This window comes from Rhamphochromis sp. 'chilingali' (assembly GCF_963969265.1).
Source record: "Rhamphochromis sp. 'chilingali' genome assembly, chromosome: 2".
Taxonomy (NCBI): domain Eukaryota; kingdom Metazoa; phylum Chordata; class Actinopteri; order Cichliformes; family Cichlidae; genus Rhamphochromis; species Rhamphochromis sp. 'chilingali'.
In genome coordinates, this window is record NC_137930.1 from 54,067,274 (window position 1) to 54,211,452 (window position 144,179).

Genomic DNA, 144,179 nt, shown 5'->3' on the forward strand with positions numbered 1-144,179 from the left:
GCAATCATTCCTTCATTTTCCAGGAGCACAGAGTGGCAGAAAGAATTGCTGTTTGAAGGATTGGGACTTACAAGGAACTAATATCGAACCAGTGTCATAGTTTTAAGGGACTGCATTTTTCAATAGGGTTCTCTTTCATAATTATAATTTTTCTTTTGAAAAGAAACAGAATTACATCAGTGATATGGTCACATCTGCAAGTGCACGGGGTACACTTGGGTCAGGTCTTGTTTCTGGAAATTTTCTTTGCGACAGCTACACTCTAAAAAAAACTAAATGCAAATAGAAGTTAAGGAGCCAGTACACTGAACTCTTTATCACTGAATGAGATAAAGCTGCTACTACAAAATAAAAGCTTTGAAAGAACAAATTTAGATTTAAAAGAAGGAAAATTATAGAGTGTTTAGCGGTTGCATTAGTATTTGAAAATAAATGTATGTATGTATTTCTTTATTTATATTTATGTTTATTTATTTATTTATAAATGTAAAAGGGTAATAGTTTTTTCCTAAATACTTTCCTTAATAATTCAGCTGCCATAAAAGGCCACGTCTCACTTCATGTTGTAGGCAACCCAAATGAAAAATGCAGTTATGTTTGAGAGCTACAACCACTATGAGATTATGAAAGATTAACCTCTCACTCACAATAGTCCGTTTTTATCCGTCTCACATGTTTTGAGCGCAAAAGCAAAAGAAATTCCACGCAGAAAGAAAGAAAGAAGAGAATTATTGTTCCCATCTAGTGTTTTAAGGAGTAACACCAACAACCCCCTTATGGCAGCTCAGACTTCAAGCACTCAGTACTGCCAGATTTTCAACTCAGGAGTTGTGCTGTGTATGGCTTATGTGCCTTATGGGAATCTGTGGGGTATACGGGGGTGAGATGAAGAATAGCTTCATTTAGATTTAATTATATTCCAGTGCAGCTCAGTGTGTGAGGGCATAAAATCACTGCAGTAATTCTTATTTTAACTGAATGATCAAGTGTTATGTTGAGCTTTTCTGTCACTGTACATTTCTTTTCTTTTCTTTTTCTTTTTAAACACAGATCATTTAATGTAAAATATAGTTTCTGTCAAACTCGCTGCAACAGGATGAGTCATGAAGGAAACGAAGAGAAAAACTGGAAGGAAGTTGCACAGGAACTAGGGCGGCAATTTCCCAACAAACTAAAAGTAGGGCAAGCGTGTGTTTGTGTGGGACAATGTGGGATACATCAGAAAAATAAACACACAACAAAGTATGTGTGTACAGCTTTTGCATTAGTATGCCAAAGACATGTATAGGTCATTTAAATTCAACTTTTCCAACACCCTTGCTAAGTAAATAAGGATAACAGGAGCTCTTCATATAGTCTTATTTTTCTTATGCTCTTACTGTTTTGAATTCTGGTAACTTATTTCCAGTGGCTGTTCTGTCTGATAATCAACTTTTTTTTCTGCATCTCTTTTCAACACATTTGTCAGTTCTAACAATTTAGAGCATATTATGAAACTCACACATAGTGTGTTTCTTTTCGACATACCTACCCTTGTGCGAAATCAAAAAAAATAACTAGCAAAAAACCCCAAATACTCTGAGAATTTCTTTCCACTAACTTAAGTCAGTTAAAACCAGTACCTGGGTATCTGTTGTCACCTCAGTGGTTTTTCTTTGGGGTAGTTTTCATCATATTTGCTCAAGTACAGCTTATGACCTTGTGGTGACTTGCAAGTTCACTCACTGGACAGAGAATTGGACTCATGGACTTAAACCATGATAAAGGTCTTAAATTGTGGAACAGGGAGATGAGGGACAAAACTCCAATACAGTCCTATACCTCGGCATCCTATCTGAGATATTCTAGACAAAGATAAAAAGTGCTGCTTACTTCATTTTAGTTTTTTAAAATATCGCACAACATAAAAGACCCAGTTGCCTTAAAGCGCTTTATGTTGCAAGGTAAAGACTCTACAACAATAATGAAAAAACACCAAAATTCAGATAAACCCTTAAGAGTGAGCACTTGGCAGCAGTGGGAATTAAAAAAAACTCCCTTTTACCAGGAAGAAACCTCTGGTGGAACCAGGCTCTGGAAGGTGTAGCCGTCTGTTTTTGGGGGGAAGGTTGGGGCTGAGAGGAGAGATGCGGGACAGAGAGCACACTGTGGAAAAGATATCCCACAGAATGAGCTTGGCATAAAAAGGCTGTATTCATATTCATCTTCTGAGATATTAAATTGGGTGGTGTAGCACCGGATGGAGAGCAGGCCATCTAAGAAGGTTGATGACTTGGTGAATGAGGCATGTTGTATTAAGCGCTTCAGTGTTTAAGTAGAGTAAAAAAGTGCTAATTAAATTAAGATCAAACTTCAGAGCAGATATCACATCTGCATGCATCTGCATTCGACAGACTGTACCTTTAACTCCCTGCCAAAGGGGGAAAGCGAGATTCAAATATCTGGCTCCGCCTCTGCTGCATGTCGTCGCGGAAATAGAAAGTAAACAGGGCAAAACAAAATGGGAGCATCGTTGGATACTCCAGCGAGGTGCCCTCTCTGCAACGAGCTGACCCGGGACCCGGTTACTCTGATGTGTAACCACAGTTTCTGCCAGCGATGCATTGGAGACTTGTGGAGCATTTACCCGAACGGGCCGTACCATTGTCCGGAGTGGAGGTGTAAAACCGAGTACCAGACTTTGCCGTTTCATAGCAGTTTGATACGGTCACCAACTCCCCGAGGACAAGCACAGCCTCGCAGCACTGCAGGTACTGTTAAGGTGATTAGGTTAACATTTAAATTGTAACCGGACGAGTGAAATAACGGCCCTTAAAACTACAAACGTGAAAGCGGGATTATAAACTAATGCTAGCTAGCTGCTAACGTCAGAGGTCTCCCGCTCACAAGCAAAATGGGCGTTACGCATATGTTCAGTACTGTAAACTAGACAACTAGACAGACTACTGCATACTTATAATCGCATTCTAGCTGTAGCTAGTAAATGTTCACTAGTTTACTTCTAATCCAAAGACCTTAATAAATAGCAAATAGGTTGCGCTTTCTAAATGGAAGATACCATTTGATCAACCTTAGGGGACGTAAAAGTACTATAAAACTAGTAGCACATGATGGTCTAATCTTTAATTTGCGGGAAAAAAGGTTTTAGCAAACCAGAACTTTGTTATGTGCATGTATGACCAGTGACAGATAAAGTAACATATTTTTCGATTGTATTCATTTATTGATGGATTATGTGAAATGAAGAACTCACAGTTTAGGTTAAAAGACTATATTTTTGGTGTCTTTTTTTTTTAGAGCCCAATTGTACCAGTGGCAGCTTCAGGTGAACGCACCACTTGTCTGTTGGTCATGTAGTCGAGTAGGCATGCACATCCCTACTGCAAACAGTGCTAAGTTGTTGCGTTTTGTGTCATGTTGTTTGGCCAGGTCTCATCTGTAAAACAAATCTGATCTCAATGGGATGTGCTGGTAAATAAAGGTAAACAAATACATGTGCTTAACAGTGGATGGAGCCTGCAGGAAAGAAAATCAATAATACTATTTCTAGCATTTCTTTGGTGTTATATTATGTTGTTAAAAAGGACAACAGACAGAGGACTACCACTCTATCTATGATACATTATACATCATTGCCAACTGCTATACCATTTGGGCTCTAATCTTCTAATCTGTCGTAGTTAGAAATATTCATATTTAACTGTTTTTGTGAGACTGTTAGATTTAGATTTGAGTACTAAGCAACAATTTTCAGCATTTCAATGTCCATCCATTTTCTTAACTACTTATCCGACATAGGCCTACGGGAGTGTTAGAGCTTATCCTTAACCCTTCTGACAACGAGTGAAAGACGAGGTACATCCTGGTTGCCAGGACTAACACAGAGCGAGAAAGCTGTAAATAGTTAAATAACTTATTCACCTAGTAATCACCAGTAAAATGCCTTTCATATAAAAGTTGGGGGAGTAAAAACCCATAATGCATTCTTAAATAAAGTCTAATTGAAGTAGTATAACATTTAACACTCAAGTGAAATACAGGTACCTCAGAATTTGATTGTATTACAGTTCTTGAGCAAATTTCCTTTGTTTCTTGCTGTCACAAGGTTTAAAACAGAATATTTTAAACAAAGCATTAGCTCTTGTGTAATTTAATGGGAGCAGTGTTCGGCATTTGTTTACAGTGTCACAGATGAAAGTCCAATTAAAACTCTGAGATCAAAGTTTGAACTCTTTTAAAGCAAATAGACAGCAGGGTTAAAAGTCTGTTTCTGACGTGTGATCATGAGTGTAAGCAGCACCTTTAAACCTTTAATGCACTGAACAGTTACATCTGTGTTGCTTACCTTCCTTCCTTACAAGGCAACATCATCACAGAACTCCTAAGTAGTTAGTACAAACTCAGCCTTCTTTAAAAACAGTTTTACTTATATTTTATTTATTTTTTAAGGTTCATCCACCAGTAACAATGAAGAAAGTACATCTGACTCGAGTTTAAGGAGGCCATCGCTCACCAGCCGACTCCTCGGAAAGAGGAAGGCCAGCGCACCTGTACCTGAACAGCCTGAAGCAAAGAGAACAACTGTCGAGAGCCCCCGTGCATGGCCCAGTGACACAGAGATTCCCACCACTTCCTTGTCAAATAACACTGGGAAGTCAACTGCCGTGGAAACATCTAAGAAAGTAGTAGAACCAGAATCTTCCCAATCTAAAGAGGGTGATGGCTCAACTTCCGAGGAGAACTCTGACAGCAATGGAGCATCTGCAAGCGGTGGGCCACAAGCCATCTCAGTCCAGCATAAATCAGAAAAGGCCATCATACTGGATGACTCTGACAATGAAGTCGACATATGTGATGCACCTCCTCCTGCAACCCCCAAGAAAGACCCGCAAGTAACTGGGGTATGTGTGACACCAAAGAAGCCTTTGTCAACTCCCACCTTTCCTGCAACCTCAACTCCAGGAAAAGATAAGCCTCCTGTGCACCATGCTGGCAAGTCATCTCCGATTCCAAGCAAAATTAATTTACCTGCTTCAGGATCCTCAAGTCATGTTGGCATCTTCTCCAGGGCAGAAAACAAAAGCGCCAGCCCTGTGCCCTGTCATTATTGTCCTAAAACTCGGTGTCAGTCTGCAGTGAAGACTTGTCTGGTGTGCGGGGCCTCCATGTGTTCAGAGCACCTGCGGCCCCACCTGGACACCCCAGTTTTCCAAAATCACACCCTGGTTTCTCCAGTGGAAGACATTTCCCTCTGGAGGTGTCAGGATCACCACGAGATAAACCGTATCTACTGTCGGCAGTGTGCAGTGTGTGTGTGCACTGTGTGTACCGTCATAGGTTCCCATCGTGACCACGAATGCATCAGCATCAGGGAGGCAGAGAGAGAGCTCAGGGTGAGTGCTGCTGACTTAATGCACGTGAGATCTGATTTCAATGCATAGTACCTGAAGATAATCGGATGAGGAATACTTACACAGATACACATGGGGTAAAAACAAAAATATAGTGTTTTGTGGGAAATCCCTTGCAGTGACCGAGCATCTGAAATATTTGATCTGATAGATATCAGAAGATGAGGTGCTGAGCTGGGTTAACTTTGGACTGGTTGCGTTAATGCGCCCCTGGAGTATAAAAGAAGCACACATCCAAAAATATTTCAACTCATCTGCTTGTTCCGACAAGCATAACGTTAAAACAAACACTGCAAGAATAACGCAGTCTAACACACAAACACAAGGCAGATAGGCAACAAACAAAATCATTACCACTGTAATCACTTTTTGTGCCCATAATGATCTGTAAGCAGGGTTATATTTGGCAATGGTGAGCCGGTCTCTAAAGTAATCTTTGCTTCTGTTTCCTGATATTTGGTTTCTTAATTTTATTCAAAATTATCTAGTTGTCTCTCGTCTTTCTGTGTGGTCATGTATCTTCAGTCTTTTGTTTGACCATTTATGATAGCGGATTATTTGAATATAGAATGACCGTTCCTATGAGTTTACTTGCTATTTTGACAGCCATTTTTAACTAATCATTCGTCATGTAACTTCTAGATGTATTGTAGGAAGTCTGTTATCTTCCAATTTACACTGTTGCCCCTAGCAGATAAAACACAGGTCTGTTTATTCACATGGAAAATGTATATGGTTCACAAAGTTGAGAACATGACAATCAGAGATTTAGAGGGATACCTTAATGGTTTTACAAGCAACAGCCATTTGTATCTAATTTAGTACAAAATAATGTTTTTCAGTTGATCTAAGCTACCAGCTTATTAAAAATAACCCTCATCATTTTAGGCTTTTCTCAAAATACGTCTTGGGACTTTATATTTTGGAGAATCTGCTCAAACTACTTTGCTTCAAATTCAAAGTGGCGAAGAACATAGCCTGAAGAACAAAAAACATGTAACTGTCCAGCTGTGAGCATACAGCACTTGTGGCTAAATATAGATATAATCAAAGCCATAGACTCGTGACTTGTTTTTAAATCTTTGTGGACATTTTTCCTCAGGGAAACCTGAAAGAAGAGATCAAACAACTGCAAGAGGCTGAGCAGCAAGTGAAGGACCGAGTGACTGAGCTCGCTCAGAAGAAAGAGACTTTCAAAGTGAGTTGGCTAAGTATGTTGTTAAATATACATATGTTCGTTCTGCTTAGCCGCTAAGAATTACAAGAGATTTTCTTTCACACCCATTGCATTGAAATTTAAGGGGTTTTTATAGAAGTGCATATAATTGGCTAAAATTAGTTAATAAACTTCTCCAGTTCTTTGTTTCATGTCAGAATAGGAAGACTTTATACAAGTAATACAAATATTAGGCGGCTTTGTTTGAGAATGTAAAGAAATTAAGCTTAAGGTTTTTAGGTTAGGGTTACATGGTTGATTGCTGCCCCCAACTAAATACTTCTCCTTGAGTAATAGTCATTCATTCATTCAAGTGATTAATTGACGAGCTGTTTTTTTTTTTTTGTATTTTTAGGGCATTAGTCCCAGGGTGCTACATTGCAGCACAAAGCTTTATTAAGTTGCAGCAACTCTTAAATAGAATCTAACACTGAAGTGAGTGGCCGTACTAAAGTAATTCTTTTTCCCATCTGCAAGTATGCTAAAGTCCAAGTGGGATAAATGTTACCATGACTGTGAGGGTCCATGCAGATGTCCGTCTCCCTGCCTGTTATTTTGACCGTGCAAACTCTTCTGCAGAGACCATTCTGTTTACGACTTACCGAGTGTTGCCACTTCCTTCCGACTCTTAGGAGGCAGCCTTGAGTCATTTCTGTTGCTCAATCTGGATTTTATTTTGAGCTGAGGAAACCAGTTAATACAAAAAAGGAAAACATAAAAATGCCATGTTTGAAATTTAAATAGACTGGAAAAGCATCTTACGTTGAAATCTTTGCATTTCTGAAGTGTTGTACGGTGTACTAGTAATCGGAAATGAGTAATAACTAACAGCAAAGAAATGCAATACTACCGCAATACTACTACATATATTTATACTGTGTCTGTCTAGGAGGTTTTGCGTGAAGCACAAGCAGGAGTGAAGCAGCAGTACAGTACCATCAAAGAGGCCTTGGAGCAGGAGGAGCAACTGGCTCTTCAGTGTGTGAAGAAGGAAGAGAACCGAGTTTTGGGGGGACTAGAGGAGAAACTCTGCCACCTCCATAGCTCCCTTCAATCCATCCAACAAGGCCTTCACACGCTGGAGAATCTGGCTGACACCAGAGGCGACAACTCTTTTAAGGACCAGGCCTTCATCATGGTCAGATCATTTTTGTTGGCTTAAAAAATATATGCATATATTTACTGCTGAATTATTAATGTTTGCATAGTAAAATGCCTTTTCTTTTTTCTGACATTGCAGGAATACAGCAAGATTGCCCAGCTGTAAGTAATATGCTTTTAACTTCTGCTTTGCAGCAGTAAAATTGTCCGCTTGTTGAACATTTCACTAGCTGAATGTGCTCCCAGAAAATCAGTTTTGTAAACATGCTGCATAGTCGTTTATTTTATTTTAATGAAAGTACTAGTTAGCTCACCCTAGTTGGTAAAAGCTGACTTTAAAAGTTCTTTTGCAATGCAATCAGCAGGGATGGTGATTTGGAAAGCGATGTGACACTTTTGTGCTGTGGGTACAAATCCCACACACTAAGTACACACATCTAAGAAATGGAGATTGGATTTATATGTGCAATTTGCTGCACGATAGTCTTAGGGCTCATTACTGACTCAGTTCTCCTTCATCAGGAGTGGTGAGATGGGGAGCTATGTGGAGCAGTTTGAGGCCACGGAGGAAGTGAATCGTCCCCGGCTGAGGTGTCTGCAGCAGTGGACAGAGAAGCGACTGGACACAGTTGTCATCAATACACAAAGCAAAGATAGAGATCTTAACAGGCTCCTCTGTAAGTCATGTCTTGTTTATACTACTGTTTATACAGCTCACACAGCTAATTACGCCACAGCACTAAATACATGTGTTAGGATATTCAGTTAGTCTTAATTTTCTCATCTAAATTCTTCCTCTTTAATCGTGTACACAGATGGCACCATACCCCTCTTGGATTCAGATACGGCCCATCCTAAGCTGCAGCTGTCTGATAACAGCAGAACGGTGACCTACAGCGATGCTCAGCAGGCTTACATGGAGCACGAGGCTCGCTTCAGTTCCTTCCCACAGGTCCTTTCCTCATTAGCACTGGAGGGGGGGCGTTGGTACTGGGAGGTGAGCGTGTCCGTGGATGATGGTCGATGGAAGGTGGGGCTGTGTGAGGCTCAGATGGAGAGGAAAGGCCAAAAAGACAACTCTCGTCTGGGGTTCAACAGTTACTCCTGGTGCCTGGCCTGTGACAAAAGGAAGGTAGAGGCCCTCCATAATAAAGTATCAGTTCCTGTGGATTCAGATGGACTGCAAAGGGTAGGAGTGTTCCTTGACTTTGAAGATGGTATTTTATCATTCTTTAATGTGACACCAGGGGGCAGTCTAGCTTTAATGCATTCCTACAAGCAGAGGTTTACTAATCCTCTTTACCCAGCCTTTTCTGTGTCTAAAACACACTTGTCTATCTGTGATTTGTTCGAGTCTTAAACTGCACAGAAGCACCATATCAGTTCTGCTGATTGATTTACAAACTTCATCAATCTGTGGTGCCTTTTTTAAGTGTTAATCTATTTTAGTAAAATGTGCTGTTGTGTAACTTTCTCATGGATGATAGATCTGTCCTACACTGCATACAATCCCTGACTTCTGCAAAGATCTGTAAATGTGATTTTTACATCATTTGAAAGAACTGGAATAAATAGAAATCCTATTCAATATACCTTACATGTAACAGCCAATCACTGGTAGTATTTATTTATTTTTAATAGAAAGACCACACTTTTTTAATCTTTTTTTTTTTTTTTTTTTTTTTTTTTTTTTTTGAGATGATGTATCAACAAATGAGAACGTTTTTAAGTGGTAGGCAAGTTATCAATGATGATCAATACACAAATATTTTGGATAGTGTTTCTATTTTGAATATTTGTTTTTTTTTAAAATCTTCAGATTGTACTTTACATATCTCGTCTTTGTCATCCTTATTGCTCCTGTTGTGACTCATTTGTCTTTCTACTGGAATAAACTGTCAGAGTTTCCAAAGCTGCGTTACTGCGTGCCATGATTCTTCCCATGGGCCTTTAAATAGAAACACAGGTGTGCGAGTGGGTGATGTGTTTCCCCACAACAGGTGACAGTTGGCGTGTTAACTTTTAAATTTCACTGCTCCCACAGCATGGGAGCTTTACTGACAACAAACACTGCCTTTGACACAAACCCCTGATAGGATGGCAGACCGAAGCAGATGCTAAATTGTCCTTTTCTTTGCAAAGTCTGTGGCTCATTTATTCTGACTAGGGGTCTGCGCAGTTGACGTCATTGAGTGGGATCAAAGTGGTATTTACATAAACTCCTTCTGGATGATTGGTCGAGCGACTGAATGCCAGTGGTTCAGGGACAGCTGTCTGTGGATCACAGTGGATACAAACTTATTAAAGTAGTAAATGTAATATAACTGAAAACGAATCAAAGTCTAAATGGGGCCTGGGGAAAACTGCTACAGTTCTTTTTACATAGTTGAACAAAAACATTTCCCCACAATGTCAACAGCTTCTTCTGACTTTTATTGATGTAATTTCAAACATTTAAGAAACCTGAATCTGAGCAGGTGCTCCAGCCAAGCATGACAGCAATTTCACACTTGCAGACACACGATCCAAAGGTAATCACAAACCCTACGTGGGTTTTGCTTTATTTCTCGTCGTTTCTAGCCTGCACACGGAGGCAGGATGCGAGACATTTCTGTGAGAGATCAAGAGGAGGAGGAGGCTTAAACAGTCGGGATAATTAAATTCTCCTCTCCCTGTCCATCTAGTGGTCTGTCAGCCACGCTCAGCAAGCTTTTCTGGAATTGTTATCCCTCAATAAGATAAGCTGAGAGCACATAGTGTGTTGGTGTAGAACAACGTGGCACATCTTCTTTAAGAAATAAAATGAATGTGATGTGAAGCCCTAAAAATCTCTGTGTGGCTAAATAAAGGGACGGGGTCTTCATTAATGATCCCCATTGTTTCCCACATCTAAAACATAACAGCCAAAGTGTCTACTTGTCAAAATGTCTTCATATTAAGATCCCCTCTTCTATATCTGGCTGCTGTATCTATGGGAATAGAATCAAATCCCTTAATTACCATGTCAGTGGCATGTCAGTGCACGGTAATTACTTAATTCCGTCGATATGACTGAAAAGGCACAGAAATGACTATAAGCACTTGGAAAGTAATGAGCTTACTTTGGGAAATGCATTGTTTGTATCCAATAGTTTTTTGACTTAAACAGATTACCTACAAAGTAAAGAAAGCCATTCGCATGGCTATTTACATTCAATTTCAAATCAGCTTTTAAAATCAATACTTAATTCGAAGAGCTCTAGACCTGGGGAAGTATTAAGAAAAGTCTTTTGCAATAATCTCCTGTGCAAATGTAGGAACATGCTTCTTCTGTTCTGCTCGTTCATAGTAAAGTAGCACCATAAGTGGGTCAAAACAGGTCTTATTTGCAAGACCTCCGACTTCTGACTCGGCACTCTCCCTTTTTATGGCAAGCTTTTATCTATCATCATTATCAGGGAAGAAAGTGGAATGGCATGAAATTATTGAGGGTCAGAGATGGTCAAACAGATGGAAGGCAGCAAGACTTCCACTTAAACTGTCTTCTTAATGCCACAGAATGTCACTCCTCCTCCGCTGTGTCTCTCGCTCCTTTTTTGTTTTCTATTTGCTGGTGACCTTGTGCTAGCCCCCTTAAAAGTTAAACAAGCTCGCTTTCAAAGTTTGATATTTGGTAACATTTAAATTTGTTCTAGGTCACATCAAAGGTTGTTCTTTGTGGAACTGGAAATAATAGGACCGTGCAGCACAAATTGCCTCATTTACTGAGCTAGGACCAGTAACCACTTCAATTTGCATTTTTCATGGGGCAATGTGCCTGAGTCGACCTTTACCTCTTGGCTCAAGATAAGTCAAACACTCTCATTATACTGATGGGGATACTGTAGCTCCCTGGAGCATATGAAAATCTACATCTATGGTACAGTAACATGGCATAATTAGGTGTCTCTATGGTTTTTCTTTACACTTCCTATGTATAACCTTTCAGTATGAATCACAGAGAAACAGCACTCACTGTTGTCCTCAAGGTTTTTCCTCAATTATCAAACACTTTTCTAACAATCTGGATGCAAAAAGTATTCTCTGCAACAGAAACGTTCTCATGGTGCAGCTGTGCTTTCTAATCCATCTATCAAATACTCTGATTATTTTATATTTAAGAAAACTTAGCTACTGTAGCCAAAGATACTAAATTTCAGTTTTGGTGTAAAGAAGACACGTGTGTCATGGGGTGCTCGTTAAAAAAAGTCTTTGATCTGATGTTTTCCTTCAAACAGGCTGAATAAACGTCTTTTTAATTGAATGCATTACTGGCTACTGTAGTGCCTGCCAGTGATGTGAAAAGACTAGAGCATAACTACAAAAAATAGTCTTATCCTAAGAATCAAGCTAACCTTAAAGAACTCATTCTTGTGTTTAAAATTGTATTTAATTCTGCTCTGCTACTGTTTTTGTTCTGTTACAATGAAAACTTCATATTATGTGACCAAATTTTCAGACAGGAGGTAGTTATTGTGACCCCTCTAAAGGTTTTGATCTGTCCATCATGCAAAGCTACTCTAAATAAATATCACGATGTAAATGACTATAATAAGTCACCTTTAAATCATTTTTATTTTAACAAAATGGTCCAACTACTTTGAACTAGATGTGCAGTCATAATACAAGTGCACCCCACAATTCAGTAACTTGTGTAACCACCTTTAGCAGCAATAACTTGAAGTAATTATATTCTGAGTCTCCCTTTACTGGACCATTGCAAGACCTTGATTATTTTCTTTTCCGCCAATCTGTTGTATATTTGCTGCTTCATTTCTGTCCTTTCTTCTGTTCCTTGACCTACTTTAGGCAAAGCTTTAACTGTCAGTCAGATGACCTCACATTGACTCTAGAGTACTAAACACAGGAGTTAATGGTCAACTCAGTGATCTCAAGGTGGCCAGACCCTGTTGCCGCAAAACATCACCCGTTCACCACCGTGCTTTACAGTTGGTATGAGATGTAGATGAGATGTCCAAAAGACATTCTTCCAGAAGTGCTTTGTTCAGATGCAGCTTCTTTTTTGAGAGGCAAGTCTTTCTCTAGTACAATTAGAAAAAGACTGCTTGTTCAATCTTTTACTGCCATGAACCTCAACATTCAGCAAGGTAAATTGAGCCCATAGAGTCTGAGATGTAGCTGCTGGGTTTTTTGAAGGATTGTACAGTCTGACCTTGGGGTGATTTTGCTGGGAAGTCTGAAACTCTTACAAAGATTGGCAGTTGTCTTGAATGTCCCCCACTTGTGGATTCCCAAATTGGTGGGCAGCAACAATTGTTTCTCAGATTATTGCTGATGTCTTTCCTGCTAATGATCAGTTAATGAATGAATGCACTTACCTTTTTAATTCCCATGAAAAAAGTCAGGGTGTGACTATCAAATAAATCATGGTTTGATATGTTATGAGCTCTTTATCTCAGGATATAAATTTAGTACCTGCTAAGGAAATATCATAGGCAGAATACTGGTCACATAACTCTTTAATGTTAGAGTTACACACATTCCCCAAAAACATTTTTTCTGTGTTGTGTTTTTCTGTGTGAATTTTAACCATAGAATTTTTGGAACTATAAAAACTTAATGTGAAGTATGACCAGTGGTTGGTGCAGTCTGTACATTACCCATGTGGCCATGTCTTCTGTTGGCATGGCAACACTTGGTGAGCTCAGGTGAGCTGGGAGACTCACGTGTCTGACTTGGTCATCTGCCAGGCTTGGAACAGTTCATGGAAATCTGAGACACAAGAAATGCTGAGCCTATTGTTGAGTGGCGTGCCTATTTTCTTCCTTCACCTTTCCCCAGGCAAATCAATTTACTTTCTACAGAATGAACGCCTTACGACTTTCATGAGAAAGTCTATCGCTGCATCTGTCCGACAGGCAGGGCTGGGCGAGTGATAAAAATCCAAATCTCACATCTGTTTGCATGGCTGGTCGCTATGATGGAAATGTACAAAGAACGTTTTTATTCTGTATTCTGTGGAGAATTAAGAATCACGCACAGTGCAGACACTCGAATGGCAAACAATAAGATTCTTTATAATGTAAATTTATTTCTGTCTTCAACGATTGACATGGTAGCAGATTACAAAGAAACAGCAGCACCATTAGTTACCCTCTTTTTGTTGTCAGCTGCGGTGCCAGTTTGTCTCCTCATCCGACCTACCGTCCCACTCTCCCAGTCTATGATCACTCAGAATATCAGCAGTATCTTTCACATAGTTTATTTATATATGTGTCCTGCTGCTCTTTCACTTTGCCCCTCAGCAGGAAGGTCAGAATACAGGTCAGAGGCTCAGACTGAGCCTCAGGAAGTGACTGGGATTCAGTGTCTCGTTCAAGGACGTGTTAGTAGAAGGGATTCAGGCTGTCTCGAGAGGTTGACGTTCAGTATGCTTGATGTTTTATTTAGTTACATGTTGCTGCCTGTTATAGTTTCTAACTCTGAGATTAAAAATTCTTAGTTTTTGGTTGTTTTGTCACATTTGCAAGTCACACAATTGCTCTCATACCCTTCAGCTGTTAATTGGAAACGATTGGGAATTAGCTTCCACTTTGTTTATTAGCTCAAGAACAGTGCGTAGAGAGCTTCGTGGACTGGGTTTCCATGGCCAAGCAGCTCCATCGCAGCCTCATATCACCAAGCAGAATGTCAAGAGTCAACGCAGTGCTGTAACGTACGCTAACACTGGACTGTAGAGCAGTCGAGACGTGTTCTCTGGAGTGACCAATCATGCTTCTCTACTCCTGCAATCTAACAGATGAGTCTGGGTTTGGCGGTTTCCTTGTCTGACTGCATTAAATATAAGTATAAATCTGGTGGAGGGTGGATTAAGATGTGGGTTTGTTTTTCCGGCTTGACCCCTTAGTTCAAGTGAGAGGAACTCCTAATCCTTCAACATACCAAGACATTTTGGATAATTTCACGCTCCCAACTTTGTGGGAACAGTTTGGGGACGGCCCTTTCCTGTTCCAATATAACATGATCTAACCAGTGGATGAAGCAAGGTCCATAAAGATATAGATGAGTGAGTTTGGTGTGGAAGAACTTGACTGGCCTGACCTCAACCTGTATTTCTGCCTTCTCCACTTTTCATGTCCAACTGTCCTGGAGCAAAACAAAACAAATCCCAAAGTGCATGTATGAAAACTCTCCCCAAAACTGTGTATACATGCTGTCCCTTATACATATTTATTTATTATTGCTTTCTGTTGTGATACAGCATTGTGTCTCATGTTACATTTTACTCCCGTTCATCGTTGGCTTTATTGAAAGATAATCCCTATATTATGCTAAGAAGAAGAATATTGTCTTCATATGGCGTGCCAAATGTGCTGGGTTTAATCCATGATGATAATTACACTTCATTGAACTGTCAGTCAGCGAAGAGTTGGACAGATTTTCTTTCCAACCATCTGTGCTCCTTTATAAACTTTTTGGCTCTTTTTGTCCATCTGTTGTCCTTTGGCACACTGCACTGACCTTATTAGCATTTAATTAAACAGTATTTGCAGAGATGAGGCTGTTCTTGGCACTTAATCTTAATCAACTTCATTTCCAGCAGCAGAAACAGGAGTGGCTCTTGATGTCTCTGCTTTAACCTCTAGAAGTGTGTCTTGTTCTGACCAAAGCTGGCTGTTCCATACTCAGATACAGAGAAACAGACCTTCTGTGTCTTTCTACTGTTTTATGTTTCCTGTATTGGGTTAATTGTTGACTGTCTACGACTACATTCACAAATAAAAATGTCTCCACTACTGTTAATTCATTAATATGACAGTCAAAGACAGAGTGTCTTAGATGAGTGACCTTTTATAATTTGCTATTTCAATCACAGACATGGACTCCTATGACCTGCATCATGAAGTCATGTGAAAAGTAAGATCATCCATGGAAATTGGAAGCAGGTTTATACCTTTTATCCTTACTTCTTGTACTTCTTGCCTTTTTAATGGCTCTGTGACATCAGTTAACTGGACATTTTGACCAATCCTGCTTTAAAGATCCCCTCACCTGCAAGTTTGATGTTTTAAGGGTGTTGTATTCTTGCATTTTAATTCCCAACAAAACATTTCAACACAATTTCATGACCCTCCATTTATTCTTTTTGATGCTTTTCTTGGTGGATTTTCTAGTGTGCTTATAATCCTGTTGAAAGCTCCACTTCTGCTTCAGCTTCATCTTTCAGACAGACAGCCTCGTTATTTTTAAGCACGACTTGATATGACAAAATTCACAGATGAATAAATGACTGCAGGCTGTCCAGTCCCTGAGGCAAAGAAGCAGCACCAAACTGGCCTCAAATTATATTAGTTTATTTCCTGTCACTGTGCCTAAACACTTTTAAAATTTGTCTGTCCAAAGAAGTTTTCTAAAACGTTGGGTTTTTAACATATTTTTCTTCTTTTTCTTCTAATCTTCATGTTTTGACAGCAGTTATTTTTTGCCCTGGCGCACCTCCCAAACAGTTTAGACTCATCCAGTTTCTTTCTTGTTAAACAAAAATGTACTTTGACACCAAACATTGTAAGAGTTACCTCTAGTCTTGTGAAATTTTGAGGTTCCTGGAAACTTCTTTTTCCATCAGTCTGGTCTTGGGCTAATTTTGCATGATGACTGAAATCCATATTGATTTATTTGAAATAATTTGGCGATCTTTTAAAAGTCTTTGCCAGACTCAAGTATCCTTGGAGAGCTCTTTAGATCTTGGCGTGATGGCACCACATACTTCAGAGCAAACAGAAAACCAGACCCTGGATATAAGAGAGTTTAAAAGGCAGATTTCACTTCATGAGTCTAACCTTTGGCACCTAATCTTATTCTAACTTTATGGATATTTCCATGTGATTGATTTTTAACATTTAAAATCTGGCAATGATGTGTTTGAGTATATAACTTTAGAAGGAAGAGGGCCTGGAAGGTATTGGCATTGACTGCTTTCAACTTTAAAAAGAACTTTATAACAAATTTATAAAATTCATACTTCAGAGATTGTATACATTTGTGTATTTTGCTATTTTGTGGAAGAGGCAAGCTGCAGCCCACTACTTCCAGTTTATTTGCTTTGCTAAGCAGTCTGGTCACTGGCTGTAGTGAACAAATGAGACTGCATTGATTTGCAGACTGACTCAAGCCCTGCATAAAAATGCATTTATTCATTAGAATAGGACCCAGTCTGTTGACACAGCAGTGTACGAAAGCCTTTGATGAAATAATGCAGCGTCATCAGGCAACAAGTGTAACTTTGCTAACTTTTGCTGCAGCTAATTGCAATGTGGGCTGTGCAGCAATGTGCTTCCAGGTGCTTGGATTATACCTGTGCCCATTCATACCTCCTGGAATGTCGTGTTTCTATTCTTTATGTGACAACTTTTGTGATGAACAATACAACAGGAGTCACTTTCCAGAGCTGCAAAAACCTACTGGACTGATTACGCCTTTGTATTGTACAGCTATGTAGTGGTACATGCTGATATTAGACATAGGCCAGACTTTCAGATCATTTCAGAAAGTTTTCACAGGACTTAAAACTGGAAAATGTTATCAGTATCTTACATGTGGAGGTATTTTTTGATGATTATGTTTCGTGAGATTTGCAGGCATTCCTTTATGCACAGCTCAGGTTGATGTTTGGATTTTGTGCCATTGTAACAGTTTGATTCTTTTCTCTTTTTTTAGTCATTCTGCTGCCGTCCTCAGGATCATTGTCTTGTTGCAGGATCCAAATTCTACCAAGCTTTAGCTGCCGGGCAGGTGGCCTCACATTGGCTCTAGGATACTTTGGCATACAAAGGAGTTCATGGTCAGCTCAAAGACTGCATGGTACCCAAGTCCAGTCACTGCAAAACAAGCCCAAATCATCACCCCTCTACCACAGTGTTCAACAGATGGTATGAAATCTTTGTGCTATGCTTGGTTTTTGCCAAACATGGTGCTGTGCATTATATCCAAACATCTCCACTCTGTCTCGTCTGTCCAAAGGACATTGTGTCAGAGGTCTAGTGGTTTGTTTAGACGCAGCTTTGCAAACCTAAGTCATGCTGCCATCTTTTTTTTTTTTGTTATAGAGAGAAGAGGCTTTTTCCTGGTAGCCATTCAAAACAAACTATACTTATTCAATATTTTTCTAAAGAAAAAGATATTGTACGGTTCTGAACTTTAACATTTAATATGCCAACAGAGGCGTTTAGAGTTTGAGATGTAGCTCTCGGTTCTTTTTGATGTCAAACAGAGCAGAAAAAGTAATCTCTGTCACACAGCTAAGCTCCACCCACCCTCTGTACAAACCTCCTATTTCCCAGAGGCAACCAATTAGGGGAAAATTGACTTAAAGGGAGAAGAATAAAACAAACAAACAGAAAAATCCTGCGTGTTTCTGAGAGTGATTAAACTGTGCGCTTTCACCAAGATCCAGTGAAACATGGTACAGATGATGTTGAACTGCGACACAAGAAAAGTTACAGCTGTAGAGTTCAAGAATTAAAATGTGAAGGCTGAACTGAGCATAATAGATCCCTTATTATGCTCATTTCAAGCTATTAAGCACATTACTTTGACTCTACTACCACACAAATCATCTTTAAGCAACAAACCATCCTTGCAGGGCTATTTCAGTCTGAATCCCCTCTAACTCCTGGCGAGGAATTCAGCATATTCCAAACATGTTACAGCTGGACAAAAGCATGTTATTAAAAGGCAGACAGGCCAGTGTGTCTGTAGACATTTTAGGTACTGGTTTCTGCAGTCTGGCGCTCACCCGCTGGATGCTTTGCATTTGGTCTAATAATGTTTTAAAGTACTTTGGGGAACAACATGCAGGGTTATATCAGCTATGATAAATCAATTACAGTAAACGAAACAATCAATACACGCAAACGCTCGTTGATTACACGAACATAACTCTTAATGGGAAATCTGGGAGAAGTATTATCACATTTATCTCACACCTACACCATCAAAATGTCAGTGATGAGACCTCTTCACTCGAAGCAGATTGACAAGCGGTAAGAGATGCTGTGGATGAAAAAATGTTTGACATTTCTACACACAGCAGCATTGTGACCGGGAGATGAAGCCATCAGCTCTGCCCATTGCAATCAGGCCTCTTTTTTTTGGGAGGTGTAAAAGCAATACATCCTCAATCACCATTTTTATTTCCTCCTGCCTGCCTCCGGAGCCTTCTTTCAACTAGCCGGGATGTTTTTCTATTGCTGATGGAGGCGAACAGCTTCCAGTTTTCTAGGTAATTGGCATGTTGCTTAGTGAGCCTGCAGACGGAAATATTCGATATGAATCATGACATTATGGCTGTCTATATGAAAAGCAATAATTCACATATTGCAAACAGATCACGTTAAGTCCGGCCTTTCAACAGCTACCATTCAGTGGACTGTGGAGTATTTGTCTTTGTAATACGCAGATGTATAATCAATTCTTAAAATGAAGCAAGCTCATTAGAATGAAATCTTCACCTCTCCTGCTATTTCTCCCCCTTCAAATATCTTTTGGCCCATTATGAATTCTCACAGTTCGCTCGCTCTTGCTTCCTCTTCACACTCTCATTTATCTCCTCCGAGCTTTTGCTGACTTGAGTGATTTATTCACATCTCAAATTTAGCCTCTTGGTGAAATGTGAATAATGTCTGTGTCCCCGAGGGCAGCTGGCTGGTCACAGCTGAATACATTCTTAGCCCACGTTCTTCCATCCCTGCCTGTCATTTATATACCTGAGAATGAATAAAAATCACCTCTACAAAGGAGAACGAGCTGGCCAGGACCAGCGTGGCAGCATCAAACTGCATGGGTAGATTTTATTGCACTTCAGCAGCTGCACAAAATATCTTTTTATTTCAACTGACTTTATCACAAATGTGTAGGTGGTGTTTGCCACACAGTATGGCACATTGGAGTGCCCTGAGTGCCTTACCAATGCATTAGGCGACAGATTTTATGTAAAAGTAATATACTTAACAAAGCACTCAAACAGCACTCATCTTAACAACCTAAATCACAAAGTAGGGCAGTGAAAGAGGCAAGTGTTGGAGCATCGGGTTGCAGACGTAGATATGGATGCTGTCAGAAAGGTAGAGCAGTGAAGTATTTTGTTGATTTGACTCAGTATTTTCACATTTAATGTTTCTGCATATAAGAAAGTCTCAATAGCTGCTCCTGGAGGATAAGATTCTAAGCTTAAAAAGCTCACGGTCATAATCTGAACGTGTTGATGTTCTGCAGCTAGTCCTTTTTTTGTTCCAAGCACCATCTAAGTTTAGCACGTTAGCATGAAGACATTGGACGGTTGTAGTAAAACATAAAGTGCTCAGGCTGATCACAGTGGGATGTTTTTTATGTGTGGATCTAAACCTAGAGAGGGAGACACCACAAATGTCTGTGCAATATTTGCTGAGATATTTCACTCTGAAGGACAAAGCACATATTTACACTACAACCCACAGAACCAAGCCACGAGTAAACATTCATGTTTTTGTGTATTTTTCTATTATTCATGCAGCATTGTTTCTTGATATCAAGACAGTTATTGTTTCCCTGCCAGCTTCTGTAGTTTTAAAGCGCTCGAAATTTGATTTGACATGCTTTTACTGGGGAAAAAAATGAAAAATATTCCATTCTGTTGAGGTTTATACAGACTCAGAACTATTTCCAAATATGGTTCGACCCAGCAGCAGCAGCCTGCATGGACTTTGCCTTTAGTTTTTACTCTGCTCCAAAGGAGCATCTTGACCTGCGCATAAAGAACTGCAGGGAGCGAACTGAAGTATATGATAAGACTCCTGTCCCTCTTTATCCTTGTAGAGCTGTCATATATTCCACCAGGAAGCAAAGGGACCTGCAGAGTGTCAGCCTGGATCTTATTTCACCTCCTGTTGGAGAGGAAAGAAAGATACAGTTCCCCGAGTCTTCGTATCCTCATCAATAAAACGCCCGCCCCGTCAGCAGGGTACAGAACAAATCAATGTGTGCCTTTACATGAGAACATCTTTGATGAGTAGAGGTTGTCTGAACCCTGCTCAGCTGTATTTCAAGGCCCAATTTGGGCCTGGTGGAGACTTAAAGGTTCTACTGACTATTGTGTTCCTGAAATGCAGATTTTTTTGAAAGCGTTTACTTTCTGAGCTTAAGTAAGATGAAATGCAACTTTACACGTTTGTTTGTGGACCGAGGCAAAATGCCACTTTCCTACTGATGCAAACAGGACTGAACTGAACTGTGAAGTGTTTGCTGAGGTGTGAACTCTGACAAAGAAAACCTTGTTCAGACACTCACGGCACCAGATCGAAGCTTGCAGGTCTGTTCCTATTCATCCCCCCAACTTTAAAAGTTCATCGTGGGCGCCAGGCTGGACTTTTTAAAAAAAAAAAGTTTTAAATCTGCTATATTCTGCTGCTCGCTCTTATCTTCTTGCCTCACTGGTGTCTCACTGACACATATTTTATACCTTTATTTGGTCTTAATCAAATGCTCACTGATTGCTGATGGAGGGCTACATTATTTCCTTCTTTCCTGCATACATTTATCATCCAAGCACTTTCACTTGTTGACAATTCAACCTATTAGCTGCTAACAGCTGTTTGATATTGAAATGACACATTAATGTTGTGTGTGCTCATGCAGGCGAGTTACTCTATGGCTACATTAGTGGCTCCGCGGTGCTTTGAACTAAATAATAACATGAACCATTAACCATCTCCCAGTGATATTGGTGAAATAATACATGGATTATGCGGTGACCATGCACCAATCGGCGATAACATTAAAACCATTCATTTTGTCATATTACCCAAGTAGCTCACATGTCCTCAAAGCACTTATAACCCCTGTTGGAATAGCCTGACATTGGTAGCTGATCCTCTGAGCTGGATGTGACCTCTGTAGACAGGTCAGGTAGTTCTGAGGCAAAGTCAACAACTTGATCCCCTTCTCTTATTTTGGCTGATTTCTTTAGGGGGGTCATCAGGCAGATCCTCTGCCTTCATCTCACCTGATCCGTAGCATCTTCCTTCACTACATCCATGAACCACTGAAGTTTTCAAACTGTTTTTGTGTAGTTTTCCCTTCCATGGGTGGTCACATCCATATGAGTGCCAGGATCCAAGGTTTCCCAACAGAACATTGCACTGAGAGGAGATAACCCAGGTTATCGAATGACCTGTCAGTTTTAATGTTTTGCTGAAAGATGCACATTTTCAACAGGTATATTTAAATACCTGATCTTACTTGACACTAAACATTGTTAGTTTTTGTTATGCTTTTTTAGAAAAAATTAAATATTCCTAAAATATGTTGCTCAACTTTGGCTATGTGTAAACTTTAGGACAAGCACGTAGGTGGCTAAGAGCTGTGGAGACATTTTTCTAAACAGCGGAGTTATCGTGGTGGGCTGACATGAAACGTGAAGCAGTCATCAAAGTGAGCAGGAAGGGGGTGGCTTGCCTGTCTATCCGTGCAGTATTTTCCAAAGTATTTTGGTCTAGTCTCAACAAAGTGGTATCTCGTTAAACACTGTGTTGTAGCCTACCAGCAAAACAAAAGTGGCCTAATAAAATATTTAAACGGCTCTCCGTTTCCGTGCATGCTGCATTGGTGTTCATTTATCCTCTGTGCTTTTGGAAGGAGTGGAGAAATTTACCGACATTGCCTGTGAAATGATCCACCAAGCAGTTTTCTACCTTAATGATGAAATATTAAGTAAACAACGCATGTAGCTGTGTGCAGGAAGTCATATACTCATCCTAGAAGGCGATGAGCGTGTTGATCCATTAGAAAACACTGCACAGCCCTGGCTTTATTCCCCCTAAACTGAACAAATATTGGTATTTTAAGACTTAAAAATATCTTTTATACCTGCATTCATTGCTTTAAAAAGGTTCGAACACTGTTGGTTTTTGTAAGCTTTGAGTCCAGCCATTCAGCTGGCACAGTCTTTTCATTTCAAACTGGAATTAATTAGAATTAATCTGTTTTTAATTAAGTTGTTAGCATTTCTTACCGGTGAGATGTGTAGGCACCTAAAATGAAAGAACCCATTTTTCTTGTTTGTTTGTTATTTTCAATTTTTTTCCTAACGCTCTTGGGAAATTGCTCAGCTCGTTTCATACATCATATAAAATGTGATTCATCATCACATTAAATCTAAAGTAGACCTATGTTTTTGCTAATATTTTATCCTTCTTGGAACAAATAGGCACACGAGTCTCAAAATAGCTCTTGGCTGGAGTAAAGAGGAAATTTAATTACACTTGAAAGAGGGAACCCTATTGTTTCCATAAGAAGTGAAGCTTAAATATTTAGTTGGATTCCCCCCCAGCAGCAGCACAATACGGCACACCGAGCGTTCATTTTTGTATCGAAACATTATTTCCATGTGCTTGAAGTCTTTTTAAATGAACTCTGTTGTGTAATCTCATTGGCTGCAGATCTCTGGCTTTTTGGAATACCTCATCTGTGTACTCCAATGATAACTGCTCCAGCATTTCTCTTTTTCTTCTCTGTCACCTTTTGTGTGGACACTATTCAGTGGAGCAGTAATTCAGCTTATGACCTGATTATTATTGAATTTATAGGTTCTTCCAATTCACGCCAGGATCAGATAGAGAAAATAATGATTAATCTGAAAGCAAAGAATGAGCCAAGGAAATGATTAACTCGCTGTGCGCTGGTCCAACCTGGTGGGAGAGGGGTCAACAAGCTTGTAAGCAGAGAGAATGGGTGGGGAAGAGGCACTGTAGCTCAAAACTGCATTTAACTAATACTTGACCTTTGCCTCTTTTCACTTTTGAGCAGCTATTGGACCGAAGTCGAGCCTCGTGAGCGAGTCTCTCTGATAAACATCCAAACCAGCAGAAACCTCTCCAACCCTCTTATTTGTTATACAAGAAAGAGGAGACCGGGACAGTTGTATTAATAATTAGAAATATCGGGTATTGCTTCTAAAAACAAGGAGGTTTATCCACCAGAATCAATAACTTCCAGTACATTTGCTCAAAAAGTTCACATATCAAATCACCTCTTCCTTTTTTCATTGTCTTCTTCATCATATCTTTCAGCTTTCATTATTGGCTGTGGACAGTATTGGCTCCTTTTCAGGAAGTGACTGTTCTCATCGATTTTGCACAGTTTTCCTGTTGCGATGCTTGCCTCAAAATAAAGCAAATAGCCCATCACAGCATTGCTCCTTAACAGCATATCCTGCTCGCTATAGAAAAAGGGAAGGATTAAGGGGAAAGGAAGATTTTTTTTATTTTTTTGGAATCTCTTCATACATTTTTAAGGGAACAGGATTACCATATGCGAGGAGTCATCGTGCTTTTTAAAACACCCTGGAATCGTAGGACATGAAGTGAGATGAAGCACAGCAGGAGAATTTAGGACTAATGCCTGAGAGGCTGTCAGACTTGATTAGATGAGGACGTAGGGTGCCTGGAAGAGAGCTGATAACAAGACCCCAATGTTACCTGGGGCTGTTGAGGTGTTTAGTATATGATGCTTATGGCCTAAGTCTAGTCTTTAAGGATTTGTTATCTGGACCATGTGTGCCCCATCATTGTTAATGAATCTTGTTAGCCTTGTATCCTCTTGTTTAGTAAAGAAATCGAGCTGTCTTGGCTACAAACCCTGATTTTCCAGGATTACATGATATATGTTTTATTTTAATCTTTTTATCTTCAGTGAAAACAGAAAACTGTTTCTCTTCCCGTTGCCATCCCAATTGCTTTGTTGACCCTACCTTTTAAAATCAGTGAGAGAAAACAAGATAGGTTTTAAAGCCCCGTGCCTTTATCCACATTCATCAAACACCTTGTTCCAGTCAATCCCATATGGAAAAGAGTTGGCAGGAGGCAGAAACATTGAGTTTTGTGATACTGGAACCTGATTGGTTCGCTACACATTGGGGGTGTAAGAAGAGTGTTGTTTGTTTGACAGGTTTGAGTGTGGGTGAAGACAAAGCACACATGCCTCCCCCATACCAGCCCCTTTTCTTAGAGCCCATATTCTCTTGTTCATTGCTCAAATTGCACACAGAACATGCTTGCATTCCTGTGTCTGCAGTCTAAAAAAGGCACGCACTGAAAAATGGACAGGATAAAAGAGAAAAATCTCTATTTCAATCCATTGTGGCTTTCCATCAGTGTCTTCTCCCTCATTATGTGCCCATATCTTCAGTCCTCTCACACCAATCTGCTCACTCCAACACCTACCATCTTCTTCCATTTACCTGTAACAACCAGTCCTGTCACTGCTCAGTGTCAAATGTGACTGTTTCCCTTGAGTAACCAATATCCGGCTGAACCGTGGAACTGCATGTGTGTGTGTGTGTGCAATAATCAGGCGAGCAAAAATGCCACAGAAATAAATCTGATCTGCAGAGATGTTTTCCATGACTGCGATTACTAGTTAACGTAAACACCCTGCTGTGTTTAAGCGAACATTTTTTGCTATTAATGGAAGACGATATCTGTCTCACGTCGGCTTCGAGTCTGTTTTCAGTGTTTAACTGGAGTTTACGCGAGCAGTCACAAATCAGAAATGTGATGCTTGGCATTTTTCATGGAAACATGAAGGGGGGGGGGGGGGAATATGCACCAAAAGTGACACATCCAGTTAATTTCGTCTTTCTGTGGTGTTGCAATAAAATGTACAGAAACCTGTGTTTCCTGTGCTGTATGTGAGAGAAATCTGTGTGGGCTACGTTGCAACGTGAAGCCGCTCTGATTAATGTGTGCTACTTCACTTCTGGCAGCTACATCAGGCAAATCCTCAGAGATACTTCCTCCAACACTAATTCAGCACCTCAAAGCTCGCAGCGTGTTTTATTAGCACCTGGATGAGTATTGTTGAAGCTGTTACAAAGGCAGAAGATAAAAACAAATAAACCTGCCCTTTTCCTTGTAAGCTGTGAAAATAGTATGAGGAAATAGGAGGTTGCAAAATTGTACATATTGTAACGATGGTTAAGTGTTATTGCACATGTTGGTTATCTTTGCACACTGTTGTTGTTCTTTTAAGATTCATGTTTGGTTGTGCTGCAGGAAGTAGGGAGGGTGGTGTGGAGGAAGGGGAGGGGGGACCTGGGTTCTGTGTTGTGTGGGTGCCAGGCTGAAGAGAGGTGTAGCACGAGGGCGCTCTCCCCTGAGTTAGCAACCCGCTTGCTTATGTGCCGAATAAACGGACGAACTGAGACCCAACCGTCTGGTTCTTGTGAACGTTACATTGGTGTCAGAAGTGAAGAAAGAAAAAAGAACCCCAGAACGCCCGACACCCTGTTGCTGGCGACGCTTGCCGTTACGAGACGAGGATGTTGCCGGGCAGGATTAAGAAGGAGACGGAGGAGAGGGAGGTTCGTCCGCGCTCGCCCGCCCATGGAGTGAGGGAAACGGCGCTGCGGCTGTCTGCCGAGGCTGGATTTTCTCCAGGTTTGACTAGGCTCGGGAACTGTTCGCACAGCGGCCGCGATTCCGGCGGGAAGGAGTCGACCTCGCTTGGCGCGCCGTCACGTGATGTAAACAAACATGGCGGCGCCCAGCAAGCTGCAGCGCATATAAAAACGCCTAAGTTCAGCGGCAAGACGCCATGGGAAGTGTTTATCGCACAGTTCGAGCTGTTAGCTGTTGCAGCTGGCTGGTCTGAGGAACATAAAGCTCTCCAGTTGGCTTTGTGCCTGTGTGAGGATGCAGCTGCATGCCTGCTGCTGCTAACCGAGGAGCAGAGGGGAGATTATAATGCTCTGGTCGGAGCACTTCAGAGGCGCTTCGGGCAGTATAACCAACCAGTGCTGCTGAGGTCGGAGTTCCACAACAGACGCAGATTGCCAGGTGAGCCCCTCCGCATTTTGGCCCATGAAGTCGAGTGCCTTTGCCGGAGGGCGTATGACAGCATGCCACCATCAGTGCAGGCGGAGTTAGCTCGGGACCAGTTCCTGCAGGCCCTGAGCCCTAAAGAGCTCCGTATGCAAACTCAGCTTGCTCGGCCGGCCACACTCAGTGCAGCCCTGGAGCTAGCGTTGGAGAGGGAGATTCTTGCGGGATCCTCTGGGGGCGCTGATGACGCACACGTGGTGAGGGCTGTGTCAGCACCTGTGGAACAGACGGAGACGCCAGCGGGCCTGTGCAGTTTGGTGCAGGCGGCTTCGCTGCAGTCGCCTTCCCCTCGGGCTGGCCCACACCGCCGACCGCAGAGCTGCTGGGGATGTGGACAAGTCGGACACCTCATCAGGCAGTGCCCCAAGCTTGCAGCGGTTCAGGGAAACGCCCATGGGCCCGTGTAGGCGGGAGTACACGGGCCTGGGAGAATGACATCCCCACTCCACCGCCACCCCCACCTGGTGCGGCCATCGCTGTGGGCTGGACCCAGGTTGGCGGCTTTTGCCATGTTCCAGTGACGATTGCGGGGGTGTCCTGTACGGCCCTGCTGGACACGGGGTCCAATGCAACGCTGGTCCGACCCGATGTTGTCCCACCCGGAGCTGCTGTGCAACCGACTAATGTGCAACTTAAGACTGTGACCGGTGATCTGGCCCCAATGAGAGGGAGGGGAGTGTTCCAGTTCAAGGTGGGGGACCTCGGTGTGTCTTATGCTGCCTGGGTGGCTGACGTGCAGGACGCCTGCATCCTTGGGCTGGATTTTTTACGAGCCATTGGTGGTGTACTGGACTTAGGCAAAGGCTTCCTCGCACTCCCTGATGGGAAGAAGGTGCCGCTTATTCCCCCCCCGGTCTGCACAGCATCTGCCGCGGCGTCCACCTCCACCGCAGAGACCCCTGCAGACCCGCCAGCAGAACAGCGAGCGGAGGAGGAGGAGAGGCTCTCAGCAGTGAGGAGTATCTGGTCAAAGAACTGTGAGGGGCTGACTCCACAGCAGCAAGAGAGTCTATGGCAGGTACTAAAAGAGTTTAGTGACATTTTTGCCCTGAAAGAAAGTGATGTTGGCTTGACACACTTGGTAGAGCACGTCATTGAGACCGGGGATGCCCAGCCTATTAAAGTGCGCCCCCGCCGCCTGCCCCTGGCTCATCAGGAGGCTGCAGACAGAGAGTTGTGTGAAATGATGAAGGCGGGCATCATAGAGCCATCTGATAGCCCGTGGGCCTCCGCGGTGGTGATGGTGCCTAAGAAAAAAAGTCCTAGGATGCGTTTCTGTGTGGACTACAGACCACTCAACAAAGTGACGAAGAAGGACTCTTACCCCCTTCCCAGGATTGATGAGTCTCTCGACTTAGTAGCCGGGTCCTCCTGGTTCTCCACCCTGGACCTGCGGAGTGGCTACTGGCAGGTGCCACTGTCCCCGGAATCCAGACCGAAGACAGCCTTCTGCACTAACAGGGGACTATGGCAGTTCAAAGTCCTGAGCTTTGGTCTTTGCAACGCTCCTGCGACCTTCGAGAGGCTTATGGACAGTGTGCTGGCTGGCGTCCCACGGCAACGGTGTCTGGTTTACCTGGATGATCTTCTAGTGCACGGGAGCTCCTTTGATGCTGCCCTGGATGCCCTGAGACAAGTGTTGGAGAGGGTGGCGGCTGCAGGCCTGAAGCTGCATCCCGACAAGTGCCACTTCATGAGGAGGGAGGTGGAGTTTCTGGGCCACAAGCTGGGTCGTGAGGGCATCAGCACTTTGGAGGAAAAAATTCACACCATTACCGAGTGGCCCACACCAGCAGACCAGAAACAGCTCAAAAGCTTCCTAGGACTGGCGTCTTATTACAGGAGGTTTGTGAAGGGCTTTTCCTCCATAGCCGCACCACTCTTCCACCTGCTGCAGAAGGACCGTGACTTCATCTGGACCCAGGACTGTCAGCAGGCGTTCAACACCCTCCGCAAATCGCTGACAGAGTCCCCAGTCCTCGCCCCCCCTGACCCCACCCTGCCTTTTGTCCTGGACACTGACGCAAGTAATGTGGGGCTGGGAGCTGTGTTGTCGCAGGTTGGGCCGGAAGGTGAGAAGGTGGTGGCGTACTTCAGTCGGGTCCTGAACAGGAGTGAGCGGCGCTACTGTGTCACACGACGAGAGCTGCTGGCTGTGGTGGCAGGGGTGAGACACTTTAAGTACTACCTGTGCGGCACAGCATTTGTTATCAGAACTGATCATGCTGCCCTTCAGTGGCTGATGTCTTTCAGGGAGCCAGAGGGGCAGGTGGCTCGCTGGCTGGAGGAGCTCCAAGCCTTCAATTTCACTGTGGAGCACAGAGCAGGGACGCACCATTCTAACGCAGACGCCCTCTCTCGCCGCCCATGTGCTGCAGCTGGCTGCCGTTACTGTGAGAAGCGAGAGGAAATAGAGCGGGAACTCACGACAATAGACGGAGCAGCACAGCTCGCCTGCAGGGCTCTTCTGGTGGTGGATGCAGCGGAGTGGAGGGCACGGCAGGAACAAGACACAGACCTGCTGCCGGTCCTGCAGTGGCTGGAGAAGGGGGAGCAACCCCTTTGGGATGAGGTCACTGGGTTTTCCATCTGTACCAGGGGGCTATGGGCCAAGTTTGCAGCTCTCAGGCTGAAGGAGGGGGTGTTGGAGCGTGCCTGGAAGGATCCTGCCACGGGGGAGGAGAGGTGGCAGGTTGTGGTGCCAAGGTCGCTGAGGTCAGCGGTGCTGGAAGCCTGCCATGGGAGCACTGGCTCCGGCCACTTTGGGGTCTCTAAGACTCTCCGCCGCCTCCGCCAGGGCTATTACTGGGGTCAACAGCGGAGGGATGTGGAGGACTTTTGCCGCAGCTGTGATGCATGTTCCTCACACAAAGGGCCACAGGACCAGTCCCGGGCTCAGCTTCAGCAGCAACCAGCAGGGGCTCCAATGGAGCGAGTAGCTGTGGACGTCATGGGCCCATTTCCTCGCACAGACAGAGGAAACCGCTATGTTCTTGTGGCCATGGACTATTTTACCAAGTGGCCGGAAGCATACGCCATCCCAGATCAGGAGGCTGAGACTGTCGCTGATGTATTAGTGGAGGGGATGTTCAGCCGCTTTGGAACAGCAGAGACCCTCCACAGTGACCAGGGGCGTAACTTTGAGTCCAAGGTATTTGCTGCCATGTGTGACCGCCTTGGGATTAAGAAGACCCGCACCACCCCACTTCACCCCCAAAGCGATGGACTGGTGGAAAGGTTTAACAGGACGCTGGCCCAGCAGCTAGCCATCCTTACCTCAGAACACCAACGGGACTGGGACTACCATCTTCCCCTTATCCTCATGGCCTACAGGTCGGCAGTGCAAGACTCCACCCAATGTACGCCTGCCCTGCTCATGTTAGGGAGAGAGCTGAGAACTCCTGCAGAGTTGGCTTTTGGGAAGCCCCCGGACGCGCCAGAAGCACCACCAGGCCGGGACTACGCAAGGAAGCTGCAGGACCGGCTGGATTCTGCACATTCCTACGCCCGGGAGCAGCTGGCGAAGGCAGGCCTGCGCCAAAAGAGGAATTATGACATCACCACTAAGGGGAGGCACTTCCGTGCTGGGGAGCTGGTGTGGGTCTACAGCCCAAAGAGAAAGAAGGGACGGTGTCCTAAACTGGATAGCAGCTGGGTGGGGCCTTGCAGCGTCCTAGAGCGAGTGGGGGAGGTTGTTTACAGGGTGCAGTTGCCTCCTAGGGGGAGGATAGTAGCGCTGCACAGAGACCGGATGGCCCCCTACAGAGGGCAGTCCCTCCCCTCCTTTCCAGAGGGACGTGTACAGAGCGTCCGTGACCCTGCTCAGAGGGGCCCCCGACCGGGGCTGCGTTCCCCTCCCTCGGACTCTTCACCCCAAAGCCCCGACGCTCCGCGCCCACCTCAGGGGCTCAGGAGGTCAAGGAGGGAACGTAGGCTACCACCCCGCCTCAGAGACTGTGTCGTTCCCTCGGGGACGAGGAACTTATTGCTGGGGGGGCAGTGTAACGATGGTTAAGTGTTATTGCACGTGTTGGTTATCTTTGCACACTGTTGTTGTTCTTTTAAGATTCATGTTTGGTTGTGCTGCAGGAAGTAGGGAGGGTGGTGTGGAGGAAGGGGAGGGGGGACCTGGGTTCTGTGTTGTGTGGGTGCCAGGCTGAAGAGAGGTGTAGCACGAGGGCGCTCTCCCCTGAGTTAGCAACCCGCTTGCTTATGTGCCGAATAAACGGACGAACTGAGACCCAACCGTCTGGTTCTTGTGAACGTTACAATATGTGTACACATATAGCTTGTAAAGTATGAGTAAAGTACGAGCAGAGAAATGTTATTACCAAAATGAAAGTGTTCATAGTTCTGCAGAAGCATGCCATCAGTGAGTGCGCAGGGTGTTTTTTGGGATTGGGGTGTTTACTTTATTTCCCAACCTAGGGGAAAAGCTTTGAATCACAACATAAATATGGGGGAAAACTTTGAGGCAAAGGAAGCAACTCGCTTTCTCTCTGATTTCTTTCGTATCATAGGCTCTATACAGTATAGCCTATTTATGTTTCTTAGTGTTGATTTTTTTTTCACTTAAATAACATTCGGAGTTTACACAAAGTCTTCAGCAACTGGAAAAAATCCATTTATCTAGCATATTCTTTGGGCAGGCTAATCAATGTGAGCCTTTCTTTGAGAGGAAGGTTCTCTGATCAAATAGTTGTGCAAACTGTTTATTCAGACGAGCTAATAATAATAATAGTTTATCTCCATATATGCTTTCTCTCTATGTGCCTAGTTTTTGTGCGTAATTTATTCTGGAGCATGCATTCATTTTTACTCTATTTTCTCTACTTGGGTATCTATTTTGGCGATGAGGCAGTTTAGCTTAATTCCAGTAAACAGCATGAAAGTGAAGGGCTGCATAGTTAGTTTATAGCATTTGCTATTGCTCTGTGATTCTGAAAAACAGTAATATTAAAATGGCAACAGCTCTGATGTGCGTTTACCTGACACTTTACCTCTTACTGTGAAAGATTTAAGGCCTGTAATGACTTTAATTTTATTTTTTATTTCTATACATAATAGGCCTTTTGGGAGATTTTCCTCCATCCCCAAGATTTTTATGGAGCTTCAAAATATATGAGCCTTATAATGAAGTTGAAGCAGTCTATTAAGCATGTGTTTGTGTACTCGCCATGGTAGTTCAATGACCTTGAACTTGAGAAGTTTCTTTGATGGGAGGTGGAAATGTCTTCAAAAAACTGAAGTCCAGCAGCTTTCTTTTCAAGCTGCTTAGCCTTACAGAATTAAGGCTGCTAAATGTCTTATAAGCACATTTAGCCTTACAGAATTACTTGTAGGTGGCACTTATAATCTTTAATCGCATATGACTACCCTGCAGTGGGTTTTATGTGATTTTTTTGTACTTTAACTACGTTAATGCCACATTTCTCTTTTTTCCCCAAAGTCACAGGGAGCCACTGGTCATCTACTAGACTTAACTTTTCTAAGTTAAAGACTAACTTAGGAAAGAAACACAAACAAATGAAGTAAAAATACTTTCAAGGTTTTTTATGTTTTTACTTACCGCGAATAACAGATCAGCACACTCATTAAACCATTCTTTATTTTGCTTTTAAAATTTTTGGCCTGTGGATCACTCTGGCGGGCTTTTGCTACTCTGTGTATTACGGTAGAAGAATGTGCGTGTGCGCCCTGGTGTGAGCGCCGGTTATTACGGTAGCGCGGTTGACGATTGTTTGCTGCTCCGGGGTCTGTGAAAGCGCCGAGCGCTGCGATGAACCTCCACAAAGCCCGCTCTGCTCTCCCGCTGTAACCGCAGCTTACGTCTCCCTCTGAGGCAAACTTTGGATACCGCTCCGCTTCCAGCTGTAAGTTACACACACGTCCTCGTGTTTTGGGCACATTTCCCGTCTTTCCTCTTCCTTTTTAACGAACTACAGTTTTACTTTAAGATGCTTCACGCTTTGTTTTCGTCTCGGAGAGTTAATTGTTAACTGTCAGATAAAATAGAAGTCATTACGCGCTGCATGACTCGGAAAGCTTTTTTTTCCTTCCTGAAAGAGGTTTATTTTTTTATTTTTTTTTAAATTTTGTTCGCACCCGTTAGTTTTTTTCCCCCTGTTGTATGAGTCGTTTATTTCAACTTTCTTAAAAGCTTTAATAGTATGCTACCACAGCCGGGGGACAATGAAGTGGTGAACAGTTCTGTCAAACCCCACCTCATTAAGTTTAACGCTATTCCTAGCGTAGCGTTGAAGCTATAAGGATAAAAGGCTGTGTTAGTATTTAATTTTTAGCTATACATTAGCTTCCTAACTATCTGTGGCAACGTCTGAGCTGCTGCACCCCACCCAGTACATGTTTGGGAGCAGCTAATAATTGTTTGGTTATCCGGCTTAAAAGCATTTTACTGTCGTTATTCAACACGACACAGTCTATACTGTATTTCTTTTGGCTTGGTTTTAAATAGCAGTCTTCCAAGTTTATGGATTTCGTTATACATTTATTATTATTTTTAAACAAGTTAAGGCATTGGCTTAATGACAGAGGTGGAAACTCATTTTAACTAGAGTGGTTGGGCATTGAAAGCCACAACAAACTAATATCTTCCTATACTGGCAGATTAGAATGACATCTAAATGTGTTTTCTTGAGAAATGCCTCAGAAGCAGCTGTGTTTATTATAAAGAGAAGAGAGGACACATGCATGCATGCCTCAGTGTGCTGCAGTGTTTGTAATATAAAAATGAAAGGAATTTCTGCAAGTGTACACTGTCCACATTTATGCTTTCTTTTGAAATTGTAATTAAGATGAATTAAGATGAAGCATGGCTACTGATTTGACGTGTGTTTAAAGAGCTTCCCCTCATTGTAGGAAATTAAAAATCCCTCAGTGTGTGGGAGCCTGCTTAACGCCTGCGGGTCACATTAGTAATTGGTGTGTCAAGACTTGTCCCAAGCAGAGTTCAGCAATCCCTCAGTAGATGCTGAATAAACAGTCATGCTGTGAGTGTTTAGTTGTCTGAGGGGAAAGTCTCGCTTCTTTTTCTCCTGAGAGTTGCTGATTGAAATCTAAACTAAAAGTGCGTTTTCCACTTTCTGCCTGCTGAATTTGCTGAACATGTTGAGCTGGAAGGGTAGATGGTGAAGAGTTGTGTGTGTGTGTGTGTGTGTGTGGGGTTTCTTTTGTTTGTTTGGTTTTTTTTTTTCCCCCCTTCCCCTCCCTCAGTGATACCGCTACTCGGTTCATGCGTGCTTATTGACACGCCCTTGTTTGCAAGGCAACAAGCGATTGAACACCTAACTCATGATGCTGGTATGAGTCAGACAAAAAGCAGCATGATGAAAGCGCCTCAGAAGCTTTTGCAAAAAATCTAATATTTCAAAATGTCACACGAGGAGACAAATGAGGGCTTTTCCTCTCAGCTTGAAGCCTTTAAAATTGCATCACTGGATTGCTGTTCTCATGAATGGAGCTCCCCCCCCCCATCCCTTTTTGCATGCATTTGAGTCGCACTGTTTTCCCCCTAATCATCTTGCACTTGGACATCTCATCCAGGCTCTCTGTGTGGGCAGTGGTTTCTTATTGGTCAAGGAAATGGGAAATGGTAAACTGCGCTTCGATCTTTATTCTTAGTGGTCATGGCGACAAAGTTCCCACCTTTGTGAAATTTAAAAAAACAAACAAAAAAACCCGCAACAAAAACCTGATGTTGAGTGGGCAGCACTGGATGCCTTTTTGTGATACTGTGGCTGTATTGATGTAAACATGTTTTCCAGCTGAGGTACTTGCTCAGAATTAGCCAATCTTTTAAGCTAAGTGAGGATAATCTAACCATCAGGTATTTTTATTGTTAACATAGTAGCACTCTGAATGAAGTAGTGGCTCTAGTAAAGAGGTCAGATGTGGCTCGATGTTGACCTTTTGGGCAATTTGCCTTTCCTGTGAACGCTTCTGCCTGCAGGATACTGTCACCTTAGCTAACCCTCAAAGACTGTTTTGGCTTTTGTTGCAAGCCCTTCTCACTAATGGCTCTCATGCAGAACAATATCACGGTTCACTGTGTCACACAGAAGTAGCACACACTGTCATGCAACTGTGTTTATTATCTGTCTGACCAATGAAATCCTGAGAGGGGTGCCTGCAGTGCAGAACTGCAGGTTTTGATTGTGTCCCTGTGCACTCCACCAGGCTGGATAGGGAGTTGGGCTGGTCTCAGTGGAGTTGGGCTGCGAGGCCAACATCATCCTGTGAGAGTTAAGCAGAAGCATATGTAGATGTGTTTATGTGTCTGTGTAGTCTTATATCAGAGCGCACTGAGACAAGCAGCAGCACAGAGTACAGCTCTGGGCAGTCCCACAGGCACATAAACATTCTTGTTTTACTGTCTGATGGGTAAGAAAAGCACATGGTAACATTTTTTTGTATTAACCTCTCAGTGATTTTAAAAATATTTCAGTTCACAACACTGTGCACCAGCATGGACCCAAACTAGCTATTCCATTTTTAACACAGAGAACATTTGTTTCTATTGCATTATCCTTTAAAAATGAAAATGTAGCACACGTTGTTGCTGTAGGGGAAAAATCAGAGTTTTGCCTTAAGCCTTGTTTTTAAGTGTTATGTAAATGGTTAGAGTAAGAATTTTGTTCAAACCACATCCCTGAATAAAGGCATCTTCTACTGTGCTCCTTTCATAATCGTCTCTTTAGATGTAGGCTATCCTCAAAATAGCAACAAATATGATTTACTTGAGCGAAACTGTGGTAAGCTATATTTAGTTTAATCTTTTTCTACTGACTTCTGGTCTGTCTCCAGGGCTTACTGTGCACCAGCAATATTGTCATGCCAGTGAAGATGGCTTTCTTCCTGGTGTCTTTGCTTTTAATTTCCTTCTGTCTGCTGTGACTCTAGGTTAGCAGACTCAGCAGATGAGTCCCTGTTTATTCCTAGTGGACAAGATTAGAGAAGCTAAGACTCCATGTTGCTTTTTAGATTTTGTCGTTTTATGGAGGTTGTAGACTTATTGATCTAGGAAATGCAGAAAAGTGGTTCTGTGGTTGAATGTTGGCAAAAGACTGGACAATTTTAGTGAATATTTGGCAAGGCCTTTCATTTTGAGAATTCCACACAGACTCTACAAAATCTCATCCTGGGTCCATTTCCTTGATGAGCACTGTAATTCCTTCTGCAATATTACTGTAATCTTTTGTCAGACTCACTTGCATCCTTATGCTCAAGGTGTGACCACAGCTAATAGTATTTATAATCAGGAAGTAGAGTAAAGCCTCTTACACACAGGCTACGTTTTTTTTTTTTCTTTTTTGGTTTGTTTGTTTGTTTGTTTGTTTTTGTTTTTTCTGAAACAGCGATGCCATTCATAATCAGTTTAATTGTCCACAACTCCTGTCTCATTTTTGCTGCTAACCTGCTCTCCTCTGCCCTTTGTTATGCCTACGGAGTGGCTTACTGGACAGTTTGATTCAAACACCTCCAGTTATCCTTTAGGCGTTTTAAGAGAGGATCTCATCTATCTATTATCTTGGACTGCAGCTGGTGGTGGTAGTCCTTGTTCTGCTCGGAGCTCCACAGGGAGCTAGGAGGCCACTCTAATCAGAACTGGCAGCAGGTGGAGAGCTGGTTCGTGTGCTGCTATGCCAAGCTTAGCAAGACTGCTGAGCAGAACAAAGACTGCCATCGGCAACTGCAGTCAGAGACGGTGAAGATTGAATTCATCAGCAAGATTAGAGGCTTACAGAAGAGACCCTTGATTATATTGCTCTGTTTTTGTTTTTTTGTTTTTTTAAAAGCTTTAAGCCTGTTTGATTACAGCAAAAATCATAATCACAACTATTTTGGTCAGTCATCTTGATTATTCATAAACTTAAAAGTTTTGCACTATATATGGGTAGGGATGGGTATCGTTTAGGTTTTATCCGATACCGGTACTTTTGAAACGGTGCCGGTGCTCAAACGGTGCTCAAACCGGTGCTTAAAGAATGGAGAACACAAAATTGGTCCAAAAACCTCTCATGTTCAGCTGTTTATTTTTTTGTAAAAAGATAACAATGTTAGCCTTTTCTGCAGCTATAGGGCATATATGGTATCACTCTTGGCTGGAAGCACTGCTTAAACAATGGAAAAAACACAAACTTTGTCCAAAAACCTCTCATGTTTAACTGTTTTCCACTCTTTCTTTGGTCATTTTAGCCTTTTTGTTTTGGCCAGGGTGAAGGGAGTATCTGCCATCAAACAAGAAGACAGCCACATGTAACTATGATGACGTTTGCTAGTTCACCTTACATGCATTAATTTATTAACGTGGTTAGCCTACTCAACGTAAATTACACACGAACAACATTAAGCTACTCATGCAGAGAAGAACGGCTGCTGCTGCCATCATCATCCGTCATCATTTCTGCTACACTGGCAGGGCTAGGGGCCAGGACTCTCCTTTTCGGGTTTTTGGGGATGTTGCAAACTCCGGGTCTGATAACAGGCACCACATCCGCAGTAGATGTGCTCGGTGTGAGGTCTCGCAGCAAGCTATCAAATACGGCACATTTCTCGGCTTTTAAAAAAAAAAAACGCTATGCGTCGCCAGGTGTTTCATCAGATTTGAGGTGTTACCTCCTTTGACAGTATCACAGTATCAGCTTAAAGCACTTGTTGCAGGCTGCTGAGTTTGCATCTTTTGCTGTGAAGTACAGCCAGACTTTTGACCACTTTGCCCTGGGCGTTTTTAATCTGTAGCTCTGCTCTAAAAGAATGTACGTACCTGGACCCGCCTACTATCCTTGGAAATGTAAAATGATTGGCTAGAATCTAAAGTGTATCACAGCTCAGGAAAAAAAAGCACCGAAAAAAAGCACCGAAATGTGCGCTGCTTTTCGGTCTGGTTACTACCGTTTATGTCAGAACCAGTGCCATGATGGCACCGGATACCGGTACCCATCCCTATATATGGGGGATTTCCTTATACTTTAAATATAATTCGTATGTGAAAAACCCCCCAGAAAAAACAAAACACATGTGGGCTCCAGGGGACACAGGGTTATCTGACTGGGACTTCTGACTCTAAAGCCCCTTCACCCCAACCAGTGGTGCCTGTCGGTCCACAGCCTCCACTGTGGGAATCCCTAGGGTACAAATGTGGTTATAAAGGGCCCCCTGCAGCAGCAGACTGGCTTGCATAGCAGCGCAGGGGTGAGCGACAGAGTACAGAAAGCAGACCATGTGAGAGACCCTGAGCGATCTGGGGACAACAAGTTAATAATGGAAACCTTGTGAGTTTTACTTCCTTTAGAAATAGCTTGTTGACTGAGATTTCTCTTTTAGTCATCTTGGTTGAATCTGTGATAAACAGTGAGCAAGTGTACACGTGCAAGCATGCACAGCTGTAACAGAACAGTATGCACCCATGGGTGTGCATATGCTCATAGAATAAATAACCAATAGAATCTAAATCTGTGTTAAGCACTACAGCTGGTTTGTTTCACTCCTGTACAATAGCACAGGAGTGAAAGAAGTCAGCAGTGAAATGAAACAGAAATGAGTATGTCTGGTAAAAGACCTGCTGCCTTTCACAATAAGAAATAATTCATGCTGTGCTGGTTAGCTGCTCACAGAGCTATGCTGTGGAGTTGGGTTAATTGAGTCTGTGCGTATTCGTGCTCACAGTGGAACATTGTGATTGTTTTGGCTGCTCGTATGCGCTCCTGCATTGAGACATTCCCCCCCATGGTTTCACCTTTGCCATTTAAACAAAGTCTCCATTCATTTATCCTCAGGAGCACACAGACATTACGTCTGACGTTTTCAACACCCTCGTACAGTGGGGCAAAAAAGTATTTAGTCAGCCACCGATTGTGCAAGTTCCCCCACCTAAAATGATGACAGAGGTCAGTAATTTGCACCAGAGGTACACTTCAACTGTGAGAGACAGAATGTGAAAAAAAAATCCATGAATCCACATGGTAGGATTTGTAAAGAATTTATTCGTAAATCAGGGTGGAAAATAAGTATTTGGCCAATAACAAAAATACAACTCAATACTTTGTAACATAACCTTTGTTGGCAATAACAGAGGTCAAACGTTTACTATAGGTCTTTACCAGGTTTGCACACACAGTAGCTGGTATTTTGGCCCATTCCTCCATGCAGATCTTCTCGAGAGCAGTGATGTTTTGGGGCTGTCGCCGAGCAACACGGACTTTCAACTCCCGCCACAGATTTTCTATGGGGTTGAGGTCTGGAGACTGGCTAGGCCACTCCAGGACTTTCAAATGCTTCTTACGGAGCCACTCCTTTGTTGCCCGGGCGGTGTGTTTTGGATCATTGTCATGTTGGAAGACCCAGCCTCGTTTCATCTTCAAAGTTCTCACTGATGGAAGGAGGTTTTGGCTCAAAATCTCACGATACATGGCCCCATTCATTCTGTCCTTAACACGGATCAGTCGTCCTGACCCCTTGGCAGAAAAACAGCCCCATAGCATGATGTTTCCACCCCCATGCTTCACAGTAGGTATGGTGTTCTTGGGATGCAACTCAGTATTCTTCTTCCTCCAAACACGACGAGTTGAGTTTATACCAAAAAGTTCTACTAGAGCTGGGCGATATGAGATTTTTTCATATCACGATATGTTTTTTTCATTTCAGGCGATAACGATATCTATCACGATATAAGCCAAATAACTATATTTGTAAGATTTAAATGTGCCGTTGCTCACAAGTAAAATGTGAAATAATCAGCAGCTTGTTTTTATTTAAATATTTATTTCCCATAATAAGTTCAACAGGGTAGATGTACTTAAGGAACATGAGACTTTTTCAGATAAATAAAGGCAAATATTGCAAACTACACAAAAGGCAGCCGCTAAAGCGTTTAAGTTTCAAAATAGAACAAACAAAACAGACTAAATTGTCAATTCCACTTAGAAACAAAATATTAATTCTAAAAATAAATCTTAGTTTGTTTTACAGAAGAACAGACAAAACTGACTAACTTTTGTCAATATCAAATAAACTGAGAACTAAAAGGAAATTCTCAATCTCTCCTTGTTGTATAGCTGAGCTTTTCAAACAGTTTTAACAGTTACTTTAGTCTGACAAAAGCCGAATGACGAATTAGCGCTTCCAGTCAGAGACACGTACACGGGTATTTTTGAAAACGGAGATTTTCCGTTTTCGTTTTAAAAAATAATCCCGTCCACACGTAAAGGCAGAAATGAAGGAAAACGCTGCTATGAACATGCCAAAGCAGCAGGTGGCGCTAGATTCCTAACCGTGCAGAAATGTTGGCCAATCAGAAGTCTAGAAGCCTCGGTGGGAAAAAGTAAACAAAGCTGGGGCATAGAAGCAGAACCGAGTCGTATGTGTGGACGGACAGTAACTGTGTGTATATGTAAGCATTTAAACACTGCAGAGAGTACAATTAACAGTAACAGTATTGTAGAAATTCATTTCACCGAAACAATAACGTGGCGCAGTGTGACGCATGCACCAGTTCATTGTATTTCCAGACTTGCTTTCGGCACAATTTACAGTGCACGCTACTCTGTTTTTTGTCAGACTTGAAATAGCCGAAATACCTTCACACTACGGAACTTCTATGGCTCTTCCGTTTGACAATCTCTCCGGCGTTGGAACCATCATCTGTTTTCTCTTCGGTCACGCTCGGTTGATTTTTCTAGTCGGCACACTCATTTCCTCCATTACCCGCTGGCTGCTTCCCAAACAAACACACGTGCGGCTTGGCACTTGTGCTGTACGTAACAAGTCACGCGACGTGACGCTGCGGCTGTGATTGGTTCGGCTCTGCGCTACTTAGTTTGGATTGGCTGACCTTTTTTTTTTTTTTTTTTTTTTTTTTTTTGAGGACAAGAGCGGCGAGGTCTATCGCGATAGCTTAATTTCTCTATCGAGTAAAAGTTATATCGCGATACGTATCGTTATCGTTCTATCGCCCAGCTCTAAGTTCTACTTTGGTTTCATCTGACCACATGACATTCTCCCAATCCTCTGCTGTATCATCCATGTGCTCTCTGGCAAACTTCAGACGGGCCTGGACATGCACTGGCTTCAGCAGCGGAACACGTCTGGCACTGCGGGATTTGATTCCCTGCCGTTGTAGTGTGTTACTGATGGTGACCTTTGTTACTTTGGTCCCAGCTCTCTGCAGGTCATTCACCAGGTCCCCCCGTGTGGTTCTGGGATCTTTGCTCACCGTTCTCATGATCATTTTGACCCCACGGGATGAGATCTTGCGTGGAGCCCCAGATCGTGGGAGATTATCAGTGGTCTTGTATGTCTTCCATTTTCTGATGATTGCTCCCACAGTTGATTTTTTTCACACCAAGCTGCTTGCCTATTGTAGATTCACTCTTCCCAGTCTGGTGCAGGTCTACAATACTTTTCCTGGTGTCCTTCGAAAGCTCTTTGGTCTTGGCCATGGCGGAGTTTGGAATCTGACTGTTTGAGGCTGTGGACAGGTGTCTTTTATACAGATGATGAGTTCAAACAGGTGCCATTCATACAGGTAACGAGTGGGGGACAGAAAAGCTTCTTACAGAAGACGTTACAGGTCTGTGAGAGCCAGAGATTTTCCTTGTTTGAGGTGACCAAATACTTATTTTCCACCCTAATTTACGAATAAATTCTTTACAAATCCTACCATGTGAATTCATGGTTTTTTCTTTTTTCACATTCTGTCTCTCACAGTTGAAGTGTACCTCTGGTGCAAATTACTGACCTCTGTCATCATTTTAGGTGGGGGAACTTGCACAATCGGTGGCTGACTAAATACTTTTTTGCCCCACTGTATGGCTGGTTAGCTGACTTCCTGGCACCCTTTTACTGCTAGGATTCAAACCTACAGTGTGATGAAAGAAAAGAAAGGATCTCCTCTGCTAAATGTTGAGAATTAAGGCAGCAGCTTCATCTCCCTGTAGGATCAGTGTCACATCCATGCCACCCCTGTGGAGGTTCAGTAATCCCTATGGTATGGTTTGGTTTCTTTATTCACTCACAGATTCCTCATCATAAGTTCACCACTGAACATTTGGATTCTGCTAAACTCACAACTGTTACTCTTTTACTTCATTATGCATTACTTTCACGTTCCAGGTTCATCTAAAGGTCTTTTCACTGAAACAGGTCTTCTACCAAAGTCACTAGATTTCTATTCCAATAGCAAACTTGGATGATTAATTTAAGTATTGTTGAGCAACATTTAAGATAAAGTTTTCATTAATCAATTGCTTCTTTTCTTGTTTACTTGATTTTTCTGGACAGTAGCCAAAGAGTAAAACATGTCTTTATACCTTTTTTCAAAGTTGTTATGTTTATATTGTTTCAAATAATTGTTACAAATAATTAAGCAGTTGTTAATTAAAAGGGACAAAGTAAGCCTAAAAGGCTGGAATTATTGCTTATAAAAATGTTTATCATCCAGTTTTCCTAAGCTGCCTATTACTTTTAGGCAAACACATCTGGTAGCGACTGTGTTTGTCAGCAGAAAAGATGTCCCTGGTCCAAGTTGGCCAACCTTTGTTCAGCAGTGAGTGACTTTTCCTGCTGTGATGGTTTAGATAAGGATGGGAGTCTCATTTCCTATGACGCGATTCACAAACTTTGAGTTTGCAAGTTGGTGTAATCACACAGACTCTTTCAAACGCAAATTGTGTGTTTATATAACTGTCCAGGCTACAGCCAGTGCTCTCTTGACCAGTCTAAATACATTTATTAGTTACTTGATTATTAATTCTGCCTTAAACTTTAAATGTGTAATGAGCTAGCATATCATATTTAGATTATTGTTATTTTTATTAATTAGATCAGAGCACAAGCATAAAGACAAGTATCAAGTGAGCATTGACCACTTTGTTTTTCGACTGCATAATGCACATGCAGCTCATATCACAGTGGTCACAGCAGGTCACTATTTAAATTGGTTAAAGACGAAGGCTCATTTTCTTCTTCTTTAGCCATTTGTGCCTGTGGAAGTAGGCGCCATCAGCAAGAGGCCTTTGTGCCTTTGCCTCTAGCTGGCTCCAAGGAAGATCTATTTTCTTGGTGTCTGCTAAATAATAATAATAATAATAATAAGAATAATGTAAATGTGTTAGTCCCTGTAGTGGACTAACATACCCCATGTGCTACTCTGCATTTAACCTATTCGCCCAGTGACGCAGTGGGCAGCCACCAATGCAGCACCCGGGGAGCAGTGTGTAGGGTCGGTACCTTGCTCAGGGGTACTGCAGGGTAGCCGTACAGTGGAGTCAAATCCCCGACCTTCCGATCATGGGGCAACCACTCTACCTACTGAGCTATCCCTGCCAAAGGTGTCTTTACCACGTGCTTCTTGGATGGCTGGCCCTGCTCATGGCTTGGGGGTGTTCTATGTCAGGGCATGCATGGCTAGTTTTAGTACCATGTTCCCAATTCATCCTTACCACCTTGTTCCAGTTTCTTTTTCTACTGACACTTGTTGTGTCTCGCTCCTCAGATCGACATTGCTCATTTGGTCTGGCTAGTGGCTCTATTAAGAATTCTTCTCAGATGACTGCTGATAAAATGTCAAGCTGAGGGTAGTCTTTGTCATCCTGCATATTAAAGCTCAGGCTTGTCACCCTGCTTATTGATGTCATTCCCCTATTTTGTCTAAAATAGGCAAATAACTCCATTCTGTTAGGGTCTGAGTGTGACAGTTCAGACAATGACTGTGCTGTGATTTTGGCTGTATTTACTTGTAAATTGCTTGTGATTGCTCAGAGAGAAAGTTAGACCTCTCATTTCTTTTCCCTCTGAATCCTCACCCAAGAAGCACAGTAGAGAAAGAAGGAGAGCAAGGCACCGTTGCAAAGCAGTAGGACAACCACAGTTTTTGGGTTTTTTTTCACTTGTTCTCAGATATTTTTGAGTTCATGTTGATTTCGTTTAAATATCATCGATTGTTTTGATAGCAGCCATTAAAACCCTGATGTGTGCACGAAGTTGCATAAAATCACCCAATTTAAAGTGCTTACTTTGAATAGCACTTCATAAGTTTGTTTAGAGATGAAATCACCAGGAATAATTCTTCTGTATGTTAAAGTAAAAAGTAGAAACACAGTTGAAAATGAGAATCCAAATTGAGTGAGATATGTCTCCAATTTGTGTGATTAAGCTCTACAGGATGGTTATTGGTTGATTACATTACAAATTATGCAATCAGTGCAGCGTGACATGATGTGACGGGGAAGAGTTGGTTTTTTTTTTTTTTGTTTTTTTTTGGTGATTGTATGGGCCATCAGATATTATTTTTGTATTACCAAAATGTACATTCATCATTTTGAATTTCTTTCACTATTTGACCTGCTGTGATTAAATCTAAAGGGTATCATAAACATTTCTTAATCATGTTGTCCAGCTATAATGGTGTTATACTTCTGTCTGCACTATACCTGATGTGGTTTGCTGACATTGGTGAGGCAAAATGACAAGACTCTTCTTTCTATTGAAAGGTTTAATTTTCTTCTAAATGGTTTAAGGCAGTGCAATCACAACTAGACTTTTGCCAGGGGAATAATTGAAGTAAGGACTAGGAGATAAATGCAACCTTCTTCATGATTAGATGTCTACCTCATTGTGCTTGGACATCAACCATCTTATGCAAGCATTGATTTGCCACTGGCTAAGGTTGATTCCCTCATTTGTTTCTGCGTAAACTCAGCTGAGCCCACATGGTCTTTGTGGTGTTCAGTAAAAACCTGATTAGCGAGTTGCTCAGATGTGCTTACATTTATTAGGAAGTGGTTTTGGTGTATACAAAGATTGCAATGTAGAGATAGGAATGGGGACAAAAAAACTCTGGAAAAACTGTATAAATGGCTTACTATACAGAAATTGGATCAGAAGTTTTATGTGTAGGAATTTACTGACAGAGAAAAAAGTTAAAATGTAATGTTTTAGGCCTAATGGAATAAAGACTGAAATATTAGGATTGTTGCTAGGTAGCCTACTAATGTTACTACGAGTTACAACGTTGCATTACATTAGCTTAAGCATTTATAATACATTAGCATTATATAAATTCTTATGGAGCGTAATTGATATTACACTGACAAGTAAGGAATAATAACAGAAAGTACTTTTATGTTCTACTTACTGCCTTCTTTATCAGTGAGTCAGGGTGGCAGTTGCACTACTTGCTATCTCTGTGTGTAGTATTTCCTCTTGTTGTGGTTGTCCATCTTCAGCATGTAAAGAAACAAAAGTCATAGGCTTACAGTGCCCCTCTCAGTTCTGGAAGAAGGAAAAAAACAAGTACAGTCACTTTTTTCTTTAATATAATTTTTGTATAGAAAAGTATCGTAAGCATCTCTTCTAGTGACATACCTACTCTGCAGTGAAATGTTCATCTTGGACTTGGAGCTTATAAATGTTAAACAACAGTTGCTTTTACTGAAATCCCTTTTGATTTGTATTGCTTGCTAGTCACTATACATTGTTTACTTCTCTGGGAAAGTGTACCTTAAGCTACAGTGTAGGCTATGGCAAAGGGTATAGAGCCACTTGTTGCTTCCACATGTGCTAAACATTTGGCTGCATGGTCTTGCCATTAAGTGCCAACATCATATACCTGAGCATAGACAGTGACAGCATTGTTCATTGCCCATTGGTTTTACTGTTTATATTCCCCCCAACCTGAAAGTAAAAATCAATTTAATTAGCTGTTGGTCTACACAGATTTCTGCTACTGGTGAAGTTTATTGAACACGATTTAAGTAAGTGGCTTTGATTTTTCTGGCACTTTAATAAAGCTTAAAAGCATCTGGGATAAAAGGGTGATATCCACACATCAAAGGCCTCACACACACGGAGTTTGGGGACATTCTGACGACTTAGAGCAAAGCTTCAGTCAGATGAAACCAGTAGCCTTTGAGAAAAAAGTTAATTCCTGTTAGTGCCATTTGTTAAATTGGCAGCATATAGTCATTTTGACTGTAGGCTGCTTTAGATTTCTCAAAATTATAATCTCTGATCTGTCATCTCATAATTATGGCGATCGTGGCTCAAGAGTTGGGAGTTCGCCTTGTAATCGGAAGGTTGCCGGTTCGAGCCCCGGCTTGGACAGTCTCGGTCGTTGTGTCCTTGGGCAAGACACTTCACCTGTTGCCTACTGGTGGTGGTCAGAGGGCCCGGTGGCGCCAGTGTCCGGCAGCCTCGCCTCTGTCAGTGCGCCCCAGGGTGGCTGTGGCTACAATGTAGCTGCCATCACCAGTGTGTGAATGGGTGGATGACTGGATATGTAAAGCGCTTTGGGGTCCTTAGTGACTAGTAAAGCGCTATATAAATACAGGCCATTTACCATTTATGTCCAATTTATTGCTGTCTGCTAACAAAGTTTATTTATATAGTTGTCTGTGTAATTAAGAAGTTAGAGTAATGTTCGCCTTATCACTGCATTTGTAAAGACTGATTTGTACTTTCTGCATAGAATTGAGAGGAAAGTTGAAGGCTATTTGTAAAATGCATTGTTCGAAGTATTGATTTTCTGCCACAGAGAACCTTTATCATTTGCACTGAGTCTGCTGTGTGGGAGCAAGATCGACAAACCAGTCGCAGAGTCTGAATATTAACAAGAATGGTGTGTGAGTCTGTTGGCATGGACCGCTAATGTGTATTGCTCTATCATTGGAAGATGGCTTTCTTACTGACAGGGGAAATTGATTCAAGTATTTCTGACAATGAGTCAGAGCTTGGTTATGTAGAACCATTCATAATTTGATGAAATGTTTAAGTTATTATTATTGTTGTTGTTATTAATGCGGTGAGGTGTGGTTGGTGGCTCAGCTGCAAGGGAGGGGAAGAGCAGCAGTCGAGGGAGGCTGGTCATCACAGCTGGAAAGCCTTACTAATTGTGCCTTCCCTGTTTTAGTAGCCGCCAGGGCTGAAGAGGAGCTGTGGGCAGGAACAGTAAGACAAAAGTAGCTGAAAACCTGCTTGTGAAAGCACAAGAGTACTGAAAAGCACACTGTAAGTAAAGAAACATCCATGTAATAGTGAAATTTGGGTTCGGAAAAATTTTCATTATCAGCGTAAAAACAGACATTTCACAAGTATTATTTCTGTCAGATTTATCAAGCAGGTTTAGTAAAAAGTAATTTATTCATATAGCCCATACAAAAAGAACAGTAGTATACATTAGCCATGCTTGTGGGACAAGCAGTTTTCAGCAGTGCAGAATTTAGGCAAACATATACAAAATTATCACATAATGAATGGAATTTAGTCTATTTACTTCATCCAAATTGTGCTCAGGGTCATGTGTTGCTTCATGGGCACTTTTCTCCCCGTTTTCAGAAGAATCACTCCTCGTCTTAGAATAATGGTCAGATTTGAGTGAAAGTTGGACACAGTGATTACCTCAGGGGATTCATCCAAATTGTGTTAATCCAAGGTCGTGTTTGTTAATTAATGGGAAGTAACTTGTGACATGTGATGGATCTTTAGGTGGATGAACCACTGCATCAATGACATTCTGGTTGTTTATGTCGGTGTATTTTAATAATCAGGGTGTAGGCCTCTTTCTGTGCTCATTAAACCCTGTTTTAATGAGCATCGTTACGGTCACTGGCCCTACTGTAGATTAAACAGCAGTGTATTTAAAATTAACCTTTAAGATTTTTATCAGCAACATTAATCTTTATGAAACTGCCATGGATCACTTCTCTGCAGGACGTACTTTACTTTCGACATTTTAGGTTTGCTAATAATACACAGTGGTTTATAGTGTTTATAGTGTGAAACGGTTAATTTTGATGATCACTGTAGAAGCAATAATCATAGCAGTTCTTCAGACTAAAGAAAGCTGCAGAAGATTGTCAGCATACATAAAAGAATAAGACAAGCAGCTCAAAATAATGAAATGGTTTGTTACAGCCGTGACCATTGTTGTCCACATGCGCTTAACTTGATTTAGTTAAGCACATGTGGGCATGCTGTACAGTCCCTCATCTGTGACAATAGTGCCAGTCACTCTGCTTTCTGGTTGCACTCGCTGAGATTGGCAAGGATCCCAGTCCATTCCATCAATTAGTGGACCTACCTGGTTGATGTGCCCTTTAAGCCCAGTATATGACGTTAGAACCAGGATTAACAAAAGATGTGAACGTGAGAAAGGTAGCAGTGTGTGACGCTGCTCTCCCATATGGAACAAAATGGTAGTCAGCTTTTCAGTTTCAGGGTTGTTTCTCTGTGTTCTGAACTCTTATGTCTCTAAAGACATTTTTAAATACTGTGTGATTTTATTTATGTATTTGTATTTTTTTATTTTTTTTTTGTGAGCCAGCCAAAGTAATGCTTTCTTGCTTGAATAGTTTGGATAACACCTAAGATGTGCACTGAGTCTGCTAAGATTTAAATGTGCTGTATAACTGCAGACCATTTCACTTGTTTTGTTTGACATTTTCTTCATTGCTTGTTTAGTGTGAGCCCCAGAACATGGTGATTGTCATGCTGCCAGGTAATAATGGTAACGTCAACATCATCTTGTGCTTCAAAAGACTGCTTCCCAGTTTATGGCACAACAAGGAAGTTGTGCTTGGTTTCACTCACCTATACATACTCGAATGTGTTGCAGGGTAGTACTTAGAGATGGAACAAAATATTGATATGGCAATACATTCTGACTTCCTCTTTCAGTATGGCTGTACACTGAATAGATATTTTGCAGCCACTTGTCTTAGAGCTGCTGCTTTATGGCGCCCTGCATCACTCATGCATGTCAGTTAAGTGAAGCTAAACTAAATGAAAGGTATCCACCTTGTTGTTGTGAAGAGGAAACTCTTATCAAACTATTATCAAAATGGAATAATAATGATGCACGAATGTAATGCATATAAAATGCAGTGCTTGTTGGCTTTTCTAGGCCTATTTTTCCTTAGTCACTTTACAGATATCGTGAGGTATCACTGATAATTGCCTTGCAGTGTATTAAGTGTGATAGAATCACTATCATCATAACAAAATTATCATGGGAACCTTAATAGCTTGGTAAATCCTGATTTACCTTTATAGCCGATAAAAGTGGACACATTTCTGTGGAAACCAGCTTATGTGTGTTTACAGTCATTACTAGAACTACTGCTTTCGCTCAGGATGCTAAATGAGACCACAGAGAACATAAATGCACACCTTTGATGTACTAAAATACATATTAATAGATGTTGAAATAACACCAACGTGTTGGGTACTTAAAGAATTTCTATTTTTATCTTTATTGAGCCATTAATTCCACGTGGACATGGTTTTAGTGACGCAAGTTGAAACCTCAAATGAGTACACTTCGTCATCCAGCAGTGCTGCTTAGCAACCAGGTAACGCTTCAGAAAGCAAGACGTGCTGAGAAAGCAAGGATCAAGTCGAAGTCTTGAAATACTGTGCCAGCTGAGGGATCTGTCCTCAGAACAATTGATTAACTGAAATACTTTAAAACTAAAACTTTGACATACCGTTTATTTATCAGTGGTCAGTACAAAAGGGAATAGTAAGGTTTTAAATTTTTTGATGTTTTAATCGGCTTAAACTCTTCGTCTATAGAAATCAACCTCTTAGTTTACTCCGCGTCTGATTGGTGAGTATTTGCTCGTTGTTTGTTGAACTTGAGGATGACTGAGAAAAGGAGAATGCCAAAATGTGATAGAGATTTTTGTACGTTGTGCTTTAAACCTTGAATATTAATTTTGTTAATATTTAATAGCCAGTGTAGCACATTTACATACCAAATGAAAATTCTACCCACATTTGGCATTTACCAGGTGTTGATTTTGGACCTTGTTCTCATCTGGACAAAGTAAATGTTCTCAACCCTGTGTTTTTCCTGTGAGGGCGGTAACATCTGCTTCACTTCTAGAAACTGCAGATTATCATACTCCATTTTTAGCTTCTCTGCACAAAAGCAAGATCAAAGAAACACAGAAAATGTCAACAGGAAAGTTGGACTAGCAGGACTTTATTTAAGATTAAATTGTTAGACAGCCTGTGTGGGTCTTCCTTAGGTTTCCTAAATATGCTGTGCAAGTATAATATTGGAGTATCAATGTAGATCATACATTGTTCCACATCAAACTACTAAAATAGCTGCTGTGTCCCCTGGACCTGTGTGGTTTGTTTTCTTTAGTTTGTTTCTCTCAGTGGTGGAGAATAAAATGAAAGAACTTCCAGTTTACTTACTGCTTATGTTTCACTGGTAACACAAAGTTTTAATAAAGGAGTTCAATAAAGTATCCCAGGATCTTTTTCTCAAGTGATGGAGATGGAGCTAGAGATTGGCCATCTGATTGGTGCTTCCTTTAACTCTGTGGAGACGAGAGAACGGAGCTAGAAGGCGATGTTTCTGCTTAACCAGCCAACCTACTCTCCACCACTTACCACTCGGAGGTCATGAACTCTGAGTAGTGGCTAAAAGAAGGGGCTGCAATATTCAGTTGTGCCATAGGGACACCAATGTAGGACACGGCATTGAAAGCAGCCAGCTGAGCTGGTTCAGGTATTTGACCCTTTGGCAGTTTCCTGCCACACCCAGCTCACAGGAGACCCAGTGGATGACCCAGAACTCACTGTAGAGATTAGATATCTTGTCTGGCCTGGGAGTGTTTTAAAATCCTCCAGGAGGAACTATAACGTGTTGTTTGGGGGGGGGGAGAGAGTCTTTAATACCCTATTTAGCCTGCTCCCTCCCCAAGCTGAATGACTTCCGACCGGTGGCACTGACGTCACATCTTATGAAGACTCTAGAGCGGCTCTTCCTCAACCTCCTCCGACCACAGGTACAACATGCCCAGGACCCACTACAGTTTGCATACAAGGCGGGTGTCGGAGTGGAGGATGCCATCCTGTACCTCCTACACAGAGCCCACTCACACCTGGATGGGGGAAAAGGCACGGTCAGGATCCTGTTTCTTGACTTTTCCAGTGCCTTTAATACCATCCGGCCCTGTATGCTTCAGGAAAAACTGAACAGGATGGAGGTGGACCCCTGCCTGGTGGCTTGGATCTCCGACTACCTCACCGACAGACCACAGTACGTCAGGCTGAAGGACATCACGTCTGACACTGTGGTCAGCAGCACAGGAGCACCACAGGGAACTGTGCTGTCCCCTCTTCTCTTCACCCTGTACACCTCTGACTTCTGCTACAACTCTGAATTATGCCATATTCAGAAGTTTGCAGATGACACGACCATCATGGGGTGTATCTGGGATGATCAGGAAGAGGAGTACAGAAGTCTGGTGAGGAACTTTGTTGCATGGAGTCACACAAACCACCTGCAACTCAACACCTCAAAGACTAAGGAACTGGTTGTGGACTTCGGGAGGTCCAGAGAAGGTCCACTGCCGGTTCAGATAGAGGGGGAGGAGGTGGTCAACAAGTACAAGTACCTCGGGCTGTGGGTGGACAATAAACTGGACTGGTCATGCAACACAGAGCACCTGTATAAAAAAGCCCAAAGCCGACTGTACTTCCTCAGGAGGCTGAGGTCTTTTAACATCTGCAGGAAGCTCCTGAGGATGTTTTACCAGTCGGTGGTTGCTGGAGTACTTTTCTATGCTGTGGTGTGCTGGGGGAGCAGCACAGCAAAGGAGGACTCATCCAGGCTGGAGAAACTGATCAGGAAGGCTAGCTCTGTGGTCGGCATGAAGCTGGACACTCTGGTGACAGTGGCAGAGAAAAGGACACTAAAAAAACTGCTGGACATTATGAACAATGCTGGGCATCCTCTGCACACGGCCATAAACAACCAGAAGAGTCTGTTCAGTGACAGGTTGCTTCTCCCCAAGACAAGAACTAACAGACTTAAAAACTCCTTTGTCCCACACGCCATCAGACTGTTTAACTCCTCTCTGGAGGGGAGAGGGAGGGGAAACAGGAGGACAAAGGAGGGGGGAACAACTAAGCTGTAGTGCCTCTTCACCTCACTGTACAATACCTTGTGCAATACTTTTTGTAAATAGTCAACAGTGCAATAGACTCAATACTTGAAATGTGCAATTCACTTGTATTTTTATTTTTTATTCCTATTTATTCTATTTATCCCCTTTGTATATTTTATTTTATATTTGTTTATATTATGTGTATGTGTGAGTGTGTGTGTGTGTGTGTGTGTGTGTGTGTGTGTATATATATATATATGTGTGTGTATATATATATATATATATGTATGTATGTATGTATGTGTGTATATATATATATATATATATATATATATATATATATATATATATATATATATATATATATATATATATATATATATATATATATATATATATATATATATATATATATATATATATATATATATATATATATATATATATGTGTATGTGTGTGTATGTATATATATACACACACACACACACACACACATACATACACACACACACACATATATATATGTGTATATATATGTATGTGTGTGTGTGTGTGTGTATGTATGTATATATGTATGTATATGTATATATATTTATTAGGGGTGCAACGATATTCGTATCGATATTGAACCGTTCGATACAGTGCTTTCGGTTCGGTACGCATATGTATCGAACAATACAACATTTGTAATTTATTTTATCAACTTTCCTTCTGACGATGCTGTCTGTGTTGAGCGCTCAGTGAATCTGCGTTCGACTACTCCGCCTAGGCTGCACTGTCGAGCGCAGATCCACTGAGCACTCAACACAGACAGCATAGTCAGGAGGAAGAGCGCAGGGCAAGCTAGCGAGACAGAAGTTAAGCTCTACTTGCAACAGGCAAATTGAACCTCATTCAGATCTGGCGTTTGGAATTATTTTGGTTTTCATGTGACGTATGACCCTGAAGGTAAGCGAGTCATGGACTAAAGTAAAACAGTATGTTGGATGTGCGGTGCAATGCTCAATTACATGGGTGGGAACTAGTGTGTTAGCGCAGTTAGCTCATTAACGTGTTGGCCGTCTAGCCCCATGCACGGGCGATCGGCGGTAGCTCGTTAACGGAGATTTGCCGTGTTGTGGCGTTAAGGTCATTTCAACGAGATTAACCTGAAATCACTAGTGGGAACACAACGAATATGACTGCACATTTACGCCGACATCATCCTAGTGCAAAGACAAAAACAACAAGCATGCTACTAACTTTAGCCGAGTCATTTAGACAGCTGTTAGCACATGATTCTCCTTATGCTGCTGAGAATATAGCCCAGAAGAAGCGGATAGTATAGCTTTTATTTTGGAAAGAGACATTTCTCTGTAATAAACTCTCTTTTCCAAAGATGAGTGATTCCTCAATCAGATACAGGGCTTGCAATATCGCTAGCCCGACGTCCCGGAGCTAGCGATTTTTTTCAGTCGGGCTACCAAAATCTATCTCTTCCCTGCCCGTCGGGCTATTGTAGGAAGAAAAATATATGTCAATGCTTTTGCATTCTTTCAGAAATGTAGCTGGGTAATTATGTCATTGGCATCGGTGAGCCACTGTCAATATGTGACATATTGAAATCGCGTTTGAATTTGCGCTTGTTTTTTTGCTTTCACTTTGCAATGACAGCACTGATCTGTGAGTGATGATAATTTGTGCACCAATTCCTCTGACATCGTCTTATTAATCGTTAGCTTACTATGCAAACATGACAAGTGAAATCTCCCGCAGCAAGCTTAAACATGTGAGAGGTTGATCGCGCAGAGAATCGCTGAGCTTATGTGAGTGCGTGTGTAAAAGCAGGAGGATATATATTTCATTTCTTCTGAGCCAAATAAGACAGGTCAGGGTGAAGAAGTGACAGCCAAAGAAAAGCTTACCACAAAACGGAGAAGTTATGACAAATCAGACTATAAGGCAAAAAGAAAGTGCAGCTTCATGGTTTCATGGACAAAATAATTTCTGTGGCTGCGATATGACGAGCTAAATAACCAGGGCTGCACATAAGTGGTCCGCAGGTGCGCATTCGCTGTCAAAATAAAAAACGCGCACAAGGGTTAGGGTTAAATTTAAAAACTGTACTTTTGAGTTAAAATATATATTTATAATTTTAATAAATGACAAATTAAAAAGGCATGAACATTTTTTTTGTATCGAAAAAATATCGAACCGAACCGTGAATTTTGTGTATCGTTGCACCCCTAATATATATATATATATATATATATATATATATATATATATATATATATAAATATAAATAAATAAAATAACATTCTGTAACTGTAACTTCTGTCGGTGCTGTGCTTTTTTGGAAATCGAATTTCCCAGAGGAACCCACCCGAGGGATTAATAAAGTTCTATCTTATCTTATCTTAAGCTGTCTTCAAACAAGCGAAAGAAAAAAAGTAAAGCGTACAGGATTGTAGTTAGTAAACTGTTATCATTATGGATGAAGTGATTTAACTCAACCCTTTTTTTACTTTAGTGCTTTAATGCTGAATCATTTGGAGTTTCCCATGAAATACTCAAAATTCTCCTGTAATGTGGCAGTAGTCTCTTGGGGAAAATTGGGCATGCAGAGTTTTAGCCACTAATAACCATTTGTAGTGCGTCATTAAAGCTTGCCTCATTAGCTCGTTTAATTATGGTTGGCTAACAGTTACTCTGGACAACAAGCATTTGACATCTGGTATTTCAAGCTACCTGTGGTTGTGCTACACCACCAGGGCCTTCAGTTCTCCTGAGTAAACTCTCCAGATTTCAGAGTTGCCTGTTTATTTGGTACGCCTGTTTAAAACTAATGTAGTACAGTCCAAAAATCATAGTGTCAGTGTAATAATATGCTGCTGCTGCACAGATGAGCAAATTAAACAGCAAAAATAATAATTATGTGTAAGTAGTAATAATTACTGGTTGGTGTCTTACAGCAGAGACGGCGTCATAGAGCATTGTGTTATTTTTGTCGTGTGTACATTTAAAGGCGGGAGCTCGTTCATTTCATCCTTTTTCCGTGTGTGCTGACCCCCCCCCCCCTCTCCCAGGTGTGCGTGTACGCCAAGTGTCGGCACTCTATTCTGCAGCTTCTGCGATAGCTTCACAGTTAGCCTGCTGTGTAAAGAGTGATTCCAGAGATAGAAACCCCAACAATGCCTGGCAGCCCTCTGTGGCTTCATATTAGAAGAGTCTCTCCCTCTCAATTTCATCCCCCACATTGCCCCAGTGTAACAGATGGTAAACATAAGCCACCTACCTTACTTGCACACCGCTGTGTTGCACATTATTTGATAAATAACAAAGCTTTTTCACTTGTACTGCTGTCCCTCACTGTTCTTTTTTTTGCGGCATGCAACTAGTAAATTGGGCTGATTAGATGAAAATATCTGGCAGAAATTATTTTTGAAAAAAGAGCGGGTGTGTAATATTCAACTGTGATACATTCATATATTATACATCTATCTATTTATGCATATGGATGTTGCAAAAGCAAACTACAGCAACTCTGTGCGTGAATGTAAACACAGATTCATGTGCGTCATAAGTAGGGCTGCCACGTCGACTAGTCACGATTACGTCGACTATTAAAATCTTTGACGACTAATTTAATAGTCGAAGCGTCGTTTGAAGCTTTGTAAGATCCCAAAAGACGCAGGAATAAGTAGTAGGATTTAAGAGTGTAATAACGGACTGAAACAGAAGATGGCAGCACTGCATGTACGAGGATGCAAGCGGCCGTTAAACCTCGAAGAAGAAGAAGCTGTGTCCGGTATCGTAGCTGTGTCCAAATTCAGGAACCGCAAACTCGTGTGCCCGCAGGCAGATTACTTTACAGCGACACGACAAATTCGAAGACTCCGACAAATGCGGCCGACAAACGCGCCCTTCATTTCCTCAGATTTGAAGGATGGGTCGCTTCGTGGCCCAACCTATCCCAGAATTCATAGCGTGGCCCTGCTCAGTTTCCAACAACGGTGGCAACTAGTTAGGTTTAATATTACTCTTATTATTCTTTCTGGGTCACAAAATAAACGTTTAATATATTTTCAGGCAAGAATGTAGCTGTGTAAACCTCAGATATCTGCTCAGTTTATCAAGACACCACATATTTTGAAAAGCGCTCCAACGCTTTCTGAGACGTCTGTTACCCACCAGCTCGATAGTGAGCCGGGGTTCAAGGCTCACTAGAGCCGGCGAGAACACCGGACTCCCGGCAAATCATTTTCAAACCCACCGCCATCTTTCGCTACTCAGGTTAAACGTGATGTATAAGTCACTTAGATAACTTAAAACTGTTATTGTTTGGCTTTTTTCAGTATTTTATTTGTTCCTGAGTAAATCGGTTTGGCTGAGATTAAAGTTATAGTTTTTACACAGCTGAATAAACGTCAAGCAAACAACTGATTATCAGAAGTGTGAGATGCTCGGGTGGTGGTGCAATAAGCTGTACGTTTTACGTCCAATGGACGCATGATCTGATTAGTCGAATATTCGCAAAAATAATCGGTGACTAGTCGACTATCAAAATAATCGTTTGTGGCAGCCCTAGTCATAAGACAGAGAGAAAAGGAAGAATAGCTTCATGGCTAGGGATGGGTATTGATAAGATTTTCACGATTCCGATTCCATTTTTGATTCTGTTTAACGATTCGATTCTTTATCAATTCTTTTTAAAAAAGAGAACACTAAGGTCGATTAGCTTAGAACTTTGTTTTATATCTTCTCTTTGAACAAGATAGAAATTTCGGAGTAACATGGCCTTACAAACCCAGCAGTGAGATCTTAAGAGATCCACAGCCTATGGCTCTTCAATGGGGTGTCACAGGGTCCCCGGGCAAAGAAATTGTAAATGTAAAATAATAAAATAAATATTCTTCTGTAGCAATAACAAAGTATAACATAAATTATTCTGTAGCAATTACACAAGAATATTCAGTAATGTCCCTGCCTACAATTAAACACATTCACTTACCGATAGAGCTGGGCGATAGAACGATAACGATATGTATCGCGATATAACTTTTACTCGATAGAGAAATTAAGCTATCGCGATAGACCTCGCCGCTCTTGTCCTCCTTAAAAAAAAAAAAAAAAAAAGGTCAGCCGATCCAAATTCAGTAGCGCAGAGCTGAACCAATCACAGCCGCAGCGTCACGTCGCGTGACTTGCTACGCACAGCACAAGTGCCAAGCCGCACGTGTGTTTGTTTGGGAAGCAGCCAGCGGGTAATGGAGCCAGCGCATAATGGAGGAAATGAGTGTGCCGACTAGAAAAATCAACCGAGCGTGACCGAAGAGAAAACAGATGATGGTTCCAATGCCGGAGAGATTGTCGAACGGAAGAGCCAAAGAAGTTCCGTAGTGTGAAGGTATTTCGGCTATTTCAAGTCTGACAAAAAACAGAGTAGCGTGCACTGTAAATTGTGCCAAAAGCAAGTCTGGAAATACAATGAACTGGTGCATGCGTCACACTGTGCGCCGCGTTATTGTTTCGGTGAAATTAATTTCTACAATACTGTTACTGTTAATTCTACTCTCTGCAGTGTTTAAATGCTTACATATACACACAGTTACTGTCCCTCCACACATACGACTCGGTTCTGCTTCTATGCCGCAGCTTTGTTTACTTTTTCCCTCCGAGGCTTCTAGACTTCTGATTGGCCAACATTTCTGCACGGTTAGGAATCTAGCGCCACCTGCTGCTTTGGCATGTTCATAGCAGCGTTTTCCTTCATTTCTGCCTTTATGTGTGGACGGGATTATTTTTTAAAACGAAAACAGAAAATCTCAGTTTTCAAAAATACCCGTGTACGTGTGGACGTAGCCTCAGTCTCTGACTGGAAGCGCTAATTCGTCATTCGGCTTTTGTCAGACTAAAGTAACTGTTAAAACTGTTTGAAAAGCTCAGCTATACAACAAGGAGAGATTGAGAATTTCCTTTTAGTTCTCAGTTTATTTGATATTGACAAAAGTTAGTCAGTTTTGTCTGTTCTTCTGTAAAACAAACTAAGATTTATTTTTAGAATTAATATTTTGTTTCTAAGTGGAATTGACAATTTAGTCTGTTTCATTTGTTCTATTTTGAAACTTAAACGCTTTAGCGGCTGCCTTTTGTGTAGTTTGCAATATTTGCCTTTATTTATCTGAAAAAGTCTCATGTTCCTTAAGTACATCTACCCTGTTGAACTTATTATGGGAAATAAATATTTAAAAACAAGCTGCTGATTATTTCACATTTTACTTGTGAGCAACGGCACATTTAAATCTTACAAATATAGTTATTTGGCTTATATCGTGATAGATATCGTTATCGCCTGAAATGAAAAAAACATATCGTGATATGAAAAAATCTCATATCGCCCAGCTCTACTTACCGAAAATCGGGGCATCTGCTGTGGCAAACAGGTGCAAGCCTTTTACCACAAACTTAGTCACTGCTCGGTGACATTCGTCTATCCTGGCCTGAAAGGAGACGCTACCGGTAGACTGCAGCGAGAACTGCCAGCATCAGAGCCAGCCAGACTCTGTCTCTCTCATCATGGTCACCTAAATGCACAGCAATGGCAGGTTTTGTAATAAGGCAGATCGCGCTAACATAATATGCACTGTTAGTTGATTAGTTACCTGCTGCATTAACGGGAGAGGACGTGCAAACGTTACCGCTGCTGCTGGGTTGAGATTCACGAGTCCGGAGCGGAATTAAAAACACGACATTCATTTAAGGTTATCACGTGTTTTGTGAGCAAATGCTTTTGCATATTCGTAGTGTTTCCTCCCTTAAATGAAATATCTACTTTGCAAGTATTGCAAGTTGACGCTCCGCAACGTGGTGACGTCATTCGGGGTGACTGGAATCGATAAGGGAATTGTTTGCAAAAATGGCAAACAATTCCAAGGAATTGAAACAGTGGGAACCGGTTCTCAACAAGAACCGGTTTTCGATACCCATCCCTGTTCACGGCATTTTTCATGGTAGTGTAACTTTGGTTAACTGTGTTTACCTGTGTCCCTGTCTAAGGGGGGGGGGGGCTAAATAGAATACATAATATGATAAATATATCTATTTTACTCATAATGCAAATGCATATGTTACAGATTGATGAGTCTGCTTGGCTCTGAGTGATGTGAATCCTCACTTTTGTGATGTCTGCATTTATTTGTCATACATGGAGAGAAAACATTATAGTACACAAGCTATGCATGAACCCTTTAGTTGGACTTCAATCAAACTTCAAAGAAGCATGGACTGATGGTGTCTCTAAGTATAAGCTCCACTTCATGCTAGGGCTGTAGGTGCTGAGCTGCTTCACAAACCTTAAGTGTAAAATAGTGCATTCTCAGTTGGATTTTATTTGTTAAAAAAGTGTTTAACTATATAACATTGCAACTTGTTTGAGTAAAAGAGGTAGAGGTTACTCTAAGTCACTGTACAGAAAATATTAACTGAGCAATGTGTTATTCTAATTAGAGAATCAAATTAGAGAAGAAGTTTAAAAAATTTTGAGTGCACGCTGACAGTAATGGTTCTTAGAAAATCATGGTGAAAGTTGCAGGTTAGCCTTTATTAAAAAACAAAACACAAATTGTAGTCGGTGCATCTCCTATCATTTGAGAGCAGGCATTAATTTGGTACTGGTTCCAGACTGTTCAGTACTGGAGTATAAATAAGGGCCTTGACAAACTGTGCCGCAATTAGAATTAATGCAAAGTAAATTTATTCTAACATAGCTGATGTTCTTCTCCCAGTAATGAAGCTGCTGGTGTTGAGAGATCACATTTGATATTGCTTTGTGTTTACAGCCTGTGCTCTCAAGTCCAGGGCTGATGAGGCAGAATGTTCAAAATTGATTGCCACATTTATTAAATAATATGCATGCATTATCTGCCGTATACATGGGCATGAGCCAGTGGTGAGGAGAGTAACAGCAAGACCAATTGAATCAAACAGCAAATGTAGCAACAGATGTTATTGGTTTAAATCAGGTATTCATTAACGTATTAACATATTTTTATAGGGGATTTTCTTTAACTTTAGAGATCATGTGAATGACATGCAAATACATACATTTGGGGGTTTAAAAAAAAAATTAGGCTTTGGCTAAGGGGTGTTTCTTAAAATATAACCAACCTATCAAGGCCAAGTTCAGTCCCTGCCTTCACTGCGGGATATCCATGGATGCAGATGGGAGCGAAGAGAGCCTCAGGCACCATCAGACCTGTTTACTTCAGGAGACCTGCACAGTAGCCACATAAGAGACAAAGATCACAACAGACTGTTTCGTGCCACCAAAAATGGACTGAGAGATTGAATGCTCCAGAGACAAAGGCAGCTACAGGGAACTCTTAATGAACTTTCTAATGGTTCATTGTTACAATCTTTAGTTTTATTTCCTTTAGATGGATCTTCTTGATCAAAGACTTTTACTTTTTTTTTATGACCAGGGGGGTCATATTAGCTCAAACTGAAAACAGAGAGAGAGTTTGAACAATAATTATTTTTGTCCCAAATATTTTGGTTTCATAACCACTGGAAGCCAAAATTTATTGATGCACTCTTTGATATATCACAATATGTGAGACCAGGTTTTACAACAGATTTATACTGTTTAAAAAAAGATTTTGTGGTAACATCTTACAATAACAATGATGACTGGGACAATAAGCTTCCCTTACGTAATTGGGATGGAGTAGGTCATCCTATAAAAGAATATACTCCCCCCTCCGCTAGGTTATGTAATAACTGAATATTGGACAGGGAAACTCCAAATCCCAGAAATCATTAGGGCAAGTTCATTCCATGGTAACTGTCCTCAGATGATCTGACAGTAATCATCTGTTTGAGTCAGCACAATAATCCATTGATAGTAACCGAGGAGCTTTTCTGTTCTCAGACCAACTGTGTACAGATCTTGCCTGTGCTATAAAGAGTAAAGTATCCAGGGCCTGTGTTGGTGGTCTGTTTTGACTCAAGACAGGAATTTTTGGCCTTCTCGATTGTCCTTTGTGTATCACCAGCTATCAGTTTTGTTGCTTCCTTGCCCATCTTCTTTTCTCTGCCCTTTTGCCACACAACTGAATCTCATTTGCAATTTCATCTACATCAGAGCCAGCATTGGTCAAGAAAGGGAATAATTACTTTGAAGAAGTCTGAGTTTTAATGTACTTGGATGTTGAAGCTTTTCTTCATACCTTTGTCATTATAGATTATAGATTCTGGTTACCGGTTTGTGTTTGGTGGATATTGGGGAGTAGTCCCTCAAAGATTTCTGGTTTAACTCAACTGTGCGAACATGTTGTAGGAAAAAGAGCAGACAGGCGTGTGTGTGTGTGTGTGTGTGTGTGTGTGTGTGTGTGTGTGTGTGTGTGTGTGTGTGTGAGAGAGAGAGAGAGTCAGGTGTGCAGTGGCTCCACTCACATGAGTTTGACGTCATTGTTTAGCAGTGCTTAACTTTCAGGAAAACATGTCAGCACGGATTCAAGGAATTGGGCAATTTGGTGGCGGCTCTTAACTGGAACTGGTCCTTATTTTCCAACCCTTACCGCTGGATATTATAGACATATAGTTGGGATCCATGTCCCTCCACTTATCAACCTAAGAGTTTATCTGGTAGTGTCATCAGTGATGATAGCTCATTGGATGGGGAGGTGATAGAAAATTCCCTTATTTTCTTTGAACTTATAAATGCTGTTGGCTGCACGCGTCAATGAAACGGTGAGTCTGTAATTTTTTCCTCAATATCAACAGAAATATTGTAATCGCAAATTTTTTTGAAATCACTTAGCTCTACCACTGATGATGGAATCATTAGTGTGCTGTAATTAATTGTAGTCAGGTATAGTTTTATTGAGCAGTTAAAAATGCTAAAGGAGCTAGCTATAAAACTGAGTGACTGCTAACAGGAAGCTACCATCCTAAGAAAATGGTTACAGGTAAGAGTACTGATAATGTGTAAATAGTATTAGTAAATCCAACTAGATCCATTTTAGTTCTGAATGTGTCAGGATTGTGTTGATTTATCAACAAAATTAAATGGAGCGTTTTTAAAGCAGTTAAAACTCAGAATTACTGAGTTTTTCGCCACTTTTTTTTTGTTTTATATCACAGAAAGCCAGTACTTAAAAGTAAGTGTATTATATTCCTTAGTTATTTTTTCCCCAAAAATAAATCTTTACAAGGGAGAAATTGACTAAATAGCTTCTCTGATAGAGATCAGCTAAAAAGGGAGCAGATCAGAAAACAGTAAGGCTTTTATCTGCTTTGTATGAATAGTTGGAACCAAACTGCAGGCGTTTACTGAACCCTGGATTAATGTACTCTGAAGGCAGTTTGCAGTTCAGCTATGGGTTATGTCAAAACACAAAAGCCAGTAGAGCTAGTCTCCCTGGAATAAACCTTGAATATCCAACTCGTAGTCAAACCATAAGTAGATCTGTCCACAGATCTTGTGAATGTTTCTGGGAGTTTGCTGGAGTGAATTATCTCATTACCATTAAGTAACTATCTTAGAGTGTTTGGGAAATACTGAACACTTAAAGACGAGAGACTGGAGCACTAGTCTGCATGAAGGAAAACCTTTTTGCCCTTTGTCTTCCCCAGAAATTGGATGTGGTCACACATAATCAGAGATACCATGATGCGGTAATGCAGTTACAAATTGTTGTCAGAATAATTTTCCACTTACTTTGTCCTTCAACAAGCAAATCAGCACATTTTTAATTTGTCTTTTTAGTCACTAAGAGGTGATAATGCATGTTAATAGTAAGACATGAAAGCGCCAGATGTCATTTTGATGTAAACTATTTCATCAATGAGTGGGCAAGATGAAGAGTGAGGCTCTGTGAGGTTATAATGCTCACTGTAAAATATAAAAAAAAATGTAATAAGAAAGGAGCCACTATACTCTGACAGAAATGAGGGTCAGATAGTGGAATAGCTTTGAATCCCTCAGGGCCATCTGTGTGATGTACACAAGTGAGGAGAGAGAGGCTTTCTTTGATTCCTGACACAGTCTATCTCTTCTTATGTAAGTAATATAAATGGATTCTGAATCTGTCTCAAAATATGAGTTATTCCCATATTCAAGCATATTGTGTGTTGCCTGTGGCTTTTAAGTTGGCCTTTTGAGTCTTTTTTGCAAGGAAGTAGAATAAATAAAACTAGGACTGTGGATCAGGCTCTAAAGTTCAAAAACATTAACGTCTGCACAAATGTCAGTGAATGACAAGTCACTAGGGGATACCTGATACCTGAATTTGTATAAAGTTTTGTAATGGTGTAATGGTGCCGATTACATGACAACTTTGACCTGCCGATGCTACCAGAGAAAGTCGGTGCCGTTATTTTCAGTGTCGGCTCTTTCTTGACAGAGCTGTATGTGAGAACCAATTGATAAAATAGTCAGTGCTATAGTAAAAGGTCTAGTGAGTGAGCGGGAGTTATGTCTTCTGCTTCCTAATGTCACTCCTATAGCCTAAACCAGAGGATTTCCACCTGTTACTAAGTATGTAAAATGAACTAGGGCTGTGCGATATGACCAAAATCTCATATCCCGATATAAGACTTCTATCGTCCCGATAATGATATAAATCACCAAAATTTTACATTTTCTGTAAATTCTGTGAATCTCGGGCAGCTCGACTTGCGTGAAATGTTTCCAGCTGGGCGTCGTGTACCTGGAGTCAAGTGTTTTAACCGATGCATGAAACGAAACATTTTTAGACACACGTTGTAAAGGCCGCCGTTTCTTTGTATTTATTACACAGGGTGCTGCGGGGAAAAGCCTGTTCTAACCTTTGAGTCTAAGGTTTATTTTTTAGCACCTGACGGCTCTTTTTTGCTATTCATCGGTAAATATTCTGCATAATCTTTCACGTGATTCATTTTATTTTGAAAAGTCTCAACAGGATCTTGAGCTTTATTGTGAAAGGTTTATGTGGAACATAAACAAGCGGACACGCGGTGGTTTTACCGTCTTTGTTGCTAACACAACGCATAAAAACAGGCGCTTGTCCGTTGGTAGTGTGGTTATATTAAATATAAGAGAAAGAGAGAACTTTAAGAAATTAATGTAACCACTACAGTGACCATCAAAATGATGAAAAAATATTGCTGTAAACAGTTTATTTTGCGACACCACGAAACAAACGTTAGCAGAAAATGAAACGATAGATGTTTTTATATTGTCATCCGATATCGAACAGCGCTAAAATGAACTATGCTTTGTTCTGGATCTAATTCTCCATAAATGGTCTGGAGTTCATTTGCAAAAATGTCTCAGAATTAACACGTTCCAGGTTTGAATATCTCTGACAAATTATCTGCCAGTTCATTCAGGAGTCATCGTGATATTTCACTAACAAAAGAAAAATAGCACAATAAAGTTGTGACTGTGACATTCTTAGTCTGGAAAAAATTTCTGAATATCTGTTGTTCATCTTCTGGTAACTAATAGCAGTCGTCCTAAAGTGTGAACCATGCGACTGACATACACCGATTAGGGCTGAAGCAGTATCCTACTTTCAAATCTTTGCGTTCCACTGTTACAACCCCCGCTTCTGATTTTAGTCACCACTTTGCGGCTCCAAATTCAAAAAAAGACATGTAACTCTAGGCTTAGAAGATTTGAAGTCCAATAAGAGTCTAGGAAGCTTTATCTTAGTTGGCGAGAAAAAGACTGTCCTTACCTTTGTGGAAGCAGCAGTTTTCATCAGAGCAATGAGAAATCAATGCAGTAATATGTTTATGAAGATCTGTAAATGATTATTGGTGGTTATAAGAGATGGACATTTCATTGAGGGGAAAAACTACTCACTCTTGTTTCTAGAGTCTGTTTAGTGGAGGCTTTAATTTGTGTGCTGTCTGCTGTTGGCACTATATGGTGCTGTCGATATTCAAAATGTGGTGGTGAGGGGATTTGGAGGCTACTGAGCAACTGTATCTTCTGTTATTTGTGGAAAAAGAGAAGAAGAGCAGGCTGTAAGATCTGCTTTCTTATTTTGAGTAGCACATTTGTTCACAGTTGCTCCTTCACACCCACACATTGCTTTGTTCCTATGATACAATTATATTTTACAGAGCATCTTTTTAGTTGCTAACCAGAGATTTGTCCGGAGTTCACACCTTTTCCACAATATCTTCCTCCGTGTGTTTAGCAGCTTTTCGTTTCTACGGCACATGTTCTGTCACAAAGCCTGCAAATGAGAGGGTTTTGTTTGTTTCTAATATTGCTAGTCCCAGACTATGGGAGATTTGGTTCATTCTTGACTTCTGGTAGACTAATCTGGTCTTTCTCCTGACACACACCTGTTGTGTATTAAATTCACATGCCTATAAGTATTGTAAAAATATAATATCACAGTTTCATGAGCTCTTCTTGTGTTTGGGTCCATTGTTTCACTGTTAGGTGCCAAAATAATAAACTTGTATCTGTTTTCTTTATTTGTGCTTCCCAGCTTGCTTAATAATTGATTATTTTTACATGACCCTTCCTTCGTCTTTACTTTTCATACTTCTCTTATCTTGGTGTCCTGCTGAGTAACTGAGATTACATGTGAACTGTTAAATATTATATTTAATTTTAGCTGTTACAAAGTACCTAATTTATTCAGTCTTGTTTCAACTTTTGAGATTTAAAGAGCAAGTATTTCCACTTTAAGGTTTTTGGTTGTCACAAGAAGCCACTCATCAGGACATCATGCCTCCAATGCAGTTAATGGGATTCGGATCAAAGTCTCTTTAAAAATTCCTAAAATGTCACTTCCTACATCAAGGAGAATGACGGCAGAGACGTTGTCATCAAAGGTGTCTTCAGTCATGAAAGGTGCTTTCAATAATGAAGAAGCAATTGGTCCATTGGCAGTTGCTAAGCAACTGCATTGGCATTACACTTGTAAGTCAAGGAGCGCCTGTAGGGAGATCCAAAGGGAGAGACATGCAGGGACATTATTGCATGTGGGAGAAATGTGGGATTTACTAATGTATGCAGTGAAATGCGCTTCATTTACTGCTTTATTACAGATATTGATAGGGTCACGATAGTGGAGCAAATCAACAGTCGAGGGGCTTTAGAGCCATTGCTTAGGTTTTCCATCATTTACAGGGACATGATGCAAGGTCTGCTTTCTCTTTGTGGCTCAGTCGAGTCCACATGAAAGTTGAGCAAATGATTTGCCCGGTTACTTTTTCTGTGAGTGAGAAGTACACAACAGAAGTGGTCGTATTTCTGTACTGAATGAGAATAGGGCATAAGGGTAGAATAGCCTGAACAATATATTAACTAAACTATAATTTAACAACTTGTGGCTGTGCAGTAATCTAGTAATCATGTTACAGTAGCTGCACTGTAATTTGGCACACTGGGACCATCATCATACACCAACAGTTTAACTTTGCTACTTGGAAAGTAGAAAAGTTGTTTTGTTTTTTTCAGGGGGGGTGTAAGTAATCTAATTGTGTATTTCCCCAGAAAATATAATTAAGCCTGAGGCAAATGTCTCACTGCAATTATTCTGAGTGGGCACCAGTTCCTTTAAGCATAAAAAGCAAATGTGTGAAAGCACTAATGGATTTTTGCATCAGACTTTACAACTGGCAAAAAGGAAAGATTTGAAAGAGAACTGAGGAAAAAATATTCCTCTGTTCTCGTGAAGTGTTGTGATTATCGGTGTGTGGAACGGCTGGAATTAAAGCCTGCATACTTCTTTTGCTTCAAGTTCCAGCCATTGTATACAGGGTTTGGGGAGGCCCTTTTATCAGAAAGATTACCCCTCTCCATTGTGAAAATAGATTTACCTGCACTGATTACTTTCCATTCCCCGTTCTTTCTTTCTTGCGCCTCCTCCTGTTGATTGTTACAGAAAAAGGGGAAAGTCTTGTACTTCGCTCACTGTGTGGGGGACAAAATGGACAACAGAAGCCTGTAAACATGCTGTGTAACCTTTACTGACCTTTGCAATCCTATTCTGTGTGTGCATACCAATACAAGGGATTGCTGCCATGCCCTACTACACATATCTGACACAGGAATGCACTTAGACCAACACCTTAGCATATAACTGTTCTGGGTATGCCACACAAAACTAAATATCAGAATTATATGAATTGACAAAATACAAAGGAATACGAATTGCATGTAATGAATCAAGACAAGTTAAAGTGATTACATGTGTGATTTGCCGTGTTGCTTTTTTTATTTTATTTCATTTTTGAGATGATGGAAAGGAAAGTAAAACTGAATAAAAAGTATTATTTTTAAGATGACAATTTGGGAAGCGGAACAAAAATTTCTCATGGTAGAAATGTGGAAAAACTGATTCTTTAGTCACACACTGCAGCTACTGGTAAATTAAAGTTTTCTCCTTTGCCTAAAATATATATTAGATACATTTATTGCTATTATGTGTCTGTCTAAGACACAAGTTTTTTACAAAACTACAAAGCTTCATAAATTAAAAGGTTGGTATGCTTCCTGATTTGTGTCATACAGTTGTTCTATATTTTATTGCTGAGGTGTGTTGAAGTGCTTTGGCATGTGTGAGTGTTAACAATGTGTTTGTACGTTGTAAGTGGTTCTGTGCAGCTTAGCTTGCCAGTGTGACCTTGAAAAAACCAACTGTAGTAGTTTTATAACTCAGATTCTGCCTTGTCAGCTTAACTGTGATGATATACTTCCCAGTGGGTGGAAAGCTGAATACTTTGAGCTGTCTCCTGTTGGTACAAATTGTTTTCCTTTCCTGTGGACAAGGCTCTCTGTTAAAGATTCTGTCTTTGTAATTGCTCTCATCGGACTTCTCCAGAGAGCTGCCCTGTAGAGAAGCCATCAATTTTCGGACGGGCCGTTCCATCGTGTACATGTGTGCATATCTCTTTGCTTCCAGTTTAATCACTGTGGAGGTTACGTTATTGAGTCCGTGATGATGACTTTTGATTTGCCTACTGGTTGCCCATTGAGTCTGCAGCCACTTCTCATTAATGCTGATCAGTAGGACTGCTGCAGTGTAACCTCCTGTCACAGTCCATAGCCAGCAAGGGCAAGAAATGAATTACATGTTTGTTTGTTTTTTGCCACTGGCATTTACATCCACTCTTGTGGACAGTAAGTGACGTCTGCAAGATAATTAACACATGTATGTGTGCAGGGGCGTCGTGGGGGAAGTGGTGACTTTAACTACCAAGGGTTAATTTCAGCTGAAGTGGAGTTGCAATGAAGAGTTTGATTGTGTTTGATTTTTTTGTTTTGTTATTTCTACACAATTAGCAATAACTAAACTGCCTGAATAAATTGAGACAAAAAAAAAGCTTTCATTCCACTTTCACCTGTTACAAATTACAGATTGACCCCCACTTGACTCTCCTTTACACCATAGCTAATTTATTCTATCTAGGTGACTGCTAATGCGCACCGTGTCCAAAAAGAAACTAAAGAGAGGAGACTGTTAACATTTAAAAAAAAAAAAAAAAAAAAAAAAAGCACGCGTTAAACATTGAGCCACTGCCAGATGTAACAATATAGTTCTCAAAATGGACCAGCACAACTTAATACCATAATTTTATGTAATACTTAATCATCTAGTATCTGCAAGAATATCAGACCGACATATATGACATCTTTTGTGTTTTATGAGCTCAAAGGAACACTAACACGAAATCTCCATTTTATGTCCTATTTATAAAACTAATTCAATCCAGTGCTTTTTAAAATACTGTTATTCTGCCTACTCCCACCAAGAGCTGTAATTTTACTGTTATAGCTTCATAAACATATATTTTTGGAGATTTAATTGAACTTTCACATTTATTAATTATAGGTCGATTGCCTTGACCTGTGGCCTGTGACTTGCTTTAGTGCCAAAAACATTGAAAACTGTATTGGGCTATAAAGCAGGTTAATATATTAACCTGTATCAATCCTGTATGCTTTACTCTGTGATGAAGCATACATGCAGTGACGATGTGATAAAGACTACAGTATATCCAGATATTAAGGTTGAATTCTAAGGACGCATCATAGGTTGTTCATATACCGTATATGAACAGTTCATTGGGGGCTACCCTAATGAACCCTACAGATTACTGCATACAGTGGTTGGCTTAATTAATTAAAATGTAAAAAAAATAAAAATAAAACAAGGAGAAAGAAAGGGGGTTCACATAGACTGCTTATGTGCAGGGCCCAGAGTTCTGTGCTACGCCCCTGTGTGCGCGCGTGTGAGTCTATATGTGTGTCACTATTAGATGCTGTGATTCTCTAAGCAGCCACCTGCGTCTGTTGGGCTCTCAGCAGATACAGGGGGCAGCTGGCTCCTGCTTCCAGTCTGACTTAAGAGGAAGGTTTTATGGCTTGCCTGTATTTGTTACACCCGGATTACGTAATTGTGTTGCATAAGTCACATCCTCAAGGGAATTATTTGTAGATTGGTTGATGCCTATTCCTGCCCCATGTGATAGCGATGTCGTCTTCAGACAGAGGCGTAAAATGATGACGGGAGAACTCCACTGATGTTTATTATATAAATGGTCTAGGGAAAAACAAAATTAAATCCATCCTCTTTCATTCCTCTTTCAGTCCTACTTATTAAGTAGTAATTCATATTATTTTATCTCCTCTAACGACACCATCCATGTGTCTCCTTTTTTATTTTCGTGTCAGGTGTGCACCATGGCATCTAAACCTCCTGCTCCTCTAATGAAGAAGCACAGTCAGACGGACTTGATAAGCCGTCTGAAGAGCCGGAAGATCCTTGGAGTCGGTGGCGAGGACGACGATGGCGAAGTGCACCGCTCAAAGGTCAGATTACATCATATAAACATATTCCAGCGAGTTTGACTCAATCTAAGCGCTAATGTACAGTCAAATGGCTTGTGCATTAGTGCAACAAGCAGCTTGGTTAGAAATGAGTGCATTTGTTAACTATCACCAGTTAAACTACTGGAAAAGCAAAATGACTTTCCACCACAAATGTGTTTACTAGCCCTGAGAAGAGCTATGGATTCTTTTTAAAAGCCACAGTGGGCTGCTAATTGGCTCATCACTCTCTTCGTGTCCCATTGTCTGCATTTGCTCTTTATGGATCAGTAAATCTAGATCACGTAATCCAACAAGCTCTGGCAGCTCCACTGAGATGTGGCTTGGTCCCTTGAGAGACTTCCTGCCTCTTGCATCTCATATGTATTCTCTTTCTGCCTCCCATGCATTAGCACATCAGTATAGACGGTGCATACCAAAACACAACAGCACACAATCAGATATATGTTAGGAGACAGAGTATCATATTTGAATATCAAGTTCCACAGTTGCACACTGACAATAATTTATTCCATTTCACTGAGCTCAGATTTCAAGATTTCAGATTATTATTATACATTTTTGTCATTATCAGACCTCATTACAGTGAGCATAGGCATAGCAGATTGTTCCTCACTGAAATATTCATTAACATGCAAGTGTGAAAAAGGGACAGAACAGAAGGGAGCAGGCATACGGTGGTGGCTGATAGTTCGTGATGTGATGTCAGCCCCCTTTTTCTCAGCTCTCCTGAGTGTTTGTTTTCTCTCTCAATGTTTTAGCACGGAGCCTAACCCTGACATCTGCCACTCAGAAACCTTTCCAGGACGGTATGATAAAGACAGAAACGAATGTGGCAGTTGCTCCTCTCTCTTGAGTCTTGGGGTTGCATATTCACTGTAATGGCTGAACCAACAACAGGGTATACAAACCACAGTAAAACAACAGTTTGGTTAATGGAATCTACTGTACGTGCTGTTTTGAAAAAATGTGTTTCCCTGTTTAACTTCGACATTGAACTAAATTAGAATTTAATTGTTACTGTGACAGTATAATTGTTCACTTATTCTACTCCATTGTGCTTACTCTTGTTGTTCCATTTATCCTTGCCATACATAGTTTTTTTTTTTTTTTTTATATATAGAGGAAACAGTTGACTCCATCCCGGTGGTTTAAGTAAACAATGGAAGGAAGTGCTCCTGCACTCTGTTCACTGTGCCTTCCTGCTTCTTCTACTACTTAGAGATAAGAATACTCTTCCTCTTTAAGGGACAGAAAGACAGTAGTGCATTACTGCAATGCTTTATCTAGGTGCTACTGTGCAAAAAGATAATGCCTCACCTGGCTGCACCATTACTGACAGCTTGTTTAATTCAGTGATCCTGTATTTAAGTGGTAATGGGATGTTGCAACTGACAGATACTGATATTTCAGAGCACTGCTACTCTAGTTGGTATTAGCTGAATATTTTTCATCCTCTATGGCTGAAAAGCTGCTCATTGTTTACTAAATAGCTGAAGGAGTGATTGATGACAACTCAAGGCCACAACAGCTGCACTATAGCTTCTCTCTGCACAAACAACATTGTGTATTTCTTTTCCTGTTTCTCCCTCTTTCCACTCAACTGCCTTCTGCAATATTCTGCCCTAAGCCACCATGGTACCATCAATTGATGCTCAGTTTTCAGAGTATGAATATTTCTCATGCCAGTCATGAATATTTATGTGTTCTTGTCAAAAACGGCCCCTAAAACCAAAGGCACAGGAAGGGTGATTCACCTGGTTATGTGACCACAGCTGGCACAGATGGATTCGTGTACAGGTGCTTCAGTTGCACTGCAATGAGGGATGTACATGTCTACCCCTAAATTAAAGACTGCAGCAGACATTGGGAATTTAAGAATCTTAAAAAGAAAAATCCCCTTCCCCCATCTTACTTCAAGCACATGAAGTCTTTGTTTTCCTTTCTGCTGCTTTTGAACACGGGTTCTCTAAAGATACTTAACAAGTTCAGGGCCATCAGTCCTTCTGTTTGTGTATACATCAAAGATTGATGCAAATGCACACACATGAATCACTACCCTTATATATTTTGTTTAAACGTGGTGTGTTTTTTATCTGCATCTAAAGTCATTGCCATGATGAGGTTATTTTTATATGCCAAATTACTGTGCATTACAAATAAATGTCTGGTTGCAAATTACATATTTAACTTAGGAAACTCTTCAAACAAACACAACAGGTATAGTTTTTTGACAGAAGTGCTCAAAATGGTGACATTTGAAATTCACGTCATGATGTGAATTTCACAGAAAGTCAACAGACACGTTTATAGTTGCATCTCGGCCCCGAGGGCAAAAAGGAAAAGTCATGTTTAATGATATCCTGGAAAAAGCTCTCTCCAGCTGCAGTGAAATTGGGTCTTGCTGATATTGTTATATTACATAATAAGTATGATGTAATGCATCAACTCTTTGAAATACACTTTCTTTTGAAAATGGTCCAGATATTGCACTTATTACCATGCACCTTGTGGGAGATGGCAGAAGGTAAAAGCCAGTGAAAACCCATTTTTTGATATGACATCGATCATTGTTTCGTTCACATTAAGTTTTCACAGGCTTATCAAACAGAAAGCTATTCCGTGTTCCTTGTAAACACTCGTAGCCAGAAAATGATTCATCTTCTCTTCTTTAGAGCTCTTTTGCTTCTGTGTATTTTTAGTTCTGTGTGATGCTACATCTGGCTCCAGCACCGGAACCCTTTGAGGGAAGAGAATGTTTTATGATGAAGGGAAATCATTCATGTTAAGGATATGATGGAACCTGAAGGGTTTTAGATGAAGGAATTCAACTTCACAGCCAGCCAACAGTTGTAATTTCTCTGTGGGTTCCTGTCCGTTCAGGCAGAAAACTTGGTTTGTTTATTAATTTATTTTCACTCTCTGTGGTTATCTGGGACAGTTTGTTTTCCTTCCTGCTCATGAGCCTGACCCTGAATCTGTTAACAACATTTCTGGGCTTGTTTCTCCTGTTTATTCTTACAGGAAAAAAATTACTACGAATCCACATTCTGTAAACACATAACACTAATGTAGTGCATTGAAAAGCAATTACCTTGGTTTGTAAAAGCACAAATTATTTATTTCAATCTAACCAACAGTCTGAACAATGCAGTATAGAATTACAATGAATCCTGAAAGAAATACATGTTTTCACTTTTTTCTTTGATTAAATTTGAACTATTAGCTTCCTTTCATATTTTTTCATATAGTTACTGTTCCAAAGGTGTATGCTAATATTAAATGTGGTCAGGCCTTCAGATAATAAGGTCAGCATATGTGCAAGTAATCCCTCTGAGCCATGAGATGAGGCTTCAGCCTGCTGTAAATGCTTTCAGATGTGTTTTTTATGCTCTAAGATTTTTGTGATCTCTTTATGATAAAAATGATCTTGTGAGGCACATACGAGCAGAAGCACATACAACACCCCATCAGAAGAAGGGGTGGGTGAACAGAGATGTTGCCGTATAGATAAATAGGCCTTCTTAAAACAGCACTACAGCAATTTAAAATAAATGAAGTCGGACATGAGCATAATGGGTCCCTTTTAAGTGATTAATTGATTGTCAGATGTGTGTAGCATGCTAATGAATTAGTTTTAAATTCCAATAACTCTTGGGTCCTTTGAGTTTGAAAATATAGTTGCTGCTTATTAGGATTCCAGGGTCTACTCTCATCTGTAATAAGAGATGCTTATCCTATCAGATATTGTATATCTTCTGAATATTGCTGTGTGATAAGATCAGTTTGCATGGCATTTCATGAAATATTTACTGCTATCTGTCCTTGTAGTCGGCTTGAATGAACACTTGGTCATTAAGAAATGGCACGTCACACTTAGTTTTCAGTTTGTCAGACATTTTTCCCACTAACGATTTCAGGCTTCCAGGATTATAAATTGATTATTATGTGCTGCTACTGTTGCCAGCAGTCATTTGTTGCAGATGATGCTTTTCTTGTGGCATTGACATGGTAGTCAGTTATTCGTCTAGAATTCCCTAAAAGATATTATGACATACAGTGAGTCTTAAGGAGGCAATTAAAAAGGCGAGAACATTTACAGTCTCTAATTAACATTAAGAGATGCTTCTCTAACACTCAGCCGCTCTGTTCCTTTCTCTTGAACACTCTGTTTTGTGTGCTTCTTTCCATTAACTACTTTAAATACACCTCCAGAGTACTCTTTCTTCCTGGTTATGTGGGGTTTTGCTGAAGGTGATCATAACATGTATTTGTTATGATGACATGATTGTGATTGCATTTACCTTCTCATCACTCATTTCCTGTTTCTTTTGTCTTGCCTCGTTTGCTGATAGATCAGTCAGATGCTCGGAAATGAGATGAAGTTTGCAGTGCGAGAGCCTTTCGGGCTGAGGTGAGATTTCAGCTGCTCAGTTACTCAACATCACAACAGTCACAGTTAACACAGCAGACTGTGTAAGGTCATCCGTGCATCATTGCTAGTCTTGCAAAGTCTACAATCTGTAATTTTCACAGGATGGGTGTAGCATTTCATATTTCTCTCTTTTTAGGGTGTGGATACTCATCTCTGCAGTGGGTTTCACAGCTATGGCTCTGATGGTAAGATGTTTTGCACTGATAAATTTCAAAGTCTTTTCATTTTCAAATGTAAGGCAGAAAGAAATGTATCTTTTTAGAAGTGTGAAAACCACGTTATGCAAACGCAGCGCTGAGTTACTGTAGGTTCTGTTCCAAGATATCAGTGAGGGACATCTGGGGAAACAGCTCCGCCTTTGTTAACCTCACCATCTACATTCACATTATCCTCCAGGGCATTCCCTGTGATACTAGCTCAAAAATAGGGAGACTTTGGGAAGCACACAGTGCTGTTTTTCTGATATGACAAAGCTATGTTGTGCTTTTTCCTTTTTTTACCCTACACAGGCTCTGGTGTTTCCCAACCAACTATATGAGGTCGTTTTTGAGGAGGAGCTCTCCACTACTAACATCTCTGTTCGCCTTTACGGAGGAGCATTGCTCAGTAAGTCCAAAGTTTTATGAAAGCTGTGCAGCTAATTCATTCATAAAGGTATTTATGCTACTGAGTGTGAATATACTTGCATGAACAAGTGCATTGACCGTGCAGCACTGATGCAGACACGATGCTTTAATATTTATTTATTTACATGCTAAAAATATACACTGCCTCACTGCACTGCCTCTTGTGTTTACAGCTTCTAATGTATTCATTTTGAGGCAAACACTTCAAGCACTCATTCAGATACTGTAGAAAGAGCTCTCTTCTTGCATTCAGATACTGTATAAAGGGATCTCTTCTTCCTCCAAAATCCTTCCTTCAGGCTGCAAATGGTGGCTCTATAATTCAAGTTCTGTTTCTCTATGAGGTAAAAGACTAGTTCTCCAGAACGGCCACAGTCACCTCCTTTTTGCAGCTTTATATATAAGATTTGGATCCAGTTGGTACACGGTGGCAGAACAGTAAGTTTGTGTGTGCGAATGAGGTGCCCTGGAACTAAAAGAGGAGGCAGTGTATTACTCTACATTCATATTTTGCAGTTTTCTCTTTTGCAGTGACTTAAAAATGTTTGTTTTTTTTAATGTCACTTCATCAACGAGACAAAGTGCCATTTTTGCTCAGCTCCCACCTCACGCATAGCATACAACGTGTCTGAGATGCGAGCAATTATTTTAATGGGTTTTGACTTGAGACAGAGCTGTCAGTCGGGTGATCACAGGGTTTGTAATGGGAGATGGGAGAATATGCAAAGGACAGACAGAGAGAGTGAGAAGGCTTAATGTTTAAGTACAATTTGTGAGGTTGTCATTTTAATTTAGTTTACTAAATCAGTCAAAATGCTAGCACCTAAACTTCATATAGGCATTCAATAACATGAATACTAAGGGAAAGACTTAATACTATGTTTTATGCATATCTTGATAAATCAAAAATGTAAAATCTGAACAAATCCCAGCTAAACCACTACAAGAACACATGAATGAACCAGCTTGACCTTGAACTGGCTTCTTCATTATAAATGTCATTCACACTGTGGGGATTAGCAAAAGAGGGTGATGGCCTATCAGACTAGGTGCAGTAAGGGGGCGGATGATGGGGTCTCATCTGCTGCACAGATGGAACCAGGCAGGGAGAGGATACAGTCCATCAGCCCTCCCACCTTTCAGCCTACCCCTTCTTGTTTCCATAGCCTCACTGTTCTCTGCAGGTGGGAGTGAAATTCAGGAAAATGAACAGGAAGAAGAGCAGGCACTGAAATGATTGCACGCAAGCCCGTCATCACAGACAGAGAGTCAGAGCTGAATCAACAGGCCCCGTTAGCAACATGTGCACATGGTGTCAAGATTCTTGTAGTTTTATTAGTGGAAATTCTCTCGGACATGTAGGAGTCTTCCTTCCCGAGCTTGCTCTTATTTTCTGTTTTCATTCCCATGCCCCTGAACCTATAAATTCCCTATTTTTGCATTCTTTTCCAGGCCTGTCCCTCATCATGTGGAACGGACTCTACACAGCAGAAAAGGTCATCATCCAGTGGACTCTACTCAGTGAGGCTTGCTACTTTGCTGTGCAGTTTTTAGGTGAGTTTTCCAACACAGATTACAAGTTATCTTCATCTTGTTTTGTTTCATCCTTTTCTGCCTCATGCAGAAAAAGGATGGCTACTTTTGTCCATGTGGGAGTGTTTGCAGAAAGAAAAATGTGCAGGTAGTGCCCTCTTGTGTTCAGTGTGAGGTGTCACATCCTTGTATTTCAAATTTAGACACATTTTTATTTAAATCTTAAAACGGTACTTTTAAGCTCTTATGTACAATGAAGCATTGTGTGTATGGGTATAAATGGTGCTGTTTTTGTGTGTGTTTTTTTTCATAGTTGGCATAAGTGTCAATTTTCATGTTGCTCTCTTTCATAGCTGCTCAGGTAATTAATACTTTATGAAAAACAAGCAGGGAGTTTGCATATACGCACTGTCTTTATCAAAAATTTACTGATAATTGTGCTGATCATGCTTTTTTTCAGAGGCTATTGTTGTTTATTATCATTTAATATCTAATTTAAGTAAATTTCTATTTGTGGTTTCAGTGACGTCCATCACTTTAGTGGAGATCGGCATCCTTCCCAACGCCGCCATGCTGCTTCTCCTCAGTCGAGTACTCTTCTTGCTGGTCACCATGGCTTACTACTACCACCTGGGCCGTAAGCCAAAGAAGATCTGAGCTGACTGTGTGATAACTTCCAGGGTGGGGACAGTTAAGCACAGATCACAAATGCGGGGCCAGAAGGTTTGGATTATGATTTGATTGGGGCTCGGAGCATTACTTTGCCAGTCAATGCCCCCTGCCCCCTTCCACAGGACCTAGCCTAATGTAACCCCCAGTATTTAACAGATGGGTACAGTCTCATATTCCAGACTCTGCAACAAGAACAAGAAACCTCATAGTGAAAGTAAACTACTTTCACTGGGGCTGTGAGGTCCAATCCTGTATTCCTTTGATTTGTAATATTAATTAACATTACAGAGTAGTTCTAAACACCTGAATCTATTGTTCATGTACAGCTCATGATTTCCCGACTCAGTATTTTGTGTCTGATAAGAAGTTGCATCGACGCAGTTTCTGAATCACACTCGAGGACCAAAAGTTTGTGCTGTCATTTGTTTGTTGTTTTGATGCTGTTGACGTTAAATCACACTATGTACTCTAATAACTGAGCTTGTGCATGCTTTCTGACGGCTTTCCAGTGAACACTCAAAATACACAATCCAAGGTTTAAGATTCGGAAAAAGCCAAATGAGTGACGATGAAATCTGTTCTAAACTGATAGCTTTCACACTGAAAAAAACAGTTAAAGTTCAGTGTTTACTCTCAGTTATGGCCATTAATAATATTCAGATCTAAATACTTTTCAGGGACTTACTATTATTCCTTGAGTGGACTATTTTGGACTATATTTTCACTACTGACATTAATACATGCAATGTTGATGAACACGTGAAGTTACTCATACAAGAGGAGCAGAGTAGTTCTCTCTTTGCTGTGTGTGCACTACAAGATGGGACTCTTTATCCCAAGTAACATTCAGACTACCTTAAAGCTAGTGTTACAAGACAACCACATCAGTGTGCAGGTAAACAAATCTGAGCTGGCTGTACTTTGGTGATGTAGCACAGTTTTCTTTTTTTATATACACCATATCGTTAGTTTTGCCTTAAAACTACTTAAAAGAACAGTCATCTACACTGCATCCTGCTCCCTGTACATATGTAAATAAAATTATTTACTATTCTGTGCTGTTCTTGTGAACCAAACAGGGAACTTTTTCAGTATTGGGTAAAATGATTTTCAATTCTAATCCTCCACCTAATTATGGCGTGTCTTATTTTGTACCTATTTAAGTGACATTTGTGTTTTGACATCATGCATGCGATGTAATCCACCGAAAGATCTATAATCCATAAAACTTTGTAGCAAGTTGCCACAAACAGAAGACAGCAAAGCAGTAAATGGCTGAATGAACCAAAATGGCAAAAAAACAAACCCTAAAAATGAAAAGCTGATTGATAAGACAGTTATACTGTATGTGCTTTAAAACAAATATATCATATATTTGACAGTTTTCACCCGTTGCTGAGTACATTTCTACTTCCAAATCCTCAGCATGCCCTCAGGTACATCATAACTCAGCTTGGTTTTGAAGCGGTGCCAGCAATCCAGTTTGTTGACTCAGCAGCACCTAAAACCTGATAGAGACACTCCCAAATACAGGCGACTCATTTGTAAGCTCGAATTTTAAAAAAAGGGAGCATACTGTAGGTCTTCAAAGGTGGTCTGTATTGTTACAAAAGACCACACTGAGTCCTGCCCTAGAAGGGAGTGACCCGTGATTGTGGGTTTGCAGTCCAGTGCTGAAGGCAGATGTGCTCGTTACTTGGGGCGAACTTTTAGTTCAGATAGGGAACGCGAAACACGGGTGAGGTCTCCTGTACCCCTGAAAAGTAGTAATTATCCTTTTTGCCAGGGTTTAATTAGATGTAGCTCTCCCGCGTGACGTTCTGTTCCTCAACCTGAAATGCTCTGTCCTGGCTAGCACGATAATTATGGCGTGTAAGAGAAATGCCATTCCATTTCCCTCAATACTGCGAGGCCTCAAATCATCAGCCTTACGAAAATGTTCAAAGCTCTACAAAGCAGGTTATTTTTGAAGTGATGGGCAGGCAGGAGGAGGACGGCAAAGACATGGCTCTTTCATCTTCTGGTTCTCTGACATAAATTAGCCAAAACATTCACAAGCAGCCAGTGTTCTTTGAGTTTGAAGACATGGCAAGTTGAGCTATTTATTCCCTCCTTCACCCATCATGCGTTATACTGTTGTGAATAGCATTCCTTACTCTGTTTCAAGTTGTAGCATTGTTTTATATGTATTTATGTGGTATATTGTACCTCAAAAATGCATTGCTATTGATTTTGCATTACAAAGTGTGAAATAAAGAACACCATTGTTTATTTTGAAGACTTGACAATGTATCCAGTCACCTTGTTTTTTGCTGTCCTTGCAATATATGTATAGGGCTGTAAATATACCGTATGTCTTAAATCACAAAGGGAAAGGTTTGGGGGGTTTTCTTAGCAATGGACTATTGCAGTTATTTAACAAAAGTATCCTCACATTTCCTGTTATTAAATCTAATGGCAGATCAACTTCAAATATACCTGCCTACCTAACGCCCAGCAGATAGGGAGCGACTTCTGCGCACAGGTAATGCTAGGGTGCAGTCTCTACACATCCCATTCACTTGTCTGACACCGCCTTTTAGACCCTTCAGCAAAACATCCCGTTCAACTTGGCCAAACGCATCACCCAGCAAAAGACGAGCTCCACGCGTTTGTTTTAACGTGTTTAACCAAGAAACTTAAGAGGAGCTGCGCAAGCCCGCGCTTTGTTTGGTGTTTTCTGTCGAGCGTGTCACAACACGATCATCTGCACAAATATAATTCGGTGAATTCCAGCTCGACTACATACTATTTCAGGTCTCACCTTTTCCCCGGGCTCTTCTTACCTCTTTACACACACGCACAGCGTGCAAAGGCTGAAAAGAGGGATTGTGTGGCTGTGGAAACGTGTGCGTAGTTAGGGTTGTTTATAGGCAAAAGGCTCCCATGTTGCCCCGGTTTTGTATGCATTCGCCCCACATTTTCCCATTTAATTTATTGAACCCTGGTTTACTGCTTGGGGGTGACATACAATGACTCATTTAGAAGCTGTGTGAAATGTTTCGTCAAGTTTAACCATCAGCACGTGTGCTGGTATAATCTGCATTACTTTATAAAGTCTTTGTATACAGACAATTCTCTAAACGAGAAAATATCTAGACTGATATTTTCTGTTGGGGCTTAAGTCTTTTTCTCTCGTGAGAGTTTAAGAGAAGTTGCAAAATGTCTGCAAAACGCACAGTCTTGACGCTATCAGGGTAATAAGATTGATGATAATCAGAAGACGGTGCTTCGTCTAATGCTGGGCCCCACATTTGGCATCCGCTGCGAATGAAACTGCAGTTGCAACCGCAGAAAAAGCCACGAAAATCCTTTACTGATTGCTAAGGTGTTACAGGTGTTACACTGTTTTCTTAGATGCCGTTGTAAACTGCGCAAATGCAATGTCTGACAGGAAGTTGAATGCGGTTTGGTTTTTGGTTTTTTTTTTTGTTTTTTTGTTTTCTCCTGATGAAGAAAAGAAAACAATGTGCCCGTTGTGTAAATGAGACACCCACAAAAGAAAAACTCACAAGGTTGAGGTTGTGAAATTGTAATAAAAGAACTAAAAAACACACCTGCAGTTGTGTTGCACCAGGAAGGCAGGAGAGGGTTAAAAATGTGGGTGTAACGAATTTGCCCCCTCACGCACATAAACCACACACAAACCAGTCAGACAGACACCATCATTTGTTTCTCTCACACTCCGAGACCAGACTCTGTTTCAACGGTAGACTCCTCTGTCAGCTCTGAGCACCTCCAGAGACGCAAAGTAAGTGTTTGCGATGTTTTTGTGTATCTAGCTAGTAATAACCCCAGAGTTACCCGCGCTAGCTTGTGAAAACACGCCGTTGGAATGCCCCCCTTTTTTTGTACTTTGTTTGGAGACCTTTTGTTTAGTTTACAACGGTCTTTATGGGCCGTTTATTTTCTGTTAAAGTTGCTGGAAACTTGTTAATAGAGTGAGTAGTTAATTTTGTCGGGGAAATTTGAGGAGCTGGTCAGTGGACGGTCAGCTAGCCGTGAAAGACACGAGATGCTGTGTTCAGTGTCAGGCAGAGCCAGAGTTTCAGTCCCAGGAGTCATTCAGATGTAAAAATACTTTTTCAGCCAGATTCAAGTCCTCGCTTTTTGTCGTTTGTGCACGTTTAATGCTGGTGTATTGACTTTAATATGTTGTGTGAGAGCTGTACGTGTTTGTTGGGCAAACGTTAAAACAGATGTTCAAGGTTCTGCTTTCGACATGGTGTAATTACATTATTTCGACCTTCCTGGACACTGAAAAAATGGCTGAGTGTGGATAATTGTTATGATTGGTATTTTGTGATTATTTTTTTAGACTTTACACTTGAGCAAATGAAAAAAAAAACTAATAAAACAACTCCCCCCCCCCCTTTTTTTTTTTTAAAATGAGGCAACGTAATGCAAAGTTTAAAGCGTTTAAGACCAGTGACGTACCTATGAAATCTGGGGCCCAAACGTATGTGGTCTCACATGCCAGATCGGTATAATAAACACGTGAAAGCATGTGAAGTAAAGCTATTATAGTTCACTCAAATATATTTTCACATCTAGTTTTAGTTAACTGAAATATAACACAAAACAAAAATGAACTAAAATAGAATTACAGGGAAAATATTTTTAGTTTAGTTTTTATTTAAATTTGGCAAAGACATTGATAGATGTGTTTATTGAGGCTCAACTGCATTTAAAAAGGGGATCAGCTTTGGGTTAGTATCTTGCCTAAGGATATTTGGCATGCAGACTGGAGCAGCCAGAGATCGAACCACCAGTCTTCCAATTAGTAGATGACCTGCTCTACATTCTGAACTACAGCCACCCCTAAATATTAATAGATCAGTAGTGGCTAAATCCTGCCTCTGACATTTTCCATTAATACAGTTTAAAAATTGAGAAAAGCTAGTATTGAAACGAAAAGTAAACAAATTGCCAAAAAACAAGAATTAAACTGAAACTAAACTGAATTGAAAGCAAAGTGCACATAAAACACATACTAATCAGAAAATTATAATAACTGATGTGAAGTGGTTATTAGTTATCAAGATTATCAGCATCAAAGTCTTTTTAAATATGAAATTTGAGCACAGTTCATCCCCTTAATGCAGTAATTACAGTGTGAAGCTTCAGGGTAAAAGAGTTCAAAGTTTTCACGTCTTTGTTATACTGTGAGCACAAAACATACAGGTGGAAGCCTTCTACATCTGGCACATACACAGAAAGATTACAGAAAATAAATCCCTAAATAAAATGAATTGTAATTAAAGTAAATTAGTTTCCAACAATTCTATCAAAATCTTCTCCCATGTTGATCTTAATAAATCCCAATAAACTTGTGGTCTGAATATTCAAAGTAAAAAAAACAAAAACAAAACAAAACAGGTGACGCACTGACACTAAAACGTATTATTTACACAGTAGCCAGTATTCGTGGTGGATATAAAATAACTTTTAATTACCCACTTATTGAGTCTGTGTCTGATATTGTCTGTAATCTGAGAAGATGGGGCTGTTTTTCGAATTTTATACATTTCTCTTCATTAATCCAGCTAGTTAAGTGCTCTGATACTTGTCTATGGAACAAGAAGAACAAGAAGAACCAGAAACATTTTTGGCCATTCTCCAGCAGGAGTGGCCTAAACCTTTTGCACTTTTCACCGTGGAGGCTCTGTGGGAGCACTGGGGGGGGGGGAAAAAAAAAAAACACATCCAAAAAATGGTGCTGTAATTCCAGGGTTTGGGTGGTCCTTCCACATGTTAGAGGCCTAGTAACTGTTTTATTTCTCTCAGTGCAACAGCCCTAATTGTAAGCTGAGATAGTTTGAAGTGGAAGCAATGAGTAAGCTACTGAAATTCTAGGTAACATCCAGTTAATACAGTCTTGCAGTCTTTCTGCATTTGTGGTATGCCTTTAAGCAATTTTGTGGTGTACGAGAAGAAGTTGAAGTCTGAGTAGGCAAATGAATTCTCAGTGCCTGCCTGGGCTCAAACGCCTCTCTCGAAAGTTTAATGTAGAGTAGAGTAAGGGACTATTTTGAGTGTTTGCTTATTCTGGAAGTATTTGTGATTGGACAAATTGTTAAATTTGTTAAACTGTACTTCAGGGTTTGGAGAACAGTTGTAGATTGATGTAATCGAGTTACTCAGTGGTTTTGTTGGACCTATAGAGCCTATACAGAATAAAATCAAATTTTGGAAGCACCATAACAGGTATTGATGACTCGCTGTAAAGGTCATCAGCAACTAAGAATATATGCCAGCAGGGCTTTCTAAAAAGTGGACCAAACTACCAATGAAAACTAAAAAATGATGTATTAGAAAAGAGAACTTTCTGGCAAAATACCTCCCAGACAGAAGTCTCTCTAAAAAAAAAACCCTCTCCCACTGCTGTTGCACCACAAATCATTGTGTTAATAGATTAGTAATTACAGTTTTGTTTTTGTTCTTGTTTTTTTTTCTTTGACTCTTCTTGGTCTAAGGATGTCAAAAGAATTTCTGCTGGTATTAAACTTTGATATTTAATTCTGTTAAAATTAGATTCCTTTCTTCCCATTCATTATTTTTCATTCGGCTGCTGTTATTTATCATTGAATTTAGAGTTTGGTGGGGTTTTTTGCTACTCTGTTTTGTTTCGTTTATACACAAAATGATTGTCTCGTTGCCATAAATGCCTCATCTTTTCTACTGAATAGTGGGGGATTTTTTTTTTTTTGGTTTCTGACAGTTTAAATGTCACATAAGTGGAAATTTGAAATCTGTCATCTCACAAAATTCCATTCATCCATTTTCTATGACCTGTAAGGGTCCATGTCATGAGGACAGCAGTGTAAATATAGCTCTTCCTGTCCATCCTCACTGTCTTCAGCTCTTCTTGGTGTTCCTAAGCCAGCTGAGAGACGACATCTCTGCTGAATGTCCTGTATCTGCCCTAGAAAATCTCTCAAACACCTCGACTAGGATGGGACAAGGAGGCATCCTAGTCAGATGTCCGACCCCCCCCCCTTTTTGTCTTTTCTGATGTAGAGGAACGTTGGTTATACTCTGTCCTCTCCCGAGCGACTGGAGTCCTCACCCTATTTCTAAGGGGGAGCTCAGACACTTTTCAAGTCCTTTCTACTGCTTGTATCTATGATTTTTGTCCTTTCTCTCATAGCTCACAGCCCGTAGATTGTAGGAATCTTGACCAGTATATCGACATTTATTTGACAATGCTGGACTCCACTGTTTCACCACTTGTATAAATACTTAAAAGTTGCTACCTCAAGTAGAGGAGCTTACTTTCAAACCGGAGCAGGGATTTGACCACTTTTCTGGCCAAAAACCATGACATCACAATTAGAGGTGCACATCTCACCCACACCACTTCACACTCAGCTTTGAATAGAAAACCAGAAACAGTAGAACCCCACCCCAGAAAACAAAGACGTAATTCTGTGATCACACATCTGATAACCTCAACCCCTTGGCTGTTCTTAGAAACCGAGAAATGGGAACAAATCTCTCTGATTTATTGGCAATGATGTGACTTGATATGGTTGGATGGGTGGATAAAAACATTGTCAATTACATGATATAGTGACTGTAGACCAAATCTGTGTTTAGTCTTGTTGCCACAGATGTGTCATCATTTTCATTTACGTGGGTAGGTACCAGGCACCCAACCACAGATGGGGAGTTTACTGATTTCTTTTGCCATACAGCTTGTCATTACATAGATGCAAAATGGGAAATCCCCTCCATCCCTGAAAACCCACTGAGGTGTATCAACTAATAAAGCAACTGAACTGATAAAACATCGTCTATATTACCGACACCCCATGACTCAGGCGAATTAAAAACTTTCATAGACATAAAAAATAACATGTTGACGAAAGCTATCAATACTAGCAGCCCTGATTCTCTGACCAGCAGACCGCAGAGGCGGATTTTACTCCAGGGGCTGTTTCTAGGAATGCATGCATTTTGAAGATGTTTTCTTTTGTCACTGAAATGCAGCAGTAAACAACCTACAACCTGTTCATGCATGGTGATCAACAGTTTTTGAAATGTTAAAGCAGGATTCTGGCACGATATTGAGAGCTTTAGTAGTACCAGGATGGTGTCTGGTTCATTCGTTCCAACACTGTGGCCTCACAGATGCGTAAGTGGGTCATATTAAAATGGGAATATGACCCATGTTAGGAGGAGGTAGTAGAGGGAGCTTGGCACACTGCCTGACGTTTTGTGTTCAACACGACCATAGCTGATCAATGCTGGGTCCATTTCAGACACAGTTGCTGCCATCTGCCATTCGTGCTGTCTCGTCTCTGTAACCCATGCTTGTGAACTGACCCTTTGTACAAACACTTATTTCAGCGTAATGCTTTTAACCTTTTATTGCACCCAAAATACTGTTAGTAGGTGTTCGCACCTTACGCCAAACCACAGGGAGGGAGATGGAGGATGTAAAGAGGGGGGAAAAAATGTGTGAGATCACGGGGCCGGGAAGTTCAGGTAATTCTGTCGCGGTTTTATTCAGGGGAATTTTTCTTTTTTCTATCCTGCACATTGTTTTTACACCAAGCTGAGCCTTCACCTAGTTCAAATTGGAGAGATGAAAAATAACCTTTCAAGTAAACTGCCTTTTGACATCAGCAGCAGCATATATATATTTTCTACTTGTAATGAATGGTTAAAATCCCACTCCTGGGTGGCTGTTTAGCTCCACTTCCCATTCCACTGCCGAGCCTTTATTTTCACATGCTTCCAGGAAGTTAGCTGTGATTGGCTTTGACTGTGTAAGCTACGCAATAAGAATTCTCTAAATGCATTTTCAACTTGATCTTGTCAGTGTGCGAGCTTCTATGAAAGCTATACTCCCAAAAGAGTATAACCTCAGTTACTGCCTCGTAATAAATTAGGCTAGCACTAGGGCTGCCACAAACGATTATTTTGATAGTCGACTAGTCACCGATCATTTATGCGATTAGTCGACTAATCAGATCATCATCCACTGGACGTAAAACTACAGCTTATTGCACCAGCAGCATCTGCTCTTATATAACTATCATTAGCTTACAGCTTTAAGCTTTTAAGGTGCTAACTAAAAATAAAGACAAGATGATAGTTTATTCAATTTTAATGAAATTTGCAGATTGTTTCGGTAAAGTTTAATAAGCTCCTTGCTATCTAAAATATAACAGGACACCGGAGTATATTCTCCAGCATCTCACACTTCTGATAATCAGCTGTCTGCTTGACGTTTATTCAGCTGTGTAAAAACTATAACTTTAATCTCAGCCAAACCGATTTACTCAGGAACAAATAAAATACAAAAAAAAAAAAAAAGCCAAACAACAACATTTTTAATTTATCTAAGTGACTCATATATATTTAACCTGAGTCGCGAAAGACAGCGGTGGGTTTGAAAACAATTTGCCGGGAGTCCGGTGTTCTCACGGCGCTAGTGACCTAGCCCCCGGCTAGCTATCGAGCTAGTGGGTAACAGACGTCTCCGAAAACGTCGGAGCGCTTTTGAAAATATGTGGTGTCCTGATAAACTGAGCCGATATTTGAGGTTTACACAGCTACATTCTCGCCTGAAAATATGTTAAACGTTTATTTTGTGACCCAGAAAGAATAATAAGAGTAATATTAAAACTAACTAGCTACCGCCATTGTTGGAAACTAAGCTGGGCCGTGCTATGAATTCTGGGACACAGCTGCTTCTTCTTCTTCGGGGTTTAACGGCAGCTGGCATCCTTGTACATGCTGTGCTGCCATCTTCTGTTTCAGTCCGTTATTACACTCTTAAATCCTGCTATTATTCCTGCGTCTTTTGCGATCTTACAAAGCTTCAAACGACACGTCGACTATTAAATCAGTCGTCGACGATTTTGATAGTCGACGTAATCGTGACTAGTCGACAAATCGTGGCAGCCCTAGCTAGCACGTTATCTTATTTATGTTTGTTGTTTCAGAAATATAATAAGTAGCATTGAGGCATTGTTGGGAACTGTTTTAAGATGGACTGGGGGCTCAGTCAGCAAACAATGGTTGTCATAACTAAGCCTTTTTTTAATCCCCGCTGCTGCTCACCATCTAGACATAAAGACCAACAATCTCCTTTAAGGATTATCTACTTTGCAAGGGTATCTGCTGTGTGGTTTGGGCTTTGCATTGTGTGTAGCTTTGTAAATATGAAATTGTGTTGGTATTTCTATCAGTATTTTTATGCTACATTTAATAAGTAATAATATTGAAAGGCTTTTGATAGAGCTGCTCTACAGACTGTGTATCTGACAAACAACTTAAAACCACGAAAGCATGTTGAATCTGAAAGTATTCTTCAGAAAGCAATCTGAAGTATTTGTTTGTCTGTTTATGTTTGTGTAGTCTAAGTAACTCACTCATGTGATAGTTACCAGCAGTTCAAATGAAATTTGATGGTAAAACCAGTTTGAACTACACTGAACAGCATCAAAGCTTTGGGGTTTGGTTGTTTTTTGCTGGTTTTTTTTTTTTTTTTTTTTTTTTTTTTTAAGTCTGTTTTGTAGCTTTTGGCTTTATTTGTACAGTGAAGGAGATAGACAGGAAATGGGGGAGGAGGAGAGAGCGAGGCAGTGACACGTATCATAGATCTGACCCGGCTAAGTTTCACTAACAACGAGTATTGTTGAGCAGAACCTATTTTTCATATTATCTTTAGGCTATAATTAATTTTCATGTTCTCTTCTTTGACATACACACTGTCTGGAAAAACACGGCAGCTTCCTTTATGCGTAATCTGTAGACAGACTTCTTATCAAGTGAAGAGGAAACGAGATGTGATTAAGAGATGTCAGCAAAGTAAATAGTCTTCATTTGCAAGTCATTTGAGTGGATTTACAAGATGCATATTGTTAATTTGAACTGTTGGTTAACATAGGCAAAAGAAAAAAGAACTAAATACATGATTACTTGTTACAGATACTGGAAGAAGGTTTAGATGAAATAAGTGACACAGGAAGAGAGAGCTTGTCATTAGATATACAAGTGCCTCCATGTTGTATCTCAGACTCCTCGAATAACCACAATAGCTGGTTATATTTCCTGTTTTTCCTTAGTATGAGAAAGCTGTGGTGAATATTGTCGTTGGACTGGTTCTGCTCAGGCTGAATCATGTTACCAGGGAGGCTTCATGAAGTGTACCGAGTGTGTAGTGCTGGCCTGGCCTACTTTTTTTTCTTTTCTTTTCTTTTCTTTTCTTTTCTTTTCTTTTCTTTTCTTTCTTTCTTTCTTTCTTTCTTTCTTTCTTTCTTTCTTTCTTTCTTTCTTTCTTTCTTTCTTTCTTTCTTTCTTTCTTTCTTTCTTTCTTTCTTTCTTTCTTTCTTTCTTTCTTTCTTTCTTTCTTTCTTTCTTTCTTTCTTTCTTTCTTTCTTTCTTTCTTTCTTTCTTTCTTTCTTTCTTTCTTTCTTTCTTTCTTTCTTTCTTTCTTTCTTTCTTTCTTTCTTTCTTTCTTTCTTTCTTTCTTTCTTTCTTTCTTTCTTTCTTTCTTTCTTTCTTTCTTTCTTTCTTTCTTTCTTTCTTTCTTTCTTTCTTTCTTTCTTTCTTTCTTTCTTTCTTTCTTTCTTTCTTTCTTTCTTTCTTTCTTTCTTTCTTTCTTTCTTTCTTTCTTTCTTTCTTTCTTTCTTTCTTTCTTTCTTTCTTTCTTTCTTTCTTTCTTTCTTTCTTTCTTTCTTTCTTTCTTTCTTTCTTTCTTTCTTTCTTTCTTTCTTTCTTTCTTTCTTTCTTTCTTTCTTTCTTTCTTTCTTTCTTTCTTTCTTTCTTTCTTTCTTTCTTTCTTTCTTTCTTTCTTTCTTTCTTTCTTTCTTTCTTTCTTTCTTTCTTTCTTTCTTTATTTATTTATTTATTTATTTATTTAAAGGGAAAAATTACTTGGATAAAAGTCACCAAGTGCACTCTGTGTATGTATGAAACCCAAACAGGCTGCATGTGAGCATGAGGTAAACTACTGTAAAACAGTGCAGCTGATGATATTCTATTCTAAAACCAAGAATATCAGACAGTGAAGGCCTTTCCTCGAGGATGTGATCACAGCAGTGTTCGGTCGTGTGTTTATTGGTTGTAGTTTTATACCATATAGGCTCCTTCATAAAATTCACTGCAAAAAAACTGTTGCTAACCAAACTCGTTGTTTCCGTGTTGTGTTATAGCAGTTGGTAGGTTGGTCTAGTCTCTCTCGATTTGAGATAGTAGTACACGTAACCACACGAGCCGTCATCCTCTCCACATAGCCGTCGTGACTTCACCACTCGTCACTTTGTGGTGGTCCTCCTGCTGCTCTTTCCAACCAGGGTGGTTCTTCTTGTTTGTCAAGAACGCAACTGCATTCATTAACAAGTGTTACTGCGAAAACACGATATTTTCCAACAACAGGGCAGCAGTTGTCGCACAAAAGAGGGAATAAGTTGGTCGGTTGAGCTATTTAAGCCTGGAGAAATGTGACTGTTTAAAAATGAACTAGGCTGACGCTGCTTTGAAGATTTGAAGCTGTGTTTAATCAGGAATCCAGCTGTGCAGATTTCTCGACGTCCTTGACTCAAAGCTAACTTTCCTTGTTGTGTCTTTTCTTCATCTTGAGTCGGTTTGTGATCTCTCTCTCTTTTTTTTCTTTTTTTTTTAATGTCTTGCCCACGCTTTACTGTGATATAACTCTCTGACGTTAATAGCCAATAAATTCTCTTTTGTCTCCCAGAAACACAGCCATGGGGAAAGGATGCGTTGCAGTCACCAAATACTTTCTATTTCTCTTCAACCTCCTCTTCTTTGTAAGTATCTGCACATGCATTGCACACACTGTTAGAGTAACCCAACTTTCACCTTGTCAGCAGTTTTGTTTAGCTAAGCTAGACAGACGAGTATGCTGCATCCTACACTTATGACGCACTTAGAGTTGCATGATGTCTTTCAGGGTTATATTTGAATAACTGTCAGATGCTGCCAGGGGATGGTAGAGATACACAGGGAAATGTCGCTGTGACTCTCTCTGTGATAGGAGATATGAAGTTCGGTCAGGTCTAAATTACAACAGATGGTTTCTGTTTGTTTCCTAGTCGCTTGGGCTGGTCACAACATAAAGTCCAGAGGTTCATACAACCCCAGACTCCTAAAACTGACTCTGCGAGGATGTCCAGACCTTTCTAGTGGGTCTGTGGCTGTAAACCTGATGCAGACCTTTTGATGTGAATGCGCCACTGGTGTCTAATAGGAAGCGTGTGTGTCTGTGTCAGTGTTTGTCCATGTGGACAGATTAGTCTAGGGGAGGTTAGGGGAAGCCAGGAAGTGGAGGGCTAATGATGGCTGCCGGGAGCACAAGAGTCTCTCTAAATGAACGGCTCTTAACGAAGGCTTTAATTACTGCTGGGAGGTTGGGGAGGGGCAACGATACAAGTGGATAGCTGGGGAATCAACAGAGCCTCTTATTTGAGAATTTTGCCCCCTCTACAGTGCCCCACAATTTCCAAACAAGGCCCCGCTTAATTACATTGATAGTCTCAGCTTCATAGCCTCATTACAAGGGTATATAAAGTAAATCTGATCATTTTTGGAGGCTTTAAGGAACCAATTACACTATGTTCCAGTTTCCAGTTCTGTTATGAATACTGATGTTAATTGTGAGAAAAGCCTGTGGAATGACTGCCTCCACATCCTGTTTCTTTCCAAATGTTGTTATGAGAGAAAGAGAAAGGCAGACAGAAACACAAGGGACAAGATGCAATCAGATGTATCCCACATGTGACAGACCAAGAGAGCAAAAAAGAAAAAAACAAACCAACTACAAACCGTGTGTAAGACATTAGAGCACATATTGTGCCTGATTTTTCTCTGTCACCTCCACAGGTGTTTGGAGCCCTTATCCTGGGCTTTGGACTGTGGGTTCTGCTTGATAACAAGAGCTTCATTGCTGTCCTACGTAAGTACCTCCTCTCTACAACTAATGCAGATTTTATCCCCTGAGGCGCATTCCTAAAAGGTCACGAGGGTCTGCTCACACCTTACTAAAAGTGTGACTCACATATGAATGTTGATGACTTCCTGTGCACCCTGTAGAGATACAGACACACACTGACAGGCACATCTGTGAGAAGTGGGTTACTCAGGGGGGATGACGGGCTCTTGATTACTAGGGCATCTTAAAAGGTTTCATCTTAGGGTGGAAAATGGCAGTTGTATCCCCCTCCTCCACTTTCCACACTTTGAACTTGCCCGTTTTCTTAGTCCTACAGATGGCAGAGGTGCTAGATAACATTTCCCACTTGTACAGATGTTCTCACATATCTACTTGTAGACACTGCATAGTAAGAAATACGTTATTATTGCAGTTATCAGCTTTCTTAAAGATAGAAACGTCTCCAACTACTGTGAAGAAGACTGGAGAAAGCATAATGAAGCCCATGTCCAGATTTGCCTGAAAAAGCAGAGAACCACGGATGGAAACTCTTAGTTGCCATAAATCTCTTTTATAAATGCTTTCAGTGTATTCATCCCAAGTGGAGCATTTCCAAGAGCAGCAGTCAAGTTTTTTTTCTCAGTTTGTAAAGAGAAATTCCTTCTTTTTATTGTCTGGCAACTTGGTACATGTTGGAAGTCAGATGCAGCACTTTCTTCTACGTGACTCTGATACCTCTTTCCTATAGGAGATCTGCATATGTCGTGTTTGCCAAAGCAGGGTCTAATGTTCCATTTAACTCAACCTCTGATGAGTGGTTGTGACCTGATTCACTGTGCCAGGCTAGAAGGGCTGTGAGATTTACTGCTCTTAGACAGACTCAGTTTGAATCAGTCAAATTAGATTAATTACTGTTTTGTTAATTGTTTCGGCGCCTTGCATTGTTTGGTTTTACGGCATCGGCTGAACTTTCCAGTGATTTTTAACAAGTACGATTAATGGACTAAATAGAAGTCTGAATGATCAAAAATAAAAGTTGAGTTCTTTGATAATGAGATAAGAAAATTCTAGGTCAAGTAGAGCAGAAGTCATCTGTATTTTGGTTGGAAGTTTGGGGTTATTTTTTCATTTGCTATCTTGATCGGTTGTTTGTGAAAAGAGTAGAGTTTGATCAAAACAATCTCTAGAATTGACCTTTATTGTCCTAAAACTTAGTGAGTCCAAGGTTGTTGTTCAGCTGAGTTTGGTTATCTCAAATTAGGCCTTCAGGAAATAAAGGCAGTAGAGTGTGCATCATCCTTTTCAGCCTCAGGCCTATTGTTGTGATAATCCAGCTGTTCCCCAAGAGATAGCATGATTCATTCATACCTTATTCGTGCTAGGAGGAGTCTAATGACCTCCCCCCCTACTTGTATTTATGTTCCCTATACCATGGACTGGTCAAACTCTGCTCCGCCTTGGATGTCTAACCTCACAGAAAATATCGTATCACTCTGCAGAAGAACAAAAGCTCCAGCCAGCTCTGTTTATTGACTCTTGTGCATTCCCCTCAGAAGCTTGGTCTGCCTATAAACAGGATCTTTGTGTTTTTAGTTTCCATTCTTTATGAGTTATATTAGCAAAGGCCTTTGCAGCTGTCCCAGTGACTTCAGGCAGGGAAACTATGAGGATGTTGTGGTTTCAGGCGCCCCTGCCCCCCCTCTTTTTAAGTTAAAAAAGACATCTTCCCCTCACTATATACTCGCCTATATCAGAGCACTGATGTTAATAGTTTACTGTAACATGATGCCTTCAGTTTATCTTGCTGGCGTTTGCTAAAATACAGCGTGCATATTATTTAGACAAGTCAGCCTGGGAGTCAGGGAGAAGAGGTATGTGAGACGGAGAGCGCGCCAAAGCACTGTTTGGAAATGTGCTTCATATTAATTCCGAAACTTTTACAGAGGCACAGGGAGAGAAAAAGAGAACATGCTGGAAAAAGATTTTCTTTGGACTCTTTCAACTCAGAATTCAGCAAAGTAAAGGAAAAAAAACTTGATCTGCCTGTGTTTAATTTTTAAACCTGTGCGTATAGTCAAGTATGACTTTTCGCCATCTGTATGGAAGCTCAGTGTGTGGCTTCGGTCATGTTTACAGAAGGACCTGCAGCACCAAACAATCCTAACTCCTGCTCTCCCTCGCCAGCCGTCTTGAAGGGCACCATGAGTTTTCCTTCTTTAAATGGAAAGTTCCATGGAAACCACTGAAGTAACTATTTTAGAATATCTAACAGAGACCTACATAGAAACTTGCCAGAGTAGATGACAGAATAGCACAGTAACCAGGCTAATACATGCTGACTGCAGGAGGATGCTATGTTTTTGGTATTACTCCAGAAGCACACAGATGCAGGAAGCTTGTAAAGAACAGTTTCTGTTCTGCTGCTGCAACCTTTGAAACACCTGCAACTGGTCTTAGGAGTACAAGGAAACTGTTGTTTTGTTTTTTATTTAAAAAGGCTTCATTTTTCTAAATGTGTGATGAAAAGATGGAAAGAAGAACTAAGCAGACTCAGTACCCCGATTGTGTTTTTCAGTTAGCTGCTGCCAAGGTTTTTGTAGTGAGTTATGTTAACAATCTAAAACTAAGTGTGTTGAAACATTTCCGTTAACTGAAATTAGCCTGCATTTTATACTATGCAGGCTAATTAAAATATACAGCTTTAATTCTGTTTGGTGACATTTTTCATACAGAGGCTTGGATGTCTACATGATTGTATAATTCTGTTTGTGAACTAAAATGTTGCTTCTTACAAATACCCATGTTATTGCATTAGAGTTGCACTGCAGTTCCTCAAACTTATTAGTTTGCGTAAACACCGGGCTGCATGAAAACCACACACAGAACATCTAATTTAAACTCTGTAGTTAATAATCATAGCACACCGGTTTACCATCTACATGGAAAATACATGTTTGCGGTCCACTGTAGCTGCATACTCTTCAAGTGAACCTTCAGTGCGTTGAATTACACTAATAAATGTAATGATGACAATATAGGAAGCAAAATGTCGGCACATATCTTGCTGTGTCATGTAACTTTTTCTTTGCTTTTCTCTCTCGTCTGACTATGTAAATGTTGATTTGTTGCACCTCTAACTAGAGCCTTAGAAATCTCTTACATGCATTAATATATTTAGTGTTGCTAAATGTTCTCGCTCCGGCTCCTAACTGTACCTACTGTATACTTTTGTGCATGTCCCTAAATCCCTCAGGTTAATTACTGAAACCCGTGGACATCTGTTGCTTTTGCAGCTACTAGTTGGTTGCGTGTGTGTGTGAGGGGAGGGTTGGGCGTGCGGTTATGAGAAAGACAGAAATAACATGCCCCAGCTGAATACCGGATATAGAACATACAACATGGTTGTCTGCCTCCCTTTTAATGTTACCTCATAAACACTCGATACACGGTGACCTCATCACTTTCAGAAAGTATTCTTAAACCACCACAGCATACACTGTTATGGTAGCCCATGTCGAATCAGCAGTGTACATGCATTCAGTCACATCTTGTTCATAGTTTTGGTAAGTTTATATCACGTATTTAAAGGTGTTTCAGTACTAACAAGAAATTACTGTAAATGCTGTAAAGGCTTCCATTTAGTGTTCTGACAAGTTGCGTGAGCTATAAAATATTATTTATAGTTAAGACAGGATATGAAAATGTGCTGCAGCCATAAAGATTTTCTATTTATTTTTGTTTAATGATGCATCCTGTTCCGATAAGTGCAGATGATAAAGTGTATCATGGAGGTTTTCAAAGTAACATGGTGCTAGTTCAAGAAGAGCTAATGTTCCTTCTTTGCAGTCATAAAGTAGAGTAATAAAGTTTAGCTTGATTTTAACAATCTTCAGAGATATTAATATTGACTGTGCATCTGACAGAGCACATATAAAGAAAAGCAACACAGAAATATATTCACAGATATTAGAGGTGAGGTGTCGGAGCCTTTCTGTCTGTCAGCTCTTTTACCAAACTGTCGCGAGTGAGTTATCTGATTTGCTGTTTTGTTTGCTTGGCCCAGGAATCCTTGATAAGATGGAGCCATTTGACAGAGCTCAAAATCTAGCCTCATCCATGGATTGAGCTTGGAGTCTTTGGAGCTCTTCCAAAGCAGATAACACACAGAGTCACATAATGGCTCCAATTTATCTCCTCTCCAACCTTCCCAGTGCCGGCCCCCTCCTCCTGCAGAATCCCTCCCACTCTACATACCAGAAAGGGAAATCAATTTATCTCGCCACACACTGACTTGTCTCAGTCTACTCTGAGAGAAAAACCTTTTGTGTGAGAAAAGAATGTGTTCTCACACAAAAGCTTGCATGATTTCAACATAGAAAATTTGCTCGGTGAACGAGGTTTGGCTAACCGTAACCTGTGTGTGTAAAAATGTGTTTGCAGAAGTAAAAAGGCCCCCACATATGTGGTGCAAAAGTCTGTCTCATTTGGCCTGCTAGACACAGTTGCATTTGTATTACAGTTAGTGGAGAAAAAGAACAGAAGTCAGGGGCCTGTCACCATAAAAATCATGTTTGTGCCACCCTTCTAGATCTCAGGAATTCTATATGTTGATCTCTTTCTGTGCCCCTGATTGTTTCCATCTTCTCCAGAGGAATCATCAGATACTGTGAAAGTGGCCTCATACATCCTCATCGGAGTGGGTTCCCTGACGATGGCCATGGGCTTCTTTGGCTGCATTGGATCCATCTACGAAGTCCGTTGTCTTCTGGGTCTGGTGAGAAGCTACACTGACTTTAAACTCTTTTTAATCTCTTTTGCCTCTATCTGCAATCGAGTGCATAATTAAAACAGTAAATACTGTTCGAGGTATTGTTTCCTACTTATTTATATTTATTCTCTTATCGTTTTAAACACACAGAAGCTTAATTTTATTTAATGAAACATTCACCTACCTGCTTGAGCTCTCAAGGCTAAGAACATGTGGTATATTCCTGCTGACATTAAAACCCTTCAGCATTTCTGCTAAATGTGTGCTGCCAGGCTATCACAGCATGTGTGGATTTACAGGTGGTGGGGTGGGGGGGATGGGGATAAAGCCAGTAAAATGTAGGGGATACAACAAGAGTGGGGATGGGTGCGTGACCTACAGTGTTAAACCTGCAAGGGGTTAACTGAATAACTGCTGTGACCTACTTCTTCCAGTGACAGTGACCAGCTGGCAGTAGAGCCTCTCTCTCTCTCTCTCTCTCACTCACACTCACACACACACACACACACACACACACACACACACACACACACACACACACACACACACACACACTGAGGGAAGACTGGAAAAGCTGGATGTGTCTGCCCAAAAAGTGTTTTTCTCTTATTCTTTTTTGTTTCTATTTGTTACATGTGAATAAATTTCCATTTATTAGAGTTGATAATTTGTTTACTTTCTATCTATTCAGTACATTAACTGTGTGAGGATGAGATAAAAAGTTAAGAGAACAGGTCCAGATTATAAGCTTTACCGTTGGCTGATCTCACAATCGTCTCCTACACTGTTTTCAGCACGGCTGCTATCTTAGTCGAAGTCCTGTTATGACTCTTTACATTTATGCCTCTGCAATATTCATTGGATCACCTCCTGTGTGTCATAACAGTGGACCTGCAACTTGATTGTCATTTTCGTGAAAAGGATGAAAATGTAGGGAAGCAAAACTGGTGAGCGGTCCAGAAACTTCTGCGTTTTGAGTGTGCTCTGAGCTGACAGGAGATGGCTGGCTGACATGCACCATAATTCACATCACTTCTGCTGAATGTTCTTCTTCAGAAGCCCCAGAAAGTTCGAATAGAGCTCCACGTTGACAGTTTCACCGCAGGGAATGAATTCACTGTGCACCATGTTGGAAACTAAAGTGACTAGTATGCCCTCGGTCTCGCACCTCTCCCCACACACTTGCCTTAGGGCTTGGAAACTGTGGAGTCTGACACAAACTTCAGGTTGATTTGAAAAGACAAGTTAAAGTTTGACCTCTGTGCAAGTTTGAGGTCTGTGGTTTAATCATAGAGCACGGAATAAGATCTAAAAACAGCATTCATGCTGGAACTTGTCGGGACCAAAGCAGCCATGTCTGAGAAGATAAGCTTTAACGTGAGATTGGCCTCATTAAATTCTTCTGAATCTGTTTTTAGAGGGGTTTTTTTTTTCATTCAGAAAAAGTGTCAACACTTGTTTTGGTGTTTTGGCTGCCCAAAAATAACCGAGTTTCATGATATTCAGGACTTAATAATCTATTTTCTATCTATCAGCTGCGTGTGGCTGGATATGTTAGTGTTCGTTGAAAGTCTTCCTGCTGCTACTAATTAAAAAACCTAAACTAAACCAGCAGCCTATAATTACCTGAAACTTGCTGTGAAACTGTGCAAAGCTGATGGGAACTACAGATATATGTTCACCAATACAAGCTTTCTTACTTCATTCACTCCTGTTAAAAAAATAATTATTTTATCTGCTTTAAGATTTGCATCGGTGTTTTTCATCTCTTATCAGTGGTTATGTAAAACTGACATACGTCTTTGTCCCCTCACAGTATTTCACCTGCCTCCTCCTCATCCTCGTTGCCCAGATCACTGCTGGAGTTCTCATTTACTTCCAGAGAGATCGGGTAAGAAGCTAGTTTAGTTGATCCTGCTTTACTCTCTTCCCCTATATTTTTTTTCACATCTTCTTTCTTTTTGTGTTATATTTGTTTCCTTTTTTATTTTTACCATATTTCCTAATTTAACCTGTTTCCCCCGCTTCTCGTGCATTCTACCACCTACCACTCCTCCACCCACTAGTACAGTTTGGGCCCACTGGGTACTTGTTTCCCCTTCACAGCTTTCGCTGGCTGTGTGTACATTAACCTGTAAGGAATCCAAAGTTCAACAAATGGAAAGTTTCAGTTTGAGTTTGTGTCATGTGATTGGATTGTGAAAAGTGAGATAAAGAAGGAGGACAGGAGACATGTGATAACAGTACCGGAAGTAGTTTGTAGGTTGCTGTAATCGAAGGCTTTCGTCATCATATTAGTGATGTGGAGCGAGTGTGCTGGAGAATCGCATTAAATGATGTTTTTAAAGCTTTAATCATATGAAATAAGTCTGTCTTCATCTTCTATACGTTAGTACTTTTCACCCCAGAGGCAGAAATTGTCATCGTATTAACTATCATGTCACCCATTTCTGGGTGAAAAAAAAGTTTTAAACAACAGCAACCAAACTGTGGCAAAGTTTAATCCTTTGATAGATGTTATTAGCTCGGCAGGGGGGCTTGAATTAAAACACAAGCTGGCTAAAATAAAAACCATGACAAACAACACCAAAAAACAGCTTAAGATTTTCAAAACGTATTGGATTAAATTTTAAAAAGCTGTTGCGTAGCTGTAAATGTGTTTTTCTGAACTCCTGATGTTTTAATGTTTTCCCCCCTTAAAACCTTTCTTATACAGGTCAAACCAGTAATAGCACCACCTTTGTGTTGTTCTAAAGGGAGTGTTAAGTTGGAGCACATAAACATCTAAAACCGGTTTTGTTCTCTAAACATGGCCTTTCTTTTCCAAGACATAAAAAGCCTTTCCCTTGATAAACCTCACCACTGCGCTCAGGATAGGTGGTGGCTATTTCAGCCCTCCAGCATTTATATGCATGTATGTGTACGTACATGTGTATCTGCGTATCTGTAGCCCAAGACACCCTCCCTGTGTTTAAGGCTCACCACAGGGCAGGGTGGTGCCCATTCCCAGAATAGGGTGAGGCTCTCGCTGTAGAGCCTCAGAAGCTGCATCTCTGCCACCGCTCTGTGGTCGTACACACATAAACACGGAGTCGTTCTCTTGCTAAGCTGTATTTGAACAATGTTTGAGCCCAGCAAGAGACGTCACATAGAAGAACCGACTGCGGCGGTGCTCGAAGAAGCATAAATTTAAAATTTGGAAAAGAACGATCATCTGTGGGATTTGTGGGGGGTTGTTGCTTGTTTATTTGCTTTCCTTCATCACCACTGTTTCACTTCCCCTCTCTGGCTGGTGTTCAACCTTTTTTTTAATGCCTAAAATAAAAAGCACTTTTATTTACGTACAGCCATGGTGTGTTTTCTGATTCTTAGACACTGATAATAATATACTCGTATTCAATTCCAGTTGGCATATGAGATGGACAGCATTATTAAGACTGTGATCATCACCTACCCCAATAACAGGACCACAGAGCACCCCTTGGACTACATTCAGAGGACGGTGAGTTGACGCTTCAGTGTGTTTCCACGCCTTGTCGACCCCCCCCCCCCCCCCCCCCAAAAAAAAAACAACAACAACATTTGTTTAGATTTCAGTTTGGATTGTTTTGGTGGCAGGCGTGATTACTCTAAATAATTCTTCAAGAATCACATTACAATACATTATAAGCAGCTTTTCTATCCTTTTTAATGCGTAACTCAGTCAATCAACAATTATCATGCAAGCAGCTAACGGTGTGATTGCAGCTTTCCATACATCAGGAGAGACTAATTGTGCTGAATAGTTGTAGGTCTATAACCTGCAGCCTTCGTCTAACTTAACTTTCATCCAATCCGGTGGGCTCCCTAAGTTCCATCACATCCACCGTTTTCTGGAGACAGCCTTTTCAGAACTATACAAATAAAACTGATCTGAGGGATACGTGAAAATATGTGTATGCTTTGCACTTTGGATGAACTAACTCATTAAACTAATCAGCCTGTACCCAGTTTCTTCCCTCTCTTCTTCCACCTTTCCCTCTTTCTTGCCAAGCCTCTTTCCTCCTGGTCTTTCTGAAAGCAGCAGCCAAGAATACATTGTTCTCAAATATCATAATACAAGTACTCATTCACAGAGCCAAGGGATTTGCTAATTTTGGATCCAGTTTCATTTCCAATTCATTTTTGTCTCTTTTAAAGAAATAAAATGCAGCAAAATCTTTTCAATCCATCCTCTGTGGAGGTTTTTGTGTTTCTAACTTGTCTCACATCCTTACTTTCTCCCATATTACCAGATGAAATGCTGTGGTTTTACTGGGCCGGGCAACTGGTCTGAGAACCCTGTGGTCAAGAACAGCACCCAGGTGCAGTATTCCTGCTCCTGTCGTAATGATTCCTTGCCTGGAGTGGATAAGGCGCTAGCAGGCCTGTGTTCAACCTTGTCCTCGGATCCACCTGTTTATGAAACGGTAAATAACACAATGTAAAGTCTGCAGCCTCCTGTCTGTGCGCTAAGAGTTGAAAATTAGGCGAGCAACTGTTAAATTATACAACCTAGACTGAAATTGTTTTATTTCCATACCATGATATTGCTGCTTATACAAATTATTATTATTATTATTATTATTATTATTATTATTATTATTTTTGGTATTTTCTTTAATGTTTTCTCCAGGCAGTGGGACAGCCCCAAAATACTGTAGTAAAATTAATAATATCACAGTATTTAAAAAAAAAAAAAGAAAAAAAAGAATTGATGATCTGCATGTTTGATTCGGCCTTTATACGTTAGAGAGGTAGGGCTGAGATGGTTTGGACATGTGCAGAGGAGGGTTAGTGGATACACTGGACAAAGGAAAAGAGGAAGGCCACAAAGAAGATTCATGGATGTAGTGAAGGAGGACGTGTAGACGGTTGCTGTGACAGAGGCGAATGTTGGGGATGGGATGAAATGGAGGCAGATGATCTGCTGTCATCAGAGTTTTACTACAGTTATTATCACTGCATTTAAAAAGTATCTTACTTACTGATTGGATGTGTACTACAAGAAGTATAGACTTATTTGAAGTACTTTGCAGCTGCACGTAAGCATAGGAATGATTTTTAATTTATGATTCTTTGTTTTAGGGAATTTAACGATTTTTAACACTTAATGTTTGTGTCTGATAAGGCCCAATCAGCATTAAGGTAAAGTAGATGTCGGAGTTGTTGTTTGGTCTGCGTGTTTGAGAAACTTTACACTCCCCAGTCGCTCCCTTCCTCGGCTAAGCTAAACCTGTTATTCTTCCCCTCACAGGCTCAACCCAGAGCTAACAGTTGTGCTTTCAAAAGGCTCAGTTCATGTCCGGCTGTGATCCTGTAATCATTCATCTCTCTGCATGTCCCCCCCCCCCCTCTCTTGTTCTCTCCTGTAGGGCTGTAAAACCACCATAGAAACATGGCTAAAGGATAACTTGGGAGTTATTCTGGGGATCTGTGCTGCCGTGGCAGTCGTGGAGGTACAGTATCCGCCTCTTCCTGTTCTGATTTTTATCAAGAGTGCCTTAAGGCTGCCAGTATATTTGTTTTTAACTGCACCATGTCTGCGTTTGCTTGGATCGTAGCTGGTATACAGTTTCAAGTTAGGTCAGGCAGACACAAGATAAATAAATGCATTAAATTATGTTTGTTCATTACAACGATGGCAGAAAGCAAACATATGTGTTTAGATTATCGTAGTAGATAGACTTTATAATCCTCCATATATACTGCTATAGGCTACTTTTAACTCCTTCCTCATTCACAAAAGGTCACCAAAGTGGGTTTGAGTTCGAGTTGAAGATCTGTGCCTTCTCTCGAGGTCTTTCCTTTATGGATCTTTTGCTTGTTTTGTTAGGTGAATGTGTAACTACACCGACAACAGCAGCTTAATCCTACACCCAGGTGCCACATGTACTGTTCCTTTAAAAGTTTGGTCTTCATTACCACACCTCTGGCTTCAGCCAGTTAGCTTAGCTGGAAGCAGAGTGAAACAGCTGGCCAGCATCTGTACATAACTCTTGTAGGCAGAATCTAGTTTGGTTAAAAAGAAAAGCTTCTCCTTCCTCTTTAACTGAATGTCAGAGGCACTAAAAGGAAAGTGAAGAAGCCTTTAGAAAACAAAACCTCCAAAGTTTTAGGAAAACCAAAAACGTATTTATATAGCTTACCTTTTTTGAATAATATATAAATGGATAACAGAGGAGAGTGTTTGAACCTTTAGAATTTGCAGTAAAATTGAAGGTGAAATTAGAATCTGGCTCTTTATGTTAAAAAAAACTGGGAGGTATTGAAGTACGATCCTGACATCTGAGGTTGTGAATCATGGCTCAAAAGCGAGAGGCCTGAGGTCCTCAGAACAGAAAGCAAGCAGTGTTTATTTATGTAGTATCTGTCCCTGCTTTTTCTATATAATAATGTTTCCAGTAGTCTCAGTTTCTGCCGTTTTAGACTAAAACACGGTGCTGTGGTTTTCAAACTAAGACTGGATATGTAGTGTTTCCAAAACGTCTCACAGACAGGAATCACAAAGTGCTGACACAATGCAAAATTTTAAAAAGAAAATAAATCGAACAGCAGATTAAAAAATTTTAAATTAAAAGACAGTGTACAATATTTTTAAAAAATACCCTTTTTTTTGAAGCTAAACTAGGGTTAAGGGTACATTACATTAAAGCAGAATTTGGGGAAACACGTTTCTCATGCCAGCGTAAATGGACATGTGCGGTTGAAGCTCTGCAGTGGACATAACTAAAGTATGTGAATATTGTTTCAAGACAGACTTGGAGAAAAAAACAAAGCCTGTGGTTCAATAATTGTAGCCTGTTGTAAATACACAAATTCTTTGGTTTTATCACCTGCATGTTTGAGTGCACACTCTGCTCATCAGTTTCAAATGCAATATCTAAGCCGACAACTCCTCTTTCCTCCAGCTCCTCGGGATGATCCTCTCCATGTGTCTCTGCAAGAACGTTGGCCGGGAAGATTACAGCAAAGTGCCGAAGTACTGAGCTGATGCTGGAGCCAGCTTCACATCACACACACAGATGGACGGACTCTCCCTCTCTCTCTCCTCACAGCCCAGTCTTACACACACACACACACACACACACACACACACACACACACACACACACACACACACACAGACAAATGACAGCTGTCTCCACCATTTGAGCTTCTCATGTCTGCACAGCTGTACAGATTTCTCACGCCCACATGTACACAAACACACACACACTTCTCAAGTGTGATATATTTGTGGACCGTAAGTTGAAAAGTTACTTAATTTTCCTCATTTTATTTGTTTTTATTTTTGATGGAAGCTTCTGGCGTTTGATACTATGCAAGTGTTCATTTGTATGTCGTCGTCTTTTTTCTTTTTTTTGTGTCCCCTTGGCTGACCTCAGTGATGCGCTTAACCCTGTAAAGTCATAAGAAAACTGCCAGAAAATTCTTCATTTATTGTGTCTTAATTGAAAATTCAGACACATTTTTTTTTAAATAAAAGGAAGTATTAATTTGCGTGTAAGCATTTAAATTGGTATCATCTTTGCCACAGCCATTTTTTATGTTTAAAAATGTTCTGTTGCTTTAAAAAAACGTGCAATGCATTGATGATGTAGAAGTCTCAAAAACTCATGTATCAAATGTACACCTGGCGCTACAGGATTAACTGGTGAGAGAAAGAGAGCACTTTAGTGATATTGAGTTAGCTGAGAGCCAGTTATTCTGACTTCAAGGCACGGAGATGAGAGGAAAATGGGAGGGCGCATGCTACTATCTCAAGGTATTTTTGGTGCAGTGGGTGGAGGATGGATGCAGGGCATGGCTGCTGCGGTGGAGGTTTTGGCTTCTGTCGTCAACTCCTCGTACCTAGTAGCCCTCTGTTGACACCCACCACCGGCTCCACCTCATGCCTACCCATCATCTCTAAATCATGTCTGTCTTCCTTTCGGGTACGCATGATTCGTAATGAGCGGCTCTTCGAAATGAACTTTTCTGTTTGAAGTACGTATGCGTATGATGTGTTGAGTGAATATTTTATTTCTTTATGTTCTTTTTTAGTATTTTCATGTTATCTGTTCTTTTTTGTTGTTTTTAAACAGCTGTATATATGACTTTAGATAGTGATCGTGGCATGTTGAGTGCTCGGTCAGCGTTTTATATGGGAAAGCTTTCACCCACATGTTCCTGTTTTAAGACGTCCTATTGTTCTTCGGTTCCTTCGGTTCTTGATGAAGAGCAGAGCACGGCTGCCTGTCAGCACTATTTTGGTCTGAATCGGAGAAATTGGATCCCTTGGTAAATTGTCATCAGTCTTAAAGCTATATTTTCATTTCCTTAACATGGCATGGTTGTTTTTGAACTTACACACAGCTCTTGGCTTTTATTTTGAAAAGTCATTTTTTCGTGTGTCTTTTAGCAGCTGTGTGACCACAGTGGATTTCTTTCAGAGCGTGACTGTTTTCCAAGAAGTTAGTTTATAGTATCAGTCCGTGAGAAAAAGGAAAGACAAAAAAAGTTGTAAGTTATTACATATTCAGAAACTGACTCTTCTCCCACTTATACTTTCTTCTCTAAAAATACTTTTTACAAAACCTCTTCTCTTCCTCATTTGTTTTTTTAGCCGTCTTCTCCATAAAATCCCATCTTTTCACTTCAATACACTATTATAGCTCAATTTATGGTTAATGAGCACTTTCATGAGCCTTCGAAAGCGTGTTCAACACGCTGTAATTACAGAGGATTAAAAGCTGTTACAGTCAGCTTCTACTGCGTGAGCTGCCAAATTGAAAACATTAATTTAAGTTGAAGAAAAATGAAGGTTTCCTTAATGTTTAGAATACTTTGTACACTTTTTCCTTTGTGGAACTTTTAAGCCATGTTAGTAATTAATTGTTTCTTTTTATTACTGAGAATTATTAATAAACATGAACCCACTAGAAACTGTTGACTGCTGATTTCATTTTATTTAAAACTCCAGTTCGAAGTTGGTACGACTTCACGCACAGACTGGAGTCAATCTTTCGCAGGCTGCTTGTTATTTGTGTGTTCAGATGTCACGTTTGTTTGTTTTGTGTTTTACTCAAAGCAACCAGAAGATGGCAGTGTACACCTAACATTTGCACTTGGCTAAAATGAGTAAATTTCCCTGTTATGGCCTTTTATGTGTAAAATGAAAGACTTCTCATCACTGGATTAATTATGCTCTAAAACCCTGATTTATAAAAGCTACAGGTTTAATTAATGGGATTCATCCAGATTCTTATGAAATTGGTTATTTCACTACCTTTCCAGTTTTGCACCTCTAAGCTAATTAATTTCTTTTTTTTTTTATCGTTTCTTTTCTTCGTTTTTTTAAAAAAAAATTATGTTAATTTAGTCTCACTACCCCGTGGCTCAATACAACAAAAAGCTCCACACGCAGAAATTTCGCTGCTTCAACAGGATTTTTCCCCTGTAAGATTGTCTCATGAGATCTAAATGCAGTGACTCTTATCAAGGAAAGCGAGCCCCATGATGTAATGTCATACCACAAGCTAATACCTCACCACTGCCTTTGCTGCTTTTAAAGGAAACATGACAATTACAGCACAGACCTTGCTGCTCTAATCCACTATTGTCTAAGGCACTTAACCTCAGTGTAATGAGTACAGCTTAGTGTCCTCTCAGGAGGCTGCTTTTACATCTCATCAGTGAGCTTCAAGAGGCAAACATCACCTTATCATTTAAAGCACAACACTGAACTTAAACAACTGTGGCTGCTGAGAGGGCAGACCAAAAGGAGCGAGAATTAAAACTTCCAAAACTTTTCTAAGATTTTCATGCTGGCAAAAACTCACTCATCCTAGTTTGTTAGGTACGCCTGTTCAACTGCAAATATCTAATCAGCGAATGTCATGGCAACAACTCCATGCATTTAGACATAAAGACATGGACAAGATGACCTGCTGAAGCGCAAACTGAGCATTAGAACTGAGAAGAAAAGAGACTTTGAATGTGGCATGGTTGGTCTGAGTATTTCAGAGTATTTCACTCCTGTCAGCTGATAACAGGAATCTGAGACCACAATTCAAACGGAGGACTGGAAAAATGTTGCCTGGTCTGTTGAGTCTTGATTTCTGCCTCAGCATCCCGATGGTAGGATCTGAGATTGAGGCAAGAAAGCATGGATCTGTCCTGCCTTCTATTAATCCTTCATGCTGCTGCTGGTGGTATAATACGATAATTAAGTGTAATTAGGCTTGATGAAACCCCACAGCCATGTCCATCCATCTATGACCATCAGTGTACCCATCTTCTGATTGCTGCTTCCAGCAGGATTTCACATCATGTTACAAAGCTCAAATAATTTCAAACTGCTTTCTTAAACATGTACTCAACACTATTCACTGTACTCAAATGGCATCCACAGTCACCAGATCTCAATCCAGTATCCTTTGTGATGTGGTGGATGTTTCCAGCTCCTTGTTGAAGCTGTGCTATGAAGAATTACATGAGTTCTGAAGGCAAAAAAGGAGTTTAAGCAAGGCGTAACCGTTGAAGAGGTTAATAGGTGTAGGGGTAAAGCTGATTACATCATTTGGGCAACACTATTAAATCACGGTAAAAAAAACATATATAATATGAGCCCGTCAGGTGTGCTCAGATATGAGTGTAGTTACAAGAAAGGCAGAGAAATCACAAAGGAACAAAACGATAACCATGCTGACAATTAGTCACACCGACGGAGTCGTTCAGCTCGAAACAAAAGACTTTTTTTGCTTGAAAGTCATATAATTACATTTGTCCTAACATTAACAGTTTTGCATCGCAGAAGATCATAAATCAGAAAGCAATCTATCCAGCACGTTTATCAATTATTTAAATGTTTGCAGTTTTCAGAGGCTGAGGAATTTCATCATTTTGCTGTTTTATGTCGGAATAAAATGATAAAAGTTATGAGGAACGGGGTTTACCTAGCAGACTGGATCGCTGGTACAATCGGACGAGGTGATGATCCCAGCCTTCTTAAATCGTTTTGTTGTTGATTATAGGGCTGCAACAAATATTTGGTAACTATTTCATAATTATTTCACGAGTCATTTAAACTCTTTAACATGAAGGTGCTTTTCACCGTTATCTAATACACCAAATAACAAACTGATTATTCCAGGCTCATCTATTCCCACACGATTCTATAAAATAAACAACTACTGACAGAAGCCCTACATGTTATTCACATGTACAGTTACATACATTTCATTTTCTCTGCTACAGGCTGTGAGAAACAGGTCTACAGACCCCTGTAGAGCAGGGTGGTGCGCTGCTGCTGCTGGTTCATCAGATCACACACCCACACTCGCATTGTTCTGGTCGAACACAACGAGGAAGGAAACGTTCCTCTGTTTTTTTCCACATAGCTGTCAATCAGCGAGCGGAGGTCAAAGGAAGTGGGAAAGATGATGATGCCACTGAGACTGCATGAAATGAAAGAATGATTGATGAAGGACTTTAAATCCATCTCTTTGTTGAGAATATTTGATTAGGAGGCATTTTGGTGAATACCTACTTTTGTAAAATCTTGCCACTTCATTCATCCCACAGGATGTTAAATATATTTACATATAAAAAGATGATTGAATATATTTGTCATATCAAATGTGTGTTCTCTGCAGTCAACACACACAAGGTCTGAAAAAGGAACACGGTCAATTGCTGGGGTCTCTCTGCAGCCGCCCCTCTGCCTGTTTCCCCCTCATCCTGTTCTGACTGGGTCAGGGACATGCTCAGGCAAAAATCCCTAATCGCCCCTTAGTCACCCGACGCCGGACCCCACCTCCACCTGCACACTGACCCCCCTCGCCAACTCCCTTCCTCCTGCACAGGCCGTGACTGTCTTTCCTGTTTTTAATCTCTCTAAGCGATCATACGTAAACAAACTGTGTGCACTCAGTCTGTTGCACACGTCCGCCTGAAAGATATGTTTAATAAAATAACTAGCTGGGTCCATCCCCTGTCTGGTGCAGAGCACTTGAAGCCCGAGGAGCTCTAATCAGAAATGAGGAGCATGAGTCACGGTGCCCCCTGTATGGGATCGAAAGAGGTTCGGCCTAGTTCCATTAGCTGTTTAAATTGTTTCTGTGATAGGCTGATAGGCGGCAAGTGGCGGCAGGTCAGCGGGTGTCCTCTGCCTCATTTCCTGCCCAGCAGCTTGGCAGGAATCAGAAGAATGATACTCTGACTCACACTCTGAGCCACCTTCCTTCCTCTCTCCTCAGCTCTTTATACCTCTGTCTCTCCCCCACCTCTGCGGGCAAATCCAGCATGATAAGGGCAAGCTCTCCTCTTCATGTGGCCTCTTTGGCCTGTGGAGAGTTAAGACTGCTGAAATCACTCTGGCACTCCGCTAACCATCGGGAGCCTGTGAAAACTTATTAAAGTCCAGTGAGATAGAGGAAAGGGAAACTGGCACGGAGAGAAAAATCTTGGCACCAAGTGTGGAGGAAGAGAGAGAAATAAGAAACTACAGCTGGACTCTGCGGTCAGCTGCCCTGTCTAATATTTTCCAGAAAAGCACCACATAAACTTTACTTCCGCTGGTGAAATTTTTGAAAAAGTACAACTCTTAAGCACTTATTTTTACCTGACACTTTATATTTTAAACCACTACATTTGAGGGGATTACCAGCTGACACAGGGTGAGATAGAGGGTGTACAGCGGACAGGTTGCCAGCCCATCACAGGGCAAACAACCAGAGACGTATAACAGCACACTCTCACAACCACTGAGCCTAACAAGCATTTCTTTGGACTTTGGAGGGGAAAAATCCCCCATGCAGAAACAAAACAGATATAAAAACCACAGAGAAAGGCCTCAGCTGACCAGATGGCTCAAACCCAGAATTGTTTAGCTGTGAAGCAGCAGCCTGTCCATAAGTACTTAAAAAAAATATCTTATTTTCAACATTTCATGTTGATGTGAACAAAAAAAAAAGTTTAAAGTTAAATGGAAACCTGATTTAAGCCCAATTATAGCAGATGAAAAATGGGAGGAAACGTCTAAAGGTGGACGTAAATTCCCAAATAGCCCAAGATGGAAAATCAAAATCAAAATGAGACGTACCAATTATTACTTCAAAATATAATAACTCATCTGAACTTTGTTGGAGGGGTTGTGGCTAGATCGGGAATTTGCGATTAGCCTCATTTATTGATAAGATGTTCAAGAAGAGATTAAACAGATGTTGGGAGTTGATGCTATGTTAGATCTGTTACTTTATATATTGAGCATATGAGTGGATAATATAATAAATGTGAAATTTATATATATATTAAGAATTATGCCACTGTGAATGCATTTTGTTTTTGTCCCCAATTTTTGAAAAATTATCAGTTCACTGCAACAAAATCCTGCAAGAACGTCCTCACAGGCTGGATTACTCTGCCTCTGACGGTCTAGAAAATGGACTTTAGGTTAAGTGGTGATTCTTAATTGGCAGCAGGTGTCAGTGACTGTCTGTCTCTCTGTGTTAGTCTATGATAGACTGGCAAATTGTCCAGGGAGGATCCTATGACAGCTGGAAATTGCTTCATATCCACTGGGTGTAGCATTTTGTCTTGATGACTTTGAGATTTTGTCATTTAAATCAAAACTAGCTTGCTGGTGAGATCACATGCTGAAATGACCTCACCCAAAACCTAAATCTTACCTAAAAGTGTGAAACATTAAATAAACCCTGTGATTTAGCAGATTGTAGAACCACGTGTATCAGAAATAACTTGGAGTAATTGTTTTCTGTATGACTTTATCAGTCTTTTACATCGCTGTGGAGGAATTTTGGCCCACTCTTCACCACAGAACTTCAGTGGTGTTGAGGTCTGGACTTTGGACCATTGCAACACTTTGATTATTTTCACTCTGATGTAGATTTAATGCTGTGCTTGGGATATTTGTTCTTTTGCATGACCTAATTTGGGCCAAGCATTAGCCGTCAGGCAGATGGCCTCACATTTGACTCAAGGCTGCTTTCGTATACAGAGTCACTGATTCATCGACTCAATGACTGCAAGATACCCAGGTCCTGTGGCCCTCAGTCATTGTGTTTTACAGCTGGTATGAGGTGTTTTTACTCATATGCTGTGTTTGTTTTTTTGCACGGTCTGACCTTGAGTCAGTTTGCTGGGACGTCCACTCCTGAGAAGATTGGTAACTCTCTTGAAAGTGTTTCACCTGTAGAAAGATGGTTTTCATCATCCTTCTCACCGTAGAAGGATGGTTTTCAAATTGTTTAGAAATGTCTTTTAAACCCTTTCCAGACTGATGGGAAGATCGGTGCTGATGCCTTTCATCTTCACTAACCCACATCTGAATGTTTCAGACCAGAAAACTGCAAAACTACTTTGAAAGTTCTCCCACTCGTCAGCTCCTGGTTCCTTGTTACCCTCTTTCTCTCTCTCTCCCCCCCCCCCCCCGCCTGTCCCGTTTGGTTCTTTTGCAATCAGAATTATTGTCTAAAGGCCAAGAAAGATGCCCAACGGATTTACTTTACCAAATGGACCATCCCGGCCTTGCCGTATTGGTCCATTTGATTGACCTTTGTTTTTATTGTTTATTTTATTTTATTTTCACTTGCTACACACGGGACAGACATGACTGGGGGAAAGAAAAGGGAGAAAGAAAGAGGTAAGGAAAGAAAAAAAGCGGGGAAGAGGAACGGTGATGAAGGGCAAAAAACAAAAACAAACAGACAAAAAATACATATATCACTCACCTGGATCACCTGTTGAGAAAGAAAAAAGAGAAAACAAGCAAAAAAAAGAGAGCAATATAATAAACAACATCATCGCGATGATCTATGTGAATATAACAGTAAATACTAAACTTTGAATATTATTGTGCAGCACGTCAGCGCACAGTGTACTTTGAGGTAGGAGCCAAAAAGGGTGCAGTTTGTGTGTGTGAGCACCCGTGTGTACACCTGTGAGCATGAGCGCGCTTGTATTTAAAAGGTTCCTTCATGTAATGATCTGCTAGAGGGTGTGGGGAGCCATAGGGCATGAAGCAGGTATGGAGATCAAAACTCCAGACATCCAGAGACCCTCAGAGCACAAGAGACCAAGGAAGACCAACGGAGGGGCAGCCGTGCCACTGTCTCGGAAAGAGCTGAGGAGAGCCCCAGATGAGGGGTCACTCAGCAGCTGCGGAGCAGAAGGCAGGGGGGGTAGCAGTGATGTGCCCGTGAGCTCCGCTGGCAGCGAGCTGTGCCAGAGTGACCGAGCCCCAGGCCCAGAGGCCGAGGGCACCCCCCCCCCCGAAGGGGCCTGAGCGAGCCCCAGGCTCCAGGCCTCAACAAGCAGACACCAGGAGTGAGCCGGTGCGTACCTGAACGCCCATCCCCGGACACCAAGAACCACCAATGCACCCATGTCTGAGGGCGTCTGCCACTGGCAGGGGGAGTGGTTGGGGGGATACCCCACCACTATCCTCTTTCTACCCTCATTCTTCCTATAGAAGCAGTAACATTGTACTTAGTTTTTCTGTACACTTCCTCTGCATTTTTTCTTAGTTTTGTTAAAAAAAGAATAATAATTACACGGTGTATTCAGTCATGTGTGGTTGTTAATTTGAGGTTGTATTTGCCTGATTTTAAGGCCTATTAATGACCGTGTTATATTTATTACACATGATACATGTACAATAAATACAAACTTTGGAACTAATAGAGTTCATTTTCTTTTTTACCATGGCTACAGCATTAGATAGAGGCGCTGGACTCATAAATACAGTATTTTATACTTTTTTTTTTTTCCAATATGGAGGTTTAAAAAAATCTGCTCTCATCCAACCTGAGTCAGCAATAATTTAGAATCAGATGGTGACTTATTTTCATCTGAGACCACCAACACACTCCTTATTAATTAGGTTTCATGCAAAGCTTTGACTGCTTTGAAACACGATTTTGTAGGGTTGTAGAGAAATAATCAAGATAGCTTGCATCTTCCTATTTGAAAGCTAGTATAAATGTGCTAACCGTGCACATGTGGTTGACAGCAACTTTATATAAAAGCTAGATGTAGCCACAGTGACATCGCTTGTTGGGTTTGCGATGTCCCATTGTGAAATCTGGAGTTTGGTTTTGGAAACCAGATGTCACAGATGAGGTGTTCGCTTGTCTCTCCCCATGCCCTGAAACTTACTCAGGATTACTGTTTGTGCAGGCAAAACGGTGTTCATCCTTTGAAAGAACACAGGTTTAAGACATTCCACTTGTTGGTTTCCCTTTTCAGACCAAGAGGAAACAACCATCTTTTACATACTGTTTATGTATTTTCACTCGGAGTGCTATGTCTCATGCAACATCAGCTCTGGCGCTTAGGATTAGGAAGTATGGTGGTTAACACTGTCACCTCCCAGCAAGAAGGTACAAATCCTCAGCAAGAGTTTAAATCCTCAGGCCTTTCTGTCCAGTTTCTCTCTGGGGACTCTGGCTTCCTCCGACAGTCCAAAGACACACATGTTAGGTTAAATGGTGATTCTAAATAGACTGCATAGTCGTCTGTGCGATACCCTGGAGGGCCAGTGCAAAAACTGAAAGAGAATATTACACTACATTAATGCAGTCACTCTAACTCATAATCAAAATTTGATTGTGCAAGAAAATGTAATTGGAGGATCTGAATATTGAATCTATCATCTACAAAGAAACTGCAGACTGCGGTAGCACCTGTAGCTAACACATCTTCATGATCACACCTGACAGTTGTGCTTGAGGTACTAATTATTGTTCATTGTGTCCATAAATACCTCATAATAACACTGCAATCTTCTGCATCAGATTGCATTCTTCATCACTGTTTCCCTCCAGCTGTAATGAGATAACTCTGAATTGAATGTTTGAGGGTGTTTGTGTACGTGCCTGATGTGTTGGTATACTTTAAACATCTATGTATTTGTGAGTGTGTGTCTGTGTGCGTGAGTATTTGGTGCTTGAGTGGGAGTTCATGTCTGATCTGATTGATGGAGGCTGCAGTTGAGGCAGCACTCCCCCTGATTGCAGCTACAGGCAGCACTAGACTTCTCATTAACCTATGATAATGCACCTGTCACCCTGATACGAAAGCCTTGCAGCACATTTGCTGCGGATGACTGTTCTCGCTTCTTCTTCTTTACCCCCCCTTTATTTTGTTTCTTTGCCCGGTTTCCCTCCCTGCTTCATCCATCTCCTTCTGCCTGTCCTTTCTTTCTCACTTTCTTCTACATTCATGTTAACACACACACACACACACACACACACACACACACACACACACACACACACACACACACACACACACACACACACAAAGTAAGCTCTACCTTTGGAGAGCCTTGTTGACTCCTTGCCAAAATTGACCACAGCAGATGGAGGTTAGCACCCTCCCCTTCTCTACTGAATAGAGCAGCAGCTACAGTATTTAATAGGATCTGTGCTCACTAACCTATCGGGACAGGGGCTGATACGAGATCAACCGTTCCAGCTTTTGTGTATGGACTACAAATGTGGCAGCAAGTATGTGCAGCAGTATGTGCTTTCACACAACATAAGCCATCCGAGTTGACTTATTTTCTGGCTGGTAGAGACGTGATCTCTCCTTCTGGTGAATTTGAACTCTGAATGAGATAACTTTTCTTTCAATTCAAACACATTTGGTTATGCCAGGAATGTACATTTTAATCCAAATTTGTATCTAAAGTCTACAAATAAGTGGTAAGTTTGGAGTAACAAATAACTACAGTTCTGACTACAAAGGCAAGAAACTAACAACAAAAAAGAAGTCTCTGTACCTAATTTATTGTGTCATGATAGGGTTAAGGTTTTGCTTGAGATATACTTTTTCATTAAAAAAAAATTTATAATAATAATATTTCATTTAACACATTTCAATAGTCTATGTACTGAGCTTGGAAGATAGCATCAAACTATCAGTCCTATCGCGCTAGTATTAAGCTGATACCAATACCAGGATTGCTATCGATACTATCGATTGATCCACACCTCTAATTTCTAAAATATTTTTGTTTACTAGTTTTTATGACAGGTGATTTAATAAATGTGTCAAGCACTGTATATATAACTGACTTATTTCCATTTTATTAAGGTTTAAAATCAGGTGTTTTAAGAAAAGGTAGGTCCCAGCTAGGCTGCTAGCTGCCCTAGCTAGGCTCCTCCTCAGCTAATTCAGGTCACTGAACTGGACCTATCAAGTGCACCTGTGGTGTTGGGATCTATTTAAGCATTTCTGATGCAATTACCTGCCAAATAAAAGTAGCTTAAGGTGCAGTGGTCAACACGTTCAGCTTACACACAAAAATACCCTGAGACACAAATCTAGCATAACAGGGTCACAAGCTAATGTACTCATAGCGCTGGCCCAAAACCTGGATAAACAGGAGGGGTGCATCAGAAAGAGCATGTAGTGTGGCGACCACTTAAGAAACAAACCTGATAAATAATATGGTTTGATTTCAAGTCACTTTCAATTTCACCCCATCTGTGAAATCGCTACTTCAGTTTTTTGGGGAGAAATCATGCATTTGATTTCTACATTAACACTAATAAGCAGATGTCTGTGCAATGCACCCACACAATCTGTGGCTAAGTTGCTAAGCATTTGCTAGCGTTTATGTTTGCTACCATTACCTGATAGTGGTCCACCTGTCTCATCAAAAGACAGACTCTGGAATATGATAGCAACAGCGATAAGGCAAAATTCAAAGCCCTAAAGACGGCACTTGATGAACTGGAAGGTGATGAATCAGTGGCGAAGTATATCTTTTACAAAAAACCCACTCTACACGCGGTTTGTTTAAAGTCTTCATTTTGTATTTAGTGGCGACTCGAATAAAGTTCCTTCACACATACAGATTTTTGTGACCACTAAACCACATACGGATGACACACTGAACTTGACACATGAAGTAAATGAAAAATGAGAACGTTACATTAAAGGGATGATGAAATGAACATAAAATAGGTATGAAAATTAAAAGAGTTGTGATTTATAATAAGTCTTCTTCAAAGACATATCAATGTTAAGAATCACTGTATGTGTGATGTTCATGCAAAGTTTTGTTCAGATTGTCCCACCTGTTAAGGAGGAGATAGGGTGCACAGAGACATATGTAGCAATCAACATGAAGTCAACACAGGCCTGCCTCCTTTGAGGGGTGAACATCAGAATTCTCAAAAATTCATAAAAATGCCAAAATGTTAAACATATACAGTTTTATATTGGGTCAGATGTGCTTACCGTATATTATCATTTTCACACACAAGTTAGCTATGTGCACCTGACACTTGGTAAACAACATCTCTACCCACGATGCAGCTTGTGTTAATTTTGTGATGTGTAAATATTGTTTTAATTAGCACTTCCATTACATCTGAACTCAAGGCGAGCTGGCACAATCATCTCCAGTAGTCAGTGTCTTATAATAATGTGTCTCTATAAGTCATTTTCTCCTCAGCAGACAGGCTCCAGTTCCTCCACCAGATGTCTTCTTTATTCCCTGTAGCCCGTTCCACTCGGTTTCTCTTTTCTCCAGAGGGCCTGTGTGTGATTTATTTATCATATCTGCACATTTAGTTAGAGCCAGGAACACGCCCAGAGAGCTCGCAGGGCTGCGTGAACACACTCTCTCGAGCTGCTGGGGAGTGTCGAGAAAGGGAGGACTTCAGAGGACAGGCTGACGTGTATCAGAACCGTTGCGTGTTGAGTCGCGGCTGTTTCACAAGGACATAAATGGAGATTCTCGGTCTATGAATTTGTTGAGCATGTTTAGGTTTGGGTCTTTTCGGCAAAGAGAAGCTTCAGCGGCTCCCATAAGGCACAGTCATAGGCTAGAGAGACCTTTTGATGCCGAGCGTCCTTTGGAATTCAGATTTCCCAATATTGGCAGGACTTGATCATGATTAAAGAATGAGCATGTGTGGTGCTGGGAATGTCTCTGGCATGACTCTTTGCTTCCAACCTCTAATCTCCTCTGTTTCATCTTATGCCACACTCATTTCTCCAAGGACAATCAAACATTGCTTGAACTGTTAATGTCTCTGGACAATAGCCTGAGTTTGTTTGCGTTGGATACCAGCTGCGCTCATTAAGGAAAAGCACAGGGATAATAAAAAAAGAGGAACACCCCTGCTTTGACTCGGACCTTCCTGTTTAACAACCATTCAGCTTCCCGTTGTGGTCTCTGTCTTGGTTTTTTTTTTTGTGTGTGTTCTTTTTGTCCTTTGACTCCCCGCGGTTAAACTGGCATAAATATCCTGCCGTCTTTTTGCTTTTCATCTATAAGCGGATCATCGAGATGTAACAGAACCCACAATCACTTACAAATGAATTCACACGTTTCAAATTGTCAGCAGTGACGCGAGTACCTTTTTGAAGTTATTTGGCTGTATTTGCCCAGCAAGCTGTCATTTGGAAAATGCACATTTTCAGCACAAGTGCTCATTTATTTCCACTGCTTACCGAGTGGAGCAAAAAGTACTGGAAAGCAAGCCTCTCTTAATGTGACGAGAGCAAAGTGGATATCTTTAACATGGCAGCCTGCTGTGTTTAACATGTAAAAAAGAGGGAGTCCACGCTGGACATAATTGAAGCTGAGAACAGACGCTGCTTTCTCGAGGAGTTTAAATTAGAACCCTTTATTTTTTTTTTAAAAAAAGAAGAAAAAGGTAATGGTAAATTTATGCATCAGAGTAATCAAAATGAGAGGAAGGAGGTTGGGAGCAGAGCGGATGGCCTTCAGTGGAATATTCTCGGCTGCTGATTAGAGAAGCCCTGTTAATGAGATTCACTGACAGACTAATACGGAGAACAGCATGCCCCCTGCTGCGGCTGTCTGTGTCGTCCCTTTCTCTCACTCCCCATCTTCGGCTCGTATTTTGCTCTTTTTCTCAGTTTCTTTCTCTTTGCTTGTCACGTCCTCACAGAGGGAATCGTGTTTTCACTGGACTGGGACAGCAGGGGATCCGTCTGTTTACCACCAAGTTCTTTAATGATCCCAGTTGAGGAGTTTTTTACAGCACACGATTCTCACAGTCCTCCTGTCTTCTTCAGGAAGGAGAGACAGGAGGACTGTTCTTAGCAGCCCACCACACACACACATGCACGCTTACGCACAAAGTACCTTGGGATTTGGGTACGGGTGGAGCCATATGAAAGGCAGGCAGAAGGCAGCTGGGTCACATTAGCAGGAGTAATGACAAACGGGCGATTGCTGTTGGTTTTCTCATATATAAACAGTAAACTGCAGCTCTCAGGTACTGTCACTCAAAGGAGTAACCCAGTATGTGTCTTTAAGATGTATGTGCTTGTGTACACTTCATATGCAGCCACATGCTAAGAGGTCCATCTCAGGGCTCAGTGGAAAACTGTGCAGAGGAGGAGGGAGAGCCAGCTGTTTTAGCTCAGTAAGCTGAAAGATGAGTTCATGGGGAGAACATCTGAGGCTTTCAGCTCTGTTGACCCCCGAAGAAAGTCTTAATCCAGACATTTTGTGTGCATATGTGTACAGTGAACACTGAAGATGAAACTATTGTTCAGGTGCTTTGGGTCCAATAAACTGTGATCTAATTGCCATTTTGCCATAATGATACTTCAAAACAAAAATAATAAGCCAGATGTGGAAACAAATGCGTTGGTAATGCCTGTGGCTGTGTGTGAGAGAGTCCGATAGAGAGGGTGAAACGGGGTCTTAAGGAAATAGTTGAGAGTGTGATTGTGCCAGACAAAAGTGTTCCCTATTAAGCAGAAGCGTGTCTGTGTGCGCAGGCTAACAGCTTTCACTACAAAAAAAGTCAAGCTGGAGTTAATGGCCTTCCTCGCATCTCACGATTCCCCTTTTCTGTTGGCCCAGCAGCTGCAGCCTCAGTGTTGTGACAAACAGGGAGAGAATTTAGCAGAGGTCAGATGGAGGGATGGCTCGCAGGGTGCGAGTGCCCTCTGGTCGCATCGCTTACCTTCCCCCAGCTGAGGAAAAACAAATTCTCTAAACCACAAGCAAACACCCAAAGACCCCCCCACCACACACACACACACACACACACACACACACACACACACACACACACACTGTACTGCTGCAGAGTCTGTGGTCAACCTCAATGCCTGTATTTAAAAGATGGACACAGTCACAATGACTACGGTCTCTGAATTTTGACCCCTTAGCATTAGCATTTTTGGCCCCCATTATTTTGTCTTTTTTCTTTTTTTAGGAGCCAAAAACGACCGTATTTACACAAGAGGGTGTAAGTTTCATTCATCAAATCTGGAGCACAAACCTGACTGAGCTGCACCAAACAAGAGGCCATAACAGTTTCGGATATGACAGCAAAATCCATCCACAAGCCTTGGCATCCTTTTTAAACGAAGTTAAGTTAGGCACTCTAACGTGGAACTTCATGGGAACTGACTTGCTTCTTGAGTCTGCCTCACTGGCTCAACAGGAACTGCAGTTTTTGACACACTGTTCAGCTCTGGGGGGTGCTTGGTCATACACAGCTGATTCACTTTGATCTCTCACTAGAGTTCTCCTCAATTCAACTTTTTTCAGCAAACCACACACCTAGATTATCATCAGGTCAGTCTATGTGTGAACTTTTCTGTAAGTTATGATCGATTTATTTGTGCCCAGTGCCTGATGTCTATTTAGATATGCCTGTTTTGCTGTCCTGTAAGCTAAATATCCCTCTTTGGTCAAGGAAAAGCTGTAAAGTAGACACAATTGACCAAAGTGGAAATGCAAGAGAATGTCAAAAAAAAAAAAACCCCATACAAACACCAAGGAAAATATGCTCCAAATATAAAAACTGCAAGAATACCAAAACCCTAGCTAAAAGGGAAAACTAAACACTAATGGAAAATGCTACAAAAAGACTTGGCTGCGGTTTGATTGGGTATGACTGGCTCTTTTGCAACTTTCTTGTGGCATTACAATTTTTTTGTGACCGTGAACAATATTTCCCTAATGTTTTTTCTTTGATCTCTGATGACCAGGAAGGAGGACAGGATGAGCTCATCTGTGAGGCTGTGAACCACTTCAAAAACCAACAAATCACACCCCTTGTTTTTAAGGTTTCAGCCAATCACTGCACCAGTGGACAGGGGGGTCATGTGAGACCAGTTAACTCTTTTACGAGGCCCTACCAGACAGGGGGGAATGGGATGGAGAAACGCTGTCTTTTAAGGGTTACTGGGCGATAGTGCGCTTCCATCTCAAGGTTATTAATAAAGAGCTCGGCATGCGCACTCTCTTGCAACCTGTGGGTGAAGCCTGCTGCACCTGGGCTCAGCTAGAGAAAGAAGCTTAACCCCTGGTCTCCTTGCTCTGGTTGTCCTGATGCTTCATGTTTTCATTTCAGCCCTTATAGATTGTTTTCCCAGTTTGCAACTGTGTCAGAATCAATTCTCCATCTCAGTCATAACTCAGTCTAAACTGAACATAGAGACATGAGAAAGAAGTCTTCATACTTATATCTAAATACCTTTATATCTAATTACCTTTGTGCGAAGTATTTGCTCAGAAATCAGAGATAAGACTCATAGCTTGACATGTATTTCTCAAAATTATTGTAATTCAGAGATTGCATTCACAAGTACACTGCAAATAGAAACTACTAAAGGTATGTTTACATCAATTTAGTAAAGGATATTCAAAAAAGTAAAAACAAAAAAAAAGATTTATACGGCAAAGCTATTGGCTGGACATCATCAGTATACTTTCTTTTTGCACATTCTATTCACACAGTCATGTTCTTAAGAAATAGGAAACATTCCACCAAAGGCCTGACAAAGAACCTAAGAGATTCATCTGACCCTTCAGCTGATCCATCGACCGTTCACTGAAGCCTCATCAGAAATGGGCTCATTGGAAGGGTGGCTGTCAAGAAGCCATATTTACAAAGGGAAACGGTAGAAAAGGCAGAGCTATGCCACATTACACAAGAACTGCACTGAAAATCTGTGTTAGTGGGTCTTGTGGTGTGATGAATCCTAATTTGAAATTTTTGGTTGTATATATGGAGTTGGTTAGGAGAGAGCTACAACTGCAGCCATCTCTAAAACACGATGGAGGCTTAGTCCTGTTTTGGGGCTGCATATACGTCAGTGGTGTTGGGGATCTTTGTAAAACTGATGGATTATGAATGCAGGAAAGCACCATCTGATTTTCATACATCATGCTACACCATCTGGAAAGCGTCTGATTGACAACAGCATCTCAATGATCTCAAACACAGTGCCACTGAGGAAATAGCACACAGTGGAAAACAATGTGTTTTAAACTCTGGGATTTCCCCCCTCAGAGCATGAACCTTAACGTATCTGAAGTAACCTGAGAAAACACCAGTAACTATGTGGTGTATCTGAAGCGAGACACAATCAGTTCATCTTGTCAGATGACCTATGGACCACATGCATATAGTTTTATTTTGTTGTTTTTTTCTAGTCGCAGCACAAACAGTAAAACTGAGAAATAGTTCTGCATAGAGCATGCTGTGTACACTTGAGGTTCTCATTAGATTGAACTCTTCAGGCATCTGCAGCGATAAATGAACACACTTGAGTTTTAGAGATCTTCCTCGTCTCTGTTTCTTGGTCTTTACGATACACGTGTGCCCTCACATAAAGTGAAAGGACTGGGAAGAAGACTAGTCTAGTAAACCAGGATTTGATTAACTCCTCCACAGGGAATTGGTGGGGTGGGGGGGTAATATAGACGGTACATCTAACTGAATTTCACTTTTTAAATTTCCCTAGCTTGTACTCCTGTATCCGGTCTTCCCGAGAGCTGAGCAGTTTACAGCCAGCAAGAGAGAATTTGTCGCCAGATTGGCTTTGTCATTTTGATTCATGTGGGGCTCACTGCCGAGTGTGTTATTGTGCAATCCTGAGCCTATTCTCCTGGCTCACCACGCGTCGTCTGGTTTTATTAACTTAGCATCTTAGATGTGTTCTGTAAGAGACGAGTAGTCACGGGAAGACTTGGAAAATGATAAATTGATAGAGAAAATTTTCTTTTTTCTACTCCCTGAAACTTGCTGCTGATTGAAGCCTTGAAGTCTTTACATATTGTACCCTCTGCTGTGAGCTGAAGGTAGGTGGATGACAAGAGAAACACAAGGGGAAGAAGAAAGAGTGTGGAGGAGAAGGTACAGGAGACAAAACAGTTAGCAGTGCATGATGTAACAGCCTCTTTTTTTTACCTTTCCCTTTTTCTGCAGCCACAAGATTTCTGTCACCCACATGGGAAACTGAAACAAACTATTCACAAGAGATCTGATGAATAATTCATGATTCTGTTGGATTACCAGTGGTATTTTTTTCACATGACAGAACCACTGGCATCCAATGACAGCATTCTGAGCCTGTTTCATGTGCAGATTGCTTTGACATTGTGGTAAAATTAGTATATTTGCTTTGTTTTCAGGAATTACTGTTAGTGTTGTCCCTTCAATATAAGCACTTTGATCCTGGACCATCAGTGCAACTGGCCAGTCATGCTGGTTGTGATTCCATAGTTCTAACTCAAAGAAAAGAGACTGGCGCATGGCCATAGAAATTCTATAAAGATGGATGTAGCCACTGTGGCCTGAGGTTGACGTGTTATCAGCTAATGCTATCAAGCCTTGATACAAAGCAACATTCATAACATGTATGGGTGCAGGGCAGAAGCACAAACTCTCACTATTCAGTGCTCAGTAATAGACTGTTAACAACACTAGAATTATATTCACCAAAAGTGAAGCAGTGGGTTCAACTACATTTGACATAATAGATAATTCCATGAAAAGGCTCCAACATGGTAAAAAGGTCCAGTTCAGTGTCACCAATTAGCGGAGATGAGGCCTTGGAGACAGCTACTGGCTACAGCGGCTAGTGTCGAGACATCTGCTAATCAAAGCTGCCGAGTCCCTTCCTGTCAGACCTCTACGGTATCCAAATGAACTTCTAAAAATTGTCACGCATATTATGTTATAAAAGGAGAACCATCGATCCAGACGAAAGTGTTTATGTACCAAAAAAGACATGTTTTCACAGCTAAAATTGGGCATTTTAATCGAGGTTTTTCATGTGACATCATGTGCACATTGCTCAGTAGTGGTCTGTCATACTGGCTGTGATACAGTCACCAGTTGGTTGGGAAAAATGTTCATTCACTGATTGGTTGGCAGTGGTTCCTGGAGGTTGCTGGGCAAAATTGGTTGAAAGAAGATGCTGCAGCAAAAACCTCCCAGCATTTTTTTTTTTGCTTGCAAACAGATTGCCACGGTAGTTTTTACCCCTCAGCCGTAAAAGGGTCATGGCGTATTGTTGTCCAGGTCACCCACCTACCGTGGGTGGCGTGAACGCCCAAATTTGTGTATGCAATAACTTGAGAACTAGGTGACAAAGACACCATAGAAATAGACACCATAGATCTACTAGGAGTCTTGGGGTCAGCATTGGTAGCCATCAGTTTGTCTTTAAACACTTGCAAACTAGTGGCCAACCAGTGAAAAAATGTGATACAAACTGGAAATGGAAAAGGTTCACCTTCAAAGTAAAAGTTGTGTTTTAGCTCTGCAGGTAACATGTTTCAAAAGGCGCCACTTTTAATTCAACAGTAAACAGTCTCCATTTCCGGCTTGTTTCACGCTTTCCACAGTTTCACTAAAGCTTGGAGAGTGGCTGGACCGTGTTTGTAGACAGCTCTACCACCTTCCTTCAGTCTGCAACTGCACCAATATGCTAGCAAGCAAAGCAATCACAAGTCTTTGCCAACAGATTTGGGGAATACAGGTTTTTCCCAAGTGACCAGTGGTTAACAGGGGGGCACTGAACCCGTCTGTACTCTTGCCTGCATGACTGAGGCTTTTGCATCATTTTTCCTGCAACTGCCATCAAGCAGTTTTTGGCAATTCCAGATTGGCCTATTTTCTTAGGCCTAAGGTTTCCACTTCTCTTTAAGGTTGTGATGGATGAAATACTACTACTACTAATAATGGATTGCATTTTTATAGCGCTTTTCGAGACCCTCAAATTCCACTATTCATTCACACACTGGTGGAGGCAAGCTACAGTTGTAGCCAAAGCTGCCCTGGGGCAAACTGACAGAAGCCAGGCTGCCATATCGCACCATCGGCCCCTCTGGCCATCACCAGTAGGCGGTAGGTGAAGTGTCTTGCCCAAGGACACAACGACCGAGACTGTCCGAGCCGGGGCTCAAACCGGCAACCTTCCGATTACAAGACGAACTGCCAACTCTTGAGCCACAATGCCCCCCCAAAAAGCATGGCTTTGTCTGAAACCAAAAGTAAACATGGCACTACTTAAAGCAGTTTTCAGTCGCACATTGGTTAGGTGTAACAGAAAAAAAAAGCCTCAGTTATCTTAAGGAAAAGATAATGGTTTCAATTAAAATGGATGCTTCACAACATTAACTATCTATTGAAAAGGTCTTGGTGCTTGTTGAGAGTGCACTGAAGGCCTTCTGGTGTAGTCTTTTTTCCCTGACTTTTGTAATGTTGTCACATTACAAAAACGTGATTGGCCAGTTCCAGACATGGTCTTTGTTGTTTTGGCATGTTTGTTTTTCTATAGTTTAAATAACAACATATAGTGTGTTACTTAAAGAGGCTTATATTTACTGGGTTAATACTGGTTCAGGTCTGTGTGCTGAATCATGCTAATCAGCTGCTGGTGATTCACATTTACCATACGACACAAGAGTAGAATCAGTCTTTCTGACACGCACAGGAAAGTGGAAAAGCAAAACTATTTTTGTAAGTCAGATAAATGCCATATAAAAATTCATGCAAGTTATTCATTCAACTCTCTGTCCCTGTGCCAGGAGTCCAGTTGGTTTCTTCCTTCCTCCTCTGCTTGGCTGCAGTCTGGACTTGTGCGCCATGTGCTTTGTGGTCTGTGGATACAAGAGTGGAAGTGACAGGGTGGGACAGCAATGTCCCCAGAGGGACCTGACGTCCTTCTGCCTCAGCAGTGAGCGAGACTCAGCGAATCCTAAATGAAATGCTCAGCCCAAACTCATCGTGACAGAGAGGACAGAGCCTCAGCTCAACCCTGAAGGTGACTGGACTCTCGCTGTGGTCAGAGGCCACACGTTTACATGCAACACTGCACCCATATGATCTGAAAAAAATACCTTTGGGATCTGAAATATGTTGGAAATCCATCCATAAAAAGAGAGAATCATGTAAAACGGCTTTGACAGCACAGTCGCCTCAACAGGTGCTACGAGACTGGCTCAAAGCCACAGCCCAATCGTCTGTGATGGCGAGACAGACGATGGCAGCAGCAAAGCCGTCCAAGTGTCATTATAAATCACTTATAGATGAGTTTTACTGGCTCGTCTGGTTTTGTGCATATGTAGTTGTGCTGGTAAACCCCAGAAGTCTACTTTGTGATTGGAGAGAGAAATGATGGGCCTCTTGGTTAATGGCGAAAGCAACTGGCGTTGGAAGCCTGTGTTTTTCTAGCTCATCTGGCTTAGATTAGAGCACGCCTGCACTCCACTGTCATAGTGAGAGTGGAAAGGAGATAGAGGCATTAAGAGATGAAGAGAGCACAGAGTGAGGAGGGAGGGGACTAAGGGACGGGTCTGGGCGGTGGGAGGGAGTGAAAACAATAATATAGAGAGCAGGGAGGAAGGAGGGGTGAAAAAAAAGCATTTGCAGAGGTTTTTAGGATTTGTGATGAGCAGTGTCACCCAAAGTGCTTAGCTCAAGTCAGAGGCATAAACCCTTTAGATAGGCCTTGTGAAACAATGAAAAAGGGGGAAAGCTTTTAAGACCAGGCCGTGAATGAAAACCGAGAGGCAGGGAACAGAGCCAAACACCACTGGTTGCCCCTGGCATGTCCTTGCCCGCTAACTAAAGAGTGCACGCCCATTGCGGGAGGGCAACTTTCACCCTTTTCACCTTCAGAACATCCTTCTGCCTCCACATCCGCCTCCTTTGCTAATACTCTCACTTAGCTGACAGTCGCTCCCTACACTCCAGAAGAAAAAAGCAAAACACAGGAAGAAAAAAATAGTAGGCAGGGCATCCATATCACTCAGTGCAGGTTAGAGTACATGGTTCACCAGCTTTGTGTTGTTGTTGTCGTGCACCTGCAGAGTCTCCGAAACAAGTTATAGACATGCTGGAACTAATTATTTCTTCTGCTGACAACAGCACAGTTTCACAATGCCTTAATTACGTCAGCTCCACCCATATCTGTTTCTTGTCTTGCAGTAGGTGCATCTGCAAATCTGCTTTGTGGCTCAAGAGATTTATTTTAAGTTAACTGGCCTTTTCTGTCTGTATGGATTTTGTGTCGTAAATGCTTGTACCCTTTTTTTTGTTTTTGTTAGTTAATCCAGTCTCCTAGACAGCGAGCTGAGTGGAGGGATTTTGAGTGTTTTGAGCCCGTCAGTCTGTCTCAGCTTGTTGTGCACCCTGCGTGCAGACAGGCTTTCTGGGTCATGCCTAATTGACAACCTGTATTAATAACAGTGAGCAGCATGTGCATGCGTGTGTGTGTGTGGATTTATGTGTGCATTACTGTCCTGGTTTTTGCTGTCTCACTGTCCTCAGGCGCAGTCTAGAGCTTTACCCATACAAAGATACAGCCCATCACAGAAGACCACCCTCTGATCCTCCACCCTTTCTTGTTCCCTGGGGTTCCTGCTAATTTTTGGGCTACCAGGGATGACACAGAGGGTGTGTGTGTGTGTGTGTGTGTGTGGGGTGTATCACGCTGTCACTCCAGACTGGCCAGCCTTCGTTCACGCTCTTACTTATTTTGTCTCTACATGGGGTCGGTTTCCCTCCCGAGCTGGCGTGGGGGATGTTGGGAGGGGTTGCAGTCTGAACAAACAGCATCCCCTCTAATGAGCAGAGAGTACAAAGCAGTGTTCTAACAAGAACCAGGGAAATGCGAATAAACTGGCTGCTGTTGTGTAGGTGCAGTCATTATTTCAACTAACTGTTAGTTTTACGTTCACCACAAGCCTGTCCTAAAGGTGAGGGAAATATAACAACAAGGTCACTGCTTTGATGCCAAGACATTTGCACTAAATCTTGATTTCTCCCATCCATGTGAAACAGATGCAGGTGCAAGGATTTTAATCTCAAATGCTTAATCGGCCACCTTATCATACTGCTGTGATCATGTGTAGAGACTGAAGAGTGAATATGAGAAGGACATTGCTACAATACAAACGTCTCCTTGAATAAATTGAGGGAATTTTTAAAAAGGGTGGGTGGGGTTACTCAGTCAGACAGTTTTAAGCAAGCCAAAAGTTACGCCCAATTATCTAAAACTAAAACAAGAGTTCTCAAACTTTTAACGACTCAAAGCCAATTTAGTGAGTGAGCATATAATTGAGGCCGGCGCTGAAGAAATGCACACATCAAACAGTTTTACTGCCGGTAATGTGTCTGGCTTGTGCTATAATCAAAATGTCAGGGCTCCTTCATGTGTATACATTTTTTTAAACCCCATTGACAGAAGTATACTTGTCAGTGTTAGGAAGGTTTACTCTTTATGTTGGCTGCAGTTGAAAGTAACGAGACAAATGACCATTTCTTTCTCAAATCGCTCGACATTCTTTCTTCACCGTGCTTTCATTCAGCATCAAATGTTACTGATCTGCACCAAAGCGCTGCCAGTTTGAGAACCCTAAACCATCTGATCTAAACTATTTTATTTGGGGGTCAGTGTTGGATCTGATATGCTCCACATTAATGTGTAACCAGGGGTTTAAGTGGGCTGGAACAATCTGGAACAGCGTTCAGCCACCTTCAATAAACGAGCAATTGAATCTCGTATGAAGGCTAATACATAATACAGTTAGAGAGTTAATTTTTCCTGGTGTTGTTTCCAGCTGCTAGCTGTTAGCTGTTTCCATTGAGATACTTGCTCAGTAATAAAATAATGACGTCCCACCATCCGCTTACACCTTCAGCTCATCACTTTTTCCTTCTCGTCCCTGTGATGGGTTCATGGTGCAGATGTCAAAGTTACGTTTGTGGCGCTTCAGCATCTAGTTAGCACAACCGTAGAGGAGTGAGCATAAAAGGGACAGCTTTATGAAGCAGCAGGCAATTTAAGGTGTAACTTTTCAATCAACTCGGCAAACATGAAGCATTTCATGTTTGCTGAAAACTTTTTAAAAACACATCAATGTTTGATACTGTCACTTGTGGGCAAAAATAAGAGCGAAACAAGGGGGTGAGGAAAAGGAATTAGTTAAAGACTATCAGATTTTTTGTCTCTGTACATAATGTGTTGCTAAATTTTGTTCTTCTGAATTTCATGCAAAACAAACTTAAGTGTGCTCTTCTTGTGTTATCCAAATTTTGCACAAGTATACTGTACTAACCACTTAGTCTGCAGCTCTGTAGTGAAGTTTACAACAATAATTACAACAACACTGGTACAGAATAGGTTGTGGTGTTCATGGTAAATGCTAGGCTACATCAGCTAATTTAGATTTAACGTATTGATGCTGGTTAGATTCATTCATGATTCATGATTTTACCTTTTGTACTTGGTAAATGGTAAATGGCCTGTATTTATATAGCGCTTTACTAGTCCCTAAGGACCCCAAAGCGCTTTACATATCCAGTCATCCACCCATTCACACACACATTCACACACTTGCGCCATATTGTCTAAGGGTGGGAATCCAAGAAGATAAAAGCAGAAACACATCCCCCAAAGAGCAGCAGAGCAGGTCACATGATGACAGCCTGCACACAGAATGAAATCTACTTTATAATCGATGTGACTTATATCTAAGTGATTCTTTGCCCCATGCTGCACCTGATCATAGGATTTACCTACCTGCCAAATCTCACATTAAACCCTTTGTGTAACTGTAATCACAGTGCATTTGGTAACAAGTTGGTAACAACTGTGTTGTTACTTGCATAATTTCTTTGATTATCTGCAGGATAAGCAAAGAGAGAGAGAGAGCCCTTTTCCTGGAATCATCTGACCAATTCCTGTGCAGGAAGAAGAAAATGGCAGTGGTCTTTATTTGTTTAGCACAGCACTTTTTTTTCCTTTTTCTTATGTTTTGCACAAGGACAAGAATGGCAGACTAAAGCACAAACCGTGTCCTGTTTGGAAATACAGCATGCTAACACAAAGCTACTAGTGTGGAACCTGAGAGTCAGAATGATGTTCAAGCTGTGTGTATGTGGATTTAAGCCAAGCAGCCCGAGCTCGATATTCAGCAGGTAAGAAAAGTAACAATAAGCAGCCAGCAGCATTAATGTATACACACCAACATATATATTTAGGTTTCTGGTAATTAGGTGGGAATATATGCTGTGGGATTGTACAACAGCAATGTCATATGTAAAAAGGAAGGAAGTAGATAAGCAATTTTCCAGAGTAATGTGGAATGCATTACTTTTTTCAGTAATAACTAGAACATGAATGAAACCCTTGTGAACAGTTTATATGGAAGCCAACCCATAGCTGTAGCACGATGTCAGTCTATGAGCTGTGACAAAGATTTACAGGGTGTGAGACGATGTTACTGTTCACATTTTTCTATATTTACAAATCATTTCAGACTGATTGTTTTCCAGTCTGACCGTTTTAAGTGAAGTCATCACGTCCCATGATTACGGTAGCTAATCTGTTCGGTGCAATCTTGCTATAATCAATAGACTTAAATCAGTGGATGTGGGGAACTCCAAGAGGATTGTAAAGTTGAGCTGCGATATTAAAAAGTGTACATTGGCAGATAGAGACCATTTACACCAACAAACTTACATGATGTCTCCACTGCCCCCTTCCACAGTTTTGTTTGTTTTTTTGGCAAAGACAAAGGTAGCTCATTCTTATTTATTGTCCTTTGGGGTCTTTGGCTGACACACTGAGTTATGACAATAGTGAAACGGCTCTTTTCTTTATATTTTGTTTCCAAGGAGCCCGACTTTCTACATTTTTTTTTTCAATCCAGTCATTGTACCGGATCATCTTCAGAGGAATGTTTTTCTTCTTTGTTTGCTAAAAAGCTTAAAACCTACTACAAATCACTCTGGTATATAAAGCAAATAATGAATTTTAATTGTATCTTTTAGCACTTTGTTACCAGCAGCTTGTTGCTAAAACACATCATTTGTTACATTTTCTTCAGAACAGTCTATAAAAAATGCCAAAGATAAAACAGTTTAACCGACATAAAATAGTATTTTTATGTCATCAAGGTGATTCCCAAGGAGCTATTAACAGACAACCCTAACAACAGACAATATCTCAGCACAGTCTGCAGTGCGTCACTAAAAAAATTGAGGGAACTGCACAAGTGGAGGACAAATGAAGAATTGGCAGCAGATGAACAGTATCTGAAGGTCATGTCTTTAGTAAATAGAAAAAGAAATCAAGCACAATCTGAACCTGAAAGATGCACTTTTGCTTTTAGATGATCCGTCTACTGTTCATTGAAGCCTCATCAGAAATAACCTCTTTGGAAGGGTTGCTGTCGAGAAGCCTTTTTAAGGAAGGAAAACAGGGTAGAAAAGGCTGAAGTTTGCCAAATTACATAAGAACTGGACTGAAAATCAGTGCTAACAGGTCTTATGGAGTGTTGAATCCTAATGTGAACATTTTGGTGGGGGTCAGGAGTGAGGTGCAACAGTGAGTGTGAGGCTCTGTCATGGTTTGGGACTGGATTTCAACCAATGATGTTGGGAATCTTCTCAAAATTGATGGAAATGAATTCAGAAAAACGTAGCGAAAATTCCTAACCTACATTAACCCAAATATTAATCTTTTCCTAAACCTGACCCATGTGTTCTTGGTGTATAAATCTATACAAGCATAACAAGCATTTGACTATAAACGACTACTACTAAAGACATAGACTACCTTCTGCTGACTTAAAAACGTTGGTACTGGCTCTAAAAAGATTGACAAGCCCTGCTCTAAATATTTACAGTTGTTTATTAAGTGTTGCTACTGATTTATATGTCTCTTTATAAATCTGCTCAGTTAGATACTTGACCCGTGTATTTGCATGTCATTTACTGTCTCCTGGAAGTATCCAGCTATTCAACTTCAAGTTTGAAGCAGGAAAAAACGTGGCTGTTATGCAACATCATCGGTAATGGTGCTAAACAAAGAATAAACTTGATTCAATTGGGCTTCACTCTCAGGGTCAGATCTTTGAGTACAGCAAGAGCCAGACAGTTAAGAAACACAACTTTTCTTCTTCTTCTTCTTCTTCACACAACGAGCAAACTTTCTTGTTAATCTTGCAAGAGGCACTTTGAGCTGATGCGTGCGTGTTTGCTGAGTCTGGAAGTGAAAGCCGTGTTACCTTGAAAGTCTGTACGCTCTACTCTCTGGGGCAAAGCGCTCCTGCTGCTCGGCCTTCTAATCTCTCGTGGAGTGTGCTGTGTTCAACGCGCACTCTAACAACCCTCTGCTCCTGTTTTTCTCACGCGCGCCTCAGCTTTGTTGGTGCTTCCTGTCTTTCATTTGTGCCTCATCCACTGGCTAGACCTGGAAAGAATCCCGCTTCGTTCTCCTCCACCTCACATCCCAGTAATGTTGTTGTTCCCAAGAAAGATATCGGTGCAAAGAGAAACGGTGTCCACGTTCACAAAACGTCAACACTGACATGATAAACGTCCAAGGCAACAGCAACAACATGTATATGTGTGTGGGAGAGAGCAAAAGTAAAGCAATGGGGAAATTATTTGTTTGTTAATGAGACCGAGTGCGTTCATATGTGCAGTCTGATGTGACTACTTTAAATCCCTCCAATCGACCCTTCTGACTACAATAAATCTTTGTCTCCTTCCTAAGATAATGTTTTGGACTCGGACTCTGGTGCACTATGGTCTGTGGAATTTAAATGTGAGAGCTTGTAATTTCTCACATCTGCTTTTCTCATGAGTATCCACGTCTTTATATGGTCAAACTATTCCATGCAGCTCCTGCTACTCAGTAACAACATTTAGAAATGGCCTGAGATCATCTAATTACGTCCATGTCCACATGCTGACGGAGCGGTGCAGCCTGTTTAGAGGCGGCACTGAAGCGTGCTGTTCAAACTCTACTTCTGAGATGAATGTCTTCAGTTTAAGTAGCTTCAAGTGAACATTAACATGCATTTTGTCGCCGGAGCACACTTAACGCGCACATTGTTTCACCTCTCCATGACAGTCGTGCTGCTTCTGTGTGAGCAGACTGACGGTGCCACGTCCTGCTCGGCTCGCAACACTGAACTCTGTTGTCATGGCGACGGAGACGTCGTGGCAGTTGGAGTGCATCTCCTTCGAAAATAAGACCAGCACACAGCATTATGCATCTACGCGTACTGCCTCTTTACTATTAATGGACATAAATATTTATACGGTTTGGAAGATATTTTCACGGTGGAGGAGAGCCAGTGGCCTGTGGCGAGCATTGTCAGACATTTGTGTCGGTGTGCCCATGTGTGGAGGCGCAAGTGCATTGCTCAGCGCCATACTGTATAAGAATAATGATGCTGGGTTTTATAACATGCAAATTAAGCACTCATTGTGCTTAACATACATTTGAATATCTTCAGTCGTGCTCCGTATTTGAACAGTTAATCTCTGCTGCAGAGCCGTGGTAATGAAGCGTTCACAGTATTCTTTGACTGCAGTGAGCAAAGAAAAAAAAAAAAAACAGCAGTTAGTTAATTGATTTGGCAATTTATACAACAAAATACTGACAAGTTACAGAATCCAGACTCTCTGTTGTTTCTTCTGTTTTATATCAGGTTAAGCGATGGGCTGGGCAGGGGGTATGATCAGTGTGGGACATAATAAAGATGGTGTTGAACTTTAACTAACTAATAATAATCTCACGCAGGTGTAGGTTTGTCTGTTTGCGTTAACCTACATCAGGGGTGTTAAACATAAGGCCAGGGAGACTGAATCAACCCGGCAAAGACTCCAATCCAGCCCAACACAATATATGAACTCACAAACACACTTTGCCATCTTAATTTATGTTCCACCTGCATCCTTACATGCAGTGAATGGGTCATTTGAACAGCACCTCCCCAAGAGACCCCTCACAAAATCAAGAAACTGAAGCTGTTTCACTTTGATATATAAAATAAATTCATACAAGAAAAAAATGTTGCTGATTTATCACCACATAGTCTACCTGCACATTAGTGCCTGTATTGAGCAAATGCTTAGCTAACCCAGATAAATTCACAAAGCATGAATTATGCATCCCAAATGTAACAAGTAAGCCTAATTTCTCTACTTCTAAGTGGATTCACACAGACGGGCGCTGTCTGCACCAAGTAGTGCTAGGGTTTGGGTCACTTACATCCTTCATGCTCTCTGGAGGAACTGAAAAACCTACAGATGACAATGACTAACAGCCAGTTAACCACAATGCACACTGGGTGAGAGTAAGCATCCCTAATTTCCTTAGGGATTAATAAAGTATGCTGATTCTGATAGTCCTGTCTACTGTCTGCACGTAAATACAAACCAAGAGTTTTTATCAATATAAACTGAGAAAAACATGCATGAAAAAAATACTAAATATTTGAATAAATACTGACTATCTTTAAGCAGGTTTTTAGGGTTTATTAAAGTGAGATTTTAAAAAAAGCATCTGAAAATTTAGTTCTGTTGTCAGACCTCCACAACCTTCCACGTGCATTGGTGGAAAGCTGCAGTCATGGAGACACACAGCAACACCTCCTCTGCTAAACAGCGGGCATATGTGACAACAGACAGAGCACTGGTTGGAGCTGGGGTTGAGGTGGCTTGCAAATGTGGAGCAATTGTTGCTTGTATTTGCCAATCCATCTGGCAGTTGGATGCATGTATGGGTTTCAGATGGGTAGTTAGCCAATGTGGGTTGGCCATGGGATTGGTTAATCTGCTAAGACTGTGACCAAGCTTTCTCTCATATTTTTTGAGCAACAATACAACATGTAAAGAAAAGGTTGGATCCACTCTAATGTCCAATGAACATGTATCTAGAGCATCAAGATGATTAGCCTAGCTTAGCATTAGGACTGCAGATACAGCTAGCCTGACATCAAAAGTCTCTGAAGTCTCGTGGTGTAAATCATTATGTTGCTCTTACACTTCAAATAAACAAAATGTGATGTGTTGTACTTTTAGAGGCATTTATTGGCAGATGTATCTGACAGGACCAGGCTAACTTTTTTTCCACTGCTTTGAGAATTTACGCTAAGCTAAGAAAACTGGTTGCTGGAACTTGTTTAAGGTGCAGACTATATGGCATCAGTCTTCTCATTGATTGCAAAAATAGGTAAGTCAATATAAGAACAACAATACCCATGTGTTTTTCTTTTATTTTTTTACACTGAAAACTGATAAATGTTGCTCACACTACTCTTAAATTTAAAATATAGATCTTGTTCTCTGGCCATGTGGAAACAGAGCTGAAAAGCAGGAAGAGTAAAAAAGGCTTACTTTAAATGAACACAGTCCAATCTTACTGTATTTGCCTTTTCATTCTGTGTTGATAAATTGCATTCCCTGGCTACAAGGTCACCCTGTCACTTCAATGTGCATAAGATCTATATTTTATTGGCTTCTGTGCCGCCTGGATTTCACACTCGGCGCCCCGCTTCCCCATTTCTCTCTCTCTCCAGCTTTGTTCTCTAATGCGCACATCCTCTTTTGTCTTTGCACTTTCTCTTGAAGTTCTCTTGAATCTGTAACATTATTTCTGGTAAAGGTTCAGCATAGAGGCTCCCACAGTGGGCTCAGATTTATAGCAGATTAAATTATACGTAGAGTCCTTGGAATCTAAAGGGAGGGGAGAAAAATGATCCTTTTTATATTTCATTTGCATGCTTTCCCCATCTTTCCTCCAGGCCTTTTGGTTAACGTGACCAACCTCCCATGGCTGTCTCACAATCCATCCTCTCCATAATGACTAATTTAAAAGGCTTTGATAATCCGTTAGTACAATGAATTAAACAGCCATTAGAAGAGGGTTCACAGGGAATGATGTGAATAGAGGATGGTCCAGTCCTCCTCCCTATCTCACCTCTCACTCTGCAGAAAAGTCTTTTTTATTTATTATTTAAAACATTCAGTTTCTCTTATCATTCAAAGCTGGTCTTTGGATGTCTTTAATTTTTAAATAACTAAGTTTATTACTCTTTAGAGCAGCTGTAGCTATACGTTTGTCTTTTAAAAGTATTGTTTTAGTATTATAATTTTTTTTCTTAGCAATATGTGCAAATGATATCTCTCTAACATTTTTAGATATTTACCAGTTAAAGAGAATATTGAATGAAACTGATTATTTTGATTATTTTCCATATTTGTTGTAAAAATATAACCTCTGAACATATTTTAATGTTTTGTCAATACAGAAACTGACCTGGAACACTTTTTACATATTGCCTCAAACTCTTATGTTCAGGTTTCAGTCCAAGTCTTTGCATGAACACCTACTAACAGCTTTTCGGTTATATTCCATTTGAACTGTTGTATTGTTTATGAATATAAGACTTCACACAGATCATTAACCCCAATGTCGGTAAACATTTGGAGAATTTTCCTCCTGCAGCTTTCCCCCCCAAAGCTTTCTCCTCAGCTTTTGTCTCTTAAAATCACTCCTTTCTTGAATCCAGTTATTACTACAAGAACACATTTTTGGTTTCTGTCTTTTCTGCAGCCTTCCCTCAAGTTATTGTCTCTCTGAAAACACTTCCGTTGTGTTTTCAAAGATTTTTTTTTTTTGTATTTGTGGCACTTACTTAAGTTGTAGTGTGTTTGAACTCTCAGGGCCATCGTAGAAAAGAGGTGTCACCTGATTCAGCCCTAAGTCTAAAATTTAATGTGTAATCTGTCTGACATCCTTCCAAGTATCTGAGTTTTTAATGTCTTAGGCTAAAAGTAACAATAATATAGTTGTTGGAACTCAACTGTTCAGTATCTGTCGGGCTTCTTGACCTTTGACCACAGCCTGTTTATAAAAGATGTACATCGTTAAGGTGATGATACTCACTGTTTTCTGCACTCTGCACTGTTAAGTGTCAACATTGGCATTTAGGGGAATGCTACGTCGTTGTTTTTCAGCCAGGCGTGGGGTTATTTTCAATCTGCTATGTTGCTTTTTTAGCAGTCTGCATCCATAAACTGCTCAGGTCTGATACTTCACAGGTAATCATGCTAAGTGTCAGGCTAAAGCTAGAATTTCATCAAAACTGAAGTACAAATATTCAGCTAACTGTACAGTTGTGATGGTGCGAAAAACGATGATATATTATAATTATATTTATATAGAATAGAAAAAACTCTTGCACTAAAGTGTAAACACGCAGATTTTTAACATGGGAGTCTATGTGTATTAACTCACTTTTTGAGATAGTCTCAAGTGGCCATTAGAGGAACTGCAGTTTTTAGCACTTTGTGCTTGGCTTCAGTTTTCGACTTTAGAGTTTGCTGCTTACTTTCTGTCTCATGCTACCACAATGCACACTGGTTCTGGAGCTTAGAAAAGACATGAAATTACTTCTGTCAAATAGCCGGTCAATTACAATCAAGATTCCTTTTTTAAGCTGATCTCTGAAAGCACTATCCTGCATTATAGGACAGACATTCTTACCAGCTACATGTGAAAAAGAAAGCACATGCTCTTTCTTTCAAGGTTTTATATATGAGAACATAAGAAAACAAAATCCCCTGGTCCTTAATATGTCTTACATTTAGGTAAATACAAACTAATATGAACAAGAACACACAACATATTAGTCATTAGTTATTTAATAAAAACGAAGCCAAAATACAGAAGCATTGTGAAAAAACTAAGTATAGCCTAACTGCTTCTATAGGAAATAACAGGGTAAATAATAGAGTTGATAATCAAATGCACGTGGTTACCTGATCATCTGTGAAAACAGAGGTTTTTCCGGTTTGCCAGTCTGGAGCAGTCAGGTATTTGTTAACACAGTGCCAAGCAGGAAAGACATGAGTAATGATCTCAGAGAAACAGCTGTTGCTGCCCTTCAGTCTGGGAGGGGTTATAAGGCTTTTTCCAAACAATTTAAAGTCCATCATTCTACAGGGAGAAAATTTATTCACAAGACAGTTGCCAATCTTCCCAGGAGTGGATGTCCCAGCAAATTCACCCTCAAGGTCAGACCATGCAATGCTCAGAGAACTGCAAAAAAGCCAAGAGCTACATCTCCAACTCTACAGGTCTCAGTTAGCATGCTAAATATTAAAGTTCACGACAGGACAATTAGAAGACTGAATATGTAAGGCTTGTTTGGAAAGGCTGCCAAGAGAAAGAAACTCCTCTACATACCAAAACAATTTTGGAGTCAAATATGAGGCCATCTCTCCGACAGCTAAAGCTTAGGACAAACCGGGTAATGCAACAGGACAACGATCCCAAGCACAGCAGCAGATCTAAAACAGAACGGCTGAAAAAGAAGAAAAAAATTAAAGTGTTGCAATGGCACAGCAAAGTCCAGACCTCAACCAGATTGAAATGTTGTGGCCTGGACCTTAAGAGAGCTATGCATAAATGAATATCCACAAACCTCAATGAACTGAAACAGCACTGTAAAGAAGAGTGGGCCAAGATTCCCCCACAGTGATGTGAGAGACTAATAAAGTCACACAGAAAACGATTACTATGGTGGTTCTACAAGCTACTAAATCATGGGATGTACTTAGTTTTTCCCACTTCTGCATTTTGGCTTAGATGCTGTTAATGATAATAATTAATGGCAGGATGTAATATATCATGTGTTGCTGTTCATTTACCAAATTACCATTTACCTTATAACCTGCTAAGGACAAAATGATTTTTTTAATTATTATTTATTATTATTATATCCTGATACATAAAACCTTAGATCTGACAGAGGGTGTAATTTTTTTCTCACATGACTGTGCCAGCATTGTTCCGCTCAAAGACAATGCAGCTCCTAGTTTGTTTTTTTCTCTTTATGTGCAGTCTAAGCCTGTGTAAATAGCAGACAAAAGGCACAAAGAAAGATACAGTGGAGTCTGCATATTAATGAGGCCAATGACGCACCTAATGCCAAGAGAAGACAACAACAACACTCTAAAAGATCAACACACTATACAGCAGACTGAACAATACAAGCACCTAAAACCATGGGCATGTGATGTGACAATCAATAAATACGAGTTTTAAAAAAGGAAATCTTTCTTCAGTCTTGAGTTTGACACGTGGACGGTGTATTTTAAGCAGCGGTGTCTTAAAAGAATTCAGTCATTTGTTCCAATTTACCAGTATTGTGCAGTTTATCACACCCCGCTTCCAGGAGAGGAAAATGCATTCATTATTAAACATGACCCTGCGGCAATCAAACGTCACTATTGTTAGCAGTAATTAACAAGGCAGCTACCTTTAGGACAACATTTTAATAAAGAAACAGAAAGCAGTCGAGTTTGAAGCACGCTCTGACTGCCGGGAACAAATTCATAACAAGTCTTCCTGTAAAGCTCCAACAAGATAAACTGATGCAGTGTGTGTGTGTATATATATATATATATATATATATATATATATATACATATATATATAGTTCCATGTTACTGTCAGTTTCAGAATCGGAGCAAATTGAACATTCAACCCGGGGGGAATATAAATATCGCATCAAAGAATCAGATCCTTTTTATTAAGAATATGTACACTGCCAGCTGACAAAGGCATCAATTCTCCCCTGATAGACCCGAGCCAGGGTGGATTTTTGATTTAAAAATGTGATTTCATATGAAACTCAGCAGTCAGGTGTTTCCCCTGAAACTACCTGCTGAGTTTTGACAGGATGAGGAAAATGAGAACTAACCTGTGCTTTGTTGTTTTCCCCTTCTTTTCTTTTTCAACTTCCCTGTTATTTTCCTTTTTCGTTAACCTTTCGGTTTTATACATGTTTTATTCTTGGAACAGCTGCTACATTGGATCTTGAAGCTGCACTTTGATAAAGCAATAGTTCAGCTTTGCACTCTGTAAGCACAGCCTCAGCTTTGACTCATTGCCATTGATGTGATTTCAAGGTTAAACATTATATCAGCCCCCACCAGCCCCTCAACCTCATCCTTTCTACAAAGATTTGTACCATGGACTCACGATAGACTGTTCTAATCAATCACCCGGATTGTCTCTGCGACACCTAGGACATCTTCAAATAATGAGATGGGGATTCATCGGTAAATGAAAGTGTCACATCATTGTGACAAAATGGGTATCATCTTTGTCTTTTGTCGGTGAACAAATAAATGTCTATTTCTTGTTCGCCCTTTCACGTTCTTTGACAGACTTGATGGTGTCGTGACTGTCCCAGCACTGTCTTCATGGCAGCTACTTAATTACAGTCCATCAGTGTGTATAGCTGTCTATCATTTCTAGTCTTTTGATTATTAAGAGATTAAACAGCTGAGAATGTGTGAGGGTTTTTTTTTTTTAATTCACATCAGCACAAAGGTGTGTAAGATGGAAAATTAGATCTATCCATGTGTTTTCTTAACCACTGGGGGTGAGGGCAGGTGTGTCGTAGTACAAAAATGGTAAATGGCCTGTATTTGTATAGCGCTTTATTAGTCCCTAAGGACCCCAAAGCGCTTTACACATCCAGTCATCCACCCATTCACACACTGGTGATGGCAAGCTACATTATAGCCACAGCCACCCTGGGGCACACTGACAGAGGTGAGGCTGCCGGACTCTGGCGCCACCGGGCCCTCTGACCACCACCAGTAGCCAACGGGTGAAGTGTCTTGCCCAAGGACACAGCGACTGAGACTGTCCAAGCCGGGGCTCGAACCGGCAACCTTCCGATTACAAGGCAAACTCCGAACTCTTCAGCCACAATCGGCCGTGGTGGAGTCCAACCCGGACAGTCTATAACAGGGCTAGTCAGGGGCTGTGAAACAAAGAGACAGACAAACATTGACTAATTAACCCAACAAGCATATCTTTGGACTGGGGGAGGAAGAGTTCCTCCAACCCCAACCTAAAAGCCATGCAGTCATAGTCACATGCACACTTGACTCCACCAGAACCTGCTTGCTGCTGATACTTACATATCCATGTCTCCCTTGTAGAGAAAGTACAAAAGAGGATGTCCTTAACATGACAGCTGCCACGAGCCAAGTAATTAGATGATCTACGGGTAAACAGTATGTCGTGCGTTTTACACCAGTGCTTCAATTGCAGCATTGTTGAAAAAATTCAGCGATGCAATGGAGCATTAAGACTTTCTTTAACTAATAGGGCAGTGTATCTACCAACCCTTGTTTGTTCCTTTCAAGTCTGAGCAAACTAACAAGTATATTCAGATTTAACAAGGTTTAGTCCTAAACTATTCAGGACTTTATATTTTCTGCAAAACAAAAATAATTAGTAGATGCCAATTTTTGTGATAGATGTTTATGATTGCTTTTACCCTTTAATAATTACCACCTGGTCCCTATAATTATACTGATATTGAACACGGTAGCTTGTGAATCTGACAGCAGTTTCTTTTTTTTCTGGATCTGAGCGAGGCAATAATCACTAAAAGCACAGATGGGAGGTGTGGAGTACAAATTAATAGCTTTGCTTAAAAGGTTACTCTGCGTCTACATGTTATGTCTAAATAATTATTCCTAATACTACTACTAATAAAAATTAAAATGAAAAAAGAACACAACGCTATTTATAAGTGCAGTGCATTTGTCGAGATAGCTTTTTATCTCCAAATTTCCTTAACTCTGACTCATCAACAATGAGAGGTATCCCTAAACCTTAAAATAAAACTAAAGAATCTTTCTTTTTTTTGTTATTATTTATTTATTTATTTATTATTACTATTTTTATATGCACATATATGTCATTTACACACATGTTGTATATATGACATTTTTGTGAGTAAAAACTGGATTCAAAACATATTAATACAGCCATACTTGAGCTAACTTTAACATCTAATCAGACACAAGTTCCTTTTAATTTATATGTATCTTTAGTACTGTATGCCCTCACAAAGCCCTGCATTAACTGAGTTTCTGGGCTCTTGGAGGCAAAGTAACAAAACATGGCTTAACTCAGTTTGGTTTAAAGCTGATGAATTTTTAAAAAGTGTTTTCAGTTGGGTTTTTAATGACGTCTGATTTCAGTGAGATCCTCGTGTGAAGCAGCAGACAGTTCAACAACTTAGAAGTAGCTACTTGTCAGTGGTTTTATCTGGACCTCGTGACAGCCGGGAGCATCTGGTCAGCAGACCTCACTGATTTCATGAGAATGTGCGAAGTAACAAGATCACAGAGTTTAGGAGGTGCTTACTAATTTAATGGGTGAAAAAACCCCCGAATCAATTCAAAATCTTAAGCTTGCTTGGAGCCAAAAAGTGAGCATAGACTAATTGTAATAATAAGCTTTAAACAATAAACTACACAATCTAGACAGTTTTTCAGTTAACTGTATATCTTTGGAGATTCTGCAGATTTCATTTGAAGACTATACGGCTCTACAATATTGAACTTTAATTATAAATGCATTGTTGTGGCAGTGGAAAGCCTGTGCTGTTGACCTTGCACGACCATTAGGAGCTGCCCACGCACAATAAGTTCTGTGGGTGGAAGGAGAGGAATCAATAAAGAGGAATACAGTGTTTATATTGCTTTCTCCTCCAATGACATTATAGGTTTCTGTGACATTTTTCCTTTTGCAGCTACTTGGTTTAACAAGCATCGCAACTTGTCTGGCGATGCCAGCTGTAAAGTATGAAATGTCAAGATGTCTCATGAAAAAAAATTAGATTACGTCTCTCTGCCCTGGGGTTTTTATCTATCATTAGAATTAGGCCCAAAATAGAGGTCCATCCAGTATGGTACATTTTGTTTTGCAGAGTGGATTTAGAGTACCCGCCCACCCTGCAGTTCCAGTGCATGTACAAACAGGGTCACAGGAGAAGCCTGTGATTTGTGTTTTGGGAGCTCAACGAAAATCACGCACGCAAGTTCTGGTGCTTTGAACATGTCTGAGCAATTTCTCTTCTGTTGACATCATATCTGATGACATCTGGAGTGTGATGAGGAAGAAATCCTTCATTTGTGTGCTCAGATTTCTGTTCGGGGTATTGAACAGGTGTTTTTTTTTCCAAGGAGCCGGCCTGTTCTCCTTATTGGCCACACTGTGCACACAAACGCGCAAGTCTCTGATGGTTTCCCTCAGGCCTGCTGAATCTCACATAGAGCAGACAGTAATGAGAAAAAGGATAACTGTGTTCCATCAACAGCTGAGCCCTGCAGCTCCTGTCAGCATTAAATGCACATATATAGCCTCTGGCCATGCAGTTGCTAAGGAAGTGCTGGTATCCAAGCAGAAGTTGGCAGGGAAACATCCCCAAAGTTGATTCAAGAGATTGGATGCCGCTGGAGATGATTTCAAGCTACATCCATATTTCATTTATGTATACGAGTTCTCTGAAGCCAAAGGAGGAAAATTACCTGGACATCTGTAGGAAGGCTGCAATGTAAAGTGTATCAGATCCAAAAGAAACTCTGTGAACGTCATTATTGGCTCACAGGACATTAAAACAACAACCAGAGTGGTTGGATATGACAGTTGTTAGACTTATGGCCCCGTATTCAAATGTTATAAACACGTGTTCACATCAAACTTGGTCAACGAGGTCCCAAACTGGCCGAAGAAAGAGAAGACGCAAAGCAAAACAAACAGTGACCACCGTGATGTTGTTTCCACACCTGACTGCTGCTCTCCACTCAAAACCAGACAAGCAGGCTATGGCTGACAAGCCACCAAAGTACACTGTAAAACATCAGAGAGCAATTTAAAGCAGTTCTTCATTGTAAATGTATCACAGCAGATCCACAGATCTTCTACAGCAAGTGATTGTATCCCAGACGTTAAATTACTATTTAATCAAGGAATTGAGAGGCGCAGTAGAAGCAGAACAGTGACTCATGGGTGCAAAATGCTGCTACGGTAAGAGGGTCATGCATTTTCTCAAAAACCTGATGCCTATCCTGGCCCAATATGTGACATAAAAGCAGCAAAGACATTCAAATTCACACTCACAGACTTTCTGTTAAGTCCATGAGGACCAAGGGCTTTCAAATTGTCAAGTGCATGAGGGCTCTCTGGCAGGTATCTTGTATCCCTTTGCACTTTCCGTGGAGTGAATTTGGATGTTTTGAGAAAGGGAAAAGGAAAATGAAAGCTGAAAGAGCATTATTACAAATCAGAATCCAGCACAATAATAGTTTTTATTTTGTTTATCTTTTTTTAATTATGGTGATATTAGGTGTAATTAGGTGTAAAGGTGTAATCGGAATTAAAATTGGAGCAATTTTACAGTATAATTGTTTATAGAACTGCCAAAGATTAAAATTTCTGCTGTCTCTGCCCCAATATGTAGGTTTTAAGAAGCTTTCCCCCCCACATTACATTATTACAACTTTATTAACAGCTTAACATTCACCTACATCTTTACTCCAATAGCAAGTGGATATAATTCCCACCAGATATTAGCTGAACTGTTGTATAGCGCTACTGTGCACGCGCATCAGTGCAACAGTTTGATTGGCTCATTTCTCTTTCGGATGATTGGCTCTTTGAGGGCAGGGGTAGCATATCTTTGGAGACTTCTTACAGGATCCTTTTAGTCTCTTACTTGTAATGTCTCTACTTTAATGTTGGTTCAAATGAACTCATTTGAATATGAGCGATGGTGCTGACTGTCTTATGCACAAAGTGAATGTGTTTGGGGTGGAAAAACCTTTCTATGTCCCACGGTTCCATTTTCCAAGACTCTCAGACCAGAAAATGTGTCTGGCTCAACCAGTAACCACAGAGCTCCATACTTCTGCAAAGCATCATGGGGCTCTGACTGGCTTCAGCAGCTTCCTTGTAAACCTGTTTGAATTAAGTATGTCAAAACATACGCAGACTGTGTGGCACACGCACAGGACTACAGAGTAGAAAGTGCATGTTGTATCTGAGATAGAACAAACAGCCCATGTCAAACGAAGAAGGAGAGAAATTCAGTGTGACAGACAAATGGATCTTTCCCTGCCAGTGAATCAGATTTCTGGAGGAGGGGATGCAGCGGTGGCTTGCCTGGCCTACTTTCCTCCATTCATCAGCCAGTTCATCCTCCTGGGAAGACTGGAGGTACGGTATATGAAGGGAGTTCAGCCACGCTTGGCCTGCCACCACAACAGCAAAGAAATGGCTGCACTCATCAAGCAAGAGGGGATGGGTGGAGAGTCAGCATGCAAAGGTAAAAAATGGACCGCTCGCTCCTCTTTTCCATCTTTACACTCTCCATTTGCACTCACCCCGTGGCCCTATAAGCCTTGTGTGTGGCTTCTTTCTTTCCCCTTTCCGCTTGGTTAAGTTCAGGCCCTCCAGATGTTTCTGCTGTGTGCATTCCTGAATGAAGAGGTGTATAAAGTATCTGGTTAGACTGGCATATAACTCTACAGTATTCCCCCTCACACCCCCTCATATCCTCGGGCTCCTGTCACAGACTGAGATACAGCAGGTAGACATCCATAATTATTAAGGTGGAGGAAGGCATCGCGCTAGATTGCCTACAGGTGTTTTTTTAATGCTAAGGAATGCACACGCAGAGGGAGAAACACAATCCAGAGCAGTCTCAATACAGTGAGCCTTAAAGATACTTTCAAAGCTTTCTAATTCCAGATTTAGCCTGCTAATGCTCTGATTTCCTTCTTTATTCCTCTTCCCACGGATTTGTCCAATTACTCCTCTAAACAGCGCTGGGGGCTTGTTGCTAGGTTATGTTAGATTATAATATTATTTTATGCCATGTTATACCCCTAATTAAAGATTGTGAATTATTATGTAGTTTTAGTTTGCATTATTCTCCTGAATTAGAAGAAGCTGATAACTATTGCATTAGTTAAACTGATTTGCATTACATTAAACTGCTGACTTGTTGTGAATGAATGATATTGTTTTATGATGCATTATACTGCTGAGTTATAAGAAATCTAATTTGTCTGAGTAGAAGAGAACAGAGTGTGCTGGAGTTTTCTGCCCCATTTCAGCAGGAGCAAATAAACAGGGAGCAAAGGTCGTAGCTTAGGCGCTGTGTGAGAGAAAGCATGTGAATGTTTAGGCTTTGTATGATAAGGTGGAGGCACCAGAGGCTATAAAAGTTTGAGCAATGCTCCACCATTTTGAGATTTTGAGGCTGTCTGCATCAGTGTCCATCTCCCACGTGTGTGATCATTAAATCATCGTTTGACTCAACCCGACCGGACCAGTGTTGTTATTGTGGTTTTTCTCTTGTCTCCATCCCCAATATTTTTGAACCATAACAGTTACCACCAGGTAACACACACACACGCAGTCACCACAGAGTTGCTAAGATGAAGGTGTTTCCAAATAAAGATGATTCCTTAGCTTCTGGCTTAAGAGTTAAACAGACACGTCTACTGTCACCTTCCTCTAACCCTTCTCCATCAGCTTGGTGAACGTGACAGATGCAGACAGGCTCACTAAGCCAGATGGAGCCGCATGAATTCACACATGATTTCATGTGAAAGCACACTGATTTTAAATGGTGTCGCAGACAAAGTCATAGAGGGGAAATTTGTTTGCCACTCTCTTCACAAGTACTGCTTCAGCTTAAATCCCATATATTTCACATATATATATCATCATTTTTTCTCCAAAAGTTTCCTCTCTGGGCAAATGCATGCCTAAATTCAATCTGGAAAACCAAATTATGACTCAAACAATACAATGGAAAATTAAAGACAGCAAGCTCATTCAGTGCAGTGGCATTGCAACTTGAATGTGTGTTAT

General features: G+C 40.8%; 3 protein-coding genes across 3 annotated transcripts; all 3 read left to right on the plus strand.

The window, feature by feature from the left end:
• Positions 1–2,453: 2,453 nt before the first annotated feature.
• LOC308392845 (tripartite motif-containing protein 14) lies at positions 2,454–9,423 on the plus strand. The gene is made up of 7 exons (XM_080876119.1): positions 2,454–2,750; positions 4,450–5,393; positions 6,514–6,609; positions 7,517–7,765; positions 7,868–7,890; positions 8,251–8,405; positions 8,544–9,423. Exons 1-7 carry the CDS (start codon positions 2,501–2,503, stop codon positions 9,086–9,088), a joined length of 2,262 nt encoding a protein of 753 aa, XP_080732245.1. The 5' UTR covers positions 2,454–2,500; the 3' UTR covers positions 9,089–9,423.
• Positions 9,424–32,359: 22,936 nt separating this feature from the next.
• Positions 32,360–78,910, plus strand: tp53i11b (tumor protein p53 inducible protein 11b). Its single transcript, XM_080876113.1, has 7 exons — positions 32,360–32,494; positions 69,211–69,348; positions 73,722–73,780; positions 73,938–73,986; positions 74,311–74,407; positions 75,880–75,981; positions 76,484–78,910. The coding sequence occupies exons 2-7, from the start codon at positions 69,220–69,222 to the stop codon at positions 76,615–76,617; spliced, it is 570 nt and encodes a 189-aa protein (XP_080732239.1). The 5' UTR covers positions 32,360–32,494; positions 69,211–69,219; the 3' UTR covers positions 76,618–78,910.
• Positions 78,911–80,285: 1,375 nt separating this feature from the next.
• On the plus strand, positions 80,286–102,493 carry cd82b (CD82 molecule b). Its single transcript, XM_080864514.1, has 9 exons — positions 80,286–80,422; positions 89,384–89,456; positions 90,529–90,601; positions 95,227–95,351; positions 97,162–97,236; positions 98,752–98,847; positions 99,620–99,793; positions 100,739–100,822; positions 102,275–102,493. The coding sequence occupies exons 2-9, from the start codon at positions 89,394–89,396 to the stop codon at positions 102,350–102,352; spliced, it is 768 nt and encodes a 255-aa protein (XP_080720640.1). The 5' UTR covers positions 80,286–80,422; positions 89,384–89,393; the 3' UTR covers positions 102,353–102,493.
• Positions 102,494–144,179: the final 41,686 nt, after the last annotated feature.

What these genes read in the sequence shown, in the direction of transcription:
- LOC308392845 (XM_080876119.1), top strand. Translation starts at nt 2,501, where the DNA reads ATGGGAGCATCGTTGGATACTCCAGCGAGGTGCCCTCTCTGCAACGAG. An exon ending in ACAGCCTCGCAGCACTGCAG is followed by an intron (nt 2,751 to 4,449) that starts GTACTGTTAAGG and finishes TTATTTTTTAAG; the next exon opens with GTTCATCCACCAGTAACAAT. An exon ending in TACAGCAAGATTGCCCAGCT is followed by an intron (nt 7,891 to 8,250) that starts GTAAGTAATATG and finishes CTCCTTCATCAG; the next exon opens with GAGTGGTGAGATGGGGAGCT.
- tp53i11b (XM_080876113.1), top strand. Translation starts at nt 69,220, where the DNA reads ATGGCATCTAAACCTCCTGCTCCTCTAATGAAGAAGCACAGTCAGACG. An exon ending in GCGAAGTGCACCGCTCAAAG is followed by an intron (nt 69,349 to 73,721) that starts GTCAGATTACAT and finishes GTTTGCTGATAG; the next exon opens with ATCAGTCAGATGCTCGGAAA. An exon ending in CGAGAGCCTTTCGGGCTGAG is followed by an intron (nt 73,781 to 73,937) that starts GTGAGATTTCAG and finishes CTCTCTTTTTAG; the next exon opens with GGTGTGGATACTCATCTCTG.
- cd82b (XM_080864514.1), top strand. Translation starts at nt 89,394, where the DNA reads ATGGGGAAAGGATGCGTTGCAGTCACCAAATACTTTCTATTTCTCTTC. An exon ending in TTTACTTCCAGAGAGATCGG is followed by an intron (nt 97,237 to 98,751) that starts GTAAGAAGCTAG and finishes ATTCAATTCCAG; the next exon opens with TTGGCATATGAGATGGACAG. An exon ending in TGGACTACATTCAGAGGACG is followed by an intron (nt 98,848 to 99,619) that starts GTGAGTTGACGC and finishes CCATATTACCAG; the next exon opens with ATGAAATGCTGTGGTTTTAC.